The following is a 144,179-nucleotide window of genomic DNA, read 5'->3' on the forward strand; positions in this document are numbered from 1 at the left end:
TTTACATTAACTTGTATGTGTGTCAAACGTGCAATGCAGTTGGACAAGAGGCATATAAAGCTAGTAACCTAATAAACCCCTAATATCGGCTTCATGACTGGAATCCTAAAATCCCAAAGGAATGGAATATATACGGAAAAGGACAGTAACAGGAATTTTAAAAATTAAGGAGAGTACTTATTCAAAATTCTTATCTACCTACATATAGAATACCCCCTTCCTCTCATTTTTCCTTCGTTTTTATCTTGTTTATTTTGAACAGCCAACGAAGGTTTGCATGATGCAAACACTGCCAAAGAAATGCAAATCGGTTCGAAATATCCCCCCCCCCCCCTAAAATGGGGTATTCTGTATTTGGCCCATCCCTAAAACACCCTTAAAATGAGAAGCAAATGCTACACATGACTTTCTTACCACCATGATCCAATGAAATCTGCTTCTCATCCATCCAGTGTCGAAACCTGATGTTTGGGTCATCACAGATAAGTGACAAGCATGATCCAGGAGAACAGTTGATGGCTCCAAACACAGATTCCCTTCTGCACCATCTTCACATGAAATGGCCGGAGACGCCCCTGGAGGTTGGGAGCAAGAAAAGAAAGAAGTTAAACCCGCTGACCAATGGATGAAGGTGAGTGGAAAAGGTGAAGTCAGTGTGAGATTACGTGATCTTAACAGTACATCCAGGGTGAGACGCCTGGTGTCCCGTTATCACAGGGGAACCTCCACGATGCGGGAGTCCATTAGGAGGCGGAAGAGGAGTGTTGCATTATTTCGCACAATTCGCACAAAGTTTTGGGAAATTTTGAAAATTTGCTGGATAGTGATTCTTTACAATTTTGATATTTTGGATGCTCCTGTGGATGTATTATAAGCACTAAAAATTAGCCTCAAGAAAACTTCTGCATTCGAGAAAAATTGAATATCAAAACTTACCGGTGCTCCCGGAAAATTCTGATAAATTTTAAATTTTGGAAAAAAAAAATAGCGCTTACGGCTATACAATGGTAGCTGCGACCATGAAAATGTGATTTTTATTATGGTCTTGGATTTGGGGGAAGGGGCAAGGCAAAACTATTTTTGTTGATTAAAAACTGACGTACATTTTGCACTGGGGGCAGGCTGTAGATTTCCTTTTTAAAATGAACTGCCCGAAAGGGCCAATGCTATCTGTAATTTCTTTTCTTATGCTATTTTTTCTTTCTTTTTCTATTTAGAATATTTTGTCGTAAGATGTCTTCTCCTCGAGTCCTCGAAAACTACATTATTTTGCTAATTTATAAATAATAAAAAGGTTAGGGCTTTCAGGTTATTCTGTTAAAATACGTTTCAGCATTTTGTGGAAAAGTTTTTCTGAGGGTTTGGGGCAAAATAGCTAAGAGCATCTGATGGAGAAAATTTCCTCCATGTTGGAGGAAAATGAAAGTATAATATATTTTCTTTTTTAAATTTTAAAATCGTTTAATGGTTTTGGGTATCTGGATGTCCCAAATACTTCTTCAGGCGCTGCCACGGTATATTATTGTTTTAGCCATAAATTCCGTAATAAACTGGAGAGAGAGCGACTTGTTGTAGTATTTTAGGGGAAGATCTGTAAACATCGGGTTTTCACACTTTGTGCTCCTGAATATCTAGATATAGTAGTTACCCCCATTTTAAAAGTAAACCACAGTGTTCTAAATTAGTTGGACGTAGAAACAATATTATGCCTGAGCATGTGTTCTATAAAACTATTATTAAATTGAGTAAACCATAATTATTTAGCACTCTAGCAGAACAAGACAATGTCAACCTACACCGGATGAAGAATGGCAATATGCAGATTAAATAATTTGCCAAGCGGTATTCATGCCAGACTGGGTAATTCATTGATTGAACCACTACACCATGACTTGACATGACTATACCAGAGATTTGAACATCTTGCCAAAGGACTGTAGAGCCAGGCTAGGATTCAAATTTCTCAACCTCTCCATTGAAGTTGAGCGACTGAACCACTACACCACGGCGTCGCGATCAGTCAAACACTGTGGTTTACCTTTAAAGCTCAACTGAGTGGGATAAAACTTTGTCATTAGTGTGTCTATTGTCTCTCATGAATAAATCATAGGAACAAAAGTAATAATAGTAATAATGAAGCATGATTGCAATGCCAGCAATAATACTGTGGATAACATGAATACAAAATAACAAAAGTAAAGAAAAAATAAAACAAAACATATTGCTCACATGGGTAAAATAAATGTATAACTACCCCTGTTTCCCCACCGCCACCCCTCCCTCTACCCCATACTCTACCCCTGTTGCCCCACCGTCACCCCTCCCTCTACCCCATACTCTACCCCTGTTCCCCCACCACCACCTCCCTCTACACCATACTCTACCCCTGTTCCCCCACCACCACCTCCCTCTACCCCATACTCTACCCCTGTTCCCCCACCACCACCTCCCTCTACACCATACTCTACCCCTGCCCCCCCACCACCACCTCCCTCTACACCATACTCTACCCCTGTTCCCCCACCACCACTCCTCCCTCTACCCTTACTCTACCTCTGTTCCCCACCCCCACCCCTCCCTCTACCCTATACTCTACCCCTGTTCCCCCACCGCCACCCCTCCCTCTACCCTTTACTCTACCCTCTCCTCCTCCTCCTCCTCCTCCGTCTCCTCGTCAGCTGTCCAGTGCAGTCTCCAGCCATCGTCTTGCTGTCCCCATTCTCCTTCCTCATCCCTCTGCATAACCTCGATCATCCCAAACTCCTCCACATTCACCTCCTCCTCCTCCTCATCCTCAGTCGCCTCGCTAGCCGTCCAATGAAGTCTCCAGTCATCGTTGGGGTGCCCCCACTCTCCTTCTTCTTCTCCATCCATCCGGTGAACCTCGATCTCCTCGAACTCGATCTCCTCGAACTCCTCAGCCCCCAGCACCTCAACCTCCAGCACCTCCTCTGCCTCAGCCTCAAGCACCTCTTCTACGGCCTCAGCATCCACCGCCGCCAGCGCCTCAAGCGCCGCTAATTCAGCTTCCTCTTCTTGTAAGTACAGGGTCATGTTATCTGGAAAAAAAGTCCAGTCCGAATAAATGAAAGCACAGGATTTATGTGAATTCAGTCAAACAAGGCCCGGATCCCTTACAACTTTTTAGATATATTTTCCCGCATACGTAATCTAAAAACGATCCGGACATTGAAGACCGCGATGGAAAAGAGTGCGAAGAAACGAAATGAATTGGGATTATTAATCATTATCAGTTATTTTTTGTTCAATATTAAATCACGCGGGGCGTCGAAATTTCGTTTAAGGAATTATATATGGTAGTTGAATTCATGTTAATGATATGCCTTACCAATAGCAACTTGTTTCTGCAAAGTCATGCGTTATGGTGTCATCGTTATGAAAGCCAAGAATGAACTTTTATTTGATGTATTCTTTTAATCATTAATGATCATAACTCATTCTCTGTCTTTTCAAAATCATTATGAACCAAATGTAGCAGCTCTCGACTTGTTTTTGATAATTAATGTTTTTTCTGCCTGAGCTCCTACTGTCTTAATACAGCCATGCATGATTTAGTAATCATTATTTTGATGCCGTACGCTAGAAGAGAAAAATTATCTTTTCAATAATGTATGCATTAAATGAAAACATTATTTGCGTTTATTTTTTGATAAAATTGGGTTACCCTTTTAACCCTTACTGCACTGGGCTTTTTTTAAACATCTGACTGGGGAGGGGGGGGGGGGGGGCTGGGGCTCCCTCCCTTTCTATGATCTCGGCCGTCGAATGTCCGATGAACACGAAAATTTGCATGTTTGAAGATATTCACGTAAGAAACAAGATGGTATAATTCGTTTTTCCTAATATGCAAGTTGTTGTCATTAAACCCTAATTGATTATGCAAATGCTAATGTCATACATTTTACAGAAAAAAATGTACATATTTGTCTCAAGACTTTCGAAGAATCTTGAAAATGCATTGAATAAACGTTTCCTTCATTTCAAATTCATGACATTTCATCATTTTTATATTTGGAAATGCAAAGGTTAATTTGCATAAATTATGAATACGCATATTTCATCATTTTATTTTCTTATGTATTTTAATGTTTTATATTTCTTATTATATCTATTGTTTTATTTCTAATGTATTTGCTCGGGAACATATCAAAGCAAGTTGATATCAATTTATATCTCACACTTGTTTGAAGAAATCTAAACATGTGTTCACATTTTTGCTTGTACATGAATATGCAATTATAGCACTCTTTGATGACATGCGCATACTAATAATGTGACACCTTACAAGTATATCTGATTTCGACGAAAATGGTTTCAACATAATGAGTAGGACCTCGGTGCGTAGTTGCGTAGAAACGACAATTTAAAATTCCATGGGGGGGGGGGGGCTCCTAGGCCCCAGTACAGTAAGGGTTAATACAGGGACAGCATAGATATACACTTATGATACGCACATAAACAGAACCCTGTTCCTTATATTTTGACGTTGACAAATCATGGAATGAAATTTTCTCCAGCTATCTCATGTAAAAGATACATGGAGATATTTCCCATAATATTGAATTTAATGTCGCCAATAGCCTAACACTAATTTCATTTAAATTTTGATAAAAAAATGAACATTGTATCGAGTAAGCAGCAGGCCAAGATGGATCAAACACTATATTTCAGCGGCTTTCAAGGTGTGTTAACTTTGCATAATAGACCATGCGAAGCCGTAATGAAAAATGGCTCCAAATTGTTATATTTTTTATTTTGAAATAATAGTCATACTATTGAATGGCTTATTTTGGCCACTACATGAAATATCGAACTCAATATTCAGAAATATTTCGTCCAATATTTCCTTGTATTGACTCTAAAGCCATCCAATATTTTATTCTTCTTGTATCCATGATTGTAGGATATTTTTAATGTGAGGAAACCCAAAGAAGAAAAAATGTATCATGCGGATAAAGTCTTTCAATTCCACAAGTGGAGAAAGATATAATAAACAAATTATAAACTTACGATGCTGGGTACACTTTGGAGCGTGAATCGGGAATCTCTGCTACATCTCGAACCTTTCCTTGTAATGGATGTACATTGCGGTATCCTGTTCAGGTACAGGTTGACCAGCCTGTATGAGAACAACAATATCTTAATATCAGCTTGTCATTTATGGAATGACTATATAATATAGGCCCTTAAAACCTAAGTGGTTTGGGAGGTGCAAACGACCCCAACATAATTGTACAGGCATATAACACGTTTGGGGGTGGCGGGTCGTTATTAGTTGATTTCTACATCGTCCATGGTCGCATTTACGCAATACTCCATTCTGTTTTAAACAGACTAGATTTTATCACAATATCTGCTTTATCTGTGTAAAATCTAAAAATTATTTATTGCTTTTTAGCGGGCGAGGGGACAATTTTTGCCCCTATTCCCTGAAGAAGAAAAAATAATCACGAAAAAAAAACTAGTCATCATTCATCATTACTGCAGGCGGATGGTAATTTTTTTCACATATTTTGAGTTTGCCGATAAATTCAATCTTCGTTGTAATTTTCTATAATTTTATTAAATTATAGCGGTCATATCTTTGAAATGGAAGCATATTTGCTAAGACCCATCTAAGAAAAACACAAAGAAGGAATTATTGCAGCATGAGCAAAGTAAAAGTAGGTAAACTATTTCATAAATTGTGTGTTCCAATTTCCCAAAAGAAATGGAAAGGTATTCTTTCAAAGTCAGTTGTTATTAAATTGGAATCAAATTTACATCATTCCTTGTAAATGTTATTTTTTCGACAAAAATAAGGTATTTTCAGTTTAAAATAACTCACAATAAGTGTCAATAAGTATTCAAAGGCTGTTGGTATATCCCATTCTGATTTATGTACGTTTTGTTCAGAAGATGAGAAATATACCCTGAAAATGACATTAAGTTAACAATCTATGCGCAAATAGATGTATATCCAATTTATCTAAATACTAGAATCTTGTTTTTCATTGTACCTTTCTTTGTCAAATGTATTGATCCATCAGTTTTGTTCATTTGCTTATAATGTTTTATGCTTTGAGACAAAATGAATAAAGACTTGAGTCGAAGAAAAAAAATTGAGAGATTTAGTACAAGATAGAAAAGTCATTTTGTTGCTCTTAAAGATAATGTGTCCCTTTTGCGGCCAAAAACAAATTATGTAGAACTTTGCAGGAATTATGAATATGTCACGTGCGTCCTATATGTGAAATGTATACGTTAGCAGTGTCCTAGTATTCAAATAATGCGAGGAAACCCGTTTTAGTTTCTAGACTTGACTTTCAGACACTATTGAGTGACTGACTAACTTCTGTTTTTCTTTGGTAATAACATACATAAAATGAGCTGTATATATGAAGGATACATGAGCATTTTCTGTACACCTCATTAACCAACTTCTTTTAATGGCCAAAATTAAGCTGATTGAATATTTGCGCAGCACGAAACGTACGACCATACGGTACAAGGGTCTAAAACCAGATTATTTTTCTTTCATAATTTTCAAAACTGTTGCGAAAATTCCTAACGGTCGATATAATTCCATATATCAAAAAGGCAATTGCCAGTTCTAATCTTTTCAGGGGATTTTTCAGTACCTCTTGTTTGTGATGGGATTCACACAAAATTATATTTTCAGCCTGCAAAGGGAAAACACACCACCTGAGTGTGTACTATCATTTTGTTGGTATTTATGAAGAGCAAAGGAAACATGCACAGGGTTGGTATTCAGGGAAATTTCAGATATGAAAGGTGTTAGTATTGGGGGTGTAAATATTAATAAATATTAATAATTTTCGTTATGCTGATGACACTATACTTTGCGCAGAGAATGAAGCAGATTTAAAACATGTATTGGATATTGTAAAAGTCAAAAGTGAAGAGCTTGGTCTAAGCATGAATGTCAAGAAAACTAAGTCAATCATTTTTAGTAAAACAGAGAATAAGCCTAGAATATGTTTGAAACTCGATGGACATATCATTGAGCAAGTCAGTAATTACATCTACTTAGGACAAAATATCACAGATGATGACAGATGCGAAGCAGAAATAAAAAGAAGAATAGAAATTGCTAGGAATACATTTCTGGCAATGAAAGGATTATTCACAAATAGAAAGGTGAAATTTGCGCTTAGGTTGAGACTAGTAAACTGTTATGTATGGTCTGTTCTATTGTATGGAGCAGAAATATGGACGATAAACAAGGCCATGGAAAATAGAATAACATCTTTTGAAATGTGGATCTACAGATGAATGATGAAAATATCCTGGAAACGAATGAAAACCAACAAAGAGATATTGCACATGGCAGGGCGTAAACAAATTGCACTAGTAGGATTAGTTAACCCTAAAAATGCCGGGCTATTTGAGGTCTTAGTACGGCCGGGGGGGGGGGGGGGGGGTGTTACACCCACAAATGTAATAACGCCCACAAATGTAATAACACTTTACCCACAAATGTAATAACACCCACAAATGTAATAACACCGTACCCACAAATGTAATAATTTCACCCACAAATGTAATAACCACTTTACCCACAAATGTAATAATTTTGAATCACCCACAAATGTAATAATGACTTTACCCACAAATGTAAGGGTCTAAAAAGAAAATAAGCGGAAGGAAAGGGGATGGAAAGAGAAAGAATCCTAAAAATAGTCATTTATGACATGAAATTGTACATATAATGTATATATATAAATAATTCATAAAATAGTGTGTGGCAAAAATAGTCAACTGTGACTGATTGCCAAACAAAATCAAATCAAGAAGAAGAAGAAGAAGTTAATCCACAGGAAAAGGATTATGGGGTCTTAGTTTTGAAGATTTTTTAAATTTTTGAAATAACCGGGTCTGGAGTAAAGACTGCGCGCTATACCCATGCTTTATTTCAGGGTTTTAGTTTTGAACAAATTCGACAAAATATCCCTTCAAATTTATTACATTTGTTGGTATTTGTTGGTATTACCAATAATGACCTTACTAAGGTCATTATTACATTTGTGGATGATTCAAAATTATCACATTTGTGGGTGAAACTATTACATTTGTGGGTAAAGTGTTATTATATTTGTGGGTGTTATTACATTTGTGGGTAAAGTGTTATTACATTTGTGGGCGTTATTACATTTGTGGGTGTAACAGGGGGGTTATGGCCCCCTTAAGATCTCGGCCGTGAAATGTGCATGCGTGTCAAGTGAAGTGTATAGAATAATATGATAATTGAAATTTTCTGAAAAATTCACTCATTTGCATATTTATGGTAATCTATGCAAATATGGTCATAAAATTACATTTTTACCCATAAATCATACATTATTCATATTTAACAATTCTTTTTCACTTCATATATTCATTACACCATTTGGAATAACAATACGATAACAAAATTATGAAGAGCTAGCTTATTCCTTATGTTATCTCTTGTTTTCATATTTCTTATGTATTTAATTGTTTTTATCAACTTATGTATTTTATTGTTTTTGTTGTTTTATTTCATTTCTTACTACATTTCAACTATTTTGACTCCCAAAACAACCACCTAAACTTTAAACAAGACCCAATAACCAATGTTTGATCTATTTTTTTTTAAGGAAAAATGACATTTCCATATGTTTTGTACACAAATCACAAAAAATGAGCGATTTTCGGGCTGACATGCAAAGACAAAATGTCACATGACCTTGTAACTGTAGGTCCGGTTTTCAAAAGAAATCTTTTAAAAGATGCGCAAGACTCGAAAGAAAAAAAGTCAGCGAGCGGCGGGGCGCCATCCATATGCGTTCCAGAACAATCAGGAAAATCGTGGAGGGGGGGGGGGGCATAATGGCCCCCGGCCTTATAGGGTTAAGGAGAGAAAATAAAACACTTTGGTCATGTTAACCTTTTGAAAATATGTCTTGTTTATATCTAAGGCTTTACCCACTTTACTTAACCGATCATACGCTTTTATTTCCACATTGTGAAATCCCCAAAGGAGTGGGTAATCTGCCATGGTAGGCAAGTCATAGTTAGAAGTGTATTCTCTTGTTTTCAGACCTACATTAATTTTGAGGTAAGTTCTGTCTTCAAATGTGTAAACTGAATAGTTTAAACATATTTTTTAACGTTTGGAATGCTGAAGTTTTGTAATTTTGATGTGCTGACGCCTAAAACATCGGACACAAATTTCATTACATCGTATTTTTCTAAGAATAATATATTGGTGTATTTTTATAAACTATCAAATGAAAATATCCGGGGGATACCCATCAAGAACAAAACTGATTCACCGGTCATGTAATAAAATACTCACAATTATATTTTACAAGTACTTCTATTGTATAATCTACACAAATTTGGAAGTATATTGCATCTCTTATTTCCTGGAATCATTTTCAATCTTTTTTTAATTCCAGCCTGAGGACCTATTTTTCGCCGGGCGTCCTTGATCACGCCATCATCGGCTGGAAGCAAGTAAGTAGGGAGAGGTAGCGTTGGTGTGGGGGAGATCAAAATGAAATAGGCCAGATTCTGGACTACGTAGTTTGCGGATAAAGTTATGACTGTCTTGTCGTTGCTTTCTAGGAACGGACCCCCGGTCTATTGCCATGAATGATCTAGAAGAAGTACCGGTAAACAGCGATGGTGGACGAAGGCGTACAATACTTTGCCTCCTTCCTTCCCCTGTTAGCCGGTCATATCAATTTCCATGTAGGTCTACGGAGGAGGATTAAGGTCTTGATCTTCCCTCGCAATTCGTCGTTCTTTCGGGTTGTAATGATCAATGAATTGAATTTCAGATCACTTTTGAAACGCCCTCCCTGATGAAGTGTTATTTAATTTGGGCTTGGAAAATAATACAATATTCAGATTTTCTGGATCGGGCCAGTAGAAATGGGAAATACAGTGCGAGTCAAAAAAAAATTACACCCAGAAAATTGTTAATTATTTTACAAATCATCTATGAACAGTAAATTATTATACATCTTATGAAAGAGTGTTTTATCCCGAATCATTTAGTATCATTTTTGTGTGGTGTGTGTCCACGTTTGGGTGAACAGGAGGCATTGTTTGCAAGAGTGTAAAAATCGACTTGCGCCGAAGTGATGCCTACAGTATGTGATATGCTGGATTAAAGTGAGAGAATGAATTCAATGTATCAAATGAGATGCATTGCATATGCTTTTTTGCAGAAGGAAAGTCACAATCACACACACGCATGTGTGGCATGATTACTTTTGTTAGGGATTTTATTTTTTCTGCACTGACCGAATTAATACCCAAATCCCAATTGTTTTATTCCAACATCACAAAAGCAACGTTGACGCAAGTCGATTTCTGCACTCTCGCAAACAATGCCCCCTGTTTATCCAAGCGTGAACACATACCACACAAAATGATACTAAATGATTCGGGATAAAACACTCTTTCATAAGATATTTAATAATTTACTGTTCAAAGATGATTTATAAAATAATTAGCAATTTTGCAGGTGTAAACTTTTTTTTACTCACACTGTAGATGTTACCCTTGTTGATGGACTTTAGAAGGATACTAGTACAACAGGTCGTTAGTACAATATTACTAGCCTTTCAGTGCCACCCCTCCCATCTAATAAACAAGACTGATTCACCGTTCATGAAACGAATAATCACAAATATATTTTACAAATAATTGTATAATTTAATCTACACAAATTAAGTATACTGCATATCTTATTCCCTGTTACTATGTGTAATCTTACTTTTATTCCTAATTCATTTAAATAATTGCAGTTTTCTTAAAATTACTTTTTGTTTAATCCGGTAGAATTGCGACTAAGGTTATTTCTTGGCTCCTCTTCTTGCCGATAGTATCGATTTCACGAGATATCTAGCTAGTAAGCACGTCATGAAACGGTTTCGGAAGATCAGCGACATCTCCGTAGTTGCTTGATAAAGTTATGACTGTCTTGTCCAGTGGCGTACGCAGGATTTTTTCAAGGGGGGGGGGGGGGGGTTAAAATCGAGTCCAAAAGTTCGCAACGACTCAGGAAAATTTGAAAATCGCGCCGGCCAAAAAGTCGCTCAGTGGGGGGGGGGGGGGGGGGGGGGGGGGGGGGAAGCGGACACTTTTTTTTGGGGGGGGGGAGCCAAAAAAAATCGCAACGACTCAGTCAGCCGAAAAGTCGCTCAGTGGGGGGGGGGGGGGGGGGTAAGAGGACACATTTTTTTTTTTTTTTGGTCTCGAAATTTGAAAATTTGACATTTTGCTCCGTTGGGGGGGGGGGGGAAGGTCAGCTTTTTTAGGTCAACCATGGGAATTTTTTTTTTTAAATAAAAAAAAGAACAACAAATTTTAAAAAAATCCAAAAGGGGGGGGGGGGTTTAGAGAAATTTAGGGGGGGGGGGGTTTACACACAAAAAATTACCAAAGGGGGGGGGGGGGTTTAACCCCCAAACCCTCCCCCTGTGTACGCGCCTGGTCTTGTCGTTGGTTTCGAGAAACGGGCCCCTGTGTTTTTTTTCATCTGCGAGCATCACTTTCCTATCGTGGAAAAATGCGCTCATCTGAATAGGTCGAATAGGGAATAGCTTCATAGTAGTTTCTCCCTCCATCCCCTCCCCCTAAACAAAACAAAATGAAAGAAAAACAGAAAAACATGAAGGAATTAAACTAAATGAAAAGCGGGAAGAAACTTACTCCTCGTACGTCAGCTCGGCCTTGTGTTGCCAACACGTTTTTGTGGCATGGCGACTTTTTCTCTTACATCGTTCTTGTCCTATGGCTTTTGTCCGACATACGCACCTGTAGCGTACTGTACCGTACATCGACGGGTGCTCAAAGTCAATGTTCATCTACGTAATGAAAGCAGAGCAAAGAAAACACACACAAATAAATGACTGAGATATTTAATCAAATTTGAATGAAAAATTGAATTGAAAATAACTCCTTTCCATCATCACAGTCAAAGACCAAACAGATGGATAAATTGGATGACAAAGATAAAATTATTGTTTTACAGAGTAAACGGTATTACAAAAATACATATAAAGTACATATCATGTAACCATATTACAAATAGAAAATGAAATGCTATGCTGATAAGGCTTGATCATCCAATGCACACCATGCGCATTGGAGATAAAGATATTGGTTAGGCCTACAAATAAAGAAAACTGGATTGATTTTGATCGAATATCAAATTGTATTTCCCAAGAACGGGTCTTAAAACCTATCGGGGTTCTGGTGTTTGGACCGAATCCCACTACCCTTTTATTAAAAATCCATTTGACTTTCCTTAAGAATCAAACTAACACATCATATGTCATTTTAAAGAGTAATTAAGATTATATCTAATGACACGGATGACTGAGCAACAGCTATTTCAAAGAGGAATTGTCAAAATTCTTTTCTACCAAGTTTAGAATGGAGAAATATATATTTTGTTAAAGCCATTACGCATTGTTACTTCAGTCCAAAAACCATTGCTGATTTTACATTCACATTGATTTTGTACATTTGAATAGAAAAGGTGAACCTGTCAACTCAGAAAAAAAAATGAGGAAAAAAAAAGACATTTTCTTTATTATGCTGACACAATATTGGCTTTTCTCATATCACCTTCTAAGGTAAGCCATGTCATTTCATCCAAAATGGATAAAGTTTACTTGGGACACTATCCTTTTTCCAAGAAAGTTTACTGTCAGCATCTTTGTTAGTTATCATAATGTGTTCTTTCGCGCATTTAATAAATCTTTGAGGTTAGTAAACCTCTAAGCTTTCATGTGCTGCTCGAAACAAATAACTTATAAACCTTACACACATCAGAAATGTGAAATGTTGCAATGGATAAATGAGCGGAAAGATCTTAGATATCAAGAGACGAGAAGATAGGCTGAAATAATTCAAGATTGTCCCGGTGAATGAAATAAGGTCATTTGAAAGCTTAGGTAAAATGGATCACTTTAAAGAGAAGGTTGAGTTCTGGGAAGAGGTGAAAAATAATTTGTGAGTGTTACTCATTCTTATTATGCAAGTGTGGAAGAACATCAGATAAGACATGTTCCCTGAAAAGCATGGCTCTTCAAATGCCTTCATATTCTAAATATGCATGTAACATCGTAAAAATCGGGGGCTGGCTTTTTACGCCACGTGTTCGTGTAGTCCCATATACATCTTTCTGTGCAAGTATTTGTAACTTTACCAAGACTTGGCCAAATTTCTTATCATTTTGATGATTCCAGAACCTTGCAATACACACAAATTCTTATATGCTAGATGATCAACCTTTTCTGGTCGGTTCCACACGGTTTCTTTCACAATGCAATCGCAAGACCAGAACTCAACTTCATCTTTAAATGATGAAGCGCTACAGTTTGAAGGAGAATTTCATTATTAAAAGGATTTACAAGACCAAAGTAAATATGCACGACGCGTTACTTTGGCATATCCCACATTTAGTGCATGATCTCAAACGTTAGACAAGGAGATTTGACAGCACTTTTTAAAAGACACTGGTGATCGATCAACCGTAACAGGAAAAAAATCCCAATAGTGCAGGGGCAGAAAACAAGTTACTCATACCTTGAAATACATCCACGATCACATTGATTGTGAATTTGTAATCCTAAGCTACCAAAGTTGGGTATACGTTCTTGTTTACACACTCATTACCTTTAAACGTAAATTATTCTAGGACCGGGCTTCCCCGGTGATGAACGGAAAATACCTCCAAGTATTGTAATGCCATGATATTTGCTTAGTTTGTTTCGACATGTTCCTTATTGGCATATGATTATACATATAATCAAATCGTGTTTCTGAGGATTTCAAGATTAACATAAACATGATGAATATAAAAATGTAACCACACATTCTGCTGTATAATGTCGCTACATTATCATGTACTTACGGTGAATCGAAAGGTGGATATCTGCAGAATCGTGAAATGGCCTAAGGATAAAATACAACAAAAAGAGAAAAAAAGGTCATCAAAGCGAATAAGATATGTTAGCACATAGAAGTTAAAGGAAACCTCATCCCAAAATACAAGTGTGTAGCTTTTCTGAAAAAATGAGATGTACTCAAGCCCTTTCGTGTATAATATTCCTTACGAAAATATACAGAAGATATATAAATGAATAATTATATTCTGGGCATGATGCCTTTTAGCATGACATGGGCGCAGCCCATTTTCTTGAAAATGTGACTAACCAGTTAAAGCTACATACTTGTATCATGTACCAAGCCTGCACTTAAAGATACTATGTCCCTTTTGCACCGAACAAAAATTCTGTAGAACTTTGCAGGAATTACGAATATGTCTGTGAAATTTAAACGTTAGCAGACTATGCAAGGAAACCTGTTTACTTGCTAGACTTCACTGTCAGACATTATTGAGTGAGTGACTGGCTGTTCTTCTTCTTTGGTAATAACATGCATAAAATGAGCTATAAAGGTATAATGAGCAATTTGTCTTCATCAATAACCCACTTCTTGTCCAAAATTAAACTGATTGAATCTTTGAGCAGCCTAAAATATACGACCATTCGGTACAATGGTCTGAAAATCAGACTATTACTTACTGGCTCTAAAGCTCTTAAGTCGATTCAACAACTAATAGTCGTTATTTTTCCACTTAAAGACATTTTCAAGCCCCCTTGTTTTTAGGAAAGTTCTTCTTTCAAATGCTGTTGGAATTTAACCATTTCATTTTTGGCCTGCAAATGGGACATAGTACCTTTAAGTGAGTTGGAAAGACTTTTTCAATTAATAACAAATACCTTAATTTTCAACGAGAAACATCAAAGATGAAAAGATAAAATTCATATTAAATTTTGGTGAAATATATATATATATATATATATATATAACCAGTGGCGTACGGAGGATTTTTTCAAGGGGGGGGGGGGGGGAGTAAACAGTTTTAAATCGGGCCGAAAATTTTGCAACGACTCAGCCAGTCGCTGAATAAGTGGGAGGGGGGGGGGGGGGTAAGAGCACATTTTTTTATTTTTTTTATTTTGGTTCCAAAAAATTCGCAACGACTCAGGGGGGGGGGGGGTAAGGTCACTTTTTGGGAGTCACCGTTTGGTAGAAAAATATATATGTATGTTTAAAAAAAAACTTATTTCTTAATTTATTTTTGTTTATTATTAAAAAAAAACTTATTTCTTAATTTATTTTGTTTATTATTTTAAAAAAATGAGGGGGGGGGGTTCCTAAACAAAAAAAATCACGCACATAACAAAAATTGAGGGGAGGGGGTTTCAACAACCCCCCCCCCCCCCCCGCTGCGTACGCTCCTGTATATAACAAGGGATTTATTATTGTAACTTATTCATTGAAAAATAATAAAATGTAGTACAGTCGAACGTGTCTATAGCGACCCCCCCCCCCCGTAGAAAAAAATGCCCCTACGCATTGAAATTCGTCATCCTTTGTTATAAAACAACGAAATTCCCATACCAACAATCTTTGGTACAAGCTCGCTGATTGGTTGTTTATTCACTTGGGACGTCATTGAGAACGCCCGTAGATTTGTTCTTAAACCGTTCTGGATTTCAGTACCTCAGCGGTCACCCAACTGTTACTATACCGAGTGAGTCAAACAAAAAGTTTACACCTAAAAACTGATAATTATTTAAAAATCATCTATGAACAGTAAATTATTATACATCTTATAAAAGGGTGTTTTATCCCAAATCATTTGGTGTCATTTTTGTGTGGTATGTGTTCACGCTTGGATGAACAGGAGACATTGTTTGCGAGAGTGCAAAAATCGACTTCCGCCAAAGTGATGCCTACAGTATGTATTATGTTGGGATTAGCGGAGTGAGAAAATGAATTGAATGTATCAAATGAAATGAATTGCATATTCTTTTTGAAAGGGCAAAGTCACACACACCCACACACACGCGCACAAATGTTCGTAGATATTTGATATTCGATATGTGATATGTGTGGCATGATTAATTTTGTAAGGAATGTTATTTGAAATTGCAAAGACCGAATTAATACCCAAATCCCAATTGTTATATTCAAACATCACATAAGCAACTTTGGCGCAAGTCGATTTTTGCACTCTCGCAAACAATGCCTCCTGTTCCTCGAGGCGTGAACACACACCACACAAAAATGGTACCAAATGATTTGGGATCAAACATTCTTTCATAAGATATATAACAATTTTATGTTTATCGATGATTTTTTTAATAATTAGCAATTTTGTAGGTGTAAACTTTTTTGGACTCACACTGTAGTAGCTTCTCGATTTTGCGCACGCACCCAGGCGCGTACGCAGGAGGGGGGGGGGGGGGGTTATGCCAATGGCCGACCTTAAAAAAAATGACCTCAGCCCCCCCCCCCCCCCCTATGGAGCAAAATATCAAATTTTCAAATTTCGATACCAAAAAAGAACTGGCAAAAACCAATCTTTGCAGTTTGGATTCTGTTTGAAATACTATTATTCTTATCAGGTGAATGAAATAGTTTGTATCGAGGCACTTCACAAAGACGTATGTATTACATTTGGTTACATTAGAAAATTGCCTATTATTGGCATTGCATTGCAATACCTCCGTAATATACGTACGCGTTCACCGAAAAGCGAAACCGCGTATTCTATCGAGGGCGGTCTATTCCCCCCCCCCGTTCCCCAACATAAAACAATCTTCTGTGTGCCCATGCCTTGGGCCATAATGCATGGGCGTACAGAGGATTTTGTTATGTCGAGGACCGGGGTAAAAATTCAATGAATTATTGAACATTTATTGCATTTTTTTAATTTTTTTTTTTATTTGTGGGAACTGCCCCCTATCCTAGCCCCCGCTGCGTACAGTCATGGTTCAGTGTCAAAGCAATGGCCTCGTAACTGTGAGACCCCAGGATCAAAACCAAACATTGACAAATTATTATTCAATAAAATCTGAGAATGTATACTATTATCTAGATCTATTAGGAATAAATAATTGTCAAAATAATTCCATAAATTGGGGTAAAAAAATATTCCAACTATATGAGCGACAGTGTAGTAAGAAGATTGTATGACCAGGGAGCTGTAATACAAGGAGTGGAAACTCAAACGCATGCGTGGGTTCTAAAGCGTAACAATGGGATGCGTAACATTCCACTTGGCTCTGAGGTTCCATGCTTCGAGCCGCTCTTTCACTGCGGGGTAATTCGGAGGCCAGGCACCAGTTTCACATTTATAAAATTACCGGCAAAAATTCAGTGTAAATTATAAATTCTATATGGTGATTGTATTGTGAATAATGCATCAAACAATTTTTCAAATTTAGGACTCCGTCCTTCCTATAATTTGTGTGCCAAAGTTGGTAAAAGAAAAATTAGATCCTGACGAAACCTCAATACTTTAGGATAGTCCGATTATTTGTGCGATTTTTAATGTCCAGTCATTTAATCCATGAGTTACAATCTTCGATAACTTTAAGTTTACTAATGCGTGCTTTCGCGTGCTTTTTGTATTTTTGCAGTTGGCCAAACAATTATGAAACTACAAAAGTTTGTTTTTGCTTGTTCAACTCCCTACACATTCAAAAATTGATGAGAATTCATTGAAACGGACAACGAACATTTGCTGAGATACGATTTTCTGATGTAGGAATTCTAAATCCTGATATTTCATTTGCTTTTTTATCTCACCACCTGCCCAACAGTTGCTAAGTAGCGCATAATATTTTGGCGGCTTGGAGCATGGGGTCAGGGGCGGCGATTTCTTTTCATGACCGGGGGGGGGGGGATGCGAGGGAGCATAGGGAACGAGAGGGGCGAAGATGACGGAAGTTACTACCCCTTTACAGGTTGTTGAAGTTGTGTTGTATTAAAAAAAATACATTCCTTATCAAAACTATAGTATAAAACGAAATACAGATTTTCTACAATATTTACTCGTATATTTTTAATGATATTATGCGAGTGAGCGTAGCGACCGAGCAAGAAGATTTTTGCATTTTTATTAGTCTAAACGCTGCACTCCTAGGCCATCCAGAGCCTAAAAGTGTGTTGCAGTCTTTAGTCAGTATTTGCTTTACATTTTTGGGGGGCACTTTTTCAAATTTTCCGTGGGGGTGATCCCCTAAACAAAATTGAGGGAGACGTGTCCCCCTCCGTCCCCAGGGATCGCCGCCCCTGCATGGGGTCAAAGGAGAGCGGCTTGAGTCCACTCCTTGTATGACAGCTCCCTCGTATGACTTACAAATAGTAAAATTGTATTCGCCGTTAACAGTACTAGTAGGCATAATAATAGACCTTCGTAACAAGTGTAAACATTCAAATTTGTATGAAAAGTACTTAAACAAATTAACAACAACACAACAACAATGAGAATGATAACATTAATAAAACAATGATAACATTAAAACAACAATAACACAACAACATTTACAACCGTTAATGATACCGGCATGCCACATTAACATTTATGGAGGAGATGATAAAACATTAAACATGCAAACGTTCTTTAAAGGCAGCTTTTGTCAAACATATAAATAATTCTATCCGCTCCGGTAAGACAAACATTCACATTACAAATATGGGCATGGATTAATTTTTCGTCATGAGTAATTTAAGAGACAGAGACATACAATCAATTTCCACTGACAAAAAGCAACCGCGACTATAAAGTAGGCTTAAAATAGACTTGACCATGAGAGGAGGCCAATATACGGCCTTGGTACCCGGAGTAAACGGGCATAATGTTTTGATAAACATCGTTAAAACTAACTATTACAAACATCAACAAAAACAACCACAGCAACAATATTTAGGAGTTAAGAGTTTTAAATGATGCCGACATGACTGTAACATATTATACAGACCGTTATTAGCCAACGTTTTTTTTTAAATTGATCTTTATCGGCATCATTTTGCGAAGAAATGAGCACATGAAAGTTCTATCTGATTTGATGTATAAAATTAATACAAATCTCAAGTACATTTTCAGTCATGAGGCTTTTAAAACAAAGAGACGGTCAGACGATCATGTTATATTGACACACAATAAACGTGATAGGAAGATGAGGGTTGGGCGCCATGACAGGTTCACACATAGCTTCATTACTATTCTGGCTGTGTATTCAAAGCTGTTTTGTTGATTCTCAACATTTCAAACACCACTGTACAAAACTCAACTGATTTCAGTCAAAATCGGTACTTTAGTGACAATTGATGACACCTAAATAGCAGTAAGATACAATTTTTTCAACTTACCGATGTTAGGGAGAATAATTTAAAAAATCAAATCGTGAGTCTACTATCAATCTTGCCGATCAGCCACATCGTATTCATCGTGTGCATTTGTGTGTATTGTGTACCGTATATTGACTAGTCTGTCCTATAATCTCGCATATTATTTCGTCTGTCATCCCTCTTGACTCCCAATACACACAAATAACACAATAATACACTTCAATTATTGTGGAATAGCCTGACAACGACTTTTTCATACCATGTTCTTATTCTATAAATCAAAAACAAAATTCAGAGTTAAAACCATTAATGGGTTAGATGGCTCCTGCATGTTAAATAAACCGTGTTAAATAATCTTAAAAAAACAAAATGAACATGAAAACGATTTCTACAAACTAAGGCAACGTTTGACGAAGAAAATCTATGACACCAACACCTCCAGCCAATATACAATAACAATCACTCACTATTAGCTAGAAATTACATACCCAAACATAAACTCGCATTATTTCTAATGATACGGAAATGGAAAATATAACCGAGCGCATATCTACTGTTCATATTAAACCATAATATTGTTAGACATAAAACATAGTTAAAGAATGACCACAAATATGAGAAAGACAAGGAAGGTGGTGTTGACTTACGAAATTCTGTGAGACAAGTCTGCAGATCCAGTGAAGGCTGTTGGTATTTATACCAGATAATGATCAAAGACGCTCGCATTGAACATGACCATTGAACTATATCAAACTCAATGGATTAGCTTGTCATCTTGACCAGTAACGTGGAGTTCTATTCTTATCATCCTTGTCCATCGCCAGCTCTCTGAAAAACGGCTTTGTCATGTTAGAAGTAATCATTGTCCCCGTCAACTCTGGCAAGTTCGTAGCCGTCCACGTCTCAAACTGACGAAGAAAAGCTCCAAGCCTGCAACAAAGCATTGGCAATGTTTTACACTCAGGATAAAGGGGAAACATTCTGGGTCAATTATCATGCAAATCTGCTGAAATAGTCATTTATTTGTCATCCCTCTTGGCAATAGATGCTTTCAATTAGTATATGCTGTAAAGTCAGCCGTTAATCCATCTCCCTGATCAGGGTTTAGGTGCCCATTCAATCCTTCAACATCATGCTTTGTAGCTTATACAGTTTCTTATACATACAACAACATTTGTGAACTTTCTTTCTGCATGATTATGCAACAATAAATATACAGTAATGTTCATTTTTGATTCATGGAAAATGGGGATTTCACCGGCCAAGCATCAGAGTTGATGAGGAGAAAGAGACACTGTATTAAAATGCAAAATCAAGAAAATTGTTAAAGTTGTGACCCCCCTCCACTAAATCGCGACAAAGAGAGAGAGAGAGAGAGAGAGAGAAGGGGGGGGGGGGAGACTGGAGAGAGAAGGGGGGGGGGTAGTAAACCCTCCCATAACACAAGTATAAATCTTCCCATTAACGGTGTACGTGGCACTTGGTAATTCGAATTTCAGTTCCGCGCCCCCCTTCCTTCCACCTAACAGTTCCCAATGAATGGCTGGACCGAGGCTACACTCTTTGATACCTGGTTAGGGTTACAAAACATGTAATGGGGGTCTTGGGGCCATTTGTATTCCATTCAACGGTGAACACCCCCCCCCCCCCCATCAAACCGCCAGTGTCCCTTAAATGACGGGGCCCAAATCACGGCACTGGATTTTAAGTTGTGTTTGATTAATTATTATTAAAAATTTGGGAGCCTTTACCTTATGAAAAGACACTTTAAGTGTAAACAAGATAACACATAATGATGGTCTGAGGTTTTAACATCACAGGAATATTGTTTGAAACCAGCTATATTCTTGATTTTATCAAGTTTGGTCAAAATAAAACAGTTATATTATTAGGAGTGTATAAAATGAGAACAGAAAAATATTTATCGTGCTTGGTTAAATATAAGTGCAATGTTGCCATGCCATAATCAGCATTATGGTAATAGTTAATAGCCTTTTAGAAAGTGAGCGCACGGAATTGAGGAATTTCTTGTCAAGGTAATAATTTTATTGGGGTAGTTGGTTCAGTGTATGGCTTCATATCGTGGAGGTGTTGTGTTATAATGGTTCATTAACTTGACTCTCAATGCAAAGTTTGAGGTTCAAATCCCAGCGCAGCACTAATGTCATTTGGCAAGATGTTTTGCGACTCTCCACCTGGTACGTACCTGGCAACTGGCCTTATCTTAATTACAGGGCCTTCAGGAAGAACAATGTTGATGCTGATGATGGTTCACTGGGTAAACAAATTATCATAATTTATTATTATTATTATTGTTATTATCATTATATTTTATTGCTGCTACTATTATAATTATTACTATAATCATTGTTACTAATGTGCCTCTTGATTTAACTTTAGTATTCGGGTTCTATCTATAATATGATATTTAATAGAATTTCACCATCTTTCTGTTACATTTTTTATGTACGTTTGAGACATTCGGAATGAAGTACATTCATTTCGTGTCTGCATTGCAAACTTTCTGTAAGTTTTGTGGTAAGGTACCCTTGAACTTAGTTGCATGCGACAGGGAAGGTATATACTTTGTGGTTTTCAAAGCTTCAGGAGAAAAAAAATAAGCTAGGAATGACCTTCATTTATATCCCCCCTTTTCACTTTTACTCTATTAAATATCATAATATGTGCAATCAGGTGGTGCAACATGAAAACAACTAGTAAATGATCCGCATCCATGGCGAGCTGCGTCAACTTAGTGGAGTAATAGTGTGACGAACACACAGACAATGAACGGACGAGTCCATTGTGATCTCGAAGGGTAATGAGTCTGAAAATAATGTTTCATTGATGAGGAACGAGGCACGAGCACTGGTGTAGGGTAGTTTGCAGGCACAAACCTTGGTCAGTCGTAAAAGAGAGTCTGCACTATAAGACTAGCATAGGCCATGTACTATAGCTGCTCCTGATATTGACATGTATCTTCTTTCTTCTTCTTGATTTGATTTTGTTTGGCAATCAGTCACAGTTGACTATTTTTGCCACACACTATTTTATGAATTATTTATATATATACATTATATGTACAATTTCATGTCATAAATGACTATTATTAGGATTCTTTCTCTTTCCACCCCTTTCCTTCTGCTTATTTTCTTTTATATTTTTGTTTTTGTTTTCAATAAATTAATAATTTTGGAAAGAGATGACCTAGCAAGTTGTACGTACTTGTGTTTACGCGCACATGCGCGCTCAAATATCACCCACACCCTTTTCAAAATGCCATCTTACCAGTCTTTGAGGTACATTTCGCAGACTTTCGGTTTTAACCTAGGTCACTCCGGCATAGGTGAGGGGGTGCCAGCTGGCATGTGATGCTGGAGGCGACCACCGAATTGTTAGAAATTTAAATGGTCAAATTAGTTACAAGTATTGTGGGCTTTATTGGTGCAAGAAAAAGGAAAAGAGAAGATAAGAAAGAAAAAAAAAATTAATTGTTTTGATACTGCCGCTTTGTTCTTCAAACGAAGCGAACTATTGCTTTTTGTTTAATTATTTCTGAAATGTTAAGTAGTGTCATGATTTAACATAGCTCTTTCTATAATGTACTTTGGGCATTCAGTGAGAAGGTGGTATACAGTTTCAATATGTCCTATGCAGTTATTGCAATGGCCTGTCGAGTGTATATTCAATCTGAAGAGATCTAAGTTCAAACCTATCACTCCTATTCTTAATCTATGGAGAATACTTTCTTCAAATCGGTTCAGCTTACATAAATATGGTTGATTTACTGTAGGCAGTATCTGTCTAAGAAAACTATCAGAATTATTCCATCTGTCTTGCCAGAGTTTTATATACTTGCTGGTAATAATACTCTTTATTTCAGAAAAGGATAATTTATTACAAATTTCAATGTTATTGGCGTGAGGTCCAGGGGGCCGAGAACCCAGGAGCTCAGGGGTTTAAAGTATATTTTGCATAAAAATCTGCCATTTCATTTCCGTGTACACCACAATGGCTAGGAATCCATTCTAAGTGTATGTGTTTTCCTTGATACGATAATTTTGTACTTAATGTAATAATTTCAGTTACAAATGTAATAGCTTTTTCATCCTTTATAGCGAGCAGGGCGCTTATGGAGTCACAAAAAAATAACAATGCCAACATACACATTAAGGTTCTCTAGCCAATTAAGCGCAAGGAGAATTGCAGCCAGTTCGGCTCTAAAAGATGATGTGTGATCCGCCAATCGTTTTGCTTGTTGAAAGGAAAAGGCTGGTACATAAAAAGAAGCAGAACTTATTCCAAGATTTGGAACCTTTGACCCATCTGTATAGATGTGTAGTTGTATTGGCCATTTGGTACTGATCAATTCTAAACTGCGTTGAAGTAAATGAAATGGGTTTTCATGTTTGTTCACTATTTCGCTTAATTCTATCGACACGTTTGGAGCATTAATTTTCCAAGGGGGGGGGGGGGGAACTAGATATAGTGAAGGGTTCGATAGTATACAATGTTTGATAAGTTCTGTTCTGCATCCAAATTGCTTGTTATTCTATTGGAGCTTCAAAAGTTCCATTTGCCAGCTGGGCTTAACGTTTAATATGACAGGGTGATCTCGATGCATTTCAATCTTTTGTCTGAATCTGTCTGCCAGTAGGTATCAGTAGGCAGCTGGGCTTGGCTTCTCTCAAGGCACAATAATTTTTTGATAAAGTGTCAAATTAGGGTCTGTGCTTGCAGAATAGGTGTAGGGTGGGGAGAGGGCATGGGGGCTGCAACATCAAAAAACTTTGAAATTCGCCCCTACTTACGAATAGGCCATTTTCGTCCCAACCAATATAACCAAATTAAATGCAAATGCCTTGGGGCTTATACTAAACACTCGGGTCGCGGCGCGCTGGAAAACATTCGGGTCACGGCTTGCTGCTTCCAACTTTGTTTTAAAGTAAATTTCCCCACGCACCCCCATTGAAAAATGGTTAAAAATAGTCGCTAATCTAAAATAAGAATTTACCAGCGTGAAGGGCCGATTTTAGTATTACAAACAAAAATGGCCCAGCCAGCCGTGACCAGAGTGTTTTCCAACAAGCCGCGAACCGAGTGTTTAGTATAAGCCTGCCTTCATGTCTGTTACAAATTATTTCAGTCACCTGTTCATTTTTAGAATAATTGTTTTTTTTAGTAGTCAGCCGTAATATGTGTTCTACATTGCCATAGAACATCATCTTCACCTTTAAGTTTAGGTTTAAATGTAAATCCTACCTCCCTGGACGGCAACAGAAACCGTACATAATTATATTGTAGCAATGACAATGACAATGATTTGTATTTCTTTAACGGCCCCTTCTGGGGAATGGAAGAAATGTTCAAAAATGATATTTAAAAAAAACACAGAAAATCTTTAAAAACAAGAAAATCTTTGGCAGCGAACAACATACGAATCGTTCGTTCGTGTCAGTTATGTAAAGTTCCTTAATTAAATCAAGTTAAATTAAATTAAGTTCTTCCATCGCCCCATTGCTGCAATGGACGTTTCATTAAAGGCGCGGATCCAGGATTAATTAGGGGTGGATTATTTAGGATTAGTCGTGCCGACAAATATTTAGCTCAGTGGGGGGGGGGGGGGGGGGGGGGGGGTAGTAGTGAGCTATAATTGTTTTTCTTCCAAAAAAAATAGAAGTTTAGGGGTTTTATACATCAAATCAGGGGCGTACGCAGAGGGGGGGGGGAGGGGGGGGGGGGGGTTGGGGGTTCAAACACCCCCCTTTGGTATTTTATGTATGTAAACCCCCCTAAAAAAACCTAACCCCCCCCCTTGGGTTTTTGTTTTTTTTTCCGCTGTTTTTTTTTTGTCCGCTTACCCCCCCCCCCCTACTGAGCGACTTTTCGGCCGGCGCGATTTTCAAATTTTCGGAAGCAAAATATTTTAAAACCCCCCCCCCCTTGAAAAAAATCCTGCGTACGCCCCTGTAACAGGCAAATAATTACCAAAAGTATCAAACTTATACATATGTACCAAAATATCTGTATCCTTATATCGTTAACTGAATAATACAAGGGATAATACTTCTCTGGGATATTTGCAGTTTGAATCTAAATATTTTTTACCTAATGAATTTGATGATTATGTTAATTCTTGTGACGGAAATGATATGTTTTCTATCGCACATTTTAATTGTAGAAGTTTGAAGAGAAATTTCGAAAATATGAGTAATTTTTTGAAATGTTTTACACATACATTTTCACTCATTGGATTAACAGAAACATGGTTAACCAATACAGATACACCCCTTTTAGAATTGCCAAATTATATTTTTATTACAAACAACCGTCAAAACAAGTGTGGTGGAGGAGTAGGTATTTATCTTAACAATTGTTTAAAATTTAAAAGACGAGAAGACTTAGAGATATTGAATGACTGTGTAGAAACGATTTGTGCTGAAATTTATTGTCATAATAACAATGTTGGTATTATTGTAGTATATAGACCTCCAAGTAAACCATTATCAACATTTTTGGAAGGTGTTGAACTAATAATGCATAAAATATTGAATGAGAAGAAAGAATGTTACTTTCTTGGTGATTTTAATGTTGACCTACTTTCTCCAAGTCCATCTGTCAGTACTTTTGTTGATTTATTTACGTCATACTCTTTTTACCTGTGATATCAAAACCAACCAGAATTACACCTCACTCTGCAACCCTCCTCGACAATATATTACAAACGAATCTGATAATGTTATTAAGTCAGGTATACTTGTTTCTGATGTCAGCGATCACTTACCAATTTTTTAATCATTGATTGCAATTTTGTGAATGAAATAATAAGTTATGTAACATTTAAACGTAAGATTGACGATGATTCCATTGTAAGATCAATATATTTTACTTTATAATGCATGTTTTCCATTGAAAAAAACTGTGCAAAAAAGAAAAAAAAGTGATAAACCATGGTTTAATGCATCTTTGAAGAAAAAATGCAAAAAAAAAATATAAATTATATCATAGGTTTATAACTAATCCTACTCCTCATAGGGAAGCTAAATTTAAATGTTATAGAAATGTTGTAAACGATGAAATACGAAAATGTAAACGTGATTATTATAATAATAAATTTAATAGTTGTAGAGGAAATATCCATAAGACCTGGAAAGCTATAAATGATGTTTTGAAGAAATCTAATGGCAAGAAACAATGTCAAACTATATTGTATAATGGTGAATTAACTGATGATAAAAATGTAATTGTTAATGGTTTCAATGAATATTTTGGTACTGTTGGCACTAAAATTGCTGATAACCTGCCGAATTTGAATGTAGATTTTAACAGTTTTTTAAATAATGTAAATTACTCTCAATCAATGTTCTGTGAATCCATAACATTTGCAGAAATTTTAGATATTGTAATAAAATTTAAGGATAATGCAAGTCCAGGTGACGACGACATTAATACAAAAGTTTTTAAAAAATCTATCTGTTTAGTTTTAAAACCATTGTGCAATATTTTTAATCTCTCTCTAGATCAAGGAGTGTTTCCTCATAGACTTAAGATTGCTAAAGTTATCCCAGTTTTTAAAAAGGGGGATCGAGCCCAAGTATCTAATTATAGACCAATTTCGCTTTTATCAATTTTTTCCAAGACTTTCGAAAAACTTGTTTATAAGAGACTTATTTCATATATTGATCAAAATCAGATTTTATACAAAAGACAGTTTGGATTCAGAAAAGGTTATTCGACATATATGGCTCTTGTAGAATTAACTAACAAAATATCTCTAGTATTCGAGGAAAAGAAATTTCTTATTGGTATATTTTTAGATTTATCGAAAGCATTCGACAGCATTAATCACAAAATACCTTTAAACAAAATGAAACGCTATGGTATAAGAGGTACACCCCTAAAATGGTTTCAGAGTTATGTCAGTGATCGTAAACAATATACATTTATAGACAACCACAAATCTGATTTATGTAGTATATCTGTTGGTGTGCCCCAGGGATCCGTTTTGGGGCCCCTATTATTTCTATTGTTCATAAATGATCTTCAATTTATTAGTGATGTATTATACTCAATTATCTTTGCCGATGACACAAGTCTCTTTATTTCAAGTAATGATGTAGCAGAAGTTAATAATGTATTGAACGTAGAAATGAAAAATGTTACTAAGTGGTTCTCTGCTAATCGATTGGCTGTAAATATTGATAAAACTTGTTACATGATATTCAAACCTAAGAATAAGTTCATTAATGAAGACTTAATACAAATATTTATTGGAGATTGCTTAATACATCAAGTTAAACGAACAAAATTTTTAGGAGTTACAATTGATGATAAAATAACATGGAAATTACATATTGATGACATTTGTTCAAAAATGTCTCAAGCCGTAGGGGTAATGAATAGATTAAGAACTGTTGTTCCAATGAGGATTCTTTTAACCCTGTATTACACAATGATTTTACCTTATTTATCATATTGCAATATTGTATGGGGTAACAGTGCATTGTATCTTAGAAATAGAATTGGAGTACTCCAGAAGCGTGCAATACGTGTTATTTGCAATTCACAACCTCTTGCCCACACAACCCCTTTATTTCAGCAGTTGAGTATTTTAAAAGTGGATCAAATGTGTAGTTTGCAAATTGCAATTTTTATGTACTCCTATTTAAGAACATTTTACCAGATAGTTTTAATAATTATTTGACTTCAAATTGTACAATTCATAGCCATAGTACCAGAAATTCAAATCACTTAAGATTACCGTTATATAAATATAGTTTCTCTCAAACAACAATTTCTTACACTGGTGTAAAATCCTGGAATTCAATACCAGTAGAGATTAAGAACAGTCCGACACTTTCTAATTTTAAACGTAAATTTAAACTGTATATTTTACATAAAAACAATTCACAAACTTATAGTGGTACAATATAATTTTTTTGTTTGCCTGTTTAATTTGCCAACTTAATTTTGTTTTATCATGTACTTTACGACGCTATTGTTTGTGGGTTTTTGGTTTGTTTTTGTTTTTTATTTGTTTTTATATATAAAATATCCAAAAAATCTAATATTGTTCTGGGGATTAGCCTCGACAGGCCCCTGGCCTTTGTTGGTCCCCCACATGTTTTTTTTATATCTACATGTATTTAGTTGTTCTTAGATTTTGTTCGCTTTTTGTTTCTCTTAATATTATTGTTTGTTAATTGTGTATTTTTATACGTCTGAACATGTATGTATACTTGTTGTTTTTTATGAACCACATGTGGAAATAAAACTTGAACTTGAACTTGAACTTGACTGATTATATAATTCCTTCCATTCAGACGTCTTCAGTCTCCCTTTCTCTCTCTCTCTCTCTCTCTCTCTTTCCCTATCTCTCTCCTTCTCATTCTCTCTTTCTTTCTCTCTCGCTCCCTTCCTTTATAAGCCCCCAAATATATTATAAAGGCTCTTTTAGCTTGGGGGGGGGGGGAGGGGGGTTCGATATAGTATCGCCCAGTAAGATCCCTCGTTTTAGCGTAGATGTTCATGTCTATAGTTCAGGAAACTTTTATTCTATATTCTACTCCTGCAAATGAAATATGAAGAAGGTGCTTTTTATATTGCGTAACATTCAATAATATATTGTTTAATGCGCTTTACTTGACACATGAATGTTAATGACGAACACCAAAAAAAGGAAGAGAAATATAAATAATCTTCCAATCATTGAAGAGATGTACCTCCGAACGGCCCTCCCAAATCACGAGAATTGTGTATAACTATGTATAATCACTGAACACATACCTTAGTTTTTGCCCCCCATCCCCTTTCCGGTTTTCATCGAAAGGGTGCGGTGCGGTGCGGCGCGGTGTGGTGTGCTTAACGCACCCATTCGATAAAAGAGGGGGGGGGGGCTTTTCTCGAAAGGGTGCGTTGAGAGCGGAGCACCGTTTTAACACACCCTTTCGATAAAAGCGGGGTAGCTTTTCTCGAAAGGGTGCGTCGACTAGTCTTTCGCATCAGTCGTTTAAAATGAGGATCTGGGACAGAAGGTAATAGTTGCCAATTTAAGTATATCGAAAATGTATTAAATAGAATGGAATGGTTGTTGTTGTTGTTTTAGTTTTAAGGGCGTGTGTCATTCAATTATGAATATTTACGCCGTCGTGATTACAGAGTGGTCTCTTTCGTTATTACTATGTTGATGGGGAGACAGAGAGAAGGAAAAAAAGGGAAAGGGAAAGGGAAGATAAAAGGAAAGAAAGAAGAATAAGAAGAAAAGAGGGAAACGGGGGGAAGGGCGAAGGGCTCTTGCCTCCTCTCTCCCCACCCCCCGCCAAAAAATAAATAAGAGATAGAGAGAGAAGGGAAAGGGAAAGGGAAAGAGAAGATAAAAGGAAAGAAAGAAGAAGAAGAAGAAAAGAGGGAAACGGGGGCGAAGGGCTCTTGCGTCCCCCCCCCCCCCCGCCAAAAAAATAAATAAGAGAGGGAGAGGGAAGGGAGAGGGAAAGAAAATATAAAAGGAAAGAAAGAAGAGGAAAATGAATAAGAAAAGAGGGAAACGGGGGAAGGGCAAAAGGCTCTTACCTCCCCCCCCCCTCCCGCCAAAAATAAATAAGAGAGGGAGAGGGAAGGGAGAGGGAAAGAAAATATAAAAGGAAAGAAAGAAGAGGAAGAAGAAAAGAGGGAAACGGGGGCAAAGGGCTCTTGCCTCCTTTTTTTTCTTTCTTGTCCTTTCTTTCCTATTCTCCCTCTTTTTCGTTTTTCTTTCTTTTTCTTTTTCCTTTCCCTCTCTTTTTTCCCCTCCCCCTTTCTCTTTTTTCCCCGACGGCAGCGCAATTTTACCGACAATATCCTGACAGGTGGGGGGGGGGGGGTGTCGCACCCTCACACCCCCCTTTGGAGACGCCCCTACCCACGCCACTGTTGGCGACCACAAGGCTATCAATACAAATTAAGACATATTAATGAAGATTCTTTTTTAATGTTGCAGAGAGATAACTATTTTCTCTATGAACTTGTTTAATGGAAGGATAATAAATAATATTAAAAACATGAATACTATAGCGCTATAATGATGAGAGAGATGATTTAAGTCATACCTTTTTCAATGTGATTGGAGTAGACTTGAGGGTGGGGGGGGGGGGGGTAAGATCTCGGCCGTTTCACAGCCGATCGCCGCGAAAATGTGCATGAATGTCACGTGAAGTGTATAAAGAACTATGGTAATTTCAATTTTTTGAAAAATTCACTCATTTGCATATTTATGGTAATTTATGCAAACAAGGTCAGAGAATTCACATTTTTACCCATAAATCATATATAATTCATATTCAAGCGTTTTTTTCACTACATATATTCGTTAGAATAATAATAATTTGACAACAAAGTTGGAAGAGCCAGTTTATCCCTATGTTATCTCTAGTTTTGATAATTTGTATTTATGTATTATATTGTTTTTGTTGTTTTATTTCATTTCTAACCACAATTCAACTATTTTGACCCAAAAACAAACACATTAACTTGGAAACAAGACCAAATAACCAATGTTTTCTCTTTTTTTAAAAGAATAAATGGTATTTCCATATGTTTGGTACATAAATCACAAAAATGAGCGATTTTTAGGGCTGACATGCAAAAACAAAAGGTCACGTAACTCCGCAACTATACGTCCAATTTTCAACAAAAAAAATGTTTCAAAAGATGCGTAAGACTCGAAAGAAAAAAGTCATGAAAGAAAAACTTTATATCTGCCGCGGTTCCGGAGTAGTCGCGAAATTACTAGAGAGCACTAATCTTTTTTAGGGGCCCTCGAAAATTTGAAAAATCGTTCCCCCCACCCTTGAACGCCAGGGAGGGGGGGGGGCCTATCTCCCCAAAACGGTAAATTAACGTGTTTTTTTACACGTTTTCTTCACAGGGCGGAGCCCTCAGAAGCTCAGGGGTATTAAACATCAAAATTAATGTCGGATGAGCATAATTTTATACCTTATTTGTGACAGTGGCAGGACACAATTTGGTGTTGGGTCCAGGGGGCGGAGCCCCCAGAAGCTCAGGAGTTTTGTACATTAAATTATTATTATTTTATACCTTATTTGTGACACAGGGGTCACGAATTGGCGTGGGGTCAAGGGGGTGGAGCCCCCGGAAGCTCAGGGGTTTTGGGCAATAAATAACGGTCAGATGAGCATATTTTTATATCTATTTGTGACACTGGCAGGACACAAATTGGTGTTGGATCCAAGGGGCTGAGCCCCAAGAAGGTAAGGGGTTTTATACATCAAATTATCGTCAGATGAGCATATTTTTATATCTATTTGTGACACTGGCAGGACACAAATGCTTTTTTCTCTTATTTCTTTCCTTATTACTTCTCTTTTCCTTTCCTTCTCTCTCTCTCTCTCTCCCTTATTTATTTTTTGGCGGAGGGGGGAGGGAGGAGGCAAGAGCCCTTCGCCCCCGTTTCCCTCTTTTCTTATTCTTTTTCCTCTTCTTTCTTTCCGTTTATATTTTCTTTCCCTCTCCCTTCTCTCTCTCTCTCTCTCTCTCTCTCTCTCTCTCTCTCTTATTTATTTTTGGCGGGGGGGGGGGGAGGGCAAGAGCCCTTCGCCCCCGTTTCCAACTTTTCTTCTTTCCTTTTTCCTCTTCTTTCTTTCCTTTTATCTTCTCTTTCCCTTTCGCTTTCCAATCTCTCTCTCTCTCTCTCTCTCTCTCTCTCTTATTTATTTTTTGGCGGGGGGGGGGGGGGCAAGAGCCCTTCGCCCCCATTTCCCTCTTTTCTTCTTATTATTTTTCCTCTTCTTTCTTTCCTTTTAGATTTTCTTTCCCTCTCCCTTCTCTCTCTTATTTATTTCTTTGGCGGGAGGGGGGGGGGGGGTAAGTAAGAGCCTTTCGCCCTTCCCCGTTTCCCTCTTTCCTTCTTCCTCTTCTTTCTTCCCTTTTATATTTTCTTTCCCTTTCCCTTTCCCTTCTATTTATTTTTTGGCGGGGGAGGGAAGACGAGGAAGCAAGAGCCCTTCGCCCCCCCTGTTTCCCTCTTTTCTTCTTATTCTTCTTTCTTTCCTTTATCTTCCCTTTCCCTTTCCCTTTTTTCCTTCTTTCTGTCTCCCCCATCAACATAGTAATAACGAAAGAGACCACTCTGTAATCAAGACCATTCCATTTTATTTAATACATTTTCGATATACTTAAATTGGCAACTATTACCTTCTGTCCCAGATCCTCATTTTAAACGACTGATGCGAAAGACTAGTCGACGCACCCTTTCGAGAAAAGCCCCCCCCCCGCTTTTATCGAAAGGGTGTGTTAAAACGGTATTCCGCTCTCAACGCACCCTTTCGAGAAACCCCCCCCCCCCCTCTTTTATCGAATGGGTGCGTTGAGCACACCACACCGCGCCGCACCGCACCCTTTCGATGAAAGCCCCCCTTCCATGCCTTCTTCTGCTTAATGGGCTATTAATCCTTACCAAGGTCTTGATTACTGACCTGCGGATATATATTTGTCCAATCCAAAATAAGTACTAATCAGAGTTAGACCTTGGTCAAGATTAATAGCCCATTAACATTGCCTGGTGCGGTTCGATGCGAGTTATTCATACTAATTCATTCAAGCAAGCGACTACGAACACACGGCTATAAAAGTGCAGTATGTCCAGGAAAGTCAAAGGTAAGTTACACGCTGAGAGTATAATAATATTGATGTGTAGTTGTTAGCATAATGTACAGTGTAGTATTACGTTACAGTAGTGGACAGGCCCAGTATAACGAGTACAGCGCTAGCCCAGTCGACCAAATAAAAGACCATCGAGTATGAAATGCACTCGAGACCGAAAACCATATGTGTGCAGTAACTGCTGTATATACGACATACAGTACAAAACAATTATGCTTGCGCACACACCTTTGACCTTAATTTTGGTTATCATTTCTGTGAGCGTATTGCTTGGTGCTTATGATCCCTTCACCTAAATATTACAAAATATTTGTATCGGCCCATAGGCTTGGCATATCGAGGTTTATAGTGCGCTATATCGAATGATTCGGGCTTTTAAATTTTTAACTAAATACTATAGAACATTAATCGGTTATACAAAAATGAAAACTTTGGATGAAAAATCTGAAATCTGAGAATGAAGTACTCACTTTTAAATAATGAGAACAACCACCCCGTTAATTAGGTCATTTCATTGTGAAGGCGATTCGATGATTAGAATTTCAAAATGTACCCATTAGAATGTGAAGAACATGGCACATGCCCATTTAGTTTTAACTCTTCGTACGTAGTGAGAAATCATATTTTGTGATAACGGCTGCTTTAAACGCGTGAAGAACGCATTAACTTTAATAGCTATTCAAAAGACCGATAATAAAATGAATTAATTTATCACGCTTAAATTGACTTGCCTCACTTCAGAGTTGATTGCAGAAAAGTCAAGACAAAGTAAAACAAAAGGTGTATTAGTGGATCTCGCCAACCACTTTGTTACGCTATATCACGCATATATTTTTATGTAGCCCGTAAAATATTGATAAGGGGCTGATTATTAGAAGAATCTATTTTTATTTGAAAACTGAACACGAATGCATGCAAGATTCCCCCCCCGTACAGTCCAACTCATTTATTATTAGGGCCCTGTCTTATAAGATAGCAAATATTGTATTAAACCATTACATTTGGTAAAGTATCGTCTTATAATCAGGGACAACGGAGTGTTTTCAGAGTGGGGAGGGGGGGGGGGGCATCGAGATAAAAGGCGATTAAACAAAGGGGCACCTACAAAGCCAAAGGTCAACCTCAAAACGAAAAAAAATACAAATTGCTATATATACCCGCATTGCAAAAAAAAAAACATCAGGGATATGATTTTTAATATTTTCTCTTTATGTGATCCAAGACACTGCTCCCTATTTCCCTAAATTAGCGAGTGTTACATTATGTTTTAATCCATGAAAACATATCTACTCTTGTTTTTTTGTGCCATCATTTAAGGATTAATGGAGCGCCTACGGGCGGGTGAGAAGGTGATTTGCGCTGAGGGGTACATCTTCCTCTTCGAGAGGCGGTGCTACGTAAAAGCTGGTCCGTTCGTACCCGAGGTCGTTCTCGACCATCCCGAGTTCGTCAAGCAAACCTATGAGGAGTTCGTCAAAGCAGGCAGCGATGTCGTCATGGCTTTCACGGTATTACTTCTTCCATGAAGTTTTCATCGTTCTTAGTTTCTATATTATGTTGTAACATCGCGGAAGTGGACGAGGACTTATAACCCTGACCTGGATGTTTTGACGGAAGGAGATGAATTAGCTTTGCAAAAATACAGAGATATTATTTACAGTCAAACTAGTGACCCTAGTGACCACATGTCTACAAAGACGACGAACACATTTTTTGTTTCCCTTGAAAATAATTTCTCATTGATACATGTATTAGCGGAACCTGTCTACAAAGACCACCTGTCTTCAAAGACCACTTTTTGTGTTTCCCTTGGGCGGTCGCTATATACAGGTTTGACTGTGTATATATGAGAGAGAGAGAGAGAGAGAGAGAGGGGGGGGGGAGGGAGAGATAAAAAGAAAGAGAGAGAGAGAGAGAGAGTGAGAGAGAGAAATAGAAAATATGTAAGAGGGTCAGAGTTTAGAATTGTAGGTAAAGCCTCGGTCACAAATGCCATTACGAACTGCTACGAACGCCGTACGAATGATTTTCAGACAATGGAAATTCGGGAAGACAATGGAAAAACAGAGAGATTCGTACGAAAATATCGTTCGTACGAACATTTGTGACCGTAGCATAAGCTAGAGTGTATAGGAAATTGTCGCGGATAAATAGTAGCAGGAGCATGTATGACCTATGGCAACATAATCTCGTTCAAAATAAAATGTGCAAATGAGTTTAAGTAAAAAATTATCTGAAATATCTATATTCATGTATTTCAGTATTACGCCCATCGTGAGAAACTCGCGCTCATCGATCGTGAGAAAGACATCGAAGCGATGAACCGTACTGCCCTACGACTTGCCCGAGAGGTCGCCGATAAGACCGGTACCCTGGTCGCTGGTGATATCTGCAATACCAACGCTTTCGATCCTAAGGTTCCTAGTTGCAGGGAGACAGTCAAAAATATGTTCAAAGTAGGTTTACCCTTCAGTTAAAAAAAAATAATTTTTTTTTCTTTCTTTTTTCAAATGATAATTTTGTAAATTGTACTACGTAATCATATGCCCCGTAAACGGCGTTTTAATGAGGTCCTTCGTCATACCAAGAAGTTACTAGCTAGTAACTTCTTGGTCATACAGAGTTTTTATCAGGGTTGACAATCGCTGAGGTGAAAGGGGGAGGGGACCTCTTTACTGGATCAAGATTTTATAATGTCTCAACATTCTCCCATCATTATATTGTCATGACGCCCCTCTGGCTGGTCGACTAGACAAAAGCAAATGGGCAAAATAGTTTCTTTGCGATGTTTAATACGATGGAAACTACTTTCGAAAAATCAACTCAAGGGCAACTTGAATAATTATCCTCTTGTATGTTCTATAGACCTGTACAAATCATGTTCCGGTTACGTAATATGTCATTGTAATATTCGCACATGTCAAATGGTGACGTAAAAGGCCTTTGAAATTGCCTTAGGTTGGTATTAGCGTATTTCGAAAGTAGCTGCGATCGTCCTGTATATACTATGATTATTACAACATCAAACTGTGTTCGATCTAGAAACAAAATATTACTGTACATTCATTTCATCGATGGAAATATAATTATGGTTTCGTAGGCCTTATGTACAGTAATACTTAATATAAGCTCTATATATGTTATTTCTTTCACAAACTGTCTCTTTGAGTAATTTGTCTCCACTTCGTCTTAATTTCTATTTTCGTCTTTTCCCCATCCATCCCGCCTCTAAATTTTGCATACAATTCCGCTTTCCTTCTCTGTCGTCTTCTGTCTCTTTCTGCCATCCTATGTTTATCCTCTTTTTCTTTCTCCCGCTTCCACTCGCTCTTCTCTCCTGGTAGGAGCAAGTATTATGGGCTGTGGAAGAGGGGGCGGACTTCATCGTAGCAGAGACTTTTGGTATCTTGGAGGAAGCCATGATTGCCTTGGAGGCCATTAAAGAATTTGGAAGCGGTAAGACTAAGAAGGAGATGGACAGTGCTATTGAATAACCACTGTTTTTCTGTTCTCTCTTTACGACTATAAACGTTTTCTACCTCAAATTCTTTCTTCTCTTAGCCCCCTCTCCCTTCTCTTTCACTCTCAGTAATGTACTCGCTTACCTCTTCTTTCGGCTATCCCCTCCCCTCCTTTCTCTATTATTATTATTATTTTTTTTTTTATCTCTATCTCTTTCTTTCTCCTCCCTCTCTCTCTCCCTCTGTCACCATCCATTCCCTCGGTCTTTCCTTTCTCCCTCTTCTCTTCTTCCCCTCTTCCCCTCTCGTACTCCACCCCTCTGTTGCCTTTTTCTTATTTCCGCTAGTGTTTAAACCAGACTTTTCCAACATGTATTTTTGAGTTACTATAATTGTTAGATAAATTACAAAATAGATCATTAAACGCCATTACATGTAACTAAATATATATCAAAGTAGGTGTGTTTTCTGGTTATAAAATGAATCCGCCATAGATCTTTATCTGAAATATAGAACGGTTCTTGAACATTGGACCTAAGTATACTCCATGCTTGAACCCGCCTTATCTATCTTTTGTTTGGACATTAAACATAAGTCTGTTTGGCGGAATTGAGAGAGAGAGAGAGAGAGAGAGAGAGAGAGAGAGAGAGGAGGGGTTAAACTTCGGTCACTTCAGAATTATCAATGACATTGTAGTGTGTAAATGTCATTCTCGAAGTCAAGAATGTAGCAACTTGAATGGCATACTATGACGTTTCGTTCGTTTTGTATTCACAGTTGGGATGAAAAAGTGAGGGATGGCGTTCTCTTTAAAGTGAATCGGTAACATTGTTGAAGGTTAATGAAAAAACTGTATGAAATTTTACTTATTATATTCCTTCTACTGCACAAACCCTCTAACATACAAAGAATCCTGAACAAAATTCTCAAACCACAAAGATATTTATGGTTTGCTTTGAAGGCGTCTCTGTGCAACACCCTCTAATAGTAAACTGTCCCAACCGTTTTCCCATGAAAATAAGACATAAAACAGGCTTATAAAAATCTTTCAACATTTAAATGTTTGGAATGGTATATAAAGCAAATTCAGTGCTTTGTGACAATTTACATTCACCTAAAATGTTAAATTGAATTATAATATTATAGTTGGGAGAATTCAAAAATCTATCAGAATAATTTTTATCATCAATAATTGTCCGATTTCACTCAAACTTTCAGATTATCTTTATTGTACATCTAGCATTGAAGTCACTACCTTAGCACCATTTTCTCTCATCTGAACAACGTGGCCAAGTCCCTTTGAAGGAAAATAGGGACACTGGAAACAAATCATAGCGATCAAATTTACCATCGATAGTTTTTGTTTACACATTCTAGGCCTACCGGCAGTCATCACACTCGCTGCCTGCCAGATGAGCCTGTCTTCGCTAGATGGAGTAGACCTGATAGAATGCTTCAGGCGGCTGGAGGCGGCTGGAGCCGATGTGATGGGACTCAACTGCTCCAGGGGACCAGCGACCATGTTGCAGCTCCTCGAAAAAATAAAGAGTGCCGGTTTTAAGGTTAGTGTTATTCATATCAATTCGTATCTAATTACTACACGTCTGTAAAACCTAAAGAATATTCACAATGAACGGCAATTTGAAGTCTTAAAAATCTTGACATGAATCCAGGGAAAGGCCCAGGATTCCGTCAAGGGGGAGGGGGGGGGGGGGCACAACTCCGAAGCAAATCTGACAACCCCCCTCAAAACAACTAACAATTTTGTTAAAATCGAAGAAAAACAAATTATTTATTAAAATACACATTATTATTATGGGGGATCATTCTAATTTTCTGTTTTGTTTAATGAATGCCATATTGAGGCCGGGGCGGTTGCCGTTAGATGTTTGCAACTCTTTTGTGGTGCTTTTTCATTTATCATGATGGTAGTTCAGTTGTTCATCATCATAACGGAGAGGCTGGAAGAAGTTTGTGGCGGGAGGGTGGGGGAGGGGGGGGGGAAGAGATGGTAGTGATGAATTAAAGCGTGACTATCCCGGTATTGGTATGTTGATTCGGTAAATAATGACGAGTCCAATATCATTATAATTATTTGTTATGGGGTAATGCTGATCACCATGACCCTATGGCGATTCCAGTGCTTTTTGTACCTTAAAGTATTTTCTTTTCTTTTTTCACAGACTCCCATTGCAGCTGTTCCCGTAACATACCGAACAACTGAAGAAATGCCCAACTTTCACGCACTCAAAGACCCTACCACAGGTGAAACTACTTTAACGACAGTCCGTTATTTTTTTGCCCTACAAACCTATACACATTGAAAAATAATTCGATACCGTACCTGAAATATATACATATATATATATATATATATATATATATATAAGTTTTTATTGTATTGTATTGTATTGGTTTATTGAGATAAAAATCATTGGACATGCAGCTAAAAGCTGAAATGGTTCAATTTACAGAGTAAAAAGTACATGGTATAACATTGCATTGATAACACATTGAAATATATAGAACACTTATCAAATATTGTGTATATTTAAATACGATTTACAGTTTCATTGATGATATAAAATTGTCATTCGTTTTACATGAGATAGAAAATTGATAATTAACAATTTACAGGTTTATTGCAACAGTGATACGTAGGTGGGATAACATTTAGATGTTTATACAGATAAAATACGATAAAAGATAAGATATTGAAGCTAAGTTTCAATATTGGTTGCAAGGTGATGTTTCTGAATTAAGCGAAATTGGCAAATTAATATTACATCAGAGAGTATAAAGTGAAGAAACCTTGAATGAATTAAATATAGTGATTATAAAGATGTAATGTTGACATCGACAAAGATAAATATTAACAAAGTGATGGTCCTGAATTCAGCGAAATTGGCAAATTGATATTACATCAGAGAGTATAAAGTGAAGAAACCTTGAAAGAATTAAATATAGTAATGATAAAGATGAAATGTTGACATCGACAAAGATAAATATTAACAAGTAAATAGGCTACTTCACATTGATTGAAAAATTCTCAAGTTCTGTTATTAATTGATATTGCACATAGAAGAAGAGATACGAAAGTAGCAATCAGTAGATGAAAATGCATGTGGGAAAATAATCAAATACATTGTTTTGATGACTCGATCTTTGTTAGTTTTAGTTCAAAGATTTAAGGTGAATTAAGCAGTCTAACAATAGTGGGTATCGTTGAGGAATAATACCGGGTAGTCCGACAGAGGGGGGTGTTGAGAAGATGTGAAGAGCGTAGGCGACGAGAGGACATATCACTACGTAAGGGAGGGAGAAGATCACGGTGCCGGGGAGATTTCAACAGACTACGGGCAAAGGAATCCAGTAGTTGTTCATGACGCTCCGACATACGACAGATGGAGAGGTGCTCTAGAGCATGGTCGTAAGAGACATACTGGTCCTTCATAATGATGCGGCAGACACGTTTCTGGATTTTCTCAATATCATTGTACTGATTTGCAGTGATGCTTGGGGACCAAAGGGGAGATGAATACTCCAAAAGAGGACGTATGTAGGATGAGTAGATGTTGACTAGGTCACAAATTGGGACGGATGCCTTTCGAAGACGACTTATCATAAATACTCGCTTTCCCGCTCTTGATACTATATCACCAACTTGTTTGTCCCACTTGAGATTGGATTGTAAGTGCACGCCCAGTATTTTCTGGGATTCCGTTGTTTTCAGAGGCTCATCATTGAGACGCAAACAAGGAGTGTTGATGTTACGTTTCGTGAAGTTGACAGACATGGCATTGCTCTTGGTGGTATTGAATTTCATGTCATTGTCTTTACTCCAATTTTCTAATTCGTCAAGATGGTCCTGTAGTTTCGGTGGTGCCGATGTCGTGCGAATCTCGAGAAGGCTTAGGTCGTCAACATATTTCCAATGATGCTCGATATCATGTGCGGCATCATTCACCAGAGCTAGGAACATCAACGGGCCTAGTTTTGTTCCCTGCGGAACTCCGCACGTTAAATGCCTTTCCTCGGAGATACAAGAGCCAACTCTAACAGCCTGGGTGCGATCAGTTAAGAAGCTGGTCGCGGTCTGAAGAACTGCTTCATTGACACCATACGTGAAGAGTTTGCGAATCACTATATTGTGGTTGACACGATCGAAGGCTTTAGAAAAATCTATCGTGCAAAGGGACGCACAGTAGCCAGGCCTATCTAATCCCTTGAGGATTGTATCCACTAAGCTCACCAAGTAGTGGGTTGTTGAACTGCCTTTAATGTTGCCAAACTGACGATTGTCAAGATGGGGTGTGAGGTCTCTCATCAGATACAGTGAAATGAAACCTTCAAACACTTGTGAAAATATCGGAGTTATCGATATGGGTCTCAAGTCGGAACAGCTTCTAACTGGGTAGGTTTTAGGTACCGGTGTTACAACGGAACATTTCCAACGCGATGGGAAAGAACCCGACTTTAGAATGGAATTGAAGATGGCAGATAACGGAGCAGAGAGCTCTAGGGCGAATTCTCTGATCAGTCGAACAGGAGTATCTTCAGGATGGATAGCTTTAGATGGATTTAGCTTCTTCAGCGCTTGAAAGACCCTGAAGCGTTGAATGTCGGGTGGTGGTCTTCTGGCAGGTAGGTAGGCCGGGCTAGTCGTGGTATCAAGGGCAGGTAGTTCAGAGCATATACCTGCAAAGAAGTCGTTGATATGATTTGCCTGCTGAGAATGGCTCATGCCGAAGTCATCTGGAAAACTGTAGGAAGTACGTTTACTCAAACCAGCAAGAGAGCGTATTTGACGGTGCCAGGAGCCAGGATTTGAATTCTTCATCGCTGCGATCTTTGAGCGATAAAACGTAGACTTCAGTTTCACAATTGCGCGCTGAATCTGATTGCGAATACTCCTAAAAGAAACCAAGTCACCCCTTCAAAGGCTCGTTGTCTCTTCTGGGTGTCAGTTTTTATCTTGTCATTGATCCATTGTTTGTCGTTCGCTGAACGCTTACGAACAACAAGAGGGAAATGTTGACGATATGCCTGATCTAGAACATTCTGAAGAGATCGGACCATATCGTCGGATGACTCCATATCATTCAGGTAGCTGAAGTCATAAGAAGTGATCCAACGACCAAAGGATCTGATGCCTGAGTCGCGCATGGGACGATAGCTAAATCTGGTCGTAAGTGTAGGACGAGAAATCTCTGGAAACAACAAAACTGTAGAGTGATCTGAACGTCCGATGGGGGCCGTTATCCGAGGTTCCTTGTAAAAATCTCCCCTGTCAGTGAAGATCATATCAAGTATCCGGTTTTGTCTAGTAGGCTGCTTGACAAGTTGATCGACATTGAGATGTCGCACAAACGGGGTTGTATCTAGATCATTGAAATCACCAAGGATCACAGTCGCAGCATCAGAGAAAGAGTTACGAATATAGTCGCTCATATATATGACGTGGTCGATGATCTCTTCCTTCATAGGTGTGTTAGGTGGTGCATAAACAACACAAATGAAGAGGTTTACAGAGTTCCGGACGTAACTGCGAAGACTTGCTTTAGCCCAGAGGATTTCAAGGTGTTTGGGTGTAAGCTCTGCTCCAAAAGGTGTTGCATGGAGATCATTTCTAGCATACAGAGCTACACCTCCACCACGTTTATCAGCTCGGTCCTTGTGAAGAAGGTTGTATCCTTTCATTTCGTTGGCTTCCGCAGGGTTACTATCCGAAAACCATGTCTCAGTCACGGCTACTAAGTCAGCTTGATTGACCTGCACCGTTACATAAAGTTCATCAAGTTTATTATTCATCGATCTAATGTTTGTTAGGAGGATCGATGGAAAGTGATCTTTGTATCTATCACTTCGAACCAACTGGATAACATTGGCTTTCCTTGAAGGAATTAGAAGATGTTTTCGCCTTGGTATTGTTTTAACGATAGTAATGTGTCTTCTCATGTGCGAACCGCCTCTCCTACCCCTCATGCGGCGGTGTTGATCATTACGTGCTATTCCTAATCGATCAATGTTTATCAACACTTCTTGGGGTAATTGAACTCTAGACGTAGACACATTATTACGTAATAACATCAATTCACTTGCACTGTAGCGTATCTCTTTGTGTTCTGTGGGCATTGTTGTTGTCAACACAAAAGATACTAGAAGTAGTCCACAAACTATGGCTAGAGATCCAGCTCGGCGTACGTAGTACGTGTACTTGGTATAGGCGTTCATATATGAACGCCGGTGCATGATGAACAAGAAAGTTGAAAACAGTCAGAACACTCAGCAAAACAAAACATAAAACTACTCACAATGATCACTGACGACAATACAACAGGACATACACGTTGGTTCGACTGAAAATCCAAAATGTTGTTATAAATATCAACAAAAGTGTATGTTTAAAGCTAAACTTTAGTACTGGTAATGCGATTGCATTGTGAAAGAAAAGGTGTGAAAGGATCAGAAACAGTTGATCATGTAGCATGTAAGTATTGGTGTGCACTGCAAGGTTCTGGAGTCATCAAAATCATAATAAATTTGACCGAGTCTTGGTAAAGTAACAAACACTCACATAGAAAGCTATATATGGGACAACACACATCGTGTCGGGGATGGTACTACCTTGGTTTCCTTGTCTTTCTATGCTCATTACTCAGCCAGTATACATTTTCTTCCAAAATTGTTTGGCACATGTCATTTATTTGTAATCTTGAACATTCAGTGTAAGTTTCGTTTGATTCTGTGAGAATTAATTTTTTTTTTTTACCAGTACTGGAGTTTATCTTTAAGAGGAGCAGACAAAAAAGTATGGGCCAGCAGCATGACAGCGCCCTCATACGACTTAGTTTATAGATAATGCGATAACATTTGCATTGACTTGCATTCTTTTTCATTTCATACACCACTACACCACAACAAATACCAGACAATTTTATTAGACGACCTTTAGCAGCTTTTAAAACTTTAATCAGACGGTCATGAAGAATGAATTCATGATTCATGTCAATGATATAACAACTATACAAATCCCCTTAGGCCTGATCAAGTGCAATATAGACATGATTTTAATACACCAATACATCAGAAGTCATCAATACACCAAACGAAGGACGTGGCCAAGACATTAGTTCCTTCTTAAAGAATGTTATTTATTTCCTCTTCAGATGAGATCGCGTTCCCGCTCAACCTCGACTGCCTGCTCTGTTCCCGAGACGACATCGCCAAGTTCGGTCGCAAATGCGAGGAGCTCGGCATCAACTACGTCGGCCTTTGCTGCGGTAACTCACCGCATCTTACCCGCAGTCTAGCCGAATCGCTCGGCCGCGTCACACCGGCGTCGAAGTTCTCACCGAACATGGCGCTACATTGTATATACGGCACCGATGACCGAGTGAATACCTATCTAAGAAAAGATGTTAAGAAGGCTTTGTCGGGGCAAGAAGGTTGAGACCCCAAATTTCCCCTTTTTTGTCGTGGTCCACTATAGTTGACCCAATTTTGTAGGATTTTTTTTTTAAAGAGGATAACAATTTGAAAAAAGAGAGGATATAATGGCAGCCAGACATGTGCCACTAACACAAGAGCTTCTTTTAGAGCAGGGGATCATGGTTGTCCCTTTTTTTTCTCTTAACGTCTTGTATCACGCCATATCATTCTGATGGTAGTAATATGACTTAAATATGACTTAATATCATATGTCCCGAAAATATGACCCGCAAAAAGTTGCGTAGGCATGCATTAGTTCAAGAGCTACAACCTGTAGAATCACTTGAGATCATTTGAGGTATGACGCCCCCTTGAGTAATGATATTTCTCTAAGAAATCGCCCATTTTCGCAAAGCTGTCGGAAATATTCATTAACAACGTTTCGTCTTGATAAACACATGCTGAATTTTAATAGCCAGTTGGAACCGGTCTTTTAGACGTATACATCTGTTGTTCTGTTTTGTATCATGCTATTAATCTATTTGATATAAACTCGAGGATAGTTTTTTCCTGGATTCAGTCAGCTTCAGAGAATGTTTTTATCCGATGATAGATATTGACACGAGCACATTATATGACCTCCATTCCTGTATGTTTTTTACTTTTTTTATACTAATTCTAATGTGCAAATCAATTGAAAAATGATAACAACTGCAAAGTTGAGAAGTTTGTCTTCAGTATGCGTGCATCAGTTTTGTTTTTAAATATTCAGCTTGAGAGAGAGAGAGAGAGAGAGGGGGGGGGGAGATATATATATATATATAATAAGTATATATATATATATATAATATGTATATATATAGAGAGAGAGAGAGAGAGAGAGAGAGAAAAGAGAGAGCGAGAGAGAGAGAGAGAAAGAGAGAAGGAGAGAGAGAGAAAGAGAGAAGGAGAGAGAGAGAGAGAAAGAGAGAGAGAGAGAGAGAGAGAGAGAGAGAGAGAGGGGATCGATCTTTTGTAACATAAACAAAATAAAGTCAAAGGCAAGTGTTAACAATGTTATTTTTCTTCAGTATGACACAAGAGTCGTTATTATTATGTAGTATTCATGCAGAAATAAACGAATCATGCAGAAATAAACGAATAAATCTTATGTACAAGATTGTATATATTCTCATCAAAAAGTACTTTTAAGGACAAATATTTCATATTTACATTTGCATCTTTACCTACAATGAAAGAAAGTCGAAACAATCCTTCTTTCAATAAACAGAGTTATCTACAAAACAAGAAAATTCAATTTGGCAGTCATCCATCGCTGTCATAATTTAAGCCTACAATATCAAAATTACCTACATAAATCTTTCCAAAACTTTATATACTAAGGAAAAGAAAACGATTGCCCTTTGAATTAATCTTGGCGTCATCAACTTAAAAATAAATAAATAAAAATTCAAAGAGTCATTTTAACAAATTCAGTCTCAACCAAAGCTATCTTTACATAAAGTTTCCCCAACTGGATACCAGGGCCGGTCTTATAAAATCCTCAAATCAATCGCACGTTTACAGTCTCCTATATCTTATGTACATAGTTGCGATTGATATCAGTCGCAAATAAGTTACGATAAATATCAACTTTCTATAAAACGGGGCCCACAAAGACACATCACAGCAACTGTTGCTTTGTTGGGCAAACCCATAACAAAGGGATATGCGCCAGCAGAAGTGTAGTGTGGGTCCAGCCAATCGGGGGAGGGGGGGGGGGGGTTTAGGAAAATGAGATGCAAGAGAGCATAGTCCTTTTAGTGACGGTAAGGGGATCGTATCACTTCTTTTCGTTTTGCATTTTCAGGATACTATTATTTCTCTCTTTTCTCTCATTCCAATTCATTCCTTTTCTTTCTTTTGACCATTTGATTGGGGGAGGGGTCGTGTACGTCCCATGTTTATCCAATAACCCCATAGCTACATTTATGTTCGCCTTGTGTCTAACTTGGCTCTTGTCTCAGCCAGAGCCATATATTCACATATTTGGCCCATTTTGGTTTCAATAGATCACAACACGGCGTATTTATTCTTTTTGTTTTGTGCTTGGCTAAACTCTCCTAATCAACGGCTCTGGTCTCAGGTAAAGCCCCGCCCCTCTACCTTGACAAATATTGACATTTTACCATGACATTGACAAGGTATTTCAGTTTCCCTTTTTATGCCCTGTTGAATAGTTAGACGTTTCATATGTTATTGTCAAAATAGCAATGGTTAATTATGAATAGAAATGAAAATCTGTCACATACAGTTAACAATTAAATTATTTATACCCCTTGTAAATTTGATTTTTTTTCTCTCCTTACGTACACGAATAAAAGGTGGACTGGTTGAATTACGGCCTTTGTTGAATACTTTTAGATGTAAGCATTAATATGTCATACTCTCTAGAAATATATATTTGGACAAATCAAATTTTCAATTACTTAAAATTTTCAAAACCTGGTAAGGGTATGAATAATTTAGATGATATTTTGTAGGACCTAATTCTGTACAAAATTAGAACTTTCTCTTGGAAAAGGCTACTTTAATCATCTTGTTTAAAAAAAAGTTAACAATACAAGAATGTCCAAATGCTGAGAAATAGATTGTATAGAAACCATTTAAAAATCTTTTGGGCGTCTATACATGGAATGGGATCGTCAGAAAATCCGCACATATAATGGTACACACAAATTATCTAATATTACTTTTAAATTTCAAAGTAATATATTAATTTTGTCCATTCTGTATTCATATTTCTATACATTTTGTTACAAGTATCATGTATCTTTTAGATTTTATATGATGCCATTTTCCCCAAAATTTAGCGTGACAATTTTTAACCTTCGCATCGACTAACAGAGGGGAGGGGGGGGGGGGGGCACAACATATATCGATACAACACTTGTCATAACCTTAAATGCATAATAAGCAAATGTATTCGTAATAATAATAGTAATTCTTCAAAATATGTACATGTTGGCTTTGGGGTTTTCTAGAATGCATAATTTCAGAATTCAAAATTGCAAAATCTCACTAGGTCGCTACGCTCCCTCGCCTAATAACACAAAACTGTGATATGACATTCCGCCCGCCCAGTCTCCCGGCCGTGATTTTTCCATGGTCACTGGCGTACTAATGGGGGGGGGGGGGGTGCCGCCTACTAAAATTTAAATGTGGTTTATTTCTAATTCAGTACCAGTGATTTACAAATGTTGCTGAAACGCCATGATTTTCCGGGATGTGTATCTTTTTTCTTTGTAAATTATACTTTTGTATGCGTTTGTTGAAAAATTACAAATTCCCAAATTTACAGTCAGGCATAAAATATTCTTATTTAGAAGCCTACATAGTCAGTGCCAGGGCCTACGAAACGGTGGGGCTCGGGGGGCTCAAACCCTCTCCCCAAACTGATTGCTCATCTGAATGTAATTAAATGCCTAAAACCTCTGAGCTTCCGGGGGCTCTGCCCCATGGACCACACCAAATGCCCTTAGGATGACCCTTGGATGCTCATCTGACCTTAATTTAATAATGCCTAAAACCCCTCGGCCTCTGGGGTCTCCGCCCTTTGACCCCACGCCAATTTAAGACCTGCTAGTGTCACATATAAGGTAACAAAATATGCACATCTGACCGTAATTAAATGCTTAAAAACCCTGATCTTGCGGGGGCTCCGCCCCTGGATGTTCATCAGACCGTCATCTGAATGCTTAAAACCCCTGAAATTCCGGGGGCTCTGCCCCCCTGGACCCCACCAACGGTTCCCAAGGCGGGCCCCTGGATGCTCATCTGACTGTAATTAGATGCCTAAAACCCCTGAGCTCTCGGAGGTTCTGCCCCCACTAGAAGTCTAGAAGACCACATCCGTTCGCGAAGTGATCTTCTGGATCGGTCCAGAAGATAGCTTCCTTGGACGGTTGTCTGTTCACACTTAGTTGGACTGATCTAGCCTAGATCAGTCTAGGAAGTCAGTGAGAACGGGGTCATAGTTCCATTTATCTAGATCTCCCTTGGCACAATTTCTCCCTCTCGTTTCTATCTTACTCTCCCCTATCTCTTTGTCCCTACATATCCTACATTCTCTGACTAACACTTTCTGGGTAGGCTTGGGCGTAGATCCAAAATATAAGTTTTTGTTGTTAGCACATTAAAGAACTGGCTTGATATTTCGCAGTACTTTTTTTTCTCAAGGATGTTGAGATAGATTCTGCGAAATTCTACTTTGTGCTTTTGCTTAAAACTGAATTATTGATTAGTTCGATTCGAACATGTATTATGAATACAATGACGAGAAAAGGCAACCTCTGTGGACAAAATAATGTTGAATTGCAACTTGTTTTATTTATTTATTCATGGCAATTTGTGAATGCAGTCGATTGCTAAATTCGTTCCAATGCACAGAATATTCATTTAAAACATAATGGGGATCAATTCAACACATGTGTATAGTACATGTAAATGCACAATAAAAGATACAATAATATGAAATAGTCCAATATAAAATGAACATGCAAGCAGAAAATGTATAACAGTCAGAACATATATCCACGGAGAGAAATTATCACATTGGTCAGTCATAGACATTACACAAAATTAATATTTAATCTAAATAGATGTGATATCAGGTAAAGAATAAAGAAAGGGCCAAAAAGGGCAAAATTATGCCAGTAGGTAGGTACAATACACTCTAACAGATTATAAGTAAGGACAATGTTGATTTTGTAATTTCTATTGTATAATGTTGTATGATATGTATTTTGATATGCATAATTATAATATTTAATCTAATAATTTATACACAAGGTTATTGTAAGTTGCATTTGCATATTTCATATATTCTGAGTCCATATCTGGTTTATTTATAATTTTATTTAATACTAATGCAGTCATTATTTTGTTTAATGTCATATGCTTCTTTACCGTTTACTTGTAATTCAATATTTTTAATATGTTTGTTTGTTTTATATTTCTCTCACTCTTCCTTCCTTTACCTTTCTTCTTTTTCTTGCGCTTAAAAACATTGGTATTAAGCGCTTTATAAATATAATGTATCACTATTTAACTTAGTGGGCTATATGGTGTTCGAAATACATGTTACGTGATAACCATAAGATGGTGAAGGGATTTAAAGAAATTGACGGTTGCGTACTTATAACGTGTAACATCCAGAATTATAAACCAGTTCGTGCAGATGGTGATTAAATTTAATTATATCGATTTAAAATGGACAATAGAGGGGAGTCAAATTAAACTCATTCAGATCGGAAGAGAAATAGAAAGGAAGCCAGAAAAATATTAAAAATGAAAGAATTCAGACGAGAGTACATATACAGATGATTTCATGTTTTTCTATGCAATGTTTGTGCCCAGGGTTTTAAACTAAAAAGGTATGCAGGGGGCATCCAAATTGATACCTCAATTTAACGAAGAGAGCGAAACAAAACCGACAACATATAATTATAACAACATGACATTACCGCGGTACCGGTTGTTCATGCGGCGACCCCGACACGAACATAACCATATTCCGTCTAAGCCCCCCCCCCTAATAGACACACATAGACATCCCGATAAGTATACCGTTGTTCATATAGCAGGTGAATAAAGTGTATTTTCACCACAACCTATTTTATTACAGCAAAATGTGACATTTACCAGTAAACACTGAAGCTCGGTATGATTGACCTTAAAGCTGATACTTCCAATGACAGTATATTTACAATGATTGATTATCAGATTTAAAATGTACTTCCCAGACATACATGTCACAATGACTTCAAAATAATAATTATACTAGAACAAAGTTGTACTTTTAGTTATCCTTGTTATAGTTGTTTGTTTGTTTTCCATATTCAATTCAACTCAAGTTTATATGAGTTAAATGTAACATTTTAGGTAATAAAATGAAGAAATGCCTAAGAAATATAATGTGCAGATGTACATGCAACTTTTAATTACCGTAAAAACTTCAAGCATATCTCTAGGTATTTAATGCAAACTGAACAATTTGAGTTCATGCCATTCACCATCAACCACTACAACTCTGCCCTTCGCCTTATCAATGCATAGACCTCGCAGGTAATTGAATGTACGCCAGCCCCCAGTGATGTTATCCAGCGCCCTATGGTTTTTATCCAAAACCGACAATGTCTCCTTGGTGAAAAGCAATTTAGAATCAGTAGAACGGGCAGTGATGTATACGTTGTCATATGCATCAAAAGCAATGCCGCGGTAATTCCAAGACTTGTTTGCAGTGTCGATCTTAAAAGAGCCTTTGGAGGTGCCATCCGTACGGAAAACTCTGATGCAATTAAGATCTGCGACATAGAGGAGATTCTGGGAATTAAAAGCTAGGAACCATGGCTTGGTCAGGTATTCCGCTATACATCTGAGAAATACACCCGATGTATTGAAGACATGGATGCAGCCAGCCCCCCAGTCCGCAACAAACACCTCCTTCTCGCAGATAGCTATACCGGTTGGACGGTCAAACGACCGGTACTGACTTGCCCACTCCCTAAGTGATCCATTCTTCAGCTCGTACACGCATCCTTGGCCATCATCGGTTATCAAGAAATGATCCTCATCATCCGATAGAGCAGCAATGCCATATGGATGAAAATTACAATCACCGATATAGAGTGAGCAGAACGAACTGTTTCCAGCTCTGACTTTAACGATACGATTGTTGTAAGTACTGGTTATGATGAAACTTCCTTTGTGACATATTACGTCATGAGGTCGATGAAGACTAGCCTTGATCACAGCCGGCCCTCTTTTGAGATTGATGCCCCTGCAGCTTGCCATTGCGGTAATTCGTCAGCTATAAGAAAAGCTGTATAAGGATATAAGGGAGATAATTAATTCGTATCACCCTGAAAAATTTCGTTTACATTTTGCCAAGATCTTGGCAAGATGCACCCTCACAAAAAAATCATGGTAAAGCAACTGCCCCAAAAGCCTCCCCCATCAGTACGCAAGTGCGAGGGAGCATAGTGAACGAGAGGGGTGAAGGTGAAAGAAGTGAATACCCCCTCACAGGTTTTTGAAGATGTGTTGTATTAAAAAATGACATTCCTTAACAAAACTATAGATAAAAAACAAGCAATATACTTTTTTCACCCTTCACTTTTCTACAATATGTACTTCTACATTTTATTAATTTATTTATCTATTCAAGTTTTATTTAAAATAGAGGGTAGGTACATTCAGTTTTAAAAAACTGCTTTCCAAGTAGGCCTACGCCCTCTAATTGAAGGATATCATGCGAGTGAGCGTAGCTACCAAGCGAGAAGATTTTTGCATTTTTTTTTGTCTAAACGCTGCACTCTTGGGCCCTCCAGAGCCTAAAACAATGTTGCAGTCTTTAGGCAGTATTTGCTATACATTTGTTTTGGCACTTCTTTAAATTTACCGGAGGGACGTGGTCTGCCCCCCCCCCTAGGTCGCCACCCCTGTCGTGTACCATGTTAATTTGTTATAAGGGCAGTTGAGTGCTGAGGTTATAATAATCGCCTCATCTTATGATGAATATTTATACAATACATTTACATGATGCATACATATATTATACTGATGCGCCCTTTTTTCTTCTTCAAGTTTTGAAGAAGACGGGTTTTGAAATTCGTATATTTTATATCTCCTAAACGGTTGTTTTATTATTCATTTCTTCTTTACATAATACATATTTGTTATCAATCGACACAGAAATATACTCAGTCTTATATATAATTATATTCCGGAAACCCAAGCTCCAAGTTCACGGTTAAATAACGCCACAATTTAAATTGTTCATTAATTAATGTATAGTGTTGGATAGCTCATTCCACTTCTTTCAAATGACTCATGATGAAGAAGTCACACATAACTAATTTCAGACAGCCCGAAGTAACAGTGTCTGGTACCAAATTGACTAATAATAGTGTATGACTGTTACTCTGGTGTCATTATGATTTTAAAGGATATTGAATGTTGTGGAATTAATTATTGTTAAACATAAAAATCACCGGAACGCTTACATTATTCTCTTCTTTCATATGATACCATAAGTATCATGAAAGGGTCACACAAAAATGAGCAGGTAGCATAACTTGCAATTGGTTAGGAACACTTAATTTCGATTTAGGAAATTAAGTGGAGGCAGTTGAAGAAAAAAAAAAAAATCCCATTTTGCAATACCCATTACAAATTGTGCTTGCTTGGTCCCAGGGTGATTCTTCCCTCATGATGATGGTGCCACATGGAAAATGAGATTATAAGCTTTTAAATGATGAGTATTTCCAATGATAAATAATCCTTATCCTTTTCTATCCTTAAAATAAAATAAAGAACCAAATGTAGCAGCTAATTAAGTTATATTGGACAAATTGGGTTTCTGACACTTCTACTTCAAACTTTCTGAAATTGGTCATGCGTGATTGCCTCATAGTTTTGGTGTCATTTAAAGGAAGAGGAGATGAGATTTCCAATGATGTACAAATTATTGAAATAATAAATTGAAATACATGAATAATTTACCAACAAACTTGGGTATCCTGTTTTATTGGAACAACTAACTTATTCATACACTTAGCAAGTTTTGTAATTTTTTAAGAATGTGAAAACATGATTTGTCCGATTAATTTTGGTATGAGAGTGTGGCATATGAAAGCTTACATCTAGAAACAAACAACAAAAGCCCTAAAACAACCAGTCCGCCTTTCAAACTTAAGTTACGAAAACACACACAAACATCAAATTTACAAGGGGTATGAATGGTTTAGTTTGTTTATAACTCTCTCTCTCTCTATACAGTGCGTCCCAGAAAAAAACGAAACCGAGAATTATCGATGTTTTATCATAACTTAATCACAATTATAATTAATAAATGACACATCTTTGTAATGCTTAGATCCTCTTCTTTCATTTGATGTCACTCACATGGAACATATTTCACGCGTGAGTGATTAAAATCGATTTGAAGGAAACGTATCAAAAGGTCAGTTGGCGGATGGTTTCTGAATTTCAAAGAGAAAAATCACATTTCTAGCAAGTTTTCTGCCCTTTTATAATTATGACACGTCAGTCAGGAAAAATGAGCTAGGAATAACAAAGTTCTATTTGTTTAAGGTAATGCTTGTATTTCCATAATTTTATTAAACGAATTCGTTTTCACTGGCTGACTGCCGTAGCAGCAAACATAATTGACAACAGACTTAACTCCATTTAGTTGACAATCAGCCATGCATGAAGTCTTTCGTCTATAAGAGCCAGTTTGAGCGATTCAAACATAGGAATTTAGGACATGAATAATTTTATAAATCAAGAAGAGCTATTTTTACCCTTTTCTTCTCTTTAATAAAACCTCCTGTCGAATATTAATACCCTTTAATAAAGGTAAGAAAATTGAACAAATTAGGAGCAAACCTACCTGCATGAACTGGTGGCTCCGTTATATATAGGTAGACTTTCGGAGTCAAACTAGTACTTCCCCTCTGTGTCCTTGTTTCAAAATGATTTCAGGGTATCAAGAATCGCGTTTTAAGTAACCTTTGCAAAAATGGAAATATCTATCTCTAACAGAAATGATTAACTCATTTATGAAGTGATTTGATAACGTTTGCAAATCACTTTGAAATGATAACCTACATATTTTATGTTAAAACTAAATCATAGCAGTCAATATTTAATATTTATTTGGCAAATAATTCTTTAAGGATACCTGGAATTAGCCAAACTTATTTAGATACTTATCGTTTGAAAATCACTTTGAAATGATAACCTACATATTTTATGTCAAAACTAAATCATAGCAGTCAATATTTAATATTTATTTGGCAAATAATTCTTTAAGGATACCTGGAATTAGCCAAACTTATTTAGATACTTATCGTTTGCAAATCACTTTGAAATGATAACCTACATATTTTATGTTAAAATTAAATCATAGCAGTCAATATTTAATATTTATTTTGCAAATAATTCTTTAAGGATACCTGGAATTAGCCAAACTTATTTAGATACTTATCGTTTGCAAATCACTTTGAAATGATAACCTACATATTTTATGTTAAAACTAAATCATAGCAGTCAATATTTAATATTTATTTTGCAAATAATTCTTTAAGGATACCTGGAATTAGCCAAACTTATTTAAATACTTATCGTTTGCAAATCACTTTGAAATGATAACCTACATATTTTATTTAAAAACTAATTCATAGCAGTTAATATTGAATATTTACTTTGCAAATACTTCTCTAAAGATAACTTGAATAAACCAAATTTAACATTTCCAGAAGGCTATAATTATCAGATCTTAGTCTAAAGAATATTATTGATAGGACAGATTGAATATACTGCAATGTCATCGTGTAAACCTATGCACACGCCGTTCAAAAGTTCGACATGTTTGTATTGCACAAAGCTCCTATAATTATTAACTCAGTTTAATTGGAAGTATGACCGATGATTACAATAAGCAATATACCAGAGAACAATATCAGCCTAAAAGGTCAAATCACATACCTTTTAGAAGGTCCTGTCAAATTTGAAATCAAGTCAATGGACTTGTGAGCTGTGCAGTATTTGCTTAATAGCATTATTAAGAAATACGGGGAAGGTGTATAAATAGCTTCAAGCATGTGTGTCAAGTGTAAGATAATTCGATTGTCCGTTACTGCAAACATTTCACGGAAGCTGACCTAAATTGGTGTGAAGGTTATAAGTATACAGAGTCAACTGGTTCTTTGAAAAACTACGGCTCATCACGATATACAATCTGTTTCAACGTCACTAAAAATTGTAAGTAATATTCTATTTCTGCTTTAGTTGTAAAAAAGTAATGAAAAAATACATGCAGAGCAGAAAGAAACGGGGAAAGGAACCGTGTGGCTTGTGATCAAAATTAATGAGGCGAGTTTACTAGGTGTATACAGCATGTTTTTCTTTCGGTCACATAGCAGTTCAAAGTAAACGGTCAGCTTCTCCACATAAAATTGGCAACAATTATTTGTATTTTTCACTCTTTCACAAAAATTACATTATATGAAACAGTATAAAATAAAGAAAGTAAATCAACAAGGTATTGCCATTTTGCATAAGAAATCATTGAGTACATATTTAACTCTGGTAGTGTCTAATTTGCCAATTAAAAGACTTCAAAGATTATTTTCGATTAAGTTGCTCTTATTGTATTTTGTATTTGCATTTATTAACATTCATTTCCTTCCCAACGGTACAATATGAAACACAATGTATATATAAATTATTGTGTAGCAATGGTATCAAAATGCAGTATACAGTAAATAATTCAGATAACAGAAGGAGGCGAAAACCCGAATAGCGTAGCTTGATTGGATTTGAATTATGGCATCTATTAGCTTCTTACTTGCAAATTCTGATTCGCTCGTCGCAAAAGCAACACCGAGTTTCTTTAATTTCATATGTCATTAGTAACATTTGTTTTTATGCAAATTGGATGTTGTATCCTTTCTGCTACCACTCTCTTAGAGTTTTAGTTTCTTAAACAGTTTGAGTGAAATTAAGCCCCATAATCTTTTTTGGTAATTCAGGATAAAATCTGATGGATCGTGACGAGCACTACATTTTTTTTAGCCGATAGTATCAAAATCATGAATTGATTACTTATCATGGATTTATGAAACGCGTTGCCGCTTCACGACATCTTCATAGGTCGCGGACAAAGATATTTAATATGACTGTCATGGAGAACGAGTTTAACCGTCTCTAAACGGGGTAGTTGGGTAATAAACTAGTTAGAACAAAGTGTGAACTAGTAAGAATGGTTTGGACGTATTGAGAACGAAGTAAAAAAAACTAGTTAATAACGGATTTAAACTGACTACGGACTCTTGGACTGCCTGGAAATGGCAAATTTACCCGATCTAAACTTGATATGAACTGACTTTGGACGGGGTACAGACGAGATGGACGTATTGTGGACTGTTTATAATCTATAATGAACGAACTAGGATCGTATTATAGACAATATTTACACATTCTACCCCGACGACAATCCGTGTTACGATTTTCTAGAACCGTTCCAGAACGTAGTGAGAAATAGTTTGGTGTGTTGGGAGCTTTACGATGCTGTTAGCACCTGAATACCAAACTTTAGAATATGATCAGTATAGCGCTCTTTCACCCAAAAATTGGTATGTGAGTTGTATGTTCAGATTTCTGTGTGTCCCAAAATGCCATAGCACAGAGTGTTACAGTGTGAAAATAACCTTCAGCGGTCAAGTGGTTAAATCAGATTAGTCAGCGATTCATTTATCTATGAAGTAGCTTATTTTCATAGAATAGATATATCGACTGCGGTGAGAGGCCTGGTTCTTTGATAGGGGACGTTGCCTGCCCCCCCCCCCCACTCAGTGTTATTTAGGGTACGCATATGCTTGTTCCCTCCTTTTGAAAGCACCCCCTATCTGAGGACTCCCAACATTTCCGAACCCCCCTTTCGCGGGCTTTTTGCGGGCTTTTCCTGCCTTGGAGATCCCCCTTAATTCGGAAAAATGCTCAATGTACCCCCCTTAATTCGGAATAATTTTTCAGGAGTCCAAAGAGATGAAAAGAAAAAAAACACACCCCCTTTTTAAAGAAATCTCCGGGTGAAAAGTCAAATACACCCCTTTTTTAAACAATTCTCGGGCCGGACTTTGTCGCACGAAAAGTACCCCTTTACCGGACATTTTGGTAACACGCATGCGGTCATTTCGACCCCGGAGTGGGGGGGGGGGGGGAACGTTGCAACCTCCCATGACCCGGAGGCGTTATTTTTTTATGCGGCACAGATTGGGGCTTTTTTTAAAAAGGGGTCTTGATTTACAGACTAATACTGGTCGTGTGCGTACTAGACAGTATAAGTAGCAGAGGTCTGTTTTTAATAGTGTTACATGTAATCCACTACCGCATGGAAAATCATTACATCAACAATTTAAATCAAATTGGAAATCTGAAGAGGAGGCAGCACGTCAATAAGGAGAACATCACAATAATTAGTCAATAAAACTTAACTAACTTAAACGAAGAGGAATGTTATCTAAACACGTAGTTCGCGATGGATATACAAACTTCTTCGCAGCGCTAATGCGCTAGCGAACATGACTAGTCTCACGTACGTGCAGACACTATTCAGAAGGGAAAGAACGTACTTCCCATAGGTTTAACACGCGCCATGCCCCAATCTGTGCCGCATAAAAAAATAACGCGACCCGGAGTCGCACTTGGGTGAGCGACGCGCCGAGGGTCCCGAGAGCAAACAGCCAGGCCTCGAATATCAAAGCAGTCGATATGTCTTTTATGTACCGAATAGACACACAAATCTACCAAGAATTCTTACCTTATCCTCTTCTTGAGTAAAGATTGGTTAAAACATCACGGAAAATCTGAGGCACTGTCTGTTAATCTTCGCTGGAAAGATGACTGAATGCTACGATCATTTGGGAATCGCAGACAAAAAGCACTGTATGGTATCCGCGTTCGCACAAACAAAGTTGTAACACGTTAACCAATGTGGATCGCAACAAAATTTTACTATTTTCCAGGTACCCGGAATCTTGCGGGAATCTCACTCATGAATTTGTAACCGTTACTGGCATTGCTCGTTTCCTTAAGGGAATGGCTAAAATCACGACTCCACTTTCGACCAATCAGATGGCTAGATTTCTAAAGAGAGGTATATAATGGAATAAAGTGGAATAGTGGCATGTAAAGACTTGTCCAGAATGCAAAATGTGTGATCGTGGAAATATCCTAATTGTATATGGAACAACGCAGGCAAAGTTTTTCTGAGACCTTGAATAGGCTAAGTGATAGAAATAATGTAATTTCGGATCCTGTGCATAAAGCTTACCATTGATGATAACTTTACCATTAATGGTAACTTCCATGGACACTTTGATGTGCATGATAAGCTGTTGAGTGATGTTGCCATGGTGGTTATTTTTTATGGCAAATTTACCATCAATGGTAAATTGCAAGTTATGCATGGGACACACATACATGTTTATACATGTACAACAGCTACTACTGCAATATTAATTCACCAAGAGTTGTCGATGCCAATTGGAATTGCAAACACATCTTTATGAGCGTTTCTTTTTGCTGAGAAAAGATTATGTAACTAATGCATCGGTGTTCTAAATGTCATTGCTTCCCGCCCAGGGAAGAGGAGACAAAGAGACAGGTATATATCGTACATAAATGAGAGAGTGAAGAGGAACGGAGGCAGGCAGAGAGATAGAGTGACAGGAGAGAGAGAGAGAGAGAGAGAGAGAGAGAGAGAGAGAGAGAGAGGAAATGGATTAATCTTTGATAACAAATGTTTGAAACATCAACAAAATACAGTCAAAGGCTGGTATTAACAATGTTGCTTTTCTTCATTATGACACAAAAGTCTTTATTACTATGTAGTAATCATGCAGAAATAAACGAACAAATCTTATGTACAAGATTGTATATATTCTCATCAAAAAGTACTTTTAAGGACAAATATTTCATATTTACATTTGCATCTTGACCTACAATGAAAGAAAGTCAAAGCACTCCCTCTTCCAATGAACAGAGTTCGCTACAAAAAAAATATTTAACTTGGCAGTCATCCATCGCCGTCACATATTTAAGCTTACAATATCAAAATTAGCTACAATAATCTTTCCAACACTTTATATGTTAAGGAAAAGAAAATCATTGCCCTTTGAATTAATCTTGACGTCATCAACTTAAAAATAAATAAATCACAATTCAATGAGTCATTTAAATAGATTGAGTATCAACCAAAGCTATATATTTACACATAGTTTTCCCAACTAGATACCAGGGCCCGTCATATAAAGGACTCAAATCAATCGCAAGTTTGGAGTCTCCTATCTCTTATGTACATAGTTGCGATTGATATCAGTCGCAAATAAGTTACGGCTCTCTACAAAACGGGGCCCACAAGGACACATTACAGCAACTGTTGCTTTGTTGGGCAAACACATATTAAAGATATGGACCGGTAGTGGTAAAATTGCGGTTCAAGGGTTTAGGGTGCAAAATATTGCCTTCAGAGGTTTCGATGGTAATACTTCAACCTGATTTCGCAAAAAAGGCAGAAATATATGCCCAAATGTTTAGTGTTGAAGTGCATTCGCGATATCTATCTAGGCCGGATCGATATGATAATTTACCAAATATATTTATTAATAGGCGGCTTCCCGGCAAAATTTGTATCATCAAGTATTAGTCAAAACATATTCTTACACATGAATGGTAATAAGAGCTTCCATATCATTGTTTTGAGAGGGGGCGTTTCCAAAACTGGTCTATACATTTAAACAAAGGTATATGCACCAGCAGAAGTTTAGTGTGAGTCCAACCAATCGGGGGAGGGGGGGGGGGGGGTGTTAACTTGGGGTGGAGGGGGGAGGGGGGGTTGAAGAAAATGAGATGCAAGTGAACAAGGTCCTTTTTACTAACGGGAAAGGTGTCGTATCAATTCTTTTCGTTTTGCATTTTCAGGCTCCTGTTATTTCTCTCTTTTCTCTCATTCCCATTCATTTTAAAAAACAATTCTTTTGGCCATTTGATTGTGGGAGGGGGCGTGTCCCATTTTCATCCATTTACCCGACAGCTTCATTTAGAGAGATACAAAATATATCAATAAAACACTTGTCATAATCTTAAATGCATAATGAGCAAAATTATTCGTTATGTACATAAAATACTAAGAGCAAATCTTCAAAATATGTACAAAAAGCATTCATTGCGCAACGTTATACTTCAAAACATATTCTTTCTTGAACTGTACACAAAAAATAAAGTCTTCGGTGATATAGCACTATTCGAAGTAACTCGTCCCTATTGTATACGCAACGAGATCGACAATAACATAGCATTCAACCATGCAATCAAATTGGTCTATAGTGCATTACTATACGTTTACTAGATTACTAAAAAGACAAATAAATATAGAGGACGGAGTACATAAACTGCATCTGAATTCTAACATGTATGTCAACAAATATATGACTAAAAACGATTATACGTAATTTCTATTGGCATCAGAAGAGGAGTATTAGTAGTATAAAATTAGTATTAGTCGTATAGTAGTATAGTAGTAGTAGTAGTAGTAGTAGTAGTAGTAGTAGTAATATAGTAGTAGCACACATCGTTGTTGTTGTAGTAGTATAACTTTCGGTTTAGTAGTAAATAATTGTAATAATAGTACAGCGTAGTACAAAAAGTGGTTAGAAGAAGTAGTAGCCATCGTCGTCCTCATTATTGTCGTAGCATAAAAAAGTAGGAGTATAAGACAATAGTAGTGATAGTATACTGGTAATGATATTATAGGCTATATTAGACAAAAGGAGAATTTAATATAATAGTACTAATAATGATATAGCGATAGTAGGAGTAGTACTAGAAGCACCTATAGTAGTAATAGTAATATAATTAGCAGTAGTGGTAGAATTAGTACTAGTAGTAGTAGTAATAGTAGTAGTATTGTCAGCAGCATCAGCAGTACTAGTCATCGTCGCGTCCGCCGTCGTAGAAGTAGAAGAAGCAAGTAATTTGTCGTCGCAGTAGTAAAAGTTACATAAGTTGCAGTAGCAGCAGTAATTGTAGAAATATATGAGTAGTAGTAGTGGTGGTAGTGGTGGTAGTAAAAGTAGTAGTAGTAGTAGTAGTAGAAGTAGAAGTGTCGTGGTCGAGTGGACATGTCACCGGACTGTGGATCACAAGGTCTGCGGTTCAAGTCCCGCCGCGGCACTAATGTCCTTTGACAAGACATTGATCTACATAGTGCCACACTTAACCCAGGGTAATGCCTTCCGAAGCTCTTTGGAAGCGCATAGAGACTAAGTATTATGCGCTATAAAAACGGACTATTATTCTTAGAAGAAGTAACATCAGTAATATAGTGTCAGTTATATTTAGAAGTAGCTGCAGAAGCCTTGATTGCGAAGTAGGCCCCAGGAATATAGTAAAAGTCAACACACAACATAGTATGTAGATAAACATGTTAAACCTTCCTGTAAAACATCGTATTCTACTATCAAATCCTGCAAAAATATCCTAACTTAATTTCTTACAAATTTCTGTTCATCTTGTACTGTTTAAAATTATAAACACGACTCACTCAATTTCCATTATCATAAGCAAGAGAATTACAGTAATAAATGTTTATTAAACACATGACCTTAGCCAAAAGGCCGAAAAAGATAAAATGTCTGAGTACAGTTTAGTAATAATATAATGTACTTCAAGAAAACCGTGTTTTCTCGGCAGCAAACATGGTATTTACTCCATGCCCAGGCCAATAGCCCGCTCCTTGATTTTGCAAATAGATTTGAAATGTATATTTTCTCATTGAAAAGACATTTCTGACAATCTGTATGCTTCTGAAAAATCAAATTAAATCGTTTAGGAAAAAAACTGAACTCGAAGGGTCGATAGAATCAATGCTCTTTCGTATTAAAATAAAGAATGAAATAGACTTTACAACTTAGTTATGTGCTTCCTGACAAAATATTTAGTGCTTCTATCTTTGTCTTCTAATTAACACAATTATTGGAAGTTGCCTACGATCGATTATGAAATAAGTTTCAAAAATGAATTCTAAATATAAATCTACGATATTTCAAATTTCGATTTACAAATTACAATGTAATCATGATATAATTATGTTGCGACAAAAAGGAGATATAATGAATATAAATCATCAATATATAACGATAGTCTAAACTGCATTCTTAAAATGGAAAACAAGACAATGATTATAGAAGTCAGTCAATAGCTCGGTACATTCAATATTCTTGCAGAAATCCTCTTTATTTGCTCTTCCATACGCTTCAAAACGGAGTCCATCCGTAAAAGATGGGGTCTACTTGTAAAAGAAGGAAAGAAAAGTCTTCTATGCAAAGCATTAGTCCAGAGTTCTTCAAAACCGGATTACTTGAAAACCGTTGAACCGTTAGGTTTCAATCAGCGGTTCTACGACGTCGCTGGATTCGATCCGGTTCTGACTGTTGCTATGTACCACTACAACCTCTGGTTCTTCGCGGCAGCTCGTATCCTCCACCCTCACCGAAGGCCGTTTGGGGTGGGAAGGGTGGCCCGACGAGTCGGGAGTGAGCCACGGCTGTACCTCGCTTGGTCGATGGTGAACATGTGATCCCTTTGATAGAAAAATAGAAAGAAAGGGCAATGGGTAGATAAAGAAATGATATTTTGAGAAGAAAAATAAAGAAGAAAGAAAAGATGGGAGGATTACAAGCAATAATTACTGAGGGTGGGGGGGGGGGGGGGGGGAGAGGATGAAGGATCGTGGATTGTAGACATTAAAAACCACGGACACACAACGAATAATATTATATGATTGTTAACACAGCAACAACAACAACAACAACAACAACAACAACAACAACAACAACAACAACAACAACGAGTTAGAGACTGTTTATACACAGCAAAAGCAACACAAAAAAGATGACTAGCATTTTGTTATTGGGCGTAACTATCAATGCCCTAATGGATACATATATATATATATATACCTGTTTGTGCATTATAAATATAGCAGAAATATATAATTAATTATTAATATGCATGGCGAATGCATTTATAAAAAAATAAAAACTATGTCTGGCCTTTATAATTGTACAGTGGCGTTCTGTACGTATGCATAATAACATAATAAATAATGATAGACTACAACAAATATTTCAAGAAAGAAGACACAAATGATGAAGCGCTCTATGGACTCACCAACCAACAAATAAAAGTTTGTGCAGTTCAGCAGATTTTTGATGACTCCTAGCGCTGGGACGATCACCATGCACGAAAATGCAAAACACACATGTGAATAGTGCAGATGGATGCAGCGAAAAATGGTGGTGGTGATGGTAGTGTTGGGGTGAAAGTGAAAGATGAAGTGGATAATGATACATGAGAGATGTAATAATTATCAAACGTTTTTTTTATAGCCCATAACACATAATAATTATAGGCAATTTGCAAGTCTATATGCGCTTTACAGAACGGAATACAGAAGGAGTGGAAATGGTGCACTGGGCTTGTGATGGGTGTATCGACCGAATCTAGATACTTTGTACCAACCGTCTGAGGACGAGTTAGTCTAGTATTTGGAGTTGAAGAACGAAGCTCAATAATGAAGATCAGCCCTTGAAATCTAACCACTTTGTGTTGTGTAATCTGTTGTTGTGGAACAAAGGACCCAGGGACAACGGGTAGAGGAAACCTCACGTAACAAATGGGGGCTCGGCCAGGTATATAAAGTGAAAAGTATGATTTTCAGGTGATTTTTGTGATCATATTAGCGCTGGCATGTTGCATTACATTGCGTGCGACGAGTTTCATACACGTTACTTGTAAGCGGACTGTTCGGTGTGTACTGTGTGTGTGTGTTGTCGATGTCGGTTCGTTAAGATGATATCGTCGGGCACCGCTGGGGTAGCCGTTTCAGGTTCGAGCATTCGTGGTGTGTGTGGTGAGAAAAACATTGTTGTCTTCTCATGTTTCTGCATGGATTTGCAGGGTTTGACTGAGGGTTATAACAGTCAGGTTGTCTAGATTTCTCGGATATTGTAGAATCTAGGTGTTGTAAGGTTGGCTGGGGAGTATAACAGCCAGGCTCTAGTTCTTTCTAGGTTATTTAGGAGACTAGGTTTTTTGCATGATGGCTAGCGAGTTCTCATTGGGAGAGTTTGTTAGGGATCCGTCTGCGGAGCGATTAAGCTCGTTGACTAAAGTTGAATTATTAGATGTAGCAGCTCATTATGAGGTTGTTGGCATTAAGCGGTACATGCTGAAGTCGGACATTTTGAACAAAATTGTCGAATTTTTGGTTGCTGAAGAGGTTTTGTCTTCAGAGGCGGCGGACGGTATCAGTGTGACTCCTCCAGGGTCTAGGTCACGGTCTCCTGAATTAAATTCTCAGGCTAGGTCTTCAGTTTCTGATGAAGTGAGGATAAAGGAATTGGAATTAGAGAGGGCGAGAGTAGAGTTGGAGAGGGAGAAACTTGTTGCCGTAAACAGAAAAGAAAGCAGAAATGCTGATAGGCATTTTGACGTTGCGAAGCATGTCAGAATGGTCCCTCCATTCGAAGAGGAAGGGGTGGAAAAGTACTTTCCACACTTTGAGAAATTAGCTCAAAGCATGGGGTGGCCTAGGGAAATGTGGGCTCACCTGATTCAGAGTAAGTTTAGCGGTAAGGCTAGGGATGCCTACTTAGCAATGTCGATGGCCGACGTGTCGGATTACAATAAAGTAAAATCGAGCGTGCTAAAAGCTTACGAACTTGTACCCGAAGCGTACAGGCAGCGATTTCGCAAAGCGCGAAAGGAAGAATCGCAAACTCATATGGAGTTTTCAAAACAAAAAGAGCAATTGTTTGACAGATGGAGCTCATCTCTCCATGTAGATCATGATTATGATAAATTGCGTGAAATTCTTCTACTTGAGGAATTCAAGCGCAGCGTGCGACTGGATGTTCGTATACATCTAGAAGAGCAGCGCGTCGATTCGCTGGATGAAGCAGCAAGAATCGCGGATGATTACGTGCTCACGCACAAAATCTCTAACAAAATGAGCGTAGAACCTAAGAAAAATGGTAACTGGAGCAAAAGCCAGAAAACTAGTTCATCACAAGAAAAGGATGAAATAAAACCGCAGTCCCAGCAAGGACAGGTAACAGAGGAAAGAATGTGCTATGCTTGCAAACAGTATGGGCACATAAAGTCAAAGTGTCCTTCACTTCAGGCTAAGAAACAGGAATCTAGTGCACATCCTAATGCATTCGTACAAACTGTGTCAAACTCACAAAGTGGAATTATTCCAGCGAACATGGAAAAAATTCAGAAAGAGTATGAACCGTTTGTGTCTGTAGGATATGTATCTGTAGCAGAGAGCGATGTAGCAAGAAAAGTGAAAGTCTTGCGGGATACTGGTGCTTCTCAGTCCTTGATTTTGGAAAGTGCGTTGCCCTTTTGTGATAGTTCTTCTGTTGGTGCTAGTGTTTTGCTCAAAGGCATTGGAGATGGCTTTGTGGAAGCACCCCTTCATGTGGTAGACTTGAAGTCAGACCTTGTTTCTGGTATGGTGAAGATGGCAGTTAGACCATCACTTCCTGTGGAAGAGGTATCTATCATATTAGGTAATGATCTCGCTGGTGACAGAGTCGTATCATGTCCAGTAGTAAGTTCTAGTCCTTGTGAAAGTTCTGAGACAGATGAGTTGGTTGCAGAATTTCCTGTTGTGTTCCCAGCATGTGCTGTAACTCGTTCAATGGCAACGAAAGTTGAGTCGGAGAAGAAGTCTAATGACGTAGATGTTGACTTGGGAGATTCTTTCTTTTGTCGTTTGGTTGAAGATGAGTCTGATTCCAATGTGGATGAGAGTGCGAGAAAGGATCGTAGTGTAGGAAATAGTGAAACATCTGAACCACTATCTTTGAAAAAGAGTAAGTTGCTAAAGGAGCAACAGACAGATCCTCAGTTGATTTCTTTGAATGAGAGAGCTGTTTCTGAGGAGGAGGCATTGACTGTGCCTGTTTGTTATTACAAGAAAGCAGGTGTGCTAATGAGAAAGTGGAGGCCAGCAGATGTCCCTGCAGATGAGGTGTGGAAAGAAGTCCACCAAATTGTAGTCCCTTCTACATACAGGCAGGACATAATAAGCCTTGCTCATGAAGCTCCACTTGCAGGTCACTTAGGGGTTCACAAAACCCAGGAGAAAATTCTTTCTCATTTCTTTTGGCCCGGCGTGCAAAAAGATGTTGCAAATTTTTGCAGAAGTTGCCATGCATGTCAAGTTGTAGGTAAACCGAATCAGAAAATACCGGCAGCACCATTGAAGCCAATACCGGCGTTCGATGAGCCATTTTCTAGGATCATAGTAGATTGTGTAGGTCCTCTGCCAAAGACTAAGGCAGGTAATGAATACTTATTGACGATAATGTGCGCTGCGACGAGATATACCGAAGCGATACCACTGCGGCGCATTACAGCGAATAATGTGACAAAGGCGTTAGTGAAATTTTTCACTACTGTAGGGCTACCAAAAACTGTACAATCTGATCAAGGGTCAAATTTCATGTCTAGGGTGTTCAATCAGGTGTTGAAGGAACTGGGCATAAAACATGTAGTTTCGAGTGCATACCACCCAGAGTCCCAGGGAGCACTGGAGAGATTCCACCAGACTTTGAAGAATATGTTGAAAACTTATTGTATGGAGTCAGAGAAACAATGGGATGAGGGAGTTCCCTTGTTATTGTTTGCTGTGCGGGATGCTGTACAAGAGTCGCTTGGTTTCAGTTCTTTTGAGTTGGTATACGGTCACTCAGTACGTGGACCATTGAAGTTGCTAAAAGAGAGACTGTTGTGTGATGATTCACAAACAAATGTGTTGGAGTATGTGAGTACTTTCCGTGAGAGAATGCATAAGGCGTGGGAGGTTGCCAGACAGAATTTGTCAGATTCTCAGGAGAAGATGAAGTCATGGTATGACAGGAAATCCAAAGAGAGGAATTTCGAGGTAGGAGATGAAGTCTTGGTCTTACTGCCGATAGTTGGTCATTCTCTGCAGGCTAGATTTTCTGGGCCGTACACTATTGCTAAGAGAGTTGGTGATGTCGACTACGTTGTCAATACTCCAGATAGGCAGAAGAAGAGACGTGTGTGTCATGTGAATATGCTTAAGCCATATATCCGAAGAGATGACGAGAGTAAAGCACAACCAGTGTTGAGTGCTGTTGAATGTGACTCAAAGTGTGAAGTTGAGAAAGAAGTGTGCAAGATTGAGAGAGAGAACCCATGTGTGAAATTGAAAAATTCAGAGGTTCTAGCACACATCAATAACAAACGAACACACTTATCTGTGAAGGAGAGGAGCGACGTGAAAGAGCTGTTGAGTGCATATCCACAGTTATTTGCTGATGTTCCCTCTCGAACTGATGTTGTTAAGCATGATGTAGGTGTGGGAGATATGACCCCAATCAAACAGGCACCATATCGTGCAAACCCAACAAAACTGAAAAATCTTGAAAAGGAAATCGACTGCGAGAGTGCTTTCAACCAGGCGAAAGCCCTCTTATCTACCAATCCGGTACTGATGGCTCTGGATTTCAACCAGCCGTTCAGCATGATGGTGGACGCGAGCGATGTGGGTGCTGGTGCAGTTCTTACTCAAGCAGACGCTGAAGGTATCGACACACCCATATCATTCTTCTCAAAGAAACTGTGGAAAAAGAAACATTGACTTTGATACTTGCACTTGAACGTTTCGACGTGTATGTCAGTGGATCTCAACATCCAGTGAGGGTATTAACTGATCATAATCCCCTGACATTCCTCAACAGAATGAAAAACAAGAACCAAAGACTGACGCGATGGAGTTTGCTGCTCCAAGAATACAACTTGGACATTCTACATGTGCCAGGAAAGGACAATGTTATTGCGGACGCTTTATCTCGTGTGTGATATTTGGACCGAAGTGAGCAAGTAATTGATATATTCACATGGAAAATTAAACAACCCTTGTGTGAACCATATTTGATGAACAGTTGCACACTTACAGAGAAGCATCATTCTTGAACAGTTGAACATTGGTGAATTCACTGGAATTCTATGTGAGAAAGGAAACCAGAACTTTTAACTTTGATGGTTTCTTTAACAATCACAAAGCATTGTGAACATAGACTGATTGGACTCATTGAAACTGTTTATTGGACTCAAAGAAAAATGTGTTTTTCTTATGTTTGCTTTCCAGATGTCTGTAAACCAGTGTTATATGTATGTTATATGCTTATCTTATTCGTTGACGAATTTGAACATGCATGATAATATTATTGTGTTAAAACCGTTTTGGTACAAACACAAGGAACTAGAAAGACTAGTACGTTATCATTTTGTCTGTGCATGTATATATATATATGAAAACAGAAACAGTTAATTGATTTATATGTTTTATCCAAGGCAGGATAGATATTGAAAGAAAGAATTTTAGAACAAAAAGGATTTTGGTGTTTTACCATATCTTTGGTTATGGATATAAAGTAATCAAAAATATTTTTGAAGATATTCAATACGCAACCAACACAGATGATATGGTTTTGCACTACAACGCAAAACTTCAGATTAATAGTAACATGTTTCTACAACTGACGTGAAGGCTATATTATATTATCTTTCAGACAGGTTTAATGTTGCTGAAGTTTGCTTATTATTTTTATGCAAAGAAATATGTTTAGATTCAAAGTTGCAAAGAAGCATGAAGACATATTGATATTGATAGGTCATTTAAGGTGAACTTCTCTGCGATTTGAATTGTATTTGTTTTATGTTTAGTACAAATGACTTCTGATATATGCAAAAGTCAGTGATGAAAATGATATAGCAGGATGATAAAAGAATGGTTAATGTTTTTACTTATAGCTGTTCATACTCAATTTTATTGTATGAACAAAAACCACTAGACAACACTGTGATACCATTTGCATGCTGGTACTGTATAGTTTTACAAGCTGACTTGTTTATCAGATTTCTAAATCTACAAAGACCTCATACTTATAAATACTTTCAGGTTTTTGTATTCTTACAGCAGTTGCTGAAAACAACATTGAAAAATAAATGTTTTTATAGCACTTCTCCTACTGGTATAAGTGCTAATTTATGAGGGGGAGTGTGATGGGTGTATCGACCGAATCTAGATACTTTGTACCAACCGTCTGAGGACGAGTTAGTCTAGTATTTGGAGTTGAAGAACGAAGCTCAATAATGAAGATCAGCCCTTGAAATCTAACCACTTTGTGTTGTGTAATCTGTTGTTGTGGAACAAAGGACCCAGGGACAACGGGTAGAGGAAACCTCACGTAACAGGGCTCATAATTGTGAGATCTATAAAGTGCTAAATATATATGTTTTCAAATCTTTCTATATCTCTAAGGTTCAATTCAATGAAATACGATGGAGCAAGCTGATGGAAACATTGATAAGTTAATAAAAGTACTTTAAACTTGATACGGGACTGGATAGGTAGCCATGTTATTTAAAAAAAAAATAAGAATGGGGATAGTGATTCATATCATTTTGTTCGTATTACGAGTCGCGCTGCGTTTGAAATAAAATATTTCGAACTGATTTCATGTTTCTTTGAGAGCCAGAAGGACATTAATTCCGATACTTTTAGATGCGATCTTAACACCCTTCTCCCTCTCAGCATACGACATTATCATGCTAAATATTAAGTTGAATACCATGCTCATGCAAACTATACAATCATTTAGACATCTTAATTATGTCGTGTGGTATGTATAAAGTTCATGGAATGCTACTCTGATGAATGATGAAATTAAGATAAACGGTTTGTTAACTACCACCAAAGTGCGTCATGCCTGATTATGTGATATTAAGGTGAAGTTAATCTTTAGGGGTCCTTTCCAAACTCTAAAGTCTAACAGAAACATGCAAAACAAAACAGCAGATCAAGAATAAAAATAATTTCTTCTCCTCGTTTCATTCTCTGGTGGGAATCGTGCATTTGAAATATTTTTCTTTTCTATATACCTTTGTTGAGATCAGCCGACCATTGACCGAGCCCGCTCGTGGTTTGCCGTTGTGGGATATGACCGAGAGTTTGGTAGCAGAGATCTTCGTACCGGTGATCGAATCATCGTATGATCCCGACTGATACGTTTTGCCTTGCTTTCGACGACCGCACAGACGTCGGATTGGTCGTAGGAACTAGATGTTGTAAACCAATGCAAACAAAAGGCAAAAGGATTAATATCTAACAAAGGCGTTTTCAAGGTTGTCAATGGGGGAAGGGGGGGGGGGGGGTGCAAACTGCGAAAGATCCCTCACATGTCTGTAGCATTCCGTGATGTAACACAAAGCTACATATTGACAGGGCACCGGTCTTGCTCGTTTAAGGTCTTTAATAAAGGGATTGTTGGGGGAGTCGCACGGTCAAATCGTCACAATCCATTTCCCTATTTTAATTCTCATTGAAATCTCTCTCCCCCCCTCTCTCTCTCTTTCTCTCTCTCTCTTTCTCTCTCTCTCTCTCTCTCTCTCTGTTCCGACATTTAATGGGAAAAGTCAGTAGAGTTTGGATTGATAAGGCTTACAAAATGATGCAATTATAATTTTAAAACTCTTAAAAAAAAAAAGTTCTAGATCGATTCGAAGAGTACCTAATATGCATAGAATGTGTAATACGTAGAAATCTGTCTAATTTTCTGTTCTTGCAGAAATGTTGATATTAATACCGATTGGATTAATCGCAAAATGAAACAACTTTGTAAAATGGAAAAGAAATGATTAGGAATAGAAATGATAAAGTAAGGCAAGTAGTTTAATTTTTAAAATAGTAAAAACCATTTAGAATTGAATATTGCATAATGGCCATTCTTGAAATGTGTAACTATCCTAAATGACTAGTATTGAAAAGTAAATTATTATTTTGAAAGAATGGTATACCCTTTGTCTGAAGAACTGCGTAGTGACTGTGTATAAGATTGGGTTGAGAGCGGAGTTGACTGGTAACACGAAGATGGCAAACCATGCATGCACTGACTGCGGTATGGCGATACCTAAACAATAACGTTCAAAAATAGTTAAGATTGAGCATACAGCTATTGAGGTCATCACCAAGATGATTCACATTTTATAAACATATTTATGACCATTGTTAATATTTTCAAAAACTCTGATCATCGTTATAGATATTATACCTTCAAGGTTCCTCCTCCTCATCCCCTTTGTTATTGATCGTCATTGTTATCATTGCTATCATCATCCCAATCGCTTTTTACTAAATTCATCATTATCATTCTCACTATAATGACATATCTTTTAAAGTCCTTAAAACGTTATCAGGGTTATAGCCACAATTCGTTGCTTCCATCATCATCATCATCGTCATCGTCGTCGTCATTTTCATCTTCATAATCGTCATTATCATCCTCATCATCGAAATTATCATTGCCATCACCATCAGATTCATCTCTACCATCATCATCACCATTGCCATCATCACCTCCACCATCCTCATTACTATCACCATGATAACCATCTCCATCATCATCACCACCACCTACAGCACCCTCATCACAACCACCACCACCACCACCCCTACCATTATCACCTACACCATCATCTCCCCCTCGTCTTACCCGAATAAGATGCTATCTTGACCAGTATGATAGGCATCCAGCAGATGAAGTCAGTAGCGACGATGATCGTGAAACGCTTCAATAAATTCCAGTCTTGTGACTCTTTCGTTGATCTACAAGCAGATAAAAGAAATCAACAAAATAATAAAACAAATTCTTCACTAATTTACTTATTTGTTCTTACCAGTGAAGATTTGTAAATAAATTTTGTAGCTAAAGAGCTCCGCTCCCGCCCACCTCAATTACTCTTTAGTGCTTGTTCAATGTTATTCTGCAAACTCTTTCAAAAGGAGAGACCCTTCGACACCTCGCAACAGTCTTTACTATTATTCGATTTCTAGGAATGATCTACAGCAAAGCCGTTCAACAAACCCGCAATATAACACAATTGTAAAGACTTTCGAAGAAAAATATCCACCTAAGAAAATTTCATTAACCACATGATAGCCTTGTTAATAAATATTTTATGATTCAAATAGTCTTATTTTTGAAAGATATATGTTTAATTTGATGTTTTACATGTAAATGTTATGTACAGTTTTCAATTATTGCATTATTATACTTGTGTTTTTGTACTGTTATTGTATTATGCAGGGCTTTCTTGGAAAGCAAATGCACTGGCCTCTAGTGGGACTGAATGAAACTACCCTGTTGAAAGAAATCATGAATAAATAAATTGGTCATCACCTTTTATTACAATGACGTATTACGTAATCCCAATATGATTTCTATCCGATATAGAATAGGATATTGGAATTGGTCTTGAGTATATATTATTTGACGATCTTTGCCATCATCATGTTTAACGTACTAACCTCATAGCAAGACTGGACTTCCGAACGGTGGCGAACATCTGCGCGTAGGCGTAGAGGATGAAGAGGAACGCGAAGAGGTTGAAGAGGACGAAGACCACCAGGGTGAACTCCCAGCCGTGGTCGAAGGGCCGGTCGAACTGGAGAGGGAGACAGACGCCGTTGCCACCGTAGAAGAACTCGCCGAAGTAGTTGCGGTGCAGGACGGGGAGGATGGCGATGAGCATGGCGGCCAACCAGAAGCCGACCATGAGGATGACGGCGTGGGCCAGGTGACGCTGACGGAACTTGAACGGGTGCACGATCGAGATGAACCGGTCAGACGTGATCACTGATTGGGAAACAGCATAATAGTCCGTCTTATATTTCAATCATAATTTATCAAATTATCTAAGATAAATTGGTATATACAGGTAGTTTATGTTAAGTACACACATTATAGTCAATGTTAAGTTTAGTTTATAATAATCAACCATATGACACATGGGGAGTGTTTCATAAAGACTAAGATCGGCTTTAAGTTGCACATATCTATGGCAGGCTGTTCATGCCACTAGTTGCTCTCACCATTATGATAATTATAGATAATATTTTTTCGTATAAAAAAATGTAAATTCTGTAGATTTTTTACCATGATTTGTTCTTCCCTTGTGAAACCAATGCCAGTAAATTATGAAAGAAAACAGTGGCATGAACGGCCTGCCCTAGTTAATTCCAACTTAAAGTCGATCTTAGTCTTTGTGAAACACTCCCCAGAACGGCAAGATATTGCGAAGGATGGACTTGAATACAGAAACCCTCGGTCTTGATAGAACCAGCTGGTTTTATCATCTGGAAACAACCGATTGGTGAAATGGAGTCTGCAGGTCACAGAGACTTTTCAAGTCCGCCTCTGTATCACAAAGTGCATAATAAATCTATAACTATATGTATTCCTTGAGTTTCATTATTTCCATTTAAATTGTTCTTCCCTTATCCACTTGGTGTCATTTAATTTGTGTCTGATTTATTTATGGATATAGAATATGGAAGAACAGCGTTCGGGTCGAGAAAATACCGATCTTGATTTTAAAACACAAACAATCAAACAAACCTGTTAATGTCAAGACAGACATTTCACTGGATAGAAGACTCAGTAGTCCACACATCTTACAGACCCAACCGCTTCGCCAATCTAAATCCTTGAAGATGTACTCGCCTCTGTGGAATTTAATATAATTATATCGAATATTATGATACCAGACAGAGTCTACAAGAACAGAAAAAGGTTTCTTTTTGAAAGCCCAGCGTATATCAAGCGGGGGCCTCTTTTTTCGTGAAGTATATAGAGGTACCGATCGATCCCATTTGGTATCCTTTCGCAACGAGGTGGTTTTAGGTTATAAACCCTTCTGCACTTCACAACACACGAAAGGCAGCAGCAATATTAAAACAAAACGATTAATAAGCTACCGGTGACTATGAAGGTGGTGGGTTTTTAATCAATCTCCCCTTCGCATAATTTACATACATGAATATGTATAAGGTTCGTATTAAACAATTCATTGTGACCTTCGGCACCCTTCGGCACCCTTCAGCACATATTGGACGAACATGTAGGCACGCCATGGTCATTGGCACCTCTTGACACCATCATTTTCAACGCTAGTGCTGCACCTTTAGGAATCTATTGGCTCTTTTTGCACCAACTAATTCCACCTCTTGACATCCATTTACACCTCCAAACCCATCAATTTGATCCTCTTGACACCAACTGGTACCTCTTGGTATCAATTTACACCGCTTGGCATCCAGTGGCACAAAAATAGAAAACTTTGATTTTCCCCGCTCTCAATAAAAGCCATATAATCGTGTTATGATGGTGAGTCTTGAATGAAGAGACTAAATCAATTTTTTTTCTTCTTCAGGTGAGACATGAGTTAGTCTACACATTCTGAATTCCAGACTCAAGATACCATTTTTCCAGTGAAAAGCGGGTGAGGGGGGGGGGGGGGGGGGGTGAGGGGTGATCCTTTATGGACGTCATACCTAAACATGACGTCATGCAGTCCGATGATGAGCAGATAGAGACCCATGAGGAAGTCTGCCACGGCCAGGTTCATGATGAAGAACGAATGGACCTTATTGTCCTCGCTGACGAAGCAGCGGGCAAAGATCACCATCAGGTTGCCAAAGCAACCGAGTAGGGCTACTAGCCAGACAGCACCCCGGAGCAACCAGTTGCCCAGAAGATCGTCGACGTTCGAGATGCCGTCCCCCTTGGGCAGGCAGACGCGGACGTTTGGCGCGTAGCCACACATGAAGAAGAAATCGAAATAGCTGTAGAAAAACAAAAACATTGTGAATTACTATAAAAAATGAGATGGAATGAAAGGGAGAAGTTAAAATGTAGAGTAAGGGGAGGGAAAGGGAGGGAGGGGAAAGGGAGGGAGGGGAAAGAAAGGGAGGGTGCGGAGGGAAAGGGAGGGAGGGAAGGAGGAGGAGAGAGAGAGAGAGAGAGAGAGAGGAAGGAGGAGGAGGAGAGAGGAAGAGAAGGAGAGAGAGAGAGAGAGAGAGAGAAAGAAAGAGAAGGTGACAAGTAGGGGGGGGGGGGTGGAGGTCAGAGAAGAAAGGGGGTTTGGTTGAGATTCAATAATTCATCAAATCATTCTTACATTTGTTTCGAAATAATTATGCTGTGTCAGAGTAATGAACAATAACAATTTCAATATCAGGTGTTTTACATTGCTATGGCAGCGAAGTTCTGAATAAATTACTAGGTTGGTTATGCATCGGGGAGCTTTCCGGCTTTGCATGACAGGTACTGTGTGATTGTTATGGTCAAGCGCTTCTGTACACATTGCTAGGTTGGTTGAGTATCAAGGACGCTCGGGCAAGGCATGGTGAATGCCACAACGGCCATTTTGTTTGAATGTATTTTGGCTGCAAGATTGGCAGGCGCGTAGCCAGAGTTTGATGTTTGGGGGGGCACATACATGTAATCGATCGAGGTAAAAAAAAGGGGTCTAAAAAATCCAATCGATCTTGGAAATTTAGGGGGGGCACGTGCCCCCCCGTGCCCCCCCGTGGCTACGCGCCTGAAGATTGGAGCAGGGTTTTACTGAGGAGCCTCTTACCGGAGGGTTGATAGCGTGCCTTTCCAGCCAAAGAAGAATCTCCCAAAATAGACCGTAGGCATGGTAAGTGACATTTTAGTTGTTTTTAAGCATGTTTATATCAACTGATTGTCTTGTTTTGTGTACAACAAACCTGATCTTGATTGAAAACATATTATCTAATTAAACTGAATATAAATTTTCATTTTTTGATATGCGGAGAGGGTCAAGCAACCTAGGCAGTAAAACATGGACATATCTGTGACATCCCGTCATTTTTAAGGTTCATTAAGTATTAATCTTTACTGCTGGATTACGCAGTAAAGGTCCAAAAGAACCATTTACTTTTTTATATAGCAAACGTACACAAACAATTACGAAGCATTATAGTGAGAGAATGTTTTATCTTACATGTTATTTAGATTCTTGAGTCGGGTGAAAAGCTCCCGAGGTACTTCTGTTAACTTATTCTTCTGTAAATCTCTGTTGAAAAGAAAGAGATAAGAAATACACAAATCCGTAAAGCGTGTTGTTGTGAACAGATACGAATAAAGAAAAAAACCGTTAGGGGGACTGGCGTAGTTCAGCATGGCATGAGCCCTTATTCAAGTGGTGATGGAATAGAAGAAATAGAGATAGATAGAGAGAGAGAGAGAGAGATAGATAGAGAGAGAGAGAGAGAGAAGAGACAAGAGACGGAAAAAAGAAACGTTAGAAGAAGACATTACGATTTCCCTCCAATACCTCCTCACTTGACAGCCTCGTCTAATCGCATTTCATTCATCGAATATTTTTGTTCTGACCGCCTTTATTCCACAGTGCCCCCTAGTGAAAACAAATATTTGTTGACCTGTGACTTCCATATATACTATCAATGCTGATGTTCGTGTTTTTTTTTTGGGGGGGGGGGGGAGGGGGGGGGGGTAGAGCCTATTCATTTTTTTTGCATTTCATCCATTTATTTATTATTCATTCATTTTATGTTTATCTCTTTATCCTTTTCCCCTTCTTTCTGATGGGGGGGGGGGGGGGGGGGGGGCTGGGGTTGATGGTCCGACAGGAACATACAAATGCGGTCTAACACCTCCGATAATAGTTTTCATTGCCACGATTGGTAAAACATGTACAAGAATGAACTTTGAAGGAAGATAAAAAAGATTCCGGTGTTAGAAATCATAAGCTGAATGCAGGAAAGAAATATTGGGAAACAAAACGATTTAAAAATCTCATTAGATATTGTTCAATTTATCTGTAGATGGAATTCAGTATTGATTTATGGCTGCATGGTATGTTATTGATACTCACAGTGATTCCAGCTTTATTAGATTATCGAAAGCATTCTCCTCGATGACTTTAATTTCATTTTCGAGCAAACTCCTGTAAAATTGGGAAGAAAAGAAGCGATTCATCATGGTTTTCTTGTAACTGTATAGCATGGCGAAGAATCGATCCCACCACAAACTATAAATACTATGTTCAATTGATGGCCACTCGGGATAGTAACATTCTAGAATTAGAAATGTTGACGTGCGAATTACATATTAGTGCTACATCAAAAGAAGCTTTTTCTTTTTCTTTTTCTATGGAAAAGTCAACTTCCGACCTTCAAAGTATGCCAAGATATATCAAATTAAAAGAATTTATATTATACATGTGTTGTTGTGAAAAGGTATCATTTTATCAAATAAAAATGATAGTTGAATATTCCTTTCCATTCTTCATGTTTGTATGTAAATTCTTTGAGAGGGAATTTTTTCTGAAATTAAAGGAGTAGGTTGAAATACAACATGATCGTAACTACTTTCGAAAAATCAACGCAGAGGCAATTTCTGTATCCTATATAAATCATGTTTGGATTACGTAATACTTCTTTGTAATGTAAGCACATTTCAAAAAGTGACGTAAAACACCATTGGAATTGTAGAACAAACTGTAAATGTCGTTACTATATTTATTGCACACATGAAACTGACAACTTGGATAATGTTTTCGAATCTGTTTTAGAAAAAATCTCTCAAGAAATAAGAGGGTTTCCGTGCCACCCTGACCCTGTGTTATATTTATAGTTATGCTCAACGATGTAATGTACATCTTATACTCACATGTCTGTCACGTTTCCTAAGCCATCGAACATTCCGACCTCAATGCGACTCAGTCGGTTCTTCATTAGTGTACTGCATAAATAAATGAAATTATCATCTATTGCATGAGAATATTGTATCCTTCATTTTGTAATAGATTGTATTAGACCTAAGGGGCATTGCAAGAAAGTTGCGAATGATTGCAAGTTGCAAAATTTGCAACTGATATTTGGATTCGATTGTATCTCAAATTTCTTGCAACGCCCCACTAATCTCCTAAATTTCCGAGGATTTTTTTAGGACTACAGTTTTTAAAATTAAAATATAGCTTTTATTCTACCCCATCTCTCTATTTCTCTCTCTCTCTCTCTCTCTCTCTTACTAATGGGGCGTATCAAGAAAAGTTGAGTTACGATCAATTGCAAATTTGCAATTAATCGCAAGACTTACGCTTGAATTTGGGGATTTGCACAATTGATTGCATCTTTCTTGCAACGCCCTTAAACTATCGACTGAAGCATCATGGAGTAATTATTAGTAAAGCTAATACATACGGGCGAAGGGGTCGTGGAACCCCTTTTGATCAGCAGTGAAAAAGAATATTAAAACAATGGGAACGTGAAAGGGACTTGGTTGTCTGCTTAGCAGATTACACAGTCTATCTCTATTCATATTGCTTACTAGTTTCAGTAAAGATAGTCAGAACATAAAATAATGCATACACGTAGTCATTTAGATATTACTGTTAACTGGAACAGGGGGACGGTTGAAAATAGGAAACGATGAATATATTTGATTATTTTTAATGTAATTCATGATTTTAAGAATCAGACCAGTCAGACGTAAAGAAAAGTAAAATAAAATTGTACGCCCTTGTTATCGAATACAAAAATAAAAACTTTCCTGACTAGCCCTTTAACAATATCATGATTACTGACATATTTCAAAATCGTCACTCTCTATCGTAATGTAGTTGAATCACTGAACCATAATTAACAAGAAACATTTCAAAACATTCTATACTTACAAATGTTGTACGTTCTCGATGAGTGCAAAAGAGCCTGGTTCGATAATAGCGATCTCATTCTCATCTAACTTTCTGTAAGGATTGAAACAAAACAAATTGTAAAATATTAGTTTCGTACGTACATACTGTTATAATCAATAATGCTATTATTTCCGTAATCAGATAAAACGTTTCAGTTTTAATGACTGTTCTTCCATGGGGTCATTGATTTACAAAAGAATGCTAAAAATTGATAAATATATTTCTTTATTACATTGGACATTCTGCACTCAGCGGTCGGAAATATGACACATCAAGAAACGAAACTACACCATCATTTAAAATCCGTTTACTCTAATGGATATGAACCATAATATATCTAAATTATTACAAGCCGCTTAAATGGGTTAGAAAATATTATATCCTGATATTTTAAATTCAATTCACTTTTTAAGTTTTATTTCCACAAATTTGAATAAGATAATACACAAACAAGCACATTTTATACAACCTTAGAAATGCAAGCAGACTAAAGTAAGGAAAAAGAAAATTGAACGCATTAACTATTTCTTTGCTAATAGTATCTTTACAACGCTTCAAACATTAATCTGTATCTTGGTGGATTAACGTAAGCTTCTCTGATTGTAACAGTTCAGTGTATATCAAAGGCAGGACAATCCTACTGAATATTAAGAAAGTAAACACATATCCCCCACCCATCCACAAAAAGGGTTATTCTATACTTACAAAATCTGCAGCTCGGGCATTACAGGAAATATCCCTACGGAAATATTCGTCAATTTGTTGTCATGTAGCAATCTGCCACAAAAATAACAAAAGGAGACGATGATATATGACTAGCATCTTAAATTTCATTAAAAATCAGACCACATGGAATACAGATTATTTTGAACTAGGGGCCTTGGCGAGTTTTAACAACTCTCCTTCTCACCTTTGCGTCTTAAATATAACGCCTTGATGGCGAGTTAAACAAATCTTATTCTCGCTGCACGTATAAACTTCTGTCGTGCAAGGACGATTCCTTCAAACTAAAATAACAGCTGTAGAGCCTTCTGAAGGAGGATGGCTTTAGTAAAGACCAATAATATTATTTGATGTTAGCGCTCTGAGCCTTATGGGAATGGCGCCCTAAATGTTCATTGCATTGTATTGTATTGTATATCGACCATACAATGAAAATGATATCTAAATACAAATTGGTATTACAATCACAGTCGAATTGAATATATTTTTTTCGCATATAAAACACTGATTTACTTTGTAGACGGGATTTGTCAAATCGGATGAACGCGGTAAAGGATTTGATGTAGCTTTTATGTGGAATGATTACTTAAAGTTAATTAATGATATAAAAACAAAACAAGAAAAGGCCCGAGAAATGTTTTTTTAAATTGATCATGAATATTTCATATTTCCCACGCTGATCCATGGAAGGTATATTGTCGGGGTAATATTTAAAAGATTCCTTTAAGAATGAGACAATTGAATGAAATTAAAAATGAAAATAGAGTGGCAGAAAGATAAGCCATACTTTTAGGAAATCCTAAATGTAATCCGACACGGAAATTAATGAAAATCATCCACTTCTGCAGAAACTCACAGTTTCAGAAGATTATCCATGCCGTCAAATGTACCATGCTCGATATTAGAGATGTGGTTGCTCGATAGATATCTGTAGATAGGAAAAAAGAAACACACTCTAAATGATTAAGTCTATTCCATTATTCTGGTTGAAAAACAAGTAAAACAATATGACGTAATTTATGTCTTGGCAAAGGACATTCGTGCCGGGCCAGGATTCGAACACTCAACCCTTGGATTTTGAGTGAAGTGATAGAACCACTTTACCCTAGACACCTCAATAACACCTCATAGTTCATGTCATACTAATTAAAAGGCATAATAATGGAGATGTTTAATTTTTAGTACAATAAGCACCCGTGTTAGGACAAACCGGACAATTATCCTATGATATATAAGTAACCGGACAACTAAAAACTAGGACGATTTGCCCGGTCTGCTACCCCCAGGTCAATCAATTATTATTAAACCCCTCATTGGCTCTGGGAAGTCACCCCCCCCCCCCCGGTAAAAAAAAAACACACACCCGACCACCCCTTTTAGAGTGTAGTCATTCAGGTAATAGACCGGCTCTCTCCGGTCCTAGAATTTATCATTATTATTGATACTGTTATTACTTTTATTTTATCAACGCTTGTTTTTAATATACTCAAAACACTGAGTTTCGACATGTGTATACCGTTAAGACAAGCCAAATATCACATTCATTTGGAAGTTTACTGCAATATGTGAACTGTGATCAACCCCAAAATCTTACAGATCACTATTAAAACACATGACTAAACTGGATACTTACAAGTCTTGCAGTCTCTCCAATCCATTCATATGTGACGGTATGATTTCTGTGATTGCGTTGTAAGAAAGTTGACTGAAACAGAAAAAATAAGATGAGGTCTCGAATTACACATCATGAAGCCGCTGCATCTTTCCAAAAAAATTAATGATGATAATGATGATGATGATAAGGTCGAAGGATTGATAATTTCAGTTAAAAGTAACCATTATTCTCTCATGTAATCCACCACGTCATAAAACGATAAATAAAGGTGATTAAAAACGGGTCAATTCAGTACCTCAGAATCAAGTAAAATATTAAATTTGCTCCAACACAACCTGTAGAAGACACCGCATAATTATTACAAGAACATCCAAATCACAAGTTGCATATTCATGAAATGAATGATGATGATGATAATAATACAAATAATAATAATGATAATAGTAACAATGATAATAAATATATAGTAATAATGATAATAATAACGATGATGATGATAATAATAATAATACTAATAATAAAAATATAAACAATATATAATAAATATTTATTGTAACAACAATGATAAATAGTTATAATAACGACAATAAAAGTATCAATACAAATGGGGGGGGGGGGAGGGGGGGGGGCAGTAAGATTGATTATGATACATAAACCTTGCGATGGCTGGGTTGGGGTGAATGTATTCTGTGTCTGGTAGAATCCATTTTTCATGAATGGGGTATCATTTTGGGAGAGATCGTTAATTCAAGAATTATCTTAGCTATTGGTGGACTTACAGCACGGAGAGGCTATGAAGATTGCTGAACAAGTCCGGAGTGAGCTCGGTGATCCCACACGCCACCAACTCCCTGTAATATAGGAAATATATACGTATATTGTTGTATTAAAAAAACTTATTTTGTAACAAAAGATTTTGTTTCATTGAATATTGAGAGAAAGTGGAGAGAGAGAGAAATCGAGAGAGAGAGAGAGAGAGAGAGAGAGAAAGAGAGAGAGAAAAGGAGAGAAAGAGAGAGAGAGAGAGAGAGAGAGGGGGGGGGGGAGTAAGTAAATAGATGGACTTGGATAACAAGAACAGGAAGAGAAAAAAGAGGGATGAAATGATTGATGGACTGATAGAAATATAGGTATGTAGGGTTAAAGAGACAGAAAGGCAACATACATGAACAGACATAGAGAGAGGGGGGGGGGGGGGGGGGGGGAGGGAGATCGGTTGGGGAGGGGGTAAACAGAAACAGATAAAGCAAGGTAAGTATGGAGGAAGATGAGACGAAGTGGACTCGACTCTGCATGTGGCTGGTTCATAGAAAGATATACTCTTGTCTGTTTCAGATTCAGCTGCCCTTTGAGGGGAGCGAACACTGGATACCACCGGGGCCCGGGAGGCGTGAATCAAGTCCGAGGAGCCCTAAACAAGCAGCTAGCTGGTTATCCACTAACCCTAGGGTGGGTATTGTATTTATTTACCACACTCATACGCTGGAAAAGGGGGGAAATGATAGACGAATCTGATGTTTGTTTTGAAAATCGATCTTTGTCGGATGATTGGGGAAGTAAAAACGAAGATGCATATTACCTGTTGAGTCCTTGAGCCGCGTAATGAACCAACAAAATGACCTTCAAGGAAAGTCAAAATGAGCAAGCAGTATTCCTTACAACGACAAGGACTACTCTTCATGAACTCTTGCAATATGACTCGTGTTTCTGGAGGTTGTAGTATTGGCTTTATCCTTTATGATTCATCCTCATGCATCTGCCATTAAATCCTGAATATGAAACCTCAGTTTCGAAGGCTCTGCCTTTGTCTGAGGTAGATGATACTTTATTTTACTTTGCATACGCCGGGGCAAAGGCCTCTGTTTTAAAACACCTTTCAAGGCCTGCACAAGATAGTTAAGGGCTCATTAGGCATGTGAGGCAAGCTCAAGAGCTTGGTGATTTCATACAAAGTATTTTCTTTTCCAAGGAAAGGTGGTGTATCTACTCGCCTCTCTTTTTACATAGCTTTTGGCGTGGGCATTTTGATATTGTGTTAGAGAAAGAACCAATCGGCCGTATCGCAAATTAACATCCAAATAAGAAAAACAGTACTGCTATAGAAATGAAGATTGTTATTGTAGTCATTTATATTTTATACACTTCCGAGAATACCCAAAGAACGCGAGAAACAACCAAAGAAACCCTCAGCTAATGCCCGTTGGAATTGGAACACGAAATTGCTTAAATAAATAAATAAATAAATGGCAAACATGTCTTCTAAATTTACAAAAGACAATAAAAAAGGAAAAGAAAAGAAAATGCTTACAGTTCTCTAAGGCTGACCAGATTCCGGAAGCAGTCACCACCCTCACACCGGAAGTGATTCCGCGATAGTCGACTGAGAAGAAATAAAATGGAGAGAGAGAGAGAGGAGAGGGGTTGATGTTGGGGGAGTTTTCAAAATGTTGTTATAATGGTTATGCAGAACTCAAAATTGTAGGCAAACCAAGCACCCACATATTGTAAAGGCTTATTATAGCACGGTGTATCAAATGCACTGAACCCTCTAGCCAATTAAATTCATGTCTATCAATGATATTTCGGGTGTCATTTTATCATTTTCTTTTATCAATTAATTTTCACTTATGTCAGAGTAAAAGAAAAAAATGGAGCTGTACCGAAAAAGGGGGTGGGGGGGGGGGGGGGTGTCGAGTCCTTTAGACTCAGTACGGCATATTTCATAATCATGTTAATTGTGCTCTTTTGATAATGTTTTCAAAACAATGGACTAAAACAAAAATCAGTTTCATTGATATAAATCAGACTCCCAGAGCCTAGAAACAGGAACAATATGTAAAACTCATTATATTACGAAACATTATGAATAATTCAGAATATAATTCCGTAGATGTAGCACACAAAAAGATTGTATATCATGTTGTTACATTATTGATTAGCAATCGTCTCGATAATTATGTCAATACTTACAGAAGAGTAAGTTTTTGGAGGTTGTCGAAGTGCGCCGCTGTAATGATCTCGATTAGATTATCCGATAGATCCCTAGAATTAAAACAAAATAAACATAAAATGAGAAGATAAAAGTGCCACTGAAAATGCTTTTCGCAAATACATTATTCCGCCTTGTAGAAAGTTCAATATCAGTCTATACTACTGGTGGTATGGTAACATATGCATGGCTGGGGTTGGTTTATTGTAAACTAAAGCTCCCAAGATCTTTTTCAAGAATAATATATAATTCATACAGTAATTGCAAGCGGACTTCCTGATAAGCGACAAATTTAAATTTCAGCGGACGTGGAGAACCTCATAACAGAATGCATTTTTTTTTTGGGGGGGGGGGGGGGGTAATCCTCAGGCGTCCGCTGGTGGCATTTTCACTGTTTTGAAACTCTTTCATGTCTTATGCTCTGTGTTGTCATTTCTATTTTGTTTATACATGTACCAGTAAATTAAAACAATTAAGGAAATAACAAAATAAAATAAATAAAATTAGGAAAAAAATCTTCCATACGACTTTCACATCTAACAAAGATAGTAATATATACGAAATTTCGAGAATGACCTGTGTTAGAGTTTATGTGGATAGAGAGCACGGTAGTGTAGAAAGAGATGAATAACGGGGAAATATATATACTTACAGCATTTCCAGGCTCGTCGTGTCGTAGAAGACATCTTCGTCCATTGTTTGCATTTGATTGTGGGTGATCACCCTGTATAGTGATGTAGAGAGGGAGAGGTAGTGAGAGAGAGAGAGAGAGAGAGAGAGAGAGAGAAAGAGAGCGAGAGAGAGAGAGAGAGAGAGAGAGGGAGAGAGAAAAAGGGAGGGAGGGTAAGAGAAATAAACAAAAAGAAAGATTGAAAATAGAGTTAGTAACAAAACATATAGAGGTTCAGAGTGTGGGTAAAAGAAAAAAGAAATATGAAAAATTAAGAGAGAGAGAGAGAGAGAGAGAGAGAGAGAGAATCACGTCAAAATTTGACGCAGTACTTTCTTTTATAGTGTGAAATAGAAAAAAAAGCTGATGAACTGATAAGATTAACAAAGAAGGCAGCTGGGAGATCCTCATAATGAGCATAAGTTGAATTATGTAGACTGATAAGTGGAATGATTTGTTTTAATGTTCTATCGATCACTCCGAATCATTCTTATTCTCGGTTAACGTGATTGTGTCGGGAATACCTACGGTTATTGGTATTATTCATTACTTATAGCCTTGACGATACGCTTGGGACAGGATGTTGTGAACTTGGTGACTTAGTGAAAGTTAATTGTGTTGATCTTCTACATATTCGGGTTTGAAATCAACGAACTTGTAGGAAGCCGAGGAGTAGAAGGTGGAAGAGGAGGAGGAGAAGGAGAAGAAGGAGGAGAAGGAGGGGGAAATGAGGAGGAGGAAAAGAAGAAGGAGGAAAGGAGGAGGAGAAGGAGGAGGAGGAGGGAGGAGGAGGAGAAGAAGGAGAAGAAGTAGGGAAATGAGGAGGAAGATGAAGGAATGGAGGACGATGAGGAGGAGGAGGAGGAGGGAAATAAGGAGGAAGAGGAGAAGGGGAAAGAGGAGGAAAACGTGGAGGAGGAGGAGGAGGAGGAATAAGGTGAAGCTTCAGATAAACTAACTTCCTTATACATAAACAGAGAAAAAGAGAGATAGATAGAGATAGATAGAGAGAAAGAGGGTAGGGTTGAGAGAAAGAAGAATGAGAAAGAGACACAGGCAGGCAGACAGACAGCCAGAGAAAGACACAGAGAGATAGATAGAGAAGGGGGCAGGTATACAGACATACAGACAGACAAACAAACATACAAAGACATGGGTATATAGGATGCAGGGGTAATAGTTTTTGATTGGCATCATCGCCCTCATGGGATGAACACATTACGTGCCCTACTCAATCTCGGTTAATAAAAAGCGCCAATATTGTTTAAAAGCGGATGCCTTGGGACTGTAATGTTTGTGATTCACCGACGTGGTCTGATTTCAAATTCATATCACCCTTCAGCTAGTGTGATGCTTCAAGAAAAATAAGTTTATGTTTTAAGGCGGGAAAATTCCGAGGAGAGGAAATTAGGAAAGGCATAAAACGTGCTTGCATAGCGGCATGCGTAGACGTGTAAATTGGAATACCTGTCAGTGCAACGCACAAACTATTATAGCATTGACGAAAGAAGTTATGGAAAGTGAAAACATGATCTTTCATTAATATTTTCACTGCGAGCTTTGATTCTTTTGATTTAATCATGAAAGAGTCGTAATCACAATTAAAACATTTAAGTAACGGTCGTTGAGTGATTCAGACACTTGATCTTCAATGTACAGGTTGAAGAGTTCGAATCCGCGCCCAATACGTAATAATATTTAATAATATTTAGTTTTTATATAGCGCTTAATACAAATGTCTCTAAGCGCTTTATAAATATACTATTACCCCGGTCATTGGATTGAGTGCTTACCCGCACACACTGTGTGCACCATCTCTACTCCCTGGGGAGCATTCCAGCCAGGCGTTACTTGACGCTCAAAAACTGTTTGACCAACAATGACGGCCGCATCCAACCGGGTACCCATTTAACACCTGGGCGGAGAGTAGCAAGTGCAGGTTAATATCTTGCCAAAGGACATTAGTGCCGTGTCTAGATAGTTCCATCTTAAAACGATTTGCCTCTCTCAATCCAGGTGAAGCAAGTGGGCAACGGCTAAGAAATAATACCCGAATTTGTTTTTTTCAGGCAGTTCCAACAGCGCTTTTTATTCCAACATTTAATACTTACGGCTTATCTGCCGTTAATGTTAGCCTGCTATAAACGGGTTTTTATATTGGAAAACCTTGAGCGCCAGTGGGTGGCAGATTTCAGCAGTGTACAAGAATCACTGAGAATTATTATTGCCTTTCACGTGACACATGATATAAATGCATTATAGCCTCAAGTTGCAAGTCTTGATATTTAATTCCATAATCATTCAATCATTTGATACTGCACCATGTTTTTCATGAAATGCAAATTGAACAGCTCGACCACATGACTACAAAATGAAAGTATGATGGATGAGTCTTTTCTTTGAGAGAACATTCACGCCGCAGCATTACGAATCTTCAATAATTATATGCATTATGCAGCTGGTTATATTCATTTCGGCATTCTTTGAAAAGGATTTATTGTACTTCATCATTAAGTCATAAGTCCTAATTCGACTTTGTATGTCGATTGTGATACAGACCACATGTAAATCAGAGCATTTAATTTGTTCATCTACATGTATATTGACATGTACGAGGTCTACTGAATGATTCCCCATCAAGAACGGGGGTTGGTGAGGGAGGGGGGGGGGGGGAACCAGACGTACTTCCAATTGGAAACCCTTTATAGTAAAGAGTCCGGTGGCAGTTGCTCCGGGCTTCATTCCTCAAACATAACAAAGACCCGTATTTTACTCAAATCTAAGCCCACCCCTGGGTATCATTTTCAATTAAAAAAAAAAAAATCTTAAATCGGATTTAAACGCAAAAGTGTAAGTTTAAGTTTTCTTTTGTTAAACATGATCTGGTCTGCAGGGTCGGTTTTTCACTGAATTAGTACAACACGGTCCGTAGTGTTTGAGTAGCGTTGCAATTATCGGGTGTTAGCTTAGGTTTAGGTGTAGGGTGAGGTACAGTGTTTGATCCAGGGTTTTATTCAGGAATTTCGTTAGTGCAGGAGCATGGCATGTGGGTTCCAAAACCATGATCAGCCCTTTAAATTTTTCATTTTTGCGACATTGTGCCCACCCCCTTTAACACAATTCTGGATCCGCCCCCTGGAAGTTTTACTTTGAAATATTGCAAAAGGAATGTGGCTGGCATCCTTTCTTCTTGCTATAATCTTTCCAAAGCAGTATTAACATGCATTATAGATCTGAATTACAGATCAGGATTATAGACCAATAGTATAAGAGCAGGATTGCGCGGGGTGTTATTTGCCTGTTGGATTTGGGATGTATGACTTCCAGCGTGTTAAAGAGTGAAGGAGGTAAAGAGTTAGAGATGAAAGAGTAGGATGAAATGATTTTGTTCCATCTTTTAAACTTTAAATGTCAAGTACTCGTGTTTATGTCTTCGCCAAATCTTCTCCATGAGCAGAAATGCTCACAGGGAAGGCTTTAGGAAGTAACATCTTCTTTTAGAATGAGATCACCGCGACTCCCCACTCAAAGCTCAGCACGAACACCATGAAATTACTAACATGATACATTGACAAACTTTATCACCCATCGCTGTCGGATATTAATGATTAAAGATTCCTAATAATCATTGCACAGCACCAAGCTCGAGTATCACACAACATGTTCAAAAATGCGTAATGCGATATGGTTGCGCGTGGCCGTTGAGCGTGTGTTTTGGCGGGAAGGGCATGCATGCATCCATGAGAGCCCAGGATCCAAATAATGCTCTTGGTCTACAATGACTTTCGTGCAATGACCCCAAAGGCATCCACTTTCGCGGGAGAAAATTATGTGTTACATGATATGAAACGTCCTCGAATAAGACATCGTGTTTTGAAGAAGCAGCGGCATGACTGAATAAAGCTCGACTCAAGCTTCATATCAAGCAGGTACATTATAAGGGCGAAGTTGATACCAGGTACTTGATATTATAAATGAACATGATGAACATGCAGTGTTGAGGCTACAGGAGCCACGTTCCCCCCATCGTAAAGTTGAAAATGATGAGAAAAAAGAGGGAAAAGGAAAGGAAGAAGGTGATGAGGACGAGAACAGAAGACGCCTAGACTACATCTCGTTCCCCCTCCTAGTTATATGTAGTAGCCTTGTAAATTTGCATTTTACTTTCCGAGTAAGACCCATGCGCCCTCCCCAAATCGTGCAAGTGCCCCCTAAAATGAGCAATTACACGCTACGCCGCTGTGAACATACACCCACATGTTGATTCCTTGTTTACAAGAAGGACATATCAGAGATATGAGGAGTGTTGTTGGTAAATTATTCAGTATAGTGCTATCATTATGAGTGGGACTAAAAGAGGCAAGAAGGGATCGAAAACCTCTCATCTTCTTATCCCTCCAATCACGTGACTATGAGCCGGAGGCTATCTTGATATGAGGACACTACTGACATCCGTACATCCGCTCATCTTGTTCATGAGGGTTTACAGCCGACGCAAACGACAAATAAACTGATTTGCTGGTAGCTAAGAATAGAGCAAGGAAAGAAAGAGAAAGTCAACTAAGTATTTTCTTCGGTGATGGCGTGGTGGGAGGAAATGGATGCCTGGGAGGATATTCTATTTTTCAAGAACTCTTTCTGGAAGTGATTAAAAGAATTGCGTAAACCCAAAGGGAGGATGTTGCTTTTTGAAATTTACTCGTTAAAATCCCTGAAAGAAATTGCGGTATATGCAGGGCTGTTCGATGATCATTTCACTCCCTGTCCTTGGAAGGATTACCCCTTTCAAAATTAATTTCTGTTTAAGTTATTGTCAACCACCCATCGTTAACACAACACAGCCCCCAAACGTCTCTTTTTACCATAACCCAAAATAACGCATTCGCAATCATCATCACCTCCTCCGTCGCAGTGATAACCTCCACCACCACCATTGCAACCATTGTCACCACTATTGCCATCACCACCGCCACTACCACCACCAAGATAATCACCATCAACACTGGCTCCACCACCAGAATAACAATCACCACCACCATTAACCTAATCACCATCACCACCACCAGCACCAAGATAATCCTCGCCATCTTCACCACCACAATCACATTCACCACCCATCACCACAATCATCATCACTTTCATCCGAAACTTTCATCATCACTTTCATCCAAATCTTAACTACAACCACCATTACCACCACCACAATCGACTTCACCTCCACTTGAATCATCATCGCTACCAAAATCATCATAACTTCTATCACCATCGACATCTCCACAACCACCATCACCATCACCACACACCACCACTACCATAACAATCATCGGCACGACAATCACAATCGTTACAACCATCACCATCATTTCAATCGTCACCATCATCACCACAATCATCATCGCTTACTACCATTTCAACCATCGCCTCAATCACCATCACCATCACCACTACCATCACTACTACCATCACCACTACCATCACTACTACCATCACTACTACCACCACAATCCCCATCACCACTACCATCACAACGTCATCATCACTACCATTCGTAAGCATTGCCATCATCATGATCATAATGATGATGCACTTTCCTTTCAGAAATGTGATGCTATCATCCATATATCATTTGTTATCAGGTTGCACTTACAATTCTCGAAGCATGGTCAGATTCTTGAAGCTGTCGTCATGGAGATGCGTGATGCGATTATCCGACAAATCCCTGCATCAAAGAAGCATGTATAACTTTACATATTTACCATCTTAAAGATTTGTGTGATCTTCTGTTAATAACGGGTGTAGAGTAATGGTCCATAATTCTGAATAATTCTCTTCAAAATCACAGAAGATGGTGATACCAGATTTTGTATCATGTAATCTACTTTGATTTTCCTTCTGCGCTATGGTATCTAGTATTTGACACGGGCACATGCAGTTACAAATAAAAAACGATTCATTGAAATTAATAGACATGAATATAAATTATGATTTGAATATATAAATGATTATGGTCGCTGGATATCTGTATTTGTGTGGGAAAAGTTGAGTGCTTGTGATGTGATTTATCGCTCATTCTAATTAACCAGCAAATTATAGCTTTGAAACGTCTTTTGAAGAATAGAAATTGAAAGATTTTCTCCTCCTTCCCACCCACGATTTGATACCCTCATATCGAACAAAAGAAGAAAAGAAATTTGCATCTCGCGTCTATGTGTCAAATTACTAAACAGATAAGAAAAGGAAACACATTCAAGCCCTCTAACGTTGATCTTCAAACCCACACAAACGACCGTCGAACTAAATTGGTAATGTAGACGTCTCTTAACATCTACTTCATCATGAATTCCAAGTACTTTTCGTCTCAAATTCGATGAGATATTTTCTACTAATAGCTGAAAGACAGACCTGTTTGAATGTTGGTCGAAATCGACTACATTTCATCTTCATAACTTAACCAGTAACCTTCAATGTAAACTTGAGATTTGGAGCAGATTGTTGGGAAAATATCCAACATTTTAAAAAGAAGCTTGTATGAAAGATAAAACATGAGCAATGATACTTACAAATATAAAGTATCGGCTGGAAGCGCCTCGGGGACTCTGTCCAGTTGTTTTGATGTGCATGCTATTTCCAGCCCCATTGGTTCGCCTGATTCCCCAAAAAGTGGATCGGCAAAAGCGCTGGGGTACACGTCTTGTAGCGATTCATAGTAGTCGAAATTAACCATCGGGTCCTCGTGTAGGAGAACACATCGGCATACATCCGGGTATGTCCCCGCATCTGAGGAAACAAATAAGTCTTGTTTTTAGATAATGAGTAACAGCTAAACATGATTATCTACATATATATTCAGCTAGAAGTCTTTAGCAGGCCGTTTTCAAAAATGTATTGGCTAATGCCTTAAATTCAACACTTTTGAAATGATATATTCCGGAAATTCTGCCCTAAAATATAAAACGACCCTTTCAGAAGAATCGAACGAAACACAAAATACTAAAGGAATTCTACTGAATTGCCTGTTTTATAAGATCGAGAAATCATATATGAAAAAGATAGCAATCGCCTTCACAATCTCCATTGACTTTTTTAACCTTCCGATTAACCATGCGATAGCATTTTTGGGGTCTTTCCAAATATAATAACCTTATGTGCGAGTGGCGTACGAGTTGACTCCCCTCTTACAAATATATATTTGTGAGGGAAAAAAATGATGTATTATATTCCTTTTTCTTTTTTAAAACAGAAGGGGGGGCTGAAGTGGCCTTTGGATACGCCCCTGTACTTACCACACGCTGGAGGTATGAAGTCTTCTTCCTCAGATGAGTCGTCCTGCTTGCCCTGGTCCTTGAAGGTATATATACGTCTGTTTATATCATCAACTGTTATAGATACAAAATAATATGACATTGTTTAAAATCAATGTTTTTAAGATTTTCAGGTGATTTTAATAGTTATCATATTGACTTTCTCGTGTATTAACGAAAATTAAAGGCATGAGTTAAAACGAGCACACCTAAAGCATTTCAGCATTTTGTAGTAAAAAGTAGTAACATGAATTCATGTAGTATCACAAATACCTGGTAGGAATTTATTCCTTGAAACGCAGCGCGCGTGACAGCTGCACTGCTAAAGCCGTGGTAATTATGCTGCATTATTGTAGAGCGCTTAGAGACTTCTGATAAAGTAAGTGTTAGGCGCTATATAAGCATTATAGGTATTATTAAATACGACAATAAATCATTTATAGATATGAGAACAAGGGAACAATGTTCGCTTCCACTATTCTCCAACGTATCGTCTATTATATATTTGTGCAATAGACAAAATGTTTTCTTATGCATTTGGCATGTAGGGATTCAGTTACACGAGGTAATGTATCGTATATTTTCCTATTTTTTTTTGTACGTGGGCTTCTCGCAAAAAAACCCGCCTTGTCGCAAAAAAATAAAACCATACAGCTTTGCTCTTCATAAAGTTCATGCACCGTGTTTTGGTGTACCTATATTGTCCGTGATTTATGGGAAAAGAGCATCAAAATAAATACGTTTAGATTAATCAACCTTCTGATTATGGAAATTCCATTCATTTGTTTGTTAGATATTACTCCAAAATCTCTAAAAATAAGAAAGTTTTGACTCTAGCAAGTACACGTTTCATTTATCTAAAACAGAATGTCGCCATTTTCATACCACATTCATATGTTCCATCTTTTTACAGGAGACGTTCCTGATATTACCCGAATGGCTATTTAAAAAATAATACTTTCTCAGTAAAAAAAAAAAAAAGCTAAAACTTATCTAGGCCTGTTAGTAGAGCCAGTGGAATTTCGTTTTGAACTATCGTTTCTACCTGGAGCAACCCCGTAATACTCCCTAATAAAGAATAAAAAGAAAAGAAAAAAAAAGAAAACTTGGGTAATATTTCCGCTTGTGGACTTTGATTGATAGCTAACAGAGAAAAAGGCTTAGATACTGTAAAGCGGAAATGATAAGTTCATGATCTATTTGAGGTTAATCAGGTTTTAAAGCTCCTCGTATTCTCTTCATCCATCACGTCTGTGTACATGAAAATAAGGGTCGGGAAACTGAAACCAAACGTCATCTGCAATATCTTGCGCACGCAAAAATATCGACTCCGGAATCCAGGGCGGTCTCTATTATCATAACCAATCTGGAACCGATACTGTGTCTTAGGTTCGATTGCGTATCTGTCGCTAAAGCGACCGGTGATTCTCCTGACCTTAATAATCGTGTTTTTTGGGGTCTCTTGTGAGTCTATCCATTCCTTCTCTCTCTCTCTTTTTTCCCTCGGTCAATCGTCCTTCCCCTTACTTTACATCCCTCTCTCTTTATTTTTGGCTCTGTCATGTTTTTCTTGCATACAAACGAACACACAAACCCACCCTAATATACATCCACAACCCCACACACACGCACTTGTACGCACACATACACACGTACCCCACACACTCATTATATATCTTTGTCTACTGCCGCTGTATTTACACCTTACCATTATTTTTAACTATACAGGTGAGAACTGTTGAAGACATGTTTGTTTTCTAATATACTTTAATTTTGATAAAATTTCTTTTAATTTCTGTGTGTATTAATATGTTGCGCATTTTTGAATAACTGTTCCCAATACTCAACCTTCTATTCCAACTACCTATCTATACATCTCTCATGTTTCTCTCTTTTCCTCTCTTTCTCTCTCTCTCTCTCTCTCTTCCTCCCTCTCTCTCTCTCTCTCTCTTTAATTCTCTTGTCGAACTCTTGCATATACATTCCCTCCTGCATAATTCCCTCTCTTTCTCTCTCTCTCTTTTTCTTTCCCGTTCCCCTCTCCCCTCTCCCCCTTTCTCCCCTCTCCCCTCTCCCCTTTCTCCCCCTTTCCCTCCCTTTCCCTCATCCTTCTGTCTTGCATGTCTTCTGTTCATTCACTCAGCTTCGCACCGAGAAATTTTTAAGCCCGTACGATGAGACTTGCCGAATAATAGCCGAACAGGTCGCCCCGTTTAGATTTAGATATCAGTGCTGAAAATCAACACCCTTCCCTACGTCACCACATAACATTCTCCATAATTCTCGATGTAAGTTAAGACATCGTGATATGAAAACCATTTCGCTTACCCCTACCCTCCGACATTGTGAGGCTGCGATGTCCTATTAAATTATGATAAAATAAATTTCAATCATAGTCTATATCCTAACGACATGGCTACCCCTTCGCAAAAAAAGTCTCTACAGTTTCTTTGATCTTCCGTAAATCATTTCTAACATTGTTATGTATCTGTTTATATCTATTTGAAACAAAACCTCAAGTTTTGTTTGCAATGAAGAAATAACTACAATAATAAAAAAGCAACTAAATGACTGTACATGATAACTAGTGCCTTTTTGGAATAATAATTTAACTCTGGAGCCTTATCATGGCGGCTGAGCTACAGCCGAGGTATTATGCTATGACATTTGTATCAACCGCAGTATAATATATTCATATAAATGATGTATTATCATTATCATACCATTAAATGCATTACATATTTGTTGTGTTTTCTGATATTGTTGCAACATATCCAATAAGCGACAGGCCTCTTTTTATAATATATTTATTCTTGTTACACGTTCAGACTTCATCAAGCCGTAAAAACAATTCGCTTCCCTATATCTTCCGCTTTTGTGACGTAGCGACGTCCAATTAATTTAGGATGAAATAAATTTCAGACATACCCTTGTAATACGTTCATAATGATGTGGCTAAGTCTTTGCAAAGAATCATAGAACTACATTTACATTAATAGTATACCACTATAAAACACGATTAAGAATATCTTCTGGAATTATTTGGATGATGGATTAACGTTTCCTTTGTAGTTTGCGAGATTGTTTCAATGCTCCACTTTCTCTAACAAACAAACATACAAAAAGAAGGATATTAAAAGGTAAGAGGGAAACAAACAAAATAACAGAATGCGAAAAGGCAAAGATAATGGAAGTAGATGTCGGTATTAATTTCGTATTCATCAATAAACAAGAGTGGGCGGAAAGCCGCGGAATGTTTCTTTCAAGCGGCACACCAAAGTCAATTCCATGCATAAATTACACGCTTCTGTCACTACTATTATTCCCAACAATTTTACATGACTTCATGACTTTGTTTTCTGCGTTTTCCACCTCCCACTCGCCATGTCACAGTGATGGGATGCGGTCTCGCTCTCCCTCCCCGCACTCAACTATGAAAAGACTGGACACCACACATGTGAACTACTACTGGGTTATGGCAGAAGTTTATTTGCTTCTTACAAAATGCTAAAGCAGGCCAATAATATAATTTTCTGCATGTTGCTTTTACACAATGATGAATGAATATAAATGTATCCCAAAATAGCAACGAAAACAGCTGTATTAAAACTTTTCGTCTTGCCCTCATCGGAGTTAATCATAAGAATGAACAGAAAGCTGAAATCAGACAATATACATTTGTAAGCGGAAGCTAAAGGATCATATAAATATATATATATTTTATAAATGCATGCTTTCTTCGGCTTAAACCACTGAGCTGTACACATCATTTTGTCATTTCTAGATGCCAAAGTGAGCTTTCAACAAAACGAAAAACAATAAATGGACTTTGCGAGGTATTCGCTGGATTTCATGCAACGTACCATTATTATGGCTATCTGCCTTCATCGTGGATTCTTGTTTAAATTGAATGAAATTGGAGTTCTGCGTTTGGACCCGCATTCTAGGAACATTAGACCAAATAATAGTAATAGCCTTCGCTTGCTTGACCTCGAAATGCAATCTTGGCCTGCGCAATATACGATGACATGCCGGTAACCATGATATGAGAATGAATATTAATAAAGTAAACACTGATCAAAGTGGATCGGTTTAGAACAGACAGAGAGAGAGAGAGAGAGAGAGAGAGAGAGAGAGAGGAATTACCTCTACATAAAACGCAAGCAAGTCATACTTCGAACACATTGCGTTAGTGTCTGTTTATTTTTCTCAATGAGTTTGAAATATTATCGAAATAGAACAAGAAAGATATTGTCATTAAAACATTCATTGTGAGATTGAGATTGTGTTATGAAAAAAAGAGAAAGAGATCGAAATACGGACTGTCATGCGGGTACGCAGGGGGGGGGGGGGGTGTTTTGGGGGTTAACCCCCCTCAAGTTGTTCTTTAAAAAAAAGAATGAATACCCCCCGGCCCTACTGACAGAAATATCGGTTGGCGCGATTTCATATTTTTTCAAACACCCTCCTTGAAAAAATCCTGCGTACGCCACTGCGGACTGTAAAGCCCGAATTCACAAGGAGGTTTGTCGACAAACCTAGGTTTATGTGCGTCATATGACGCGTTTTTACAAACCTAGTCATATGCCGCACATAAAACTAGGTTTGTCGACAAACCTCCTTTGTGAATTCGGGCATAAGAGTCCATACGGCTCAGTGAAAAAACATTGTTTTGTTTTGTTTATCAGAACATTATGCGACCGTCAATTCATGTATTCAATAAACGCCGCCAAAATAATTATGTTACAATGCTTTGCAATAATCAACATGTAGAATATCTTTTTAATGGCAACTCTTAATATAGTAATTTGATGAAAAATTCTTCGGGGACAAGGAATCGTCCCATTTTGACATAAGTTTTATCCATCGGTTTGATCACAGACACGCCGTGTTAGTATAGCTTGGCATAGTCACGTGATCACGCCCCGTAAATCGGTCAAACACGCCCATATTTGCCCGCTATCCCCGCTGATTTCTAGAGGTAAAAATCATTATAGGTGGCTATCCCACCCGCGAATTCATCCCATGCTATACCCAATATTAGGGGAAGTATCTTGATTCTGTATATTGGGGGGGGGGGGGGGGGGGGGTGGAGGGGCCACGATTACAAAAATATCTCTTGGATGCAAAAATGACCAGAAGGGTGCCGCGACTTTCTCTTTTTAGGAGAGATAGATAACGTAGATAGAGATATACAGAGAAAGAGAGAGGGAGAGAGAGAGAGAGAGAGAAGGAGAGGGAGAGGGAAAGGGAGAGGGAGAGAGATAGAACATGAAATAAAGAAAGAGATAGATAGATAGATGGATAGATACAGATATATGAGATAGACGGGGAGAGATTGAGAGAGAGAGAGGGGAAGGGAGGATGGGAATGAGAGAGGAGAGGGAGGAAGAGGGAGGAAGAGGGAGAGAGGGAGGGAGAGACAGAAACAAAGAGAGAGAGAGAGAGAGAGAGAGGAGGGGGGGGGGGAGGGGGATTTGTTGGGGAGATTCTTGGACCCAAAGATAGGTCTGCACTAAAATAAATCTGGAAAACAAATTTGTCTTTAGAAATAGAATTTTAAAGAAGCCATGAAAACACTTTTTTCGAATTTCTAAAAAAGGGTTTTTAAAAACTTTGGAACCCTTTCATCATATTTGAATACATTCATATTATGTACATTATGTTCGTATACTTTATCTATTCTTCATCTATGGAGGGGGGGGGGGGGAAGGAAATCTTGTTCTCTTTTTGTGTGTGTGTGCAGGAGTAGAGTTACATCATAGATTTAGTGTCTTGGTTATTCTTCAAGATCCAGGTTTTTATTTAAATGGAGAGCTTTCCCATAACCTTCTTCCTCATCCTTTCATCTATATCCGTAAATAAATCACTTCCAAGTCTCAAGAGAGCAAAATCGAAGAGATGTTGTTGTTGAACGGAGACTGGATAACGTCTTTCTAAAATCGGCGATCCCAAACTTAAACTACGGCCTAAATACATCGCAACGGCGTTCAATTTTCGGTCGATCTTACTCTGGTTTTTATAGGAAGCGCTCTTAACAGTCACTCGAAAGCGGACTCTTTAATCGCGCATCTTTTAATCACTGGGCGAGTCATTCGATCCTCTGGCTAACTTACGTTTGCGTTTTGAAGGGTCGATTTTTATCCCCCGCTCTCTCTCTCTTCTTCTCCCTCTCTCCGTAATACTTTTTCTCTCTCATCCTCTCTACCCCTCCCTTCCTCTCTCTCTCTATCCCACCCTCTCTGTCTGTCTGTTTCTCCTTTTCTCCCCACACACACACACACTCTCTCTCTCTCTCTCCCTTCCACCCTTTCTCTCTCTCTTGCTATCTCTCTCTATTTCTCTTCCTATCTCCCCCTCTTTTTTCTTTCTCTCTCTCACTCTTTCTCCCCCTCTCCCCTCTCTCTCTGTCTCTCTCTGTCTGTCTGTCTCTCTCTGTGTCTCTGTGTCTCTTTCTCTCTGTGTATCTTTCTCTCTGTGTCTCTCTATGTGTCTCTCTCTTTCTCCCTCTCCCTGCACGCGCCGCGACCTAAATTCCAGGAGTCGAATAACCGAAATTAATGCAAAGAGAACATAGTGAATGACGCGAAGGTGCTCAAGAATTGACATCATTTTAAAAGGAGAAATTAAGAGATTGGTAAACTATACTTCCACGTTCCCTTAGTACATCAAGAAATAAACTCTGAAGCCCATGGCAGAAGATTATTTTATGCAGTCATTTTGTGTATGTACAGTGTAGTTGACAAATTTATTCGAATAGAAGCAACAACTTGGCGCTGTAGAACTGTATTAATAAATATATTTACCGACACCTTTAAGTTGACTTTAACACATTGACATATAATCATTGCCAACATTATCTTTATCAAAATTCTGAACCGAATAAATTCAATCTGAGCATCATGTAACCGAAATTAAACCGGAGTAAGGGTTAAAAGTGGGCTAGTACACGGATAATGTTTTAATATCTACTCTAGATAAGAGGCTGGTGTGTAGTGGTGTCGTGTTCTTGTGGATAAGTGGATAGACCATGTGGTGCGGGGTTCAAATACCGGGCGCTCCACTAACGTCCTTTGGCGAGGCACTTATCTACCATACATTTTTATAATTCGTATACAAAACTGTATTCCTCGTGAATTGTGCAGCTTCATTGTATGAGAGAGAGAGAGAGAGAGAGGGAGAGAGAGAGAGAGAGAGAGGGAGAGAGAGAGAGAGAGAGAGAGAGGAGAGAGAGACAGAGAGACAGAGACGATACAACTTACTCGTCGCATTCTTGATTCTGCCTCCATGTATTACATAACATGTACACTAATGTGGGTCTACAGTTGCAATCAGTGATAAATTTCGTGGAAAGAGAACGCTGCTTATCATTAACATGAACGCAATATATATAGTTTACTGGCACTAAACGGAAGAAAATAGTGATAAGGAGTGAGAGGGAAAGAGAGAGAGAGAGAGAGAGAGAGAGAGAGAGAGAGAGAGAGATAGAGAGATAGAGAGATAGAGAGAGAGATAGAGAGATAGATAGAGAGAGAGAACGAGAGAGAGCCATGCAGATATACATTGAACTATACAACGAAGTGGGGAACTAGAGGAAGCAACAAAAAAACACCTGCAACTTACTGCATTCTTCATCGGACTCGTCCATCTTGTTGTCGCAGTCGAATATGCCATTGCAGATCGCTTCTTGAGGGACACACTGTGTGGAGTTGATACATGGAAACCATTCACCACAGTGAGCATGAGGGTCGCTTGTCATCGGAGACTGACGACGATAGCGGATGAGGGAAGGGGCATCGTCGAGATCGTCGCCTAGGATGCAAAAGTGGAAAAAACGATCATGGTTGTTAGAGTAAAAAGGCAGGAGAGAGGCCGGGGGAAGTGAGAGAAGAAGATAGAGAGAGAGAGGGGGGAAGGGTTTGAAGATAGGGAGAGAAAAAAATGGGGTGATGGTAAAATATAGAGAGAAAAGAGAAAGAGAGAGAGAGAGAGAGAGAGAGAGAGAGGGGAAGGGTTTAAAGATAGGGAGGGAAAAATGGGAGAGATGGTAAAATATAGAGAGAAAGAGAAAGGGGGGAGAGAGAGAGAGAGAGAGAGAGAGAGAGAGAGGGGGGAGAGGGAGGGGAAGGGCACATATTGGGGTGGGTACTGGAAGCCTTATGATGAGTTGGGTAAATTATTGTATGTACACAAATGGGCCTAAAATATAATCATTGACATCAACTGTTGCATAACCGTTTATGAGTGTATTAAGAAGAAATGAATGTGGTAATAGAAGATTGAAAAGACGAGGAGAGAGAGAGAGAGAGGGAAAAAGAGACAAAGAGGGAGAGAAAGAATGATATATAGAGAGGGAGAGAAAGAATGATATAGAGAGAGAGAGAGAGAGAGAGGGGGGGGGGGGAGAAGCAAAAGACAGGAGTGGTGTGAATACAGAGCAGTGTAGGTGTGTGTAATGAGATCATACACAAAACACAAAACCACTGCACTTAATGAAATTGAGTCATCATTAGACACAAAGTGGAACCACTCATCCGAACAAGGTATATATAAAAAACAACCTCGTAACCACATGTTACAAATTCAATAAACCATCCCCCTGGTATCTAATATCAGGAAATATCAAATTATGCGACATGCCATCACCGTTGTTTTCATCACGTAACCTCTGTTGACAGGGTAGTCATTGCACGATTTACAATAAAGCGAGCTCTCTTTAGTCACCTGTACGCGCGATCCAGCTCTGTCAACAAAACGCGACCCGAATCAGAGCGCAGCTATATGCTCTATCCAAGATTTATGAACACCAGCCTTTGACCATAACGGACAGCAAAGAAGGGCATCATTAATAACTCTTATGAGGAAGAAAATCACGATAAATATGGTTCTCTGGTGTATTACACTCCAACGTTCCATACTCATCTTTTTGTTACATAATTAAGTTCAACCTCATATACTGAGCCCCCTCCCCCTAAATAGCACAGATTGTTTCGTCATGTTCGTATTGTTTCATTATACTTAGACCTCAAGGTGATGTTCTTGCGATATATCAAAATCGAAAATTTACGGTAATGAGAATTAAATATATCAAATGGGTGAAGCTAATAGCATCGCAATAACTAAAAGCTTTTAGTAAGTCAGTTAAAACCAGTGACAAGAAGTTTTTGCAATAGGCACATAATCTTGAAACAATGACACTTTCATTATAATAATTGTCCCACTATTTCTTATTGTTCACTGAAACGGATTTTTTTCATGACGGACATAATCAAGAAAAGAAAAGCACTAGCGTTTGCTCTAAATTTCAGTGTAATCCATCACTTTTAGTCATCATAAAGAAGGTCCTTCATATTTTGCAAAGCCTCATAGGAAATTATTCCTTAACAAAAGAAATCTCATTAACAAAACACGTTGCCATCGCTGTAATTTATTTTCGCTATTCACAAATACAATTCAAAGTAATATGATCACCTTGCAAGGGGAGAAGGAAGGAAGATAAAAGAAAACGCGAAGGCGTAAGAACAAAAAAAAAAACACACGAAAAGATGAAGGTGATAATTGTGTAACAAAACTACTATATTAAACAAAACATGCATGGAAGCGCGGGGGAAGCATATTAGGTCCACTATAATGTATAATCTTTCTGCTGTGCCGCTCAGTTGTAAGAATAGAGAGAACAAGTGTAAAATGTAGCATAACTAGTCATGCTAGGGAGATTTATTAAAGCTTTAGGGGATCAAGTAAATGCATATCTTCCTCGTTGAACTTATTATACAGATGGAAAATGGTGTTAGGGGAACAATTGAGTGGGTTGAAATTGAGCCAATTTACACGTGAGATAAGTAGAAAGACATATGATGGTATATATATCAACACGTTATACTGGATAGGTAATACGAACGATAATTTACACAAGTTCGCATTGGAGTTCCATGAATCTTTTCAAAGGTATGGTGAAAATATTATAAATGAAAAATAGTCACGGTGCTTTTTGATACATTTTTTTTCTTTTATTAAAAGCGCAATGGCAAAGGGAAATACTACCTCAATTCTACAAAGTTCATGTAATGTTTATATTGAGCTCGTATGTATATTGTTTGATTTTTTTGTTGTTTATTCGTGGGTTTTAATGTGATGTGTGCAACAAATTAAAAGCTTCATTATTTAATTATTATTATTATTATTATTATTATTATTATTATTATTATTATTATTATTTTGTTGTTGGGGGGGGGGGGCGGTAAAAAAAAATCTCAATAATTCTATATAACCAGTTTGATACTACAAAATAAATTTGTATTGCTTCATGAATACACATTTAATTGTTTATATTAAAGTATATTGTTTGCGTTAATTTCAACACGCCAAATGTAAAACCTTTGTCTGTAAGTTCCAATTACTCCATAAATTAAAAGTGAAAACTAAGTTTTTACAAACGAATTCTAATTTTGTAAAGGTAGATTTTTTAAACAAGTCGCCTTTATTTTTTTCTAGCAGCGGAGTTTGAGGGCTTGGGTGTTAATTCATACTTGAATATACCTATTTAAAAAACCCACACTAAATGCTTAAGTACTGTTTTTTCAATAACGTGCTACTATTACAAATATAATGTGTAAGTAAATTAGATTTAGCACCTTATAAAACAGGCTTTTGTTTCTCATGACAGGAACGTTTCAGCATGTTAATGGTATGGTTGTAATAGGAAATTTGTTAGTAGGCAAGACAGCAGTTATTTGTAAGTTTACATAACAAGTTCATGCCTAGTTCATGTAATAATTTTCCATAGCTTATACAATTATTGCCTGCACCAGTTTTGACCTAATTCAGTTCATTGAAATTCTGTGGCGCCATACGAGCGGCCATCTTAAAGCAGGGGAAATAAAATTAATGTTATTATTATCATTAATTCCATTTCTTTAACTTAATACTCCAGCCATATATTTTGTAAATGATAGTTATTTGTTTATGTTCATTTGTACGTGTAAATGTTTTTTATTTTCGGGAAATGAAACCAATAATATTTAACACAATAAGACCGTCGGTCAAATTTGCACTTTCTTCTTTATCTGAACTCTTCGTATTAATCATCCCCAATAGCTTCTCCAAGTAATCATCCACCAATATGTTTTTTGTTATTTTAGTGGCTTTATGAAATAAGGGATCATAGCGAAAACCATCCCCCAGCGAATAAATCCCATTTTTCCTCATACTTATACTGTAAGATAAAGTTGCAAGATCATGACATAGTATACGGTCGAGCTCGCTTTCCCCGCAGCTCACCCGAACCTCACCTCACCTCTTTCCTACATCAACACGTGGTAAAGCCACTTGAGGTGTTCCTAGCTGCCGAAAGCTTTTTGGCTTTGTAAACAATGAATTGGATTTCACCCAATTACTTCGACGTTCGTTCGCGCCAAAAAACCAAAACATCAACATTTTCGCGCGCCCCGGGATCACAAACGTTTCAATTTTGCACTCCTGTTTAGCTCACCTTTCGTGTGTTTGTAGTCTTTATGGAACCGGAGACGAGTCGCCCGATCATCGTTGGTGTGAATTGAGCATGGTATGAATTAGTGAAAACGCATTAAAAGAAGGCGTTTCTACAGGGGATTTGTTACATTCTCCTTGAGTGCACTTGGTTTTATGTTTGTCGAATTATGTGTTTGAATAAGCAAGGTTGTGTCCAGATTTTTTTTCTCCCCAGGACACACGCGGAAGGAAACATGGAACTATAATATGTCGTCCAAGAAGACCGGTATGGAGAGATTTACAAATTTAAAGTTCGATTAAGTAAGGACAAGATTTTTTCCACAAAGCATCAGCAGTTCTTATTCTGAAACATCAATCCCTTATGTTGAACAAAAATCAGTCATATAAACTGGTACCTGTGAGATATAGTTCTGCGTAGAAATTTAATATTCATATTCGAAAGACTAATTTCCTTCCTTGTTTACCAAGTTGAATCATGACTTGTGAACGTTTGTGTTAAGTGATGTCACCGTAACGCTAAAAACCCCAAAATATTGCACCCCATCTATCATACTAATTCTTCTTCGACGAATTAAAACCCGGATTCATGTTGTCAAAGCAAAATGACGGACAACCACGTTTAGGGATGACATTCAATTGCTTGAATGCAAATTCTTGCTTCATTTTTTCAATTTAATGGAGTAGGGCGTAATTGAATCGGTAAAAAAATCTCTTATGGACACACCCTGTTTGGCCTTTCGCACTCTCCTAAAACCTCTCTGGATACTTCAAGCACTGTACGTGTAAGACATGATCTGTTTGTTAGAGCGATCTGTTTGATGACAGACATTATCTTGTCACGTTTACCTGTTTCAGAGAATGAGGGCGAGAAATAGTCCTTGAAGAAAGAGAGCCCTGATGATGGAATAAAAGGAGAAACCTCCTTCGGCAAGGCAGGCGTCCCATTTTTAATGGGCAGGGACGATAAGAATTTTAACTATTATTGTGTCATGATAGTCATAATTATGGATGTGTATGGATTGTGTTTTTTTTCTTCATGATTTAACTGAACAAAATGTCTCTATATTAGTGCATCCACACAAAAAACATATCATTATCGATATAACTTGGATGCTGTCACAGACTCATGAGTGAGTTGCCAATTTGTCTTGTGATTTTCAAAGTTGTTTATGTTGTTAAACATTCATAACTTTCTTATTAGTTATCCGATTTTGCTCAAACTTTTTGTGATTGGTTAGTCTGATTTTGTTGCTTCTATTGAAAGTAAGTTATTTTTGGAGTGGACTGTCTTGCTCTTTATGCTATAATTTTAAACGAACACGATAGCAGTAACTTTAGAAGAAATCGACATGAGGAAAATGTAATAAGCTTGCACATCTCCTATCAAAATGTGCGAACATGACCCGTAATCAAAACATGATTTCTATCAGACATACCACAGGGAACTAAAATTGCCCTTGAGTTGATTCAACGAAAATATTTGCGATCGTGTTGAAGAGAATTGCAAAAACCCCCACATATATTTAAAAGAAATACAAAGGTCACGTCGTATCAAAATTTAATACGTTTTTAAAGTTTTGCCAATTCAATCGAAATCAATTCCGAGTCATGAAAACGATAGCTTATGGTACTACGTAAATGAATTGTTCACTGCAAGATGTTGGGGGTATAGAAGCGTCCACAATTTTGAATACATCTACGAACTGATCTTTTTATATTGTGTTAAAGGTAAAGACCAGTAATGGTCATGCGATTGCATTGTGAAAGAAACGTTGTGGAATCGATCCGAAAAGGTTGATCATCTAGCATCTAGCATCTGCAAGGTTCTGGAATCATCAAAATGATAAGAAATTTGGCCCATTCTTCGTAAAGTTACAAACACTATACACAGAAAGATGTATATGGGACTACCCTATATCTCTCACAGACCATGAGAGAAACAAATTTACCAAATATATGAATTAGTAGGCGGTTTCCCGGCAAATTTTTTATCATCATGTATTAGTCAAAACATATTCTTTCACATGATTGGTAATGAGAGCTTCCATTTCATTTTTTGAAATTGGGGCGTTTCCAAAACTGGTCTTTACCTTTAACCAACACCAGCTTTAAACCAAATATCTAAATACTGTACCTCTTCTTATGGTTTACAATTTCAACTGGGAGAAACATGTATACATTTTAATCAACAAACGGTTTGTTCTCTCTCAATGTAATGGTACGTATTACCATATTGTTCAACTCAATTTCAACTCAATTTATTTTGGTCAGCAAACAGTTTGTCCTCTCTCAATGTATATTGGTCAGGGGCGTACGCAGGGGGGGGGGGGGGGGTTGGGGGGTTCAAACCCCCCTTTGGTATTTTAATGTGTGTAAACCCCCCTTAAAAAAACTGAAACCCCTCCCTTTGTTTTTTTGTTTTTTTTAATTAAAAAAAAATAAAATAAAAATAAAATTATGCCCACGGCTATAAACGTAAAGTGACCTTACCCCCCCCCCCAACGAAAAAAAATGTCAAATTTTAAATTTCGAGACCAAAAAAAAATTAAAAAAATGTGTGCTTACCCCCCCCCCCCCCCCCCCCCCCCCCACCCCCCCCACTGAGCGACTTTTCAAATTTTCGGGAGCAAAATATTTTGGGCCAGATTTTAAACCCCCCCCCCTTGAAAAAATCCTGCGTACGCCCCTGATATTGGTACCTATTACCGTATTGTTCAACTCAATTTCAGAGGGAACACCAGGTTGAAATTATAGTAGAATATTGGCAATATATTTCATGGATGCTTATGTATATACCATTCTTACCTTTCGTAGCATTAGAAACCTGTGGAGTACCGAAGAAACTCGACACAACCACCATCAGCACTGCCCAATTCATGATAAACAGAGCGGAATTATTCACCACAGGCACACCACAGTTGCTGCCAGTGTTGCTGCCACTTCTGTTGTCGGTGCTGCCACCATCAGCGTTAATAAAAGTCTAGGTAAGTTACGACACTTCTACAATTTATTTTTGCAACAATAGCCACGGTTGATGTTGTCGATGGTCAGTTGCTGGTTATGGTCGTTGAAAGTTGAGAGCTCGTGTTGTGTAGCATTAGTTGACGGTTGGAGTATGTTGCTCCGATGTTGTAGGGATGAATATATCTCTATATATTTTATGTGATGTCTCTCGGGTTTGATCCTTGTTATCAAAGAATGTAGCGATCCTAGAAGATAGAAATGATAAAAGAAAAGCATCATAACGTCAATCTGAGAAATCTGATTTGAAATAGACTAATCGTACTTCATTTCATCAAAACACCAACGTAAGGGTATCAAACTTAGAGAGGACAAATAACAATCGGTCCTCGGTTTGCTTACTTACAAGCATACACATAATTTCTTAGCAGTAGGGAAAAACCAACCATCATACCAAACCCACTCGATAAGATATTTTAGGCCTAATTTCGATCAGCAAAGTCATAAACATGAAACATTGAAAAGCAAGTTATTTTGACGTAGTAATAATGGAGATGATCTTCCGTTATACACAAATTGTATCAGCGAGTTTTTGAACAGCGCTCATACCTGTCACACTTGACACAGTATTATCAAAATAATTACCCAGCACGGCTCTCTATCGTTTCAACCTACATGTATTGCCTACACTGGATCCGGGTAGGCCCTCTATTAAATCGATGGGAATAAAAAAAATAGTAGTCAACGCCTTTCTTTAAAAAAAACAGAGGAGAATCCTAGATCTGCCCTTGACCGCCAGAACACTATTTTAAAACAGGAGACTGTCTTCTTCTACGAATCTAGGGAACAAATTAGAGGACATGTTTATGTTGTTTCTGTCGAGGTCAATAAACGCGAAATATTCTGGTTGTAAGTTTCTTGTTTTAATAGTATAAACAAGTGGCAAGGAAAACAGCTACAAATAAACAGGGGAGATAATTTATTACGTCTCCAGATCGATGAGAAGTTAGAGTCCAAGAAAATACAAAATGTATCTAATATGCAACGAGAGAACAAACCACACAAACGTGTTTGTGTTTTAATGCCCTCTTCGTTGTCATGGTCATCAAGAAAACTGATGCGTTTTTCAAGATGACAAAACAAGAATGTTCTTGAGCATTTACCGGTCCCCCTACTCCAATCTCACAAATGCGAGAGAGAGATAGAGAGAGAGAGAGAGAGGGGGGGGGGGGGAATAAATATACACTTATGATTCCTGGATGAGTGACATGAGAATAGTATAGAATAAAATTGAGATGCCTTAGAAGTCGTAATTGCTACATCATCAACCATCTTGCTTGTAAAATAATTTTGTTGCCAAATGGGTTTTATTCATTATTCAGACAGGAAAGAGCACAGACAATTTTCTTACAAAATAAAGGTAAAAATTTGCATTGACGTATAGCCTCTTTGATCGGACAATAATACATTTTCTGCAGCCATTACTCGCATTCTGGCTTAATTTTTCTATTTCCAGTTTGGTGCTCAGTTGTAATGGATTTTAAATCGCCACTAGATCTATTGTCGACATCCCGCAACCTTCATTGAACCTGGTGACTTACTGACTTATCATTATAGGCTTAATATAGAAACCACTCGGTTCCTTTAAAATGTTAAAATGGGCGGTGGAAGTCGATTTTTACTCTTTTTTGCCTATATGGATCCCACCTGTGGTCCACTGAATACAAGTGTTCTTTTACAAAATTGATTCACGTAAAATGTTGAAAACGGTGATTAAAATAGAAAGTAAGTTTATCACTAGTCTTTATTCTCAAATTCCTGTATGTCATTAACTTCTGTTTCGGCTGCGGATTCAAATCAAATGATTTAGTTTTAGAACACATCCTTCAAAATAAAAAGCATTTTCTTATCTATAGTGTGATATTTTTATTATAATAACTTGTTTTCTGATTTTTTAAATATTTCACGAAAACACACAAATCCTTTTGAAAAAGAAACATTGTTTGCTTGACTGCGATGCTAAATCAACACGCGTCATAAGTTATTATCTGGCTGATATCAGATCACATGTAATCCGCTCAGATTCCTCTTTCACTTTTTTCTCTCGTTTTTCTATTTTGTTTTGCCTTTTTCTTTTGAACTTTAAAACACAATGAGCCATAAAACTGAGACAAAAATGCATGTAAATGGACATCAGCAACAGAGAGCCACATCTGCAGCGTGGGCGACTGAAAAACAAATGAGTATAGTGGAAGAGATAAATCTGTTCAAAATAGTTGGCTCATGGAGATGATGTCAAATGAAATAGTAAATGGGTGGATGAAAATGAACAGTGAAGAAAAAAAAACGGAAATCGAAGTAGTGAAAGAGGGGAAAGAGAGGTATGACGTAGTGGATTTGCGTAAGAGTGACAGAGAGAGAGAGAGAGAGAGAGAGAGAGAGAGAGAGAGAGAGTGCGTGAGAGAGAGAGAGAGAGAGAGAGAGAGAGAGAAAAGCAAGCGACGGGGGCAATATGGAGGGTGAGTGTGAGAGGAAGAGGGATGGAAAGAGGGAGATAGACAGAGAGAGAGAGAGAGAGAGAGAGATAAAGAGATAATATTTTTTCTCGCCATGACGAAGATTCATCCCTTTCGCAATTTTGTATTGTTGCCACCGCAACGCAATGATTATCATCTTAATAATGTTGTGTTATTGTTCTTTGATCTGAAATAAATGACATTTAGATTGTAAAAAATCACAATACAGGAGCAGATTATCTGTTTCTATACAGCCCCATGCTATTCAGCAACCACATTCGCCTCCATTTCGATTGTATATCATTTTCGCTTGCAACTTTGGTCATTCCACTTTTTTAATCACGTGACTTACACAGCCTATAATCTGCTCGGGTCACCGCTTTTTCCAACCTTCATTATCAATTATTTTCCTTACTAATTACATTTTGTTTTCCAAAGTAATTTACCCGCTTAAATGATATATGTCACAGAGAGTTGAACTCACCGTTGAAGTCCTTTCTCTTCTTTGAGTTTATTCACTTTAGTGGCGGATTTGGGGGAGGGGGGGGGGGGGGGGTGGCACACGCAAGGCTCGTGCCCTTTTAAAACCCAAATGACATACCTTCAGTACACGAGTCCGCGCCCCTCCCTTTCAGGTGATTTCGTGCGTGTCAGAAATTTATTTACTAAATAGGACCTAAAAAAGTCCCGATAATATCTATTTTTGTCACAGATTTATTTACTTACAAGGACTGGAAAATCCCGATGATCTTTTTTTTTTTTTTTTACTGCTCATCATCAAACTTTAAAAATGCCGTGCTTCCTTTAGCTATCTAATCCCGTCGTCATGTTTGCCATTACGGTACAGTTAAAAACTAAACTATCCATACCCTTTCCAAGTTTTCTCATTTTTAAAGTATGTGAAAAAAAATTTTTAATTTTTTTTTATTCTTTCGATTTATGTTTCTTGAGAGTGAGAAATGTTAAAGCTCACATCTAAAATATTCAACAAAAGCCCTTATATAACCAGTCCACCTTTCATTCTTTAGTTACAAAAAACACAAACACATCAAATTTACAAGGGGTTATTAATAATCTAGTTTTAACCTGTGTATTGACATATTACATTTGATATGAACATGTAGGTAATATCATTATCTAAAATGTTAACATTTACCGTAAGATAAGAAAAACATAATTTATCATAATCATTTGCCTCTCATCACTCTTTTCAAGCATTGTATTTACGAAGTTTATGATTTTTAATCTTCTTTCTATTTTTCGGGGGGGGGGGTGCGTTCTCAAATTCAAAGAAAATAATTCAAAATTAAATTTCGGATGCTATCTGGTAAACACTATGATATTATATGGCAAATAATTTATCTTTTCATGTAAATGTCAAGACATTGTTCCTTTATTCTTCCTTTATTTAAATCCTTCCTATGCTCTGTAATACAATTCGTCCTTGTTTTCACGAAGTGACGGTAGTGAGGAAAATCGTAACGCAAAGTGAATGCAATTTTTTTCACTACCGTCACTTCGTGAAAACAGCGACGAATTAGGAAAAACAGAACGCATAATATCATTTAAACTCAACCGTTTTGAATTCCATAAGAAAAAATGGTATCTGTATAGTATAATTGAAATCTTACTGAATGTTATTTTATGAGATGTTCCATTTCATTCAATCATGTCTCTGTATCGTTGAAGAAAAAAAAAAGTATTTATTTTGAGATTATCTTTTGTGACAATGTGAATTGCAAATAAAAAAAATAAAAAAAACATTCGGATGCTCTAAAAAATGTCAAGCCCCTATGCACAAGTAAAGACAATAATATAACATGTTCGATATTAATCTCAACTTCTTTTGCACAAAAAGCTTATTTTATTGTAGCCGTAATTGAAATGATGGAGTTAATGTTCCATTCATCAATCCATCCATTACATTATCAGAGGCAAACAGAAACAGGTAATGAGGATGTGCCTTAGAAAATCACGTACGTGTACTTCAAAGGACCATGTTGGCACTCATTTATAATACTTCAAAGTGATACAGGAAATTAATTTTTATGATGATAAGGGTCATTGCGTTGTAAAAACCGTTTACAGCACGCCCCAGTAGTGCTTTATGGGAAAGCCCCTTTCGGCGATCATTTCAATTATTACCGTTTCACCGTAAAAAATGAATGACTGTTTCCAGGTAAAAGGTATTATAATCTAAAAATGTCCCGAGCGCTTTTTGGAAATGAATCTGCACTTGAAAATAGTACGTGCAATATTGCAATGGCTCAAACAAACTAACAGACTGACAGACTGACAGACAGACTGACAGACATGCTTCAAACAAACAAACAAATTATTGGATGAAGAAGGAAATAAAGAAATAATCTATAACAAAACAACAAACCATAAATGAACAAACAAATAAATAAATGAATAAATAATCAACAATTACATGAGTAAACAAACCCTAAAATAAATGAATAAATAAACTAATAAATAAATAAATAAATAAATAAAGAAGACTATGTCCATCAATCAATAAATTGTTTTCATGGTTTACATTTCAACTCAAGGCCACTCGTTTTTACCCACCTGCGGCCTGTTGTTCCGACGGTTCAACAAATTTAATTTCCCCCAATGGTTCTACAGTCTTCGAATGTTGCCCATCTCCCCTCATCCCCCTCAGGCAAAGGAAAGCAAAGATGATTGATTATGGGCTGGTCTGGAAGATTATTGCTTCCAAGATCTTCATAAAGAAATGAAATATTAGATCAAACTATGGGAGATAATTGAAAAAGAAAGGCAGGGGTTGTAATATAGCGAAACGCTCGCCCTTGCCCTCGGGCCGGTTCCGGGGAGAAATGAAATTATGGGCCGAGGGTTTTTGACATCTGATATAGGAGGATAAAATGGCCCCCAGGTCATTGAGTTGACTGAACTTCACTTTGAACTAAGTGTATTAACATTTGAATTTACTGAACCATCCTAAGTACATTAATCGAAAAATAAATTCATTTGTAAATTCATAACGCTGTCATGAGACCAATAATTTCACCACTAGGCAAACTCCCAAGATTGATTTGAACATCAAGCAATCAATTATTCGTGCTCTATAAAATTATCTGAGGCAATATTCTTGTTCAATGTAGGCTCGAATGATAATCTTTTCCTATGAATAACACGTTCTAAACTGGCATAAAGCGCTTAAAAAGTACTACAATTTGAACGATTTTATTTTGGTTACTATGAGAAACTGCACAACATACACAAGCTAGAGCGACTGTCAATGAATTTTGGGAAACACTATGAAATATCAACCAAATCGTTTAAAAACTGTTCCTCCCGATTCTTAAACTGTCCATGATGACATGGTTGTGAGATAATTCTTCCGAAAAAGAAAGCGCGTTTCCTCATTTTCTCAGGCGAAGTCGTCTGTCACTTGTAATACACATATCCAAATATTTTGGAAGGCAAAAAATTGTTATGATATATAGATATATATATATATATATATATATATATATATATATATATATATATATATATATATATCCACTCAGGTCATTCCTATGGAACTCCATATTGCCCTCGCTTCTAAAAATATTTTCTTTTCTGTTGACGCCAGATTCATGTCATTTTGTTTACCTGGTATTCGAATTGCTTTTTATATTTCATATCTAACCAATTGAAATCAATATAATAATTGCTGTTTAAAATTATCTTTGTAATACATGAAAGCACGTTCTCCTTACTAGTTATCATTGAACTAATCTACGTCAATGTACATTGTATATCCTTATTTTGTGTTACCTTGCATTTTGCCGTAAATATGAACTGTAAGTTCAAATTATGGAATTAAACGTTACTATAAATAGAGAGAGAGAGAGAGAGAGAGAGAGAGAGAGAGAGAGCGAGAGGGAGAGAGAGAGAGAGAGAGAAAGAGAGAGAGAGAGAGAGGGTGGGGGTTGTGGATAGGAAAGCATATACCAATTCACCTTTCATTTTTTCATGCGCTTAACAGGAAGAAGCTTGGCATCCATACCTTCAGCTATTCATGAAATAAAATCAAGTAAATCAGACGGTATATATCATTTTGGTTTTGTTTATTTGAGAGGAAGGCTCTAAGCAGAATGATTAAACAGAAAGAGAAACAGAGAGAGAGAGGGAGGGAGAGAGGAAGAGAGAGGAAGAGAGAGAGAGAGAAAAAAAAAGAGAGAGAGAGAGAGAGAGAGAGAGGGAGAGAGAGAGAGAGAAAGAGAGAGAAAATCCCCCAAATCGTTGTTATAATAGGGGTAATTTTGCTATGTCCAATAATAGCCACAAATTGGCAATGCCGTTTAACGAGCCCGTTTCACAGAGATCCACGGAACAGTAGATGAGAAGGATAATCACAGTCTCAAATACGAGTGACTGAAATGTTCACACTTATACCTGCCAAACTCATCGCCTTAAAGACAAGGTTGGGTTCTGGACATGAGATCACATTTTAAAGAAGCCGTCGACAAGAAACTGGAAAAGAATTATTATGTGGTACTTTGAATTGATTATTCACACCACTTAAGATGCTGCTGTTTTTGTGTGTTTCGTAACCCAAGAATGAAAGGTTGATTGGTTGAATTAGGGACATTGTTGAAAACTTTTAGATGTAAGCTTTGATATATCACATTTTCGAGAAACAAAAAATCGGGACAAATACAGTTTTAACATACTTTAAAAAAAAAACTTGGTAAGGGTATGAATCATTTAATTGTTAACTGTGAACTGTTAAAGGTCTGGGAATCATTTAAATGATAAGAAATCTTGCTGACTTAATCTTGCTGAACGCCGCGTGTACTGCACACAGATACGTATAAAATTATAACGGTACTACACAAACATATGGCATGAAAGGATGATCCAAAGTGTTCATCCCTTTTAAGTCATATTTCGAATGTTTTCGAACATGAGGGAATTTAAGGAGCAATCCTATTTAGGGGATATCCCTTCTATGATACTGTTTAAAAAAATAAAGAAAAAAAGATCTCAAAATCCCTAAAATAATGTAATTTTTTCTTTAAATCCAGACAGATTTAACCAATAGGATCAACTCTCTCGTAGGCGTTGCACGAGTAATACGACCCGTTTAAATACTGAAAGATGTTTGTCGTCATTAACTAAACGTCAAATCTTATCGCTTACTTTGACAAACCGCGTCACTTTTCAGATAACTCCTTCAAATTTGCGTTCACAGCCTCTAGAAATTAGATCTCTATGTACTTTACTGGCCGCATTAACAAAAAAAGTTAGACGGAAATGATGTGTTAGTCACAATAACAACTTCATGCCTCGCTTCTGAAAGTATGAAAAGTTTTGAAATGTGTCTTTATGCAGTGACGTATCGTTTCGAAATATGCGGAGGATCAGTAGGAATGGAGGAGAAAGATTATAATTCCGCCTCTCACTTAGTCATTTGCAATTTATAGGCCTATAGTGTATGAACATGTTATAAAAAAAGAATCACATGTATACCACGTGTATGCATGAGTTAGTTAATGCAACCATTATCAAACTCGTTAAAGTCGTAGATGCATGTAAATGATTAGATAAATAAATAAAGAATACACTTCGGACATAGACTTTATATAGTTCATTATTGTCCTAACTCAATAGCGAATAAAAAGTTCATTAACAGGGGAGGGTTAGGGGTACACAATGAGTGCGAACCTGTCATAGATAGACCTCCATATTCAAGTTTTATTGAATTTTTCGAGGGCCTTCAGGAAGGGGAGGGGAGGGGGTCACCACCCTCACCGCGTCCATACTATGCTGTATGCAAACATGATATTATGAGTGAAATGGGCGAACGTAAGACGTTAGATGCGTTACTGTCTTACTTCATTATAAGCATTTCGTCCTGAATAAGTATGGATTTAATGAAAAGCGTTTCAACTAAAATATATTTGAAAAAGGAATAAAAAAACAAAATCATTGTAAATCAGGAGCTAAAAAAAAACAAACCAAAGATTGCCAGAGAAACTGTTAAAAGCACTTTAGATGAAAAGAAACAAAATATTTTATAGTTGAGAAAATATGTGATTTCTATTGATAATATTGTACGTCAATTATATTTGTTACATATTTGTTCTCACAACTTTATTTTTGATGTTTGAATGTAAATAAACACCTCATTAGAGGCACAACAAAAATATAAGCACTTCACCAATCCCGTCTCTTTGAAATGATCATCACGAAAACATGAAATTGGAAAGGACCGTTGCAAGGATTGGTCAACCATGCTTGGAATAAGTGTACATGTAAAGTTCACAGCTATAGTCGGTCACTCGTTTTCAGTTTTCATTTAGTTTGTTACATTTGAGTAAAGACCATTATTGTTACAGACATTCAATAAAGAGAAACCCACGTGAAGCTTTCGATAACGTATTATCGAAATTCTCTAGGCACCCAGATTTAGCAAGCTGCGTATCGCCTCATCAATTTTCCACAAGATTGAAAATGATTATTGAAATGAGTAGTAATAAGTGGTAATGATGATATTTTGGTATCACAGGTATATTTAGCACATACTCCCACTAACTCTATGTGTAATTGAAAGGAAATAATAGAATGTGGTGCTTTGGGGAGTTTCTAAGCCAGTAATTCCTCTTCCGAAACATTAAAGCAAAGTGATAACAACATCTCTCCTACCCACTCGCTATTTGCTACTAATACGGGCCTGGGGAAAGGGGTGAAACATAACTACGAACCGTAAAATGTTCGTTTTTCAAAAGATTTCCTTTCCCCCGAATGTTTTTAGATCCGTTCATCCGCAGCCTTGTTATTTCGAAAGTTCATTATTCTGAAGGTTTTACTTTTTCTTTGTTATTCTAAACGGATCCTTGATGTCGAACCCTGCAAAAATGAAATACAAACAGCCCACGAACTCTTGGAAGGACTAAGCTTTTCATATAAACAGAATATAAACAGAAGGAAACAGTAACTCTAACAATAACAGCAACAACAACACTAAAATAAACAAACAAACAAACGAACGAATCTTCGGAATACCGATTCGTCAAAAAAGCATACAACTCTGTCTCGCTCTCTTTTAGCAGACCCCATGAAATGTAATGTCTGACGCCTTATCTATGACGTAATTAGCGCGACAAAACACGATGACTCTATTGTATTTTTTCTTTGAATGACGTAAATGCTGATATTTTTTTATTTCTATGGTTCACTTTCAGAAGACGAGAATCCATCTCAAGTTGTGAATATTTGATAGCGTTATAGATTCGATCTGAAATATGAATACTCGACCTTCTTAAAATACCAACTAATCGCTTCTTTCCTCACTAATAAGGTCACCCTTCCCCCAACTACTCAATAATTCACTCGTACATGCAGCTATCTTCAAATAGGAAATACTCGGCTGGGAAGATAAGGTTTAAAACAAAGCAAAATACAAACAAGTTGAAATTTCACTTCTTAAAAATTGTGATCAGTCATGAGATTTGTACGACCGTAAGTGAACCTATACAGACATTTCTTAATTTGTACAACTTTTAAAAGACATATTTCTTATTACTTTAGATTTTAAATTTCTATTTAAGGGCGTCAAGATGGCAATTAAGCGACCTTTCTAATACCCCCAGGCAAGAATTTAACATTCAACGTCCAAATTTTCGTCAATATTTAATGTCGGCGATTCCTTTTTCATCATCATCTTGCGCCTCCTCTGTATTAAAATCAGACAGTCCTCCGCCGTCTTATAGACCGCTGAAGATCAGTCAATGAAGACGTCTACGAATCCTTCTCGACATCATGCATCAACGTCTGGATGCTATCAATGTAAGTCTATCTTTCAAACAAAAATGGCTCTCTTCAAAAAGTAATACCTTGCCCGAGGGCAAGCGCCACGCGATGACTCGAACGTCATCAGACATCACCTTCTGAATGTTTTCGGTCACAATTATTTCCGGACGCGCGCGCTGGGCGCTGGCTCGGAGCGCAAACCCATCCATCATATATGAACTCTGATCAAACAAACAGAGGTACTATATCTTTTGTTTATGAAATGGATATAGTTGAATTAAGCAGGCCTTTGTCCTAAACTTCCGAAAAATTGCATTCTGGCAAAATTTTAACATCATCACGAGGACTTTCATGAAACCAACCTTCGGCCATTGCAGTAGCCTTGTCCGTCACCTTTAGAAACAAATGTATCGAACATTACAATAGCAAGTTCAAGTTCAAATTTACATTATTTCCAAATGTGGTTGACAAAAAAGAAAATATAATACATGATACATGTACAGACATATAAATCATTAAAAGTAAATCAAGATAGAAATAGATGAAAATGTGAAGAAAATTGAAAACTGTATAGCTGATGTAAGGAACTGGATGATTGAGAGTCGCTTAAAACTAAATGATGCAAAAACAGAATTCATTTTGCTTGGCAACAGTAGACAGCTCAGTAAAATTAAGGTTTCTCATGTTCAAGTTGGTTCTGCCCCTGTATCTCCTGTACATCAAGCTAAGAATCTTGGTGTAATATTTGATTCTGCCATGTCACTCGAAACCCATATTTCAAATTGTGTTAAACTGGCCAATTGTAATCTACGTAATATCCGTGCAATCAGGCAATATCTCTCACCTCAATCCACCCAACAGTTAGTACATGCTTTTGTTACTTCGCACCTTGATAATTGCAATTCATTACTCTTTCGACTACCTGCCAACCAAATTAACCGATTGCAAAAAGTTCAGAATGCTGCTGCTCGCCTTGTAACTAACACCAGAATATCATCACATATCACTCCTATCTTGAAATCTCTGCACTGGCTCCCTGTTCAACAGCGTGTGATATATAAAATTCTACTCTTAACCTATCGTGCACTAAATGATCTAGCTCCAGAATATATTTCATCCCTTCTATCACCCCACTCTGCAGGTCGTTCTGGTTTACGTTCATCACATAATATTAGACTTAAAGAAATACGTACCAAAAGAAATTGGGGGGATAGAGCATTTGCATCAGCAGCTCCTTCTTTGTGGAATAAGTTACCTTTCTCTATTCAGACGGCCAACACTCTCTCTACTTTCAAAACTGGGCTTAAAACTCACCTGATGCTCAATGCATATTGTTAAATTTCAATGTTCTTTTTATACAATGCGTGCAAAACAAACAATCGCACTGTGCCACATTGTATGTACCTTGGCACCATGAAGTTGTATGATCTAATGCAAGTTAACATTTAATATTTCTTTAATCTTAAGTATGTTAAATATTAATTTAAATTATTTGTATGCGCCTTGAGCATCTCTAGAGATGGATATGTTGCGCTTTATAAATATTGTTATTATTATTATTATTATTATTAACAAGCAATCATATTAAGAGAAAAAAACAGTGAACAGATTTATATGAACAACTCAGAACAACTAAGTAGATATAAGAAACATGTGGGGAACTAGCAAAGGCCAGGGGCCTGTCGAGACCGAGGCTAATCCCCAGTACAATAATAGGCATTTTGGATATTTAAAAAAAGACAAAATACAAAACCAGAACAGGCAGTACAGCATTTGCTTTGAGTTTATTCTCCGAAAATCTCTCGGCGATTGTGCTAATTATTTAGTGTCGCTTAGGAATTTTGAATTTTCTTTATTTCTTTTTTCTTCTTCTGAGAGCGTTTCGCACTAGGAAGAAAAATAATGCAGAAATAGCTTCAAAATTCACCCCTTGAGGAAACTATCACACTCGCTGCTCGTATTGAATGATTACCTTGACGTTTTAAACATTCGAGATAGATATTTCGTGAAATCCCAGTAGTGGTTAATGATGAGCTTAAGTTGAGGTGAAAGTGAGGGATTTTTTTGAACTTTTCTTGTGGGACTGAATATTAATGAAGCTGTTCGCAAAATGTTGGTTTAAAAAGGAAAGGAAAAGACAGAGAGAGAGAGAGAGAGAGAGAGAGGTGGAAAGGGAGGGACAGATATGCAGGCAGGGAGAGAGAGGGAGGGAGGGAGAGAGGAAGAGAGAGATATAGAGGGAGAAAGAGAGAGTGAAAGACAGAGACAGACAGAGAGAGAGAGATAGAGAGAGAGAGATAGAGAGAGAGAGAGAGAGAGAGAGAGAGAGAGAGAGATAGGGGGCAGATAGAGAGTGACGAAATATTCTGTCTGACTTTTGGACAGATTTCATAATGAAAAACAAGATATCAACGGTATTGGCGTGTTTGTACGTCAACAATTAAAAGTATAAAGAAGACCATGTAAAACTAACTATTGAGATGTCATAAAATTCGAATTTTTCTCATTGTTCAACTAGCAATTAAGCTTGTCCCCCTCAGCAAGCATTATTCTATAACTTACTGGTTGTTATCACTGGCACAAGCTGTGTTCTTAAAGTTTTCTTTATTTTCTTATGAGATTATTATTTGATGACTATTTGATGATTACCCTACACCTAACCCTACACCTAACCCTACACCTCACCCTACACCTATCCATACACCTAACCCTACACCTACAATGTAACCTTAAAGCTTACCCTACACCTAACCTTACACCTATCCATACACCTAACCCGACACCTATCCATACACATAACCCTACACCTTACCCTACACCTATCCATACACCTAACCCGACACCTAACCCTACACCTATCCATACACCTAACCCGACACCTATCCATACACCTAACCCTACACCTTACCCTACACCTAGCCCTACACCTAACCCTACACCTAACCCTACACATATCCATACACCTAACCCTACACCTAACCCTACACCTTACCCCGCACCTATCCTACACCTAACCCTGCACCTTACCGAATCCACCAATCCCAACCAAAACTATATGCCTTCTAAAAAGGCTCTAATTTTGATGAAATAGGCTGTAAGCGAAAGTCGCCAAAGCAAACTGTAAGATCCCTTATAGGATAGTGGTGGTTATTTGTTTACCTGACAGCTCCAAATACATAACTTATAGAATTCATAACGTCCACCTATAACCCTAGACTTAACCCAAACCAGGTCGCTGCGCAACCACAGTCTGTGCCCTCTATCCCCGACGACATTAAGCCTGGAGCAAAAGTCGGCAGAGCAAAATGTCGCATCACCTTTCGGGAAGATTAGCCTGTATAAAGCGAGAGAGATTCAAATGCGCCTCTGACGCACTGAGTCACCAATTATTGGTCAACTAATTGATATCAATTATCCTCTTACGCCATCGGCATCAGACGCCTGGCCTTCAAATGGAAAGAAAATAAGGTTCTGTTTGAAGTCGAAATAAAGTCAGAGATGCTCGCCTATTTCTGCCAATCCCGATTCGACCCGAAAATGATTACGTCTGTTCTGATATAATGTCCGTCGATCACTCCCGATTTTTGTATTACGAAATCATGTAACCTTTTCGTGTCGGCAATTTTCTCTAAATGATCGGACCACGATCCGAATTTGGTAAAAATACTAAATTATCATTAGATGACAAAATTTTAAGTTTTAAAGTCTTACAGATGTAATTGCATTTATTGTGATTTGGATGATAACATTGAAATTGTTGGCGTTATGAAGGCCTTCCAGTTGCAAAAAATGGTAAACTATGCTTCAATTCGGTGACAGTCTTTCTTTCGGCTGGTGCGGCGCCTTGAAAGGCTGAACTTGTCAGCCCTTTACAAAAATAGAAGTCTGAACAGTTAAAATCGAACATCCTTATACATTTGAGAACGGGCTCTCCATGGCGAATGGAGGGGAGGGGGTGCGAAATTTTTACGTGTTGTTGTTGTTGTTTGGGGGGGGGGGGGGGTAAATGCCCTCTTCGCCGTCATTTTGCAAAATTAGAAGAAAACAAGACTTAGACTGGTTCATACAACGAATGCTTCCAGTAGACAAATAATCACATAGTTTCCAATAGACATATATTTTACATATTGCAAGAAACAGATCAAACACTAACATTGTAGAAGAAAAACTTTAAGGCCAAAACAGAAAGGGGTCTTTCACAGTCAATGAAAGGAAAGAAAGGCATATAAACTTGCAATCACCTTCCTTCAGTGAAGTAATATAAAATCATAATTAAGCAAAACAAAAGGTAAGAATGTGTACTTTTCTCCTAAATACTAAATTCCTCGCAAATACGGTCATCATAATGTTCTAGACAATATTTTTTGAAAGTGAATGGTTTGTTTGAGAAGTGTGACTTTAACGCCGCTCCACATCAACAAATCATTCGATTTTGTGGCTCTCTAATGCTCTTATTTGATTGTAGGCTAAACATGTATCAAATTCCTTCAAAGTTCGAAGATGCACTAAATCATGAGTGATTCGTTAGACGCGTAATGAGGCATTTCATTATGAAATGTAAATTTGAGAATGCGAGGTAGTTCATTTTGGATCAAGCTTGTCATTGGCTCCGAATCAGCTTATAAAGAGATGAAGGTGAAAATGAGTCTGAAATGATCGGCGAGCTAGGTGTTGAAAATGATGAAATGTGTTAAGAACGACTATAATATCATCGATAATGAATACAAAAATGCATTTTCCTTGTATTGTCTAGTTTCCACTTAACCGAGTATATGGAAGTACCATGAAATTATTGTATAATATGACATGGAACACCGGGCGGGGAAGGGCAGGGGGTGGACGCATCCCTCTTTTGAATGTATATTCGAAGGCCGATTGGTTCATTTGTAAATGTTTATATCCTATTTTGTACATTTCAATGAAAATTACATAATCGATGTAAAAATTTGTCAAAAGTTTGCTCGCTCGCAAAAGATTTGGAAAGTAAAGGTTGTTTTTCAGGACAAGCGCACTGGCCCATATGCCGATGATTTGATGAATTTATATGAAGGGCATTTGGACTTGTCTTGTCTTCCTGTTGATTTCGAATTCGACTATTATGGCACTTTAAGGTGTAGACCATTTTCTTGTCTTGCATTATCTTTCTGTTTGTTGTACTACAGATTTTGTTCCCTTTTTTTTGATCCTTCTTTTTCTTCTTTTCTTTTTTTCTTCTTCTTCTTCTTCTTCTTTTTCCTCTTTATTTTCGTTTTAAATTTTCTTTAGAAGATAACGGGGAGTTTTACTTGCTCAATATGGCACCCATGTTTCAACTGGTCATAGCCCTTAATGCAAGTTCTGGGAGGCACTCCCAGTCCTTCAACCAGTCCACCTTTCCTTCTTGAGTTACGAAGAACACAAAAAGCATCAAATTTTACAAGGGGGTATGACTATAATAGAGCTTACTGTATATTATAAGATGATGATGTGGATCCTAATCAAATGATTGGTTGAAAGCGTACACGTGACCAGGCATTTATTTTGCCTAACGCGTAATCGCGCGTGATTTGGGTAGTGACCGGTCATTAGCCAATGGTAATGACCGGTCATGATCAAAATCATGTCAGAAAACATCATTTTATAAAACAAATAAAACATAATCTTATAAAATAAATAATACACATCATTTTGTTCGGGCATTATTAAAATTACCCACACTTGGTACCTTCAAAACAGTCCAAACGCCCTCGGCTATCGCCTCGGGCGTGTTAGACTGTTCCAAAGGTACATCGTGTGGGTAATTCTTACTAATGACCTCACTGATGTGTATTATTTGTATACTAATGAACCTAATCAGATGATTGATATACCCGAAGCAGCTGAAAAATAGTTAGGGAAAATATTAACGAGACCAAAATAAAAACAAGTGATATACGTTGACAGTAAAAGCTAGGTTTTCCAACGCTATCAGAACGGAAAACTTCAGGAAAGGTACAAAGTATATAAACATGAAATATGACAGATGAAAAATGATTTCTATCTGTAAAGACATCTTTGAAAAAATAAGACAAAGAAGAAAGTGCTGATGAAAAATGTATGTATTATTCTGTGCAGTTTAAAGTGTTTTGTAACGCTTTATAACGTATTGTAAAAATGCACGACAGAACATCATTGTTACTTAAAGTCACTCTAGAAATGTACCACAAGCACTGATACTAATCTCAGGTAAAATCATAGATAGCTAAAAACAAAAGTGTCAGCTGTAGTATTACTTAGATATACATAAAGCACTTATTGCATTAACAAATAATATCTCCGAGCCGCCGGCAATTTGCGACAGAAACTGTTTACAACTTGTTGAAACTAAGATGTTTTGTCGTTAAAACGAATTCACATCCTAGTTTTCCGAAGTGAAATTCTGTCGGAAGATGGGATTTCGCTAAGATATATATGTTATCCATGGATAGAAAAAATAGTGGACATCTTTATGTATAGTAACTTTACATTCTCTATGAAGCAACAGATTTTATTCTAGACTTTACAGATTTGAGTCAGGATTAAGGTTGTCAATTTGTAACATGGTCAAATAAATTGATTCACCACTATCATCATCATGAAGTATTAGGTATGTACAAAGTTAACAACGGCTGTCATGGCCCTCCATTTCTGTCTATTATCTCCTAATCTTAAAAAGCTGGTTTTGCTGACTTAATATTGGTTGCAGATTTTGCAAATATGTGAAGCGTTGTCTTTCCCTGCTTCTCTTTACAGCAATCATCCCTGTAAATATCGTTTTTTGATTTTGCATATTATCCTTTTTGCATATGTGACCAACAAATTGCATTTGCGTCTCTCTTATTGCGTTGACGAGTGAAGGTTTTACTCTTGCTTTTCTAAACACTTCTACATGCGTTATCTTTTCTGTCCATGATATATTCATAATCTTTCTCAAGAACTGAGTCTCTGTAACCTCTAATTTTCTTTATAGCTCTTTAACTTTTGTCCAACAATCGACTTTATCACACAGATTTTGGTTTTACTAGTACTGTTCTTATTTTTCATTACATATTTCTTCTCATTAAAATGTATCCTTTGACATTGCAATTATTTTCTTATCTCATGAATACTTTTCTCATTTGATTTTACAGTGTACCCCAGAAGTTATTTTGAACCGTAGATATTTGAGAGTGCGGAATTGCTTTATTGTTCCCCTTTAATTTTGAGATTGCGTGGGGCTATTTGAATCTTTAAAAAAAACCCAGATATATCAATAAATAACAAACAGGCAAACATTCGGTTTTCTATTGTATTGAAAAATATATTTGAGAGATTAGAAAATCTAACAAGAGCCGAGAGACACACACAAAAACCCCACAAAAAGTGGAAGAAGCAGGATGTTTTAAATATGATGGATATAAGGAGAAAACACAAAGAAGATACTAAAAAAAATTGAATAAAGAAATAAATTAATTACAAAAATTAAAACAAACAAACCCGCAACCACATATCAAACAAACGAAGAAAATAAATAAACTCACCTGTAACTGTTGCAGATATTGAGTCTTGTTAATGATCCGCTAGTCTCTCCAAAACAGAATTTACAATTTATGTCCTCGAAGATCCTCAATTAACCAATTAAACCAAATCTTCTGCTCATGATCGGCCGGGAATCCGTCGACAAATCCCCGTTCGTAAATCTTAGAATCAACATCAACAGACGACCACGGTTACATCAAGAAATACAGCTCTTCACTCCCGCCCCGCCAAAAATATTACGAAACAAATTAAAGAGCGGCAACTAGCCCCGGAAGAGCGGACGAATATTGATTGGTGGCATCTTTTCGGTGGCGGTATATACAGAGCGAGATGATGATGCCCAAGCGAACGTGAGCAACAACCAATATGGTATTAGAGAGTCGGGATGAAGAAGATGCGAGCGAAGCGATGCAGTTTGGCTGCGAGAGACGCACGCTCTGAAAGTCAGAGACAAGGAGTATTAATGCTTGCGTAGTATTACAGACGCGAAGGGTAAGGTAATGGAAGAAGGGAGTGGAAAGATAGAGAGGGGGGGGGGGGGGTGGAGTAGAAGAGGTAAAAGGGGGATCTGTCAGTATAATCTTGAGATATGTGAAGCAAAGCCTCATTGCGTGCGTTCAGCTTCACGCCTACTCATCACGTGCTCAACGTTGTTCTTGTTATCTTAATAAGGTCTTATACGCACTAATTCGTAAGTCCTCTCTCATATTCGTCAATGTATGGGTCACATGTTCATGTTTGAATAACAAACTCTCTCTCTCCTTCTTTCCCTTTCTGTTCATATCTCTCTCTCTTCCCCCCTCTCTCTGCCCCCTCCCTCCCATGCTCATCTAGGGACTTATCACTGACGGATGAGACAGGGCTTTTCCTTGAATTCAAGACTTACACAATTGAATTCAATTGTTCTTATTCATAGAATAGATCGAAGTTTGATTATAACCCACTCATTCATATAAAAGCCCCTTAAGCATGATTGAATTGAAAACAGATGGGATTAAACCCCGCCTCTATCACTCTCCATTTTGTTATCATTCCTTTTTGTTTTTTGCAATTTTAGCTCCGCTTCGTTTGTCTACAGGCCACCGTACACGACAAAAGCGTAGGTAGGCTAGGCTTATGTATGTAATTAGGTTATCACGGTAATGTATAAATCAGTATATTAAGTTTTTGTCAAGAAGCCGACTTTTAACATCCGAAAGAGTTATTACGGCATTCGCTCCAGTGGCATTACTGCTGGTCTGCTGCGCTCAATATCTGGTTCTTTTATATTCAAATAATTTTTGAAAATGTTTTTTTTTTGTTTAAAAAAGTAGGCCATTTGAAGAGCCATCTTTTTTCAAGGGATGTTTAAAATTATTTTCTTCTTTATTTAAATTATTTAAACATATTTGTGGCCTAAACTAAACAATGAAGAAGCTCTTAACTTATTTTCCACTTTTTTCACTTTTTCTGGAACTCAACCATTCTTTTCCCTCATTTACACGGGGGACTTCTTCCAATGCACAGACATATTTTTTGTCATAATCAGGTTTCGACATAAACCGGAAAAAACCAAACCAATGCATCATACCAACAAAAACATTAACTTTAATATTCCATGCATTTTTGGGGAAAATTAAATTATCAAATCTTGACTTTTGTGTTCTGAAGATTGATTGGTCTTGTGCCCGTAAACAATGTGTGTTTAGAACCCCATTAGAACACATTAGAATACATTAGAATAATCCTCGCTCGTTCAGCGTGTACAGTGGGTTTGAAGATAGTGGTCTTAACAAAAAACTGAAAGGAAAGGTAACTGACATCATCGGAGAGTGAAATGCAACGAGGTGGTAGATAGGGAGAGATCGAGAGAGAGAAAAAAAGAGAGAAAGAGAGAGAGAGAGGGGAGGGAGAGAGAGAGAGAGAGAGGGGGAGAAGAGAGAGAGAGAGAGAGAGAGAGAGAGAGAGAGAGAGAGAGAGAGAGAGAGAGATAAAGAGGGAGAGAGAGAGGGGGGAGAGAGAGAGAGAGAGGGGGGGGGAGAACAAGAGAGAGAGAGAGAGAGGGAGAAAGAGAGAAACAGTGAGAAAGAGAGAGAGGGAGAGAGAAGGGGGGTAGGTAAGATATTTTGAGGTGAAGCGAGCTCAGAGGCAAAAAGGAAGGAAGAGAGAGAGAGAGAGAGAGAGAGAACCAATAAACTCCACTACACGCAATTAAGATAGCTATTACATAATGCAATGTTATGCTGAACAACGGTGTTTTCCTTTAATTTATTATTTCATCCATTTGTTAATGTACTGCTAAATATACTGCAGGTAAATGTATTACCTTATACAAAGCATGGTAGCATTATGTTAAATGCCTCATAAATGTTATAACACGTACAAAATGATGTAATAAACTAATCAGGAGATTAGATTGTAGTGGCCTTCTATGCTGAAGTGAGTAGATAAAGTAAGCATATATGCATGGTCTTGTTACTACCCCAGGCACACCGACGAGACCGATGCCAGACCGACACCAGACCGACACCAGACCGAACTATAATTGTACGTTACCCGAATGGCCGAGGTTGATCGATTATTGTTTGGTTTGGAGTGGGTTTGGGTTGTGACTGGGTGTTACGAAATCAACACCCCTCTTATTATTACGTCACAATACTCCATGTTTAATATGCGATAGCACTTTAATGCTGATAATTATGTGCAGGAAAGTTTTGATGGTCTGTAATAGGTTTTTGAAAACATCCTAGTACATGGTAATGAAAAAGTTACAACTCACCAACCCAATAAAGAAGTAGTCAATTATTAACCTCCTTTCATATTACCCCAGATATTACACAGGTATTTTATGAATTTCTTATTTGTTTATGAAAAGGAATTGACTGACTTGATGGTGAGACAGGTGGTTCTCATGCAATGTAGGCTCAATTTACCCAGATATATATGAGGGATGAGGGATTTCCCCTCTTCTTTACAACACGAATCCTTCAAAAGTTATTCGAACATAAATTTAATTATCGATAGAAATCGCCTGTTTATGTGAAGTCTCAATTACTTGCCGTATAACGAGTCTTTTCAAATTGTAGTAACTAATCCCATAATCCCGGAAGGCACGAAAGCTGCTAAAAGGTTTTTTATTGTTATTTTTTTTAATTGCTATTTTCCCCGACAAGGACAGAAGACGAATGAAGAAGTAGCAAAGTAATGAATCAAAAAAAAAAAAAAATATATATATATAATCACGACACTTTTAAGAAGTTGTTGGGAGAGCAACTCATGCGGTGATTTCGTTTGAGGGAGAGAGAGAGAGAGGAAAAAAAGAGAAAGAGAGAGAGAGAGAGAGATTGGGGGGGGGGGGGGGGAGAGTGAGAGGGGTAAGAAAGAGAAAGAGAGATGATTGATATAGCGAGAGAGAGAGAGAGAGAGAGAGAGATAGAGAGGGAGAGAGATTTGGGGGGGGGGAGAGTGAGAGGGGTAAGAAAGAGAAAGAGAGATGATTGATATAGCGAGAGAGAGAGAGAGAGAGAGAGAGAGAGAGAGATAGAGAGGGAGAGAGATTGGGGGGGGGGGGAGAGAGAGAGAGGGGTAAGAAAGAGAAAGAGAGATGATTGATATAGCGAGAGAGAGAGAGAGAGAGAGAGAGAGAGAGGGAGAGAGATTGGGGGGGGGGGGAGAGTGAGAGGGGTAAGAAAGAGAAAGAGAGATGATTGATATAGCGAGAGAGAGAGAGAGAGAGAGAGAGATAGAGAGGGAGAGAGATTGGGGGGGGGGGAGAGTGAGAGGGGTAAGAAAGAGAAAGAGAGATGATTGATATAGCGAGAGAGAGAGAGAGAGAGAGAGAGATAGAGAGGGGGAGAGATGGGGGGGGGGGGGAGAGTGAGAGGGGTAAGAAAGAGAAAGAGAGATGATTGATATAGCGAGAGAGAGAGAGAGAGAGAGAGAGATAGAGAGGGGGAGAGATTGGGGGGGGGGGGGGAGAGTGAGAGGGGTAAGAAAGAGAAAGAGAGATGATTGATATAGCGAGAGAGAGAGAGAGAGAGAGATAGAGAGGGAGAGAGATTGGGGGGGGGGGGGAGAGTGAGAGGGGTAAGAAAGAGAAAGAGAGATGATTGATATAGCGAGAGAGAGAGAGAGAGAGAGAGAGAGATAGAGAGGGGAGAGATTGGGGGGGGGGGGGGGGGAGAGTGAGAGGGGTAAGAAAGAGAAAGAGAGATGATTGATATAGCGAGAGAGAGAGAGATAGAGAGAGATAGAGAGGGGGAGAGATTGGGGGGGGGGGAGAGTGAGAGGGGTAAGAAAGAGAAAGAGAGATGATTGATATAGCGAGAGAGAGAGAGAGAGAGAGAGATAGAGAGGGGGGGGGGGGGGAGGGGGTCGTAATTAGCAAATCCTTATATGTGAATGTATACGTTCATGAGCTATGTCGCCTTATTTCAGAATCTGGAGACATCGATGGGAGACATTGTCCTATTTTGTGTGAAACTCTTGATATCCTAATGTTAAATTCTTTTGTCGGCAAATTTGAACACCTGAATTTTCTTGATTTGACAAACTAATGACATTTCTCAAAAGTTCCGTTGTAACTTTTAAAAAATTTCTTCAGTTTTGCTTATTTGACAAGATATTCACCTGTTGATGAACCAATCAAATAGTTTTAACAACGTTCCTGTGCTTACGATCCCAGCATAAAATGGGAAGAGACTGAAAACCAAGAATCAAAACCGACGATTGGCCCTATTTGGGACGTTAATCCATACCTTGATGCTGTGTGTATGGTTTATTTCCATACATTAAAATACATTATTAGACATTTTAGTGAACTAAATTTTCTGATATACTGAAGCATGTAATAAATTGATCATTAATCATTTAACTCTGTAAATAGCAAAACATAACGATCATCAGAATAACCATTTTTGATGTGGTCCAACTATAAATCAGCATATTTCAAAAGATTCCTGCATGGCGAAAAATCATCATTACACGAATCATTTACCGATGAGAGTTGTTTTCATTATTCAACGTCTGCGGGTTTATGGGTTGCAATAAATCACTGAATATTGGTGAGCTAGATGGTTTAACTGCGAGCGATTAATCATGTTTACATATTGTTCATTATCAAGAAATTTTATTGCCGAAATAATTATCGGTTCCTTTGAAGGGAGCCAATAGCTTCAAAGAGTATATGGATGAGGTGGAAATGAAAGAAGAGACAATGAGAGACAGAGAAAGAGAGAGAGAGAGAGAGAGAGAGAGAGAGAGAGAGGGATCACGGGGCATTGGCACATATTAATGTACCGTTACAGAAATCACGCAAATCGTATTTGATACAAATTTTAAATAACACTGAGAGTGTAAAGAGGCTTTTTTTTATAAGGCATTATAAAAATACGCTTACTTCTTTTTGTTGAGTTTTAATTTGTCTTAACATGGTCTTGTCTCAAAGCTGTTTCTCTCAATTCATCCATATTTCAAATACTTCAAAAAGCATTTTACAACAATTTTCAGAGTTCCTTATTCTCTTCTTCATTGTTCACATGTTCTTGAGAGTTTAAAAGTATCACGTTAATATTCAGTGAAACTTAATGGCCCGAATTCACAAAGGAGGTTTGTCGACAAACCTTGGTTTTCGTACGTCATATTTTGCGTTTTACGCGTTTTTTTACAAACCAGGTTTGTAAAGAACAAAAGGAGGTTTGGCGAAACAAAAAGAGGTTTGAGCTCAAACCTTGCTTTGTGGATTCGGGCCTATAGGTGTGTTTCGCAAAGTTGCACTTATAAAGCATTTTACAACAATTTTCAGAGTTCCTTATTCTCTTCTTCATTGTTCATATGTTCTTGAGAGTTTCAAAGTATTACGTAATATTCAGTGAAACTAAGGTGTGTTTCGCAAAGTTGCAGTTACAGTATGTATAAAAAAAAAGCTACATTAATTTGTATAGGAGAACAAGGAAGCTTCTTCGAAAATTTTGTCATGAAAGCAAATTGGCTGATAGCCATTTATAGCCAACAATCACTTCCTAAATGCTTAAATAAGCACTCCTGTTGCTCAAAAATATATATATATTCACAGTGGCGGATCCAGGGGGGGGGGCCGAAACGGCCGCGGCCCCCCCTATTGGCGGCTCAAAAAAAGGAAGAAAAAAAAAGAGGAAGAAAAGAAGAGAAAAGAAAGGAGAAGAGAAAGGAAAAAAAGAAGAGAAAAGAAAAGAGAAGAAGAGAAAAAGGAAGAATCTGATTGTTATATACTGATTTAGAAAGAGATATTTCTTACCCATGAAAATAGTCTGCTTTATTCTTCTTCTTAAACGAAGTGGCTTTACATTGTACGCTTTCTTTTGAGGCTTTTACCAAATTTATGGAGTACAGTGAGTTATTTTCTCTAGTTTGGAAAATATTTGACTTTTAAATTTTGATTAAGCATTGAGGTCTTGAATTGCAGTTGAGATAATATTTGAAATTTGAACTTTTTTTTAGTTCAGCAAATTTTGTCGAAATCGAAATCTAAAATTAGTTGGCGCCTCCAAGTTGATGAATGCAAATACTTTTCTGTAACTTAGCGTGAACAGTTACATTTGTCAATAAGTTCAAAATTTTGTTTAGACCAAAATCTGAAATGAAAGGTGGATCGCAACTAGAATGACCACGGGTACTGTCCATTAAAACGAACAGTTTTTAATAAGTTTAACATGAACATACAAATTATTTGATTGTAAAGATTGTTTGTTTTTTATTCTAAGTATAAACTGCACATCACCTTTTATATGAAGGTTGGATTGCAACCAGAATGAAGAATGGCCACAGGTAACGTGCATTAAAACAAAAAGTTCTTGATATGGCACATCAAAATACAAATTATTTGATTATAATGTTGTATGCTTGTCTGCTAAATATACAATCAGTGACGTATCTCCAGGGTAGGGTTACGCCCAGGGCTTCACCCGAAGGGGTGCAAGACTTAATAAGGGGGAGGGATGCAAAAGAGAGGAAGATAAATGAAATGGAAAGAAAAATTATGATCCATGGTGATTTTTAAAATCAGTTTTTTTTCAGGGTTTAATATGCCAAAATTTACTTTCAAAAATCGCATATTTACAACTCAAGATTTATGCAAATTAAATGCCTATTTTTACATGTATATTTAGTATTCAAATTTAAAATGAGCTATGAAGGTCAATCTTTTCAAAGACAAAGTTTCTGAGTAGCATAGTCGACAATATTGAATTGAACAAAATTCAAATTTCATTTCAATTCTTGTGTACTTTATTGTTTTATTAATTCCTATGTTTCTATTGTTTGTATTTCTTATGCAGTACTTCTTATGTTTATGATTTGTTATGTTTCAGATTTGTATCTTGATAAATTAAAAAAGTACACGATCTAGGACAAGACCTAAAAGACACAGTTGGAAGTCTAATAGAGCATTTCGGAGAGGGGGGGGGGGGGGGGTGTATTTTGTAAAAGACTAACTGATGGTTTGCGTCATAACACCATGTACAATAACCGCGCCTTTCTTCACACGTTGAATGGTGAAAAAACCAAGTTACGTGATAATATAGACATCTGGGTGTGAACCCTTTGTTGTTGGAAGGCCATCAATCCATTGTGCGTGAACGTGGGAAGAAGAACACAGAAAAAAGCAACCCACAAGTACGTAACTAGAATTTTAGTGTGTGTCGGAGGGGGGGGGGGGGGGTAGCCAGCATTATATGGGGTTGAAAAAATGACTTAATATGCATGCATGCATGTAGCCGAGTCCGAGTGTCTGCGGGTTTGCGTCATAACACCATGTACAATAACCGCGTCCCTTCACACGTTCAATGGTGGAAAAACAAAAATACACGATAATATTTACATCTGGGTGTGAACCCTTTGTTGCTGAAAGGCCATCAATCCATTGTGCGTTAACGTGGGAAGAAAACTACAGAAAAAGAAACCTGCATGAACTTTTTGTTTCATTGTCTCTGACAAAAGTGAGCAAATATACTTAGTCATATCTGCATTTCAGTCAGAATTCTACTCAATATTTTTCTCTCATGTTGGCTATTAAACGGACGAGGGAGTTTCAATCTTGGGAAAGGCCATTTTTCTTTCTTTTTTTCTTCTTCTAATTAGAATTTGCAAATCACTTTTAGTTTCAGTAAAACGTTTTCTTTTCCCGGCTGATTATTAAATCCAATTACTTTTCTATAACGAAATGCACAGAAGAAAAACAATGCAAAAAAAAAAATAATTACAATAAACAAATCAAACAAGGTGTATATAAGATTGAAACTCCCTTGTCCGTCTTCTATTTTCTACTATTTTCCTCCATTTTTTTCCTCTCTGTTATTTCTCTCTCTCCCCCCCCCCATTAAAAAAAAAAATCTATAACTTCTCAGCTTCATATTTTTTCTTTTTATTGATTTTCTTAGCATAATTTGTTCATGTTATATTGTAAAGCAGCATCTGAGGAACTAACACTTCAGTGGCGGATCCAGGGGGGGGGGCGAAACGGCCGCGGCCCCCCTATTGGCGGCTCAAAAAAAGGAGGAAAAAAAAAGAGGAAGAAAAGAAGAGAAAAGAAAGGAGAAGAGAAAGGAAAAAAGAAGAGAAAAGAAAAGAGAAGAGAAAAGATAAAGAAAAAGCCACCCCCCCCCCCTCCCTCCAACTCCGGGGTCGGAGGGACCCAATTTGTGTTCCCTAAATTTCCGATTAAGAGTTACTTTTCACGAAACAAAGTCCGACCCGCAATACACAAAAATCCGGCCCGTACTGACTTTACACACCGGAGATAGAGGGGTGCCCTCAAAGAGAGGGAACATACGTGTGCGTACCCTAGATAACACTTAGTTGGTGGGGGGGGGGGGGGTGGGGGAAAGAAAAGTCGGTGAGAAAGGGGGAAAGACAAGGAAATGGCGCTAAGTGACAGTAACGACAAATATGGGGAAACTGTAATCGGGAGATTAGGGGTCATTCCAGAAGGCTTGGCAAACGTTATTGAATAGAGGGAGGCCGGGCCGGCCTCATAAAATCTCGAGCCGCGGATTCAAAGTTAAACGTTAAGAACAGCCCCTGCGGTCATCACTCTTTAGTGATAAATTTGAAAAGGGCACAATATTTTGGATGTCTTTTAAATAGAAGTTATATACTCAACAGTCAAATTTTAAATTAACGGTAGGGCCGCCTCACAACTCTTATTTTGCCCTTCATTTGGATTCAGCTCATATCGACTCGCTTGTGCTTGTATTTGAACTCATGTTGGTAGTAATCATGGACAGGGGCTGCAATCCTGTGCCCGATATGGGGAAACGTCTCCCAGGAAATTTAGAAATATAGCTAGAAAGAAATATAGCGTAAAGAACGTATATATTGGGCTTAGGGATTTTGTAGAATGCATAATTTCAGCATTCAACATTGCGAAATCTCGCTTGGTCGCTACGCCCAGGCCCCGGCTCTCGCCCGATAACACAAAACTATGACGCTCCCGGCCGTGATTTATCAATGGTTGGTGTAATAGATCTTTTTTCCCTTTCATTTCTACTAACCTAATTTAATGTAACGTCAACGTTTCCGCGCTTCGCGTGGGAGGGGTAAAACTGAATTCAAACAAGGATTAAGAGACGAGAATGGTAAAACGATTCGTCTTCTTCCTCTAATAATTTAATGGACCGTCAAAGCTTACGCGCTACGCGCGGGCAAGTGAAAACTTAATTCAGACAAGGATTAAGAGTCGAGAATGGTACAAAGAATCGTCTCCTTTCCCTTATAATTTAATGAAACGTCAAAGCTTCCGCGCTTCGCGCGGTAGGGGGGGGGGGGGGCGGGAACTCAATTCAGACAAGGGTTAAGAGTCGAGAACGGTACAACGAATCATCTTCTTTCTCTAATAATTTAATGAAACGTCAAAGCTTCCGCGCTTCGCGCAGGAGGGGGGGGGGGGGACTCAATTCAGACAAGGATAAAGAGTCGATGACGGTACAACGAATCATCTTCTTTCTCTAATAATTTAATGAAACGTCAACGTTTCCGCGCTTCGCGTGGGAGGGGAAAAACTGAATTTAAACAAGGATTAAGAGTCGAGAACGGTACAACGAAACATCTCCTTTCTCTAATAATTTAATGAAACGTCAAAGCTTCCGCGCTTCGCGCGGGAGGGGGGGGGGGGAACTCAATTCAGACAAGGATAAAGAGTCGATGACGGTACAACGAATCATCTTCTTTCTCTAATAATTTCATTAAACTATGAAAGGCCAAAGCTTCCGTGCTTCGCGCGGGTGAATTCAGTCAAGTTACAAGAGTCGAGAATGGTACAACAAATCGTCTTCTTTCTCTAATAATTTCATTAAACTATATATAAAAGGTCAAAGCTTCCGCGCTTTGCGCGGGAGGGGGAAAACTGAATTCAGACAAGGAATACGAGTCGAGAATGGTACAACAAATCGTCTTCTTTCTCTAATAATTAATGAAAGGTCAAAGCTTCCGCGCTTCGCGCGTAATGGGGGGGGGGGGGGGGGGGAGAAGACAGCGAGCTACCCGAATGTGAGTTTTTTTAATATCTTTTCTCGTTTATTTTGGTGATAAATAACACTTTCACAAAATACATATTATGCCCAAATTGTTGCTCGCTCGCTTCGCTCACTATAGCCGAATTGTGAAACCAGAAAATTACTTTTTCGGATAAGAGGCTATAGCCCCCCCCCCCGATGAAAATGTCAAAAATTGTACCGGTATTGTGCTTCTAATATGACCTTGAAAAAACGGTCGGCGCAATTTTCAAATTTCCGGCCCCCCCTATTGGAAAATCCTGGATCCGCGTCTGTATTCATTAGCATGATAATATGGTACATTGAAGAGCAACCACATCAGTTAGACACAAATATCATTAATAAAACCGAGCGCATCCCTTGTATCAGAGACTATCTATGAAACCAATGCCAAAGTCACAGTCAAATACATCCCGACAATCGAACATATTATATATGAGTTCTCAGTAGCTATTTTTATTAAGAAAGAAAAATGAGGACATTTAAATTGCCTCCAAAGGCGAGCGATGCACAAAATACTTCGCTCATTCTTTTTAAACAGGGAACCGTCTTCTCGAAGCTGACATATTTTGTAACGGTGCACCTTACATTGCGAAATGGGACAACAGTTATTCGATTTAATAAACGACCGTATCCCAATGCATCTATATTTCTCTCCGTAATACCGTGATGAAGAGCTTGTAAAAGAGATTCCATCGTGCAGTTTGACCTTAATTTAAGTCGAAAAGAAACAATGTCTGCGAATGACAGCATGTCTGATGCAAAGTCGCCACTTGAAATATAAGTCGGTTAGTGGAATGAGCGGTTTCAAAATATTGGGTATGTGGAATAAGCTACTATTTCATTATAGTTTCAGAAAAAAAAACTATGAAGGCTGATTTGCAATCACCCACGGGAAATTGCGTTTGAAACTTTAAAGTCAAAGTTATTCAGCATACATGGTATAGGTTTACAAAATGGATATTGAATGATATTTAGCACAGCCAGGAAAGGAAATAGATGAGCTTCTCTTTATTCATGAAGGAATTTCAGATTTCAGAAATTCATTTTTAGCTTTTGTGATATGATCATCGAATACTGCACATGCATGATTGACAATACAAGAGTTTATTAGTATCAATCGGACCAACGGATTAGTTCAGATTGTTTTTTGTGATTATTCTTTTCTTAGGCGGGGCAGGTAATTTCGTGGTGGAACGCTGTGAGGTGATGGATAATCATAGACCAAAGTGATGCGAAAGAGAGAGAGAGAGAGAGAGAGAGAGAGTTAGAAAGAGAAAAGTAACAGATAGTGTGTGTGGGGGGAGAGATAGATAGATAGATAGAGATAGAGAGAGAGAGAGCAAAAGAGGAAGAGATAGAGAGAGAGAGAGAGAGAGAGAGAGAGAGAGACAGGGGGATGGGGAGAAGGGAAGGACAGTAACAGGATGAATGAATGGGCCAGAATGAGACAGAAAAGGGGATTAAAAGGTGGGAAAGAGAGAGAGAGAGAGAGAGAGAGGGAGAGAAAGAGAGAAAGAGATCAAAATATGACGATGATAGCTCAAATTCCCATCATTTCTGTATCACTGCCGAAGAAGATATAAGATTGCAAATCTCTATCTCTATCTTTCACCACATATCATACCTCTCAAGAAAAATACTAATAAACCCCGACTGAAAAAGGCTAAAGAATAATGAGACGATAAAAGTAAGGAAACAAAAGAAGCTTGAAAAATTGAATTCTCGGCGCCGAGTGGGCTGGGCGAACAGGAGACTGATTTTTTCTTCTTCAGAATCATCATCATCATCGACGGAGTGGTTGCGACAATCGGGGGAGATGAGCGGAAAGTGACGAGGAAGTCTGGCGGGGGAGGGCCCCGTATCAGATGAAAAATTGTTCCTACTCCTCTTCAATCTCCTCTTAGAGCACAGATGATTGGAGGCGGTCGTTGATGAGGCGTGTAGCGAATCTCAAAGGGTCGAGGGAGGAGAAAGAGGAGACGTGTGTTTGAATATGAAGGGTTTCCATGGTAGTGGGATGCGCTCCGGGAAGTGATGTTGAGAATGATGATGATTATGGCTGTGATGGTGATACTTTTAAAAGTGGTGATTGTGGTGAGAATGAAGATATGATGTCGATGATAAAGCCATTTTAACTGCAATAGAAAAGATAGTAATGATGTTGGTAGTAATGGATGTGGTAACGTAGATGATAATGTTGTCACAATGTTCTGCTGATAGAGTTGTTGATAAAGGCGGTGTTGATATTGATGATAATGATGATAGGATAGAACTCTGGATATAAGTTATCATATTAGAAAAAGAAGAAGAAGAATAATAAGAAGAAAGCAGGGAGAGGGGAGGAGGAGGGGGAGGAGAAAAAGGAGGAGAAGGAGGAGAAGAAGGAGGAGAAGGAGGAGAAGAAGGAGGAGAAGAAGAAGGAGAAGGAGGAGGAGAAGGAGAAGGAGAAGGAGAAGGAGAAGGAGAAGGAGAAAGAGAAGGAGAAGGAGAAGAAGAAGAAAGCAGGAAACAGGGAGAGGGGAGGAGGAGGGGAGGAGAAGAAGGAGGAGGAGGAGAAGGAGAAGAAGGAGAAGGAGAAGAAGAAAGCAGGGAGAGGGGAGGGGGAGGGGGAGGAGAAGAAGGAGGAGAAGGAGGAGAAGAAGGAGGAGTAGGAGGAGGAGGAGGAGAAGAAGGAGAAGGAGGAGAAGGAGAAGGAGAAGGAGAAGGAGAAGGAGGGGGAGGAGAATAAGGAGGAGAAGGAGGAGAAGAAGGAGGAGAAGGAGAAGGAGAAGGAGAAGAAAGCAGGGAGAGGGGAGGAGGAGGGGGAGGAGAAGAAGGAGGAGAAGGAGGAGAAGAAGGAGAAGGAGAAGGAGAAGAAGAAAAAGAAGAAGAATAAGAAGAAGACGAAGGAGAAGAAGAAGAAGAAGTAAATGGAGGAGCAGAAGAATGAAGAGAAAGCGGGGGAAGAGAAAGAAGAAGTAGAAAACACGATCGCAATCATTTTAGTAAACTTAACCCAAGGGCAATGCCATTACCCTGTATGCCCCATAGAAAAATTGCTCGGTTTACGTACTACGTCATTGTCATGTTCGCATATTACCAAAGGCGACGCACCAGCCTGGAGAAGGAGACAAAATCGAAAAAGAAGAAAATACAGGTAATGTTATTAGGAAAAGAAAGGAAAGAAAGAGCGTCGGGAGGAGACCATTTCGTATTATGGTGATAATAAACGTTGAAGGTTTACAACTCTGTGAAGTATTATATTAAAGTAGTAATTAAAAAAATAAAAAAAGGAGAGAGAGAGAGAGAGAGAGAGAGAGAGAGAAAGACAGTCACTGGTCATTGCCTGTATTCCAACAAATATATTTTGTTACCGGTTATTCACCTTAGTCGTTGGATATATTTTACACGACGTTAATGTGAACTGGGAGTCCGCAGACAAATACACTGCAACTATCCCCTGCTCCAATCTTCAGAATTGTGACAAGCCGTTAATCATAAGATCAAGTGCGTGGGCCTACATAAGACCTCGTTATTTCCATGGTAACCGGTATTTGTATTTTTATTACCTATTATTCAGGTCGTCTAATTATATAGGTAACAATTCCTGAATTTAAAACTAAACAAAACATCATGGTAGACAAGAAGTGTGCTTTTTAACTGCCTATTTACATGGGAGGAGAGCCCCTCCCTCCCCCTCCCCTCCACTTCTCTCCCCTTCACTGCCCTCCCTCCAATCTTGTTTCCTAACAGCTTGTTATTTGTGCCAGTTAATACTTGGATAGATTATGATTGTGTTGTTGTTGATCGAATTCATTCTGTTTAGCATAAAGGCCATATATTTCGCCTTAACAATTATATTCCGTCCATGTCAACGTTTTGGGGCCTCTTTTGTTTCATTTCTCCTAACTGAATTTGCCTTTATTTATCTGACCATGTTTCATCTGAATATCAGAATGATCAGTACTCTGATCTCAAATTGTGTTTTATTTTGTCCACCTGATCCAGAAGCGGATTTCTTTATCATGTGGAATTTGCGCGCTCAGTAAAATCTACCTATAAAGGCCACTCAAGATAAAATGCAAACAGTAGCCACTGTAGACAGGTGACCCTCATAGACAAGTTTTACAGCTCACATCTCCTTCTAGGGAGAGCCAATATAGGTGAACACTTTTAATAGACAGATGATCGTTACAGAGAAGTGGCCAATAGACAGGTTTGATCGTTAAAGAAGAAGGTAGAATGTGGTTCTGAAAAGGACGAACGGCTTTTACATTTCGTATGTTTGGAGCCAGAAGGGCAATAATTCATGAACGTGAACACAAAGGTAATGCCTTTCTGGCATTGAATATATAATCTTTATTTTCTTGGAAAATCACCTGTAATATTAGAATACTCACGTTAACTTTCTCTACAATTTATTATGCGATATGTGATCAGGAATTAAGTCTAACACTCGAAGCGTTATACCTGTATATGTTTAAATGTAATACAAAGTGAATTCCATGCCTAATACATTTCAAATGTTTTTCTTGGATAATCACCAGTAATATTAGGATACTCACGTTAACATTCTCTAAAATTATGCGATATGCGATCATGAATTAAGTCTTGCACTTGAAGCGTTATACCTGTATACGCTTGAATGTGATACATGTACAAAGTGAATTCCATGCCAAAGGAAATGGAGCATATTTTGCTTCCAGACTTGAGATGATCTTCAGATAATCTCCCTCGAGTCAATTATTTTTCAGTTAGGTCTATATCCTTACATTAATATCTCTGGATATTAAATTGTCTTGGAAGAAGAGACTACATTTCGTACAATAACGATATATTGATGCAAGTTTAAGAATTATTGTTTTTGATAACGTTGTTGACTTTGTTTCTGTCTTGAATTTTATGGCGTTCAATTCGGTTTCGAATGTCGACCCATTTACGTGGGAGTATCATTACTTCTTTGAAATTGATACGGTTCTTTTCTTTTACAAACACTTTTGTCTAAACGTTCGCAGGTACAGTATCAATGATTCGTCGATGACGTCACAATGGTACATGCTTGTAATATTCTCCTTTTTACGATTCCGCATGGTGACATTTCACAAATAAAATAGGATTACAATTCCCCCTTTTCAGTTGATATTAAACCACTCTTTTCTATTCTTCCCCGAATATCGCCGTTCTCCCCCATTTTGAATCCATTATTGCACCTTAAAGGTAATTTTTGTCTCAGTGCCGCGGATAATGTTGCCAAGATATCAAATTTACTTGGTCATTATTTTTATTATTATTTTCATTATTATTAGGCGGAATTAGTTTAACTATGAACAGATCCATCGTAAGCCATTTGAAAAACACACAGTCATGACAGTTTAACACACTAAATACTGCAGTCGAGTATTATGAGTATTTTATTTATCCCCGCTTGTATTTCTATTTTTTTTTCTTTAAGTGTATTTCATATCTTCACTTTTATTTGGGTTACAGTGTATATGCCAAATGTATTACCTACAGAAAAATATTTTCCCTTGTGTTTCAATTTTCTTTTGTCTTGATGCTTCAAAGAATCAATGGAATTCTCGTCAAAGCACCCATCCTCTAAATAAAAAAAAGGTCAAATCTCGTTCGTTATAATTTAAAACGAACAACCAACAACCGGGCAATCAATCAGACAAACATAGAAGGAACATTTTATCAAGTCGTTTGTCAATCGACTTATTTTCTATCAAATTTCACTCATGCGTCTTTTCTTTGTCATCCTTTTAACCCATTTTCTGACTGCTCTCCATTCGTGAGCCTGCAATCAGTCACTGCCTGTACTAGCTGTCGACTAGAAACCAATCCATTTCATTCGAGTAGATTATTATCCGATAGAGCCCCAGTCTTGGGTTACGCAAATTTATTAGAATCCCAAAGTAAAGAAATGAAAGAATGATGAAGGAAATAGATAGATAAAGAAAGAAAGAAACACAGAAAGAATGACAGGAAGAGAGAAGAAGAAGGAGAAGAAGTAGAAGAAGTAGGAGAAGAGAAAGAAGAAGAAGAAGCAGAAGAAGAAAAAGAAGAAGAAGAAGAAGAAACAAGAAAAAGAAAAAGAAGAAGGAGAGGAATAATAATATTAACAATAATAAGAAGAAGATATTCCACTCAAACCTATCCACGCACTCTCTAAAGATGAAGTTATTAGCAAATATCAAAGAAAGACACACTTGTATCAATTCGATGTATTCGATAACAAAAGAAACATCCTCAAAACGTGCGCATCAATCTCACTTATGACGCTCATACTCAAGCATGAAGCCGATTCATACATTAAACAGCCCTTCTAAAAAACTGATGAAATAAGACTTTGTAATTGTAGAAAAGATCGTGACATGATATTGTCTTCGATCACTGATATCGATCGCCCAATTCAAACACTTCAAACGTCTGCGGAGAGATGAATCTTATAATGATAAGCGCCTTCCAAATTATGCTGACGTGATATTATCTTCGATCACTGGTATCGGTCGCCCAATTCAAACACTTCAAACGTCTGCGGTAAGATGCATCTTATAATGAAAAGCGCCTTCCAAATTATGCTGGCTAGCCATTGCAACATTACTGAAGCACTTATAGGCTAGTTTTTTTGTTTACATTATATTCTTAAGCTTTCATTTTCAATCGAAACATGGAAAGTTGTGTCACGTAGGCCATGAATATTACATTTTCAGCTCGAATATTAATTTTCTTAAACGAAGTTCAAAAAGGCGTCGAAGTTTGTTTCAATCTAAACACCACTAAACCAAAACAAAAAAAAAAACACACATCAAACAAAAATCTTAAGCGACAAAACAATAAACAGAAATAAACGATATCCGGCCCCAAAAAACAAAATTCTATACTTTCATTTTCTCAATAACATCTTCATAAAAAAGTGAAAACGCTTTGTTTGAAAATACACATACCAGATTTTATGTAAAAGGCAGAAATCGCTTTCATACAGAACACTTTCCAAAAGGAAAGCGGATATATCTAAATATCCCGATTCTTAGAAATTGTCATTTTGGAGTGCTTACTTCACATGCTTGAGGATTGCGTGTCACTTATGTTCTCTCAAACAGGCTTATTATCTTGATATCAAACAGTCTCATGATGCCGTAATACATGGATGGTAATCTGAAGCTTTAAGATGGTGTTTCATTACCTTAAAATCATGGGCGTATTAGGGGAAGGGGGCGGATGCAAAATGCCCCTATCGTGCGGGGGAGGAGATTGTGTTCCTTATCTTTAATGCCGTTATCAAACACACCCATTTGGAAGCTGAGCATTGTGAACATCTTGTCATTCATGTTCTAAAATCAAAGATATTAGAAACCGGATAAGAAGATGAAGAAGAAGCGGAAGAAGAAAGAAAGAAATCAGAAAGAAAGACATAAAGAGAAAGAAAAAGAATAACTAGGAGAAAATAAGAAAATAACATGGCGATAGAAAAAGAGAAAAACACATCGACATACAGAGAGAGAGAGAGAGAGAGAGAGAGAGAGAGAGAGGGGGGGGGGGGGGGGGGGGACTAACTTCAAGAGCTGCAAGCTTCAGCCTCTTTCCCATGCAGTTGGATGTAACTGTATTTTTGTAAGGTCGTTGGTTTTGCAATTTATCGCCGAATCAAAATATTGACTGATTTTCATAATTGGATGAGTCACAGCTTGAGCATATTTTTACTGTCGAGAAGGAATATTGCATATTGCATTGACAACAATTTTACGAAGTAGTTTCTCACGAAAGATTTGTTACGATCTAAAGAGAGAATATACCTGGATAGTCATTTTACAGTTCAGATTAGAACAGTAAATATTGTATAATTCGAACGGCATGACGTTTTCATTTGATAGACTAAATTGTTAAAGGTAATTTTTGGTGTTACGTTGATATTTACCAAAAACTCTATTTGGATATAAAATAAAAGCAGTCTTTCGTTCAGACGTAAGCATGTACTTCATAGAAACTAAATGTAATGCAATTAATACTAAACAAAGGTCACAACGCCTGATAAAAAGTAAAACAAAAACAATGTAGGAATAAACATGAAGAAGTAAATTAATAATTCTAGGAAAGAGAAAAAGAGCACCATTACTGTTTTCCTACAAACTTAACTCCACTCATCGAATCTGACATCGTCCGCATGCACGAACTCGATCACGAGATTAATAATCAATACGGTCCGTGTAGTATGTAATGCCGCCAGGTCATCTACATATCGGGTTTCCCAGCCTTGATCCTGGGGCCGGTTCGGGCGGGAAAGCTGTCTGTCATTCCCTCTTCCCCCGCAGCGTAGCGCAGACGACTTTTGTCACAGCGCGAGAGCAAAGCATACATAGGGATATATCATATCTTGAGGAGCAACTCTTGACGTATAGAGTGTTTTAACCTTCTAAAAAGGGTAACCAGTTCTATTATCATTTTGAATGGTCATACATGTTTGAATACACTGGGATCTGTTCAGGTTAAATTATTAAAATCGCTTCCCTAATACGACAATCAGCAGCCCGCCCCGCAATTTATTTTTTATTCTGTAGTAAACAAAATTAATATATAAATGCAGAGGAAGAAATTAATTGGTCATGGTAAAAATCGTATAAGTAATTAAGTGGGATAATAAGAACGTTGATTACATCATCAAGCTTGTGTTCAAGTGATAATTTTCATGATTAAGTTGAAGAAAAAAAAATTTAAAGATGAACATGTCAAATTTAATATGAATTCTGTCTACAAAATACAATTTAAAACAACGAAAACAACAACGGCAAAATTCAAACTTTCAGTGAGGAGTAAAAAAAAAAACAACTGCTCGTTTAAAACAAACAAAAATATCGATCATTCCTAACACAGTAAGTTCAAACCCCAATTTAGCCCAAGCTAACTCCAACAAAAACAAGTCCGGAAGATCTTATGAAGATGTTAACTCCCCGGCTCATTATTTCTTTTTTCTTATTTAAAAATAGAAACAAATTATAGTTATTTTTAAATTCTTAACCTGCTAAATACACTCTGTAATGGTTAAAATTGCAGATTAGTCAGTGAAATAGCGTGGAACAAACGATTCTGGGCACTGTTGTCAGGAAGGGGGGGGGGGGGGGGGGAGGAGGGGGGGGGGGGTGAAGTGACCGACTTTGGCTACTACCTACATGTAGAGGAAATGCGGAAGAATAAGGATTTTCAGAGAGGATCTTCTCTTCATGTCGTTACACTCTATTTTTTTTTGCCCCCAAATCGAGAAGTATGCATTTTTTTATTAAACTTTTGGAGTTTTTTCACCCGTTTTATCATATCTACTGACTTTTTTTTTAGGAGGAGCCTAAGCATACACAAAGTTACGTTCAGAGCTTCGGATAAGATGCGCTATATTGAAATCACCAATCGATACAAGGCGATATACAAGCTCCAATGTAAGACAGCTACGGAGTCGGGTTTCTATTAACTTTTTCATTTCTGATTGCGGGAAGGGAGGGGTTGAGGGTAAGTAGATTTTGGAGAACATTCATATCGATTGGCATATAAGGAAAAGGCTTTTCCATGGATTTGCAAGGCATGAATTCTTTTAAAGGGATTGGGTAACTTTGTCTTTAATAGATTCTGAAACGAAATCCTGGATTGATAATTATAAACCTTTATGTAAATTAGGAGCCCCATGACTTTTACAACCCGATCGCCTGTCTGATTACCAAGATATGTATGCTTGGAAATCGAAATCAAATTTTGCGTTTTCCTAACGATTTTTATAACACTACAGTCTATTGGGGAAAACGAGTATGGTAAAACCGGTCACTCAGAGATTTTTACTTTTTTGACGCACTTCTTGATCATTTTGAAGCGCAATTTGTTAGGGCTTCAATATTACACCATATCACAGACACTGATAACACGTTGGGCCATGCATCTCAGATTTAACATTGCTAAACGATGCCTTTAAAGGAAGTCTCGAGAGTTCTGATGATCTGATGAAATTCTGCGTGTAATGTTAAAATTTCTGATCAATGATACCCTCAAACATATTCGATTCAGAAACAAAATGATTGGTAAGAGTAATCATAACATGTAGTTTGGGCTGCTATCATAAGGCAAGCTTTCATCCAGTCCAGTGGACTTTCT

The 144,179-nt window shown here is 37.8% G+C and overlaps 3 protein-coding genes and 1 long non-coding RNA gene across 5 annotated transcripts; 3 read left to right on the plus strand and 1 right to left on the minus strand.

Moving 5' to 3' along the window:
• The first annotated feature begins 32,686 nt into the window (after positions 1-32,686).
• LOC580174 (betaine--homocysteine S-methyltransferase 1) lies at positions 32,687-44,484 on the plus strand. The gene is made up of 7 exons (XM_011675513.2): positions 32,687-32,868; positions 34,192-34,382; positions 35,136-35,330; positions 36,219-36,330; positions 37,713-37,897; positions 38,519-38,600; positions 43,505-44,484. Exons 1-7 carry the CDS (start codon positions 32,850-32,852, stop codon positions 43,786-43,788), a joined length of 1,068 nt encoding a protein of 355 aa, XP_011673815.2. The 5' UTR covers positions 32,687-32,849; the 3' UTR covers positions 43,789-44,484.
• Positions 44,485-59,348: 14,864 nt separating this feature from the next.
• LOC593212 (relaxin receptor 2) lies at positions 59,349-105,708 on the minus strand. 2 transcript variants are annotated; one of them, XM_030994999.1, is made up of 24 exons: positions 105,602-105,708; positions 98,930-99,118; positions 91,289-91,381; positions 90,566-90,782; positions 89,653-89,724; positions 83,988-84,059; positions 83,317-83,388; positions 82,655-82,726; positions 81,126-81,197; positions 80,365-80,436; positions 79,588-79,659; positions 78,714-78,785; positions 77,988-78,059; positions 76,982-77,053; positions 76,185-76,256; positions 75,291-75,362; positions 73,813-74,103; positions 72,878-72,984; positions 71,788-72,115; positions 70,973-71,085; positions 70,278-70,390; positions 69,363-69,539; positions 62,547-62,600; positions 61,897-61,956 (listed from the first exon to the last, which is right to left on the minus strand). In XM_030994999.1, exons 1-23 carry the CDS (start codon positions 105,672-105,674, stop codon positions 62,595-62,597), a joined length of 2,571 nt encoding a protein of 856 aa, XP_030850859.1. In that variant the 5' UTR covers positions 105,675-105,708; the 3' UTR covers positions 61,897-61,956; positions 62,547-62,594. The 2 variants fall into 2 exon arrangements, with proteins under 2 accessions (XP_030850858.1, XP_030850859.1); XM_030994998.1 differs by lacking the exon at positions 62,547-62,600 and having other exon boundaries at positions 59,349-61,956.
• LOC115928152 lies at positions 62,870-68,598 on the plus strand. Its single transcript, XM_030994996.1, has 2 exons — positions 62,870-66,339; positions 66,385-68,598. The coding sequence occupies exons 1-2, from the start codon at positions 63,475-63,477 to the stop codon at positions 67,054-67,056; spliced, it is 3,537 nt and encodes a 1,178-aa protein (XP_030850856.1). The 5' UTR covers positions 62,870-63,474; the 3' UTR covers positions 67,057-68,598.
• On the plus strand, positions 81,687-105,698 carry LOC115928153. Its single transcript, XR_004065920.1, has 3 exons — positions 81,687-81,795; positions 91,246-91,353; positions 105,611-105,698. It is a non-coding gene; the product is annotated as an uncharacterized LOC115928153 (long non-coding RNA).
• Positions 105,709-144,179: the final 38,471 nt, after the last annotated feature.

This window comes from Strongylocentrotus purpuratus, unplaced genomic scaffold (genome assembly GCF_000002235.5).
Source record: "Strongylocentrotus purpuratus isolate Spur 01 unplaced genomic scaffold, Spur_5.0 spur5_scaffold_21, whole genome shotgun sequence".
Taxonomy (NCBI): domain Eukaryota; kingdom Metazoa; phylum Echinodermata; class Echinoidea; order Camarodonta; family Strongylocentrotidae; genus Strongylocentrotus; species Strongylocentrotus purpuratus.

What these genes read in the sequence shown, in the direction of transcription:
- LOC580174 (XM_011675513.2), top strand. An exon ending in ATGTCGTCATGGCTTTCACG is followed by an intron (nt 34,383 to 35,135) that starts GTATTACTTCTT and finishes CATGTATTTCAG; the next exon opens with TATTACGCCCATCGTGAGAA. An exon ending in CATTAAAGAATTTGGAAGCG is followed by an intron (nt 36,331 to 37,712) that starts GTAAGACTAAGA and finishes TACACATTCTAG; the next exon opens with GCCTACCGGCAGTCATCACA.
- LOC115928152 (XM_030994996.1), top strand. Translation starts at nt 63,475, where the DNA reads ATGATGGCTAGCGAGTTCTCATTGGGAGAGTTTGTTAGGGATCCGTCT. An exon ending in AGAGGAATTTCGAGGTAGGA is followed by an intron (nt 66,340 to 66,384) that starts GATGAAGTCTTG and finishes CATTCTCTGCAG; the next exon opens with GCTAGATTTTCTGGGCCGTA.
- LOC593212 (XM_030994998.1), bottom strand. Translation starts at nt 105,674, where the DNA reads ATGAATTGGGCAGTGCTGATGGTGGTTGTGTCGAGTTTCTTCGGTACT. An exon ending in ACGACGAGCCTGGAAATGCT is followed by an intron (nt 83,389 to 83,987) that starts GTAAGTATATAT and finishes TTTTAATTCTAG; the next exon opens with GGATCTATCGGATAATCTAA. An exon ending in ATCGAGAACGTACAACATTT is followed by an intron (nt 77,054 to 77,987) that starts GTAAGTATAGAA and finishes TTATTTATGCAG; the next exon opens with TACACTAATGAAGAACCGAC.